The sequence below is a fragment of the Scyliorhinus torazame genome, chromosome 5, assembly GCF_047496885.1.
Source record: "Scyliorhinus torazame isolate Kashiwa2021f chromosome 5, sScyTor2.1, whole genome shotgun sequence".
Lineage (NCBI taxonomy): Eukaryota > Metazoa > Chordata > Chondrichthyes > Carcharhiniformes > Scyliorhinidae > Scyliorhinus > Scyliorhinus torazame.
In genome coordinates, this window is record NC_092711.1 from 168,919,688 (window position 1) to 169,063,866 (window position 144,179).

Sequence of the window (144,179 nt, forward strand, 5' to 3'; positions counted from 1 at the left end):
GGCAGGGTTGATGAGTCGGATGTACTGCCTCCTCCGAGTCTATCTCTGTATTTCGAACGGTTGTGTGAGATTGGTGATGGTGAATAATGGCGATGACATTACCCATACTCCACTGCGGTTCAGAAACCCCCCAATCTGTCACATTGAGGGAGTCTGTGTCGGGGCCGAGATGAGGGGTGGGGGATGGGGTATCACTCTGGCTGCATCATCAATAATGTCACATGACTGCGGAGTCACTGCAACTTGTGATTCAGAGGCCGGTCTGGGATCCTCAGTTAGGGTTATCAGAGGTCAGTGTATATCCAGGGTTAGGGTTGCTGTTGGTTTAAGGTTGTGTTTCAGGTTAGGGTCATATTTGGCATTAGTAAAGATTCGGTTTTAGGGTTTGGGTTATCAGGAGTTAATGTTAGGTTATGGTTAGGATTAGTTTATGCTTGTATGGTTATAGGCGATTCGGGGTTAGGGCTTAGTTATAAAGAGTTAGGGTTAGTAGATAATCAGTGTTTGTTTTAAGAAGTTTTATGATCAGTGGATACTTCAGATGATGAGTGATTAAAGTGAATGGATATTTACGGTGGTGATAGTGGGCATTCGCGGTTAAGGTTATTGAGGATGTTAGTTAATTTTAATTAATAATAATCTTCACTATTGTCACAAGTAGGCTTACATTAACACTGCAATGAAGTTACTGTGAAAAGCCCCTAGTCGCCACATTCCGGCGCCTGTTCGGGTACACTGAGGAAGAATTGAGAATGTCCAAATTACCTGACAAGCACATCTTTCAGGCATTATGGGAGGAAACCAAAGCACCCGGAGGAAACCCATGCAGATACAGGGAGAACGTGCAGACTCCACACAGGCAGTGACCCAAAACGGAATCGAACCTGGGACCCTGGAGCTGTGAAGTAACTGTGCTAACCATTGTGGTTGTTATGATTAGATTAAGAGTATTCGGTGTTATGATTTGGATTATTAGAGGTTAGGATTAGTGTTATTAAGGTTAAGGTTAGTGCTTTTATAGGTTCGGGTGATTTGGGGTTATCAGTTAGCATTGAGGTTATGGTTTTTGGGACTGAGAGTCAGAAACAGCAATTGGCAACATCCAACATCACTCTGTTATTTCCTCCTGTCATTGTTAACCATCATTTTTACCAACAATATGTATATATGAACCACACGTGCTGTAAATATTGAACGTAAAGTGTTACTGTGTATAAATTGAAAATGCCAATAAAAATATTTTTAAAAAACAGCCATTTTTACAATATGTGACTTCTAACTAATCAGTTTCCTCAAAGCCTAATCCTAATCAGAGAGTCACAACTTGTATCTATCGAATGTCTTTAACCAGTAAATATTTCAAGAGAAATCAAAACACCCAGTAGTTAACTGAAAGAGCTAAACCACAAGGCTTAATGTCTTTAAACAAAATCAAATTTTAATGTGATTTTTTTTTTTAAAAGCACATAATGTAACACTACATTTTGTAATTACCTAAGTTGTAAAGTCCGAACTGTATCGTCGTTCTACTGAAGAGATTCTTTACACATTGTGAGATCTTGAAGGTTTGTTTACTTTTTCAGGGATTAACCCAAAGGTATGCCACAGCCCTCTGGAATGCACATAATTTTCTTCTCAATATTTCAGCAACTATTCTCAGGCCCAAGGATTCGTCCACATCTTTCCATTAGCTTTTGGTAAATTGAGCCTCCAATGCTTGATGACTCTGGATTACTCAGCACAAGATTGAGCCTCACTGCCTTCTGGTTCTGACTTTGGGCAGACAGATATTTTTTTCCAACCAGCACCCAGATCTTCTTCACTCCTCATTTCAAGCTCACTGTTGAAGCTGATTGCTTCCACTACCAGAGAAACCAACTGTGCCGGTCACTGTAGGTTTCTTCATCTAGCTCCAAGCTAGGTAAATCTTCCAGCTTTTTTCCCCTCACGAAGTCCAAGGAAACTTGAAAATACAGTAGACCAAATCTTCAATTGCCTTCTGTGAGAAATGCCCAGATAAATTCAACAAAAGAACCTCCCAAACCCTACAGCCCACCTTCATGGCAATGTGATATGTTCACAGAACGTTCCAAACACAAAAGCAAAGTGAATATGATTTACCTTCAAAGCAACCTTTCATTCTGTGATCCACATTAAATATGAAATTAGATTTTCGCAACAATTCTCAAAGAGAATAAGTGGGCTGGAAGCAAACTTATGAGATCAACCAGTCCAGCAGGAAGGAACCATCCCACTTCTACTAGCTTTCAGATTGAACATGATCCAGTCATGGGAGTGAGAAACAGCAGCAATAACAATAGAATTCGAACACTGTAATCACTGGTGAGCTTGTTCAGGTCTCAGTTCAGATAACCGACTGAATCTCTACCCACACAGTGAGCTGGAGAATTGTCTCTCCCCAGTGAGAACTCGTTGGTATGTCAGCAGATTGGATGACCAGGTGAATCCCTGCCCCCACTCATAGGGAGCTGGTCAAGGGCCTCTCCCCGGTGTGAACTCACTGATGTGTTAGCAGATTGAACTGTTGCTAACACAATTATATCTTTGTTTTTCAAACAAGGTGAAGAAGCAGTGCACAATATTTTAGATGTGGCCTCACCAAGACCCTGCACAACTTCCATTCCCCTTCTACTAGCAAACCAACGTTTTGTGATTCCTGTACCAGGACACCCAGATTTCTCTGTACCACTTAGTATTGCAATCTCGCTCCATTTAAATAGGATACTGTTTCTCTATTCCTCTTGCCAAAGTGAACATGCTCATATTCTCTCACATCATATTCCATCTGCATTTTTCCCCCACACACTTAACCTGCCTGCATCTTTTTGTAGACATAGAATTTACAGTGCAGAAGGAGGCCATTTGACCCATCAAGCCTGCACCAGCCCTCGGAAAGAGCTCCCTACTTATCCCCACCCTTCCACCCTATCCCCCTAACCCGTTCTAACCAAGCAGTTAAACTGGGACTCACTGACATCTCATCTGAAAGATGGTACCTCCAACAGAGCAGCACTACCGCAGTGCTGCACTGCAGTATCAGCCGAGTTTTGTTCTACAGTCCTGAATGGGAAGATGAGCCCAGAACTTTGGAACTCAAGAGGTAGGAGTGTTACCCACTGAGTTCTGACTGACAGTGAAGGTGAAGAGGACTGGGAGGAGGTATGTGCGGAGCATCAAAACCATCGCAGACCAGGTGGGCCGATTGGCCTGATTCTTTGATGTCCATTCTATGTCATTTCAACCAGTGGAACATTTCAGCCACTGAATGATCAATTTCATATTAAGGATTGTTTGGGTGTAATGCTGAAAGCAAACTTTTTTTGTAAAATAATTTCAGCTGAGTGTTTCTGAATGAATGAGGCGAGATCACAGGCAGCAGTTCTTAAAGAGACAGCAGTTCTTAAAGAGACAGCAATTCTGAAAGAGACACCGATCACCCAGAAAATCTGCAGCCCAAGTGATCCCACATCAATGATATCACACAGGTTGTTCAATCCAAATCTGTTTTTTTTACATAATCCAGAATATTAAACTCTAGTCCAGTTACAGGGGGCTGTAACTTCAGCAGAATGGAACTCCAAGTGGCAGAATGAATAAGGTTTGATCCTGAACAGCAGCAACAACAGTAAAATCCTTCTCCCTCTCAAATGTTTTTCCCCACACACTCCCTCCTCCTTGTTGATTTTAATATTGATTCATCCGAATATCCGCCTCCTGCTTTCCTCCCAATTCTCCTCCCCTGAAGGTGCTGACTCTCGGGTTCAGTTTCACTCTCACCCATTGCCCTCCCCAAATGTCACCCAGGAGTCTAAATCTTTACACCTGAAGTGAACAAATTGTTTTCTTTTTTTTTAAACAAACAATTTTATTGAGGTATTTTAGGCATATAGAAAAAGTGACATTGTACAGTACAAAAAAAAAGTCAAGACACAAATTACAATTTAAACATAGTGCAAACCTCGGCTCTGTTCACGCATGGACCTGCCTCAATATCCCCCTACTCTACTCTACTCTACCCTAGCCCCCCTCCTCCCACCCCCCCCCCCCCCCACTGCTGACGCTTATAAATGGCTGCCACCTGAGGGTGAACCCTAGTAGCGAACCTCTTAAGGCGAACTTGACTTTCTGTAGGCCAAGAAAGCTTGCCATGCCCGATAGCCATACCTCAGCCCTCGGGGGCTTTGAGTCCCTCCATGCTGACAGTATTCGTCGCCGGGCTACCAGGGAAGCAAAGGCCAGTACATCGGCCTCCCTTTCTTCCTGGATTCCCGGGTCCTCCGAAACCCCAAAGATTGCCACCTCCGGGCTCATTACCACCCCAGTTTTCAACACCCGGGACATGACCTCTGCGAATCCCTGCCAATACCCCCCAAGTTTAGGGCACGACCAGAACATGTGTACATGTTTAGCTGGACCTCCAGCTCATCTAGCACACTTGTCCTCCAGCTTGAAGAATTTACTCATCCGGGCCACCGTCATGTGGGCCCGGTGCACGACCTTAAACTGGATCAGGCTGAGCCTGGCGCATGATGCGGTCGTGTTTACTCTGCTCAGGGCTCACACCGATACTCTTACCTCCCCTACATGCCACCTCCACTGGCGCCAGATCCGAAGAGCCGCCACCACTTTCGGGCTGGTGGAGTACCGTGCCGGCGAAAGTGGCAGAGGCATCGTGACCAGGGCTGCTAAGCTAGTGCCCCTGCACGAAGCAGCCTCCATCCACTCCCAAACCGACCCCGCACCCACCATCCATTTCCTTATCACCGCTGTGTTGGCTGCCCAGTAATAGTTGCTGAAGTTCGGCAACGCCAGCCCCTCTTCTCCTCTGTTCCTTTCAAGCATCGCCCTCTTCATCTGCGGGGACTTCCCAGCCCATACAAATCCCAGAATAAATTTATTCAGCCTCTTAAACCTCTTTAGGGCAGCACGGTAGCATTGTGGATAGCACAATTGCTTCACAGCTCCAGGGTCCCAGGTTCGATTCCGGCTTGGGTCACTGTCTGTGCGGAGTCTGCACATCCTCCCCGTGTGTGCATGGGTTTCCTCCGGGTGCTCCGGTTTCCTCCCACAGTCCAAAGATGTACAGGTTAGGTGGATTGGTCATGATAAATTGCCCTTCGTGTCCAAAATTGGCCTTAGTGTTGGGTAGGGTTCCTGGGTTATGGGGATAGGATGGAGGTGTTGACCTTGGGTAGGGTGCTCTTTCCAAGAGCCGGTGCAGACTCGATGGGCCGAATGGCCTCCTTCTGCACTGTAAATTCTATGATGATAAAGAAGGACCGCGGGATAAAGATGGGGAGACACTGAAAAACAAACAAGAACCGCGGGAGAATCGTCATCTTAACAGTCTGCACCCTCCCCGCCAACGACAGCGGGAGCGCATCCCACCTCCGGACCTCCTCCCTCACTCGTTCCACCAGTCGGGACAGGTTGAGTTTGTGCAACCTGCCGCAGTCCCATGCCACCTGAATCCCCAAATATCGAAAACTCTCCCCCACTAGCTTGAACGGCAACCCCTTCAGCCTACTCTCCTGCCCCCTCGCCTGAATTACAAACAACTCACTCTTAGCCGTGTTCAGTTTGTATCTGGAGAATCGGCCAAATTCCCTCAGGGTTGCCATAATACCGTCCATCCCCACCATTGGGTCCGATACATATAACAGCAGATCATCCGCGTATAACGAGACTCAATGTTCCACTCCCCCCGGACCAGCCCTTTCCAGTCCCCAGAAGCTCAGCGCAATTGCCAGCAGCTCGATGGCCAGCGCAAACAGCAGTGGGGAGAGAGGGCAGTCCTGTCTTGTCCCACAGTGCAGTCTAAAGTAGTCCGATGTCATCCTGTTCGTCCTTACACTCGCCTTCGGGGCCTGATACAATAGCCTAACCCAGTCGATGAACACCCCGCCCCCCCCCGAACCGTCCTTGTACCTCCCACAGATAATCCCACTCGACCCGGTCAAAAGTCTTTTCAGCATCCATGGCTACCACTATCTCTACCTCCCTACTCTCCGGGGGCATCATAATCACGTTGAGCAGCCTTCTTATGTTGGCCACCAGCTGCCTCCCCTTTACAAACCCGGTTTGGTCCTCCACAATTACATCCGGTACACGGTCCTCAACTCTGGTCGCCAAAATCATGGCCAGTAACTTGGCGTCTACATTAATCAAAGAGATCGGCCTGAATGACCCACAGGCCTCCTGGTCCTTATCCCGTTTCAGAATGAGCGAGATGGTGGCCTGCAACATGGTCGGGGGTAAACTCCCTCTGTCTCTTGCCTCATTGAAGACCCTGACCAGCACCGGCCCCACTATCCCGGCAAATTGTTTGTAAAACTCCACTGGATACCCGTCCGGCCCCAGGGCTTTACCCGACTGCATTACCTTCAGACTCCCCAACACCTCTTTCATCCTGACCAGGGCCCCCAGTCCGTCCACCAACACCCTCCCCACTCTTGGGAATGTCAGTCCATCCAAGAATCACCTCATCCCCCCCCCCGCCCCCCCCCCCCCCCCCCCCCCCCGGCCCCGGTCGGTTCCAAAGTGTACAGCTCCCTATAAAAGTCCCTAAAAACCTTGTTCAGCCCTGTTGGATCACCCACTAGATTACCTTCCACATCCACTACCCTCCCTATTTCCCTAGCCGCTTCCCTCTTCTTCAGCTGCTGCGCAAGCATTCTACTGGCCTTCTCCCCATGCTTATAAATCACACCTATTACCTTTCTAAGCTGCTCTACAGCCTTGCCTGTAGTCAGCACCCCAAATTCGGCCTGCAGCCTCTGTCGTTTCCTGAGTAACTGTGGCCTTGGGGATTCCGGGTAACTCCTGTCTGTCTGTAGAATTTCCTTAATCAGTCGGTCCGTCTCTGCCCTACCTGTCCTGTCCCTGTACGCCCGGATTGAAACCAGCTCCCATCTCACCACTGCCTTCAGTTCCTCCCAGAGCACCGCTGCCGAGACTTCTCCAGTATTGTTCACCTGCAGGTAATTCTGCATGCATTTCCTCAGCCCCTCGCACACCGCCTCGTCCGCGATTAGTCCAACTTCCAGCCTCCATGGTGGGCGCTGAAAGCTGTCCTTACAAAACTGCAGGTCTACCCAGTGCGGAGCATGGTCCAATATGGCAATTGCCGAATATTCTGCCCCCACCATTCCGGCCAGCAGGTCCCTACTCACAACAAAGTAGTCAATTCGAGAATACACCTTGTGGATGTGGGAGTAGTACGAGAACTCCCTCGCCGTCGGCCGGCTAAATCTCCACGGATCTGCTCCCCCCATTTGCTCCATGAACCCTCTCAGTTCCTTTGCCATCGCTGGCAACCTGCCCGTTCTTGAGCATGACCGGTCCAGGCTCGGGTCCAGGACTGTATTAAAGTCTCCACCCATGATCAGCTTACGCGAGTCCAAGTCGGGGATCATCCCGAGCATCCTCCTAATAAAATCCACATCGTCCCAATTAGGGGCACACACACTGACCAGGACTACTCTCACCCCTTCGAGCTTACCCCTCACCATAACGAACCTGCCACCCCCATCCACAACTGTGCCCTCCGCCTCAAATTGTACCCTTTTATTAATCAGGATCGCAACCCCCTCGTCTTAGAATCAAGCCCCGAATGAAAGACCTGACTGACCCAGCCCTTCCTTAACCTAACCTACTTTCAGGTGCGTCTCCTGCAACAAGACTATGTCCGCCTTCAGAACCCGCAGGTGCGCAAACACACGCGCCCTCTTCACCGGCCCGTTTAACCCTCTAACGTTCCAGGTGATCAGCCTGGTTGGGGGGGCACTGCATTCCCCCCCCCTTTGCCGATCAGCCATCCCCTTTCCTTGGCCAGCTCCCCAGACATGTGTCGCGCTTTCTCTGGCCCGCCTCCTGGCCGGCTCCACCCATGACCTCCTCTCGGTTACCATGCCCAGTTCTTATCCCCGTCAGCAGAACAACTCCCCCCCCCCCCCCCCCCCCCCCCAGCAACACCATCCTATCACCTAACCTTTGCCCTAATCGAACTATATGGACACCCCCCACCTCGGCTCCCGTTGACCAGCTGCACTCAGCTAGCCTGGGGCTCCCAGCCTCGGCTCCAGCCCGTCTCCCACCGATTGTTCCCAGTCACCCCTCCCCCTCCACATCACTTCCCCAGATCAGCCCGACTGAAGCAAACGCTCTATACAAGTCATAAACAACCCCCGCAATAGCACAATTCAAGTTAAACAAGAAAAAAAGAGATAAGAAATAACAGGCACTCTCATACAGACACAGAAAAAAAAATTGCACAAAGTTCCCCTGAAGCATCCATTTTAACCCAACCCTTGAAAACTGTTTTCTTTAATTCCCCTCCAGCCAGACTCCAACTAAGCAAAGAGCCCAAACAGGAAACATTGAGGTAAACCACGCAAAAAACCACAACAAAAAAAAAGATACATCCCAAAACAGGAGAGACACCACATATACTTAAAAGCTCTAACATGAGTCCAAACGCCCTCAGCTCAGGGCCAGCCCTTGCTTCTTAACGAAGTCAAACGCGGGAACACCTTGTTCCCCAGCAACTTCTGAAACATACCCACTACATATGCGGCAGCGTCTAGCCCCTCTGGCCCCTCCGGGAGGCCCACGATTCTCACGTTCTGCCGGCGAGATCTGTTGTCCAGGTCCTCCAGCCTTTCCAGAAGCACTTTTTGCTGGTCCCTCAGCCTCTGAATTTCCACATCCGCCACCGTTTGAAAGTCAGCCTGCTCCTCCACTGACTTCTCCAACTGCTGGAGCTTCTCAGCCTGATCATCCAGCCTTTTTCCCATCCGATCAATCGACTTCTGAAGTGGCTCCAAGTTGTCACGCTTCAGAGCCAAAAAGCCCTCCTGCATAGTCTGCAGCAGCTGCTCCATTGTGGGCTGGGCTGTCGGCTCCTTGCTCTGAACACCAGCCATGCTAGTCTCTCTCACAGCCTCCACTGTGCCCTTACTCGACCACTTCTTCTGCTGTTTACGGTCCCTCCGGCTTCTTAAGTCCATACAATTCTGTATGGGTCCAGTGCCTGAGTACTATTGCTTTCCAGTTCCGCGCTCAAAAGCGCAAAAAAGTCAGGAGAAAAGGTCCAAACATCCGACCGAAACGGGAGCCACCAAATGTGCGACCTACTCCATCATAGCCGTCACCGGAGGTCCGTATTCTTTTGTATTAATGGGATAGTCAAAGTATCTTCCACCATAAAGACTGATGCAAAAAAATCTGTTTAACACCTCTGCCACTTCCTTGTTCCCCATAACTGACATAGTGGCATGGAGGCACATGGTGGTTAGCACTGTTGCTTCACAGCTCCAGGGACCCAGGTTCAATTCTCGGCTTGGGTCACTGTCTGTACGGAGTCTCCATGTTCTCCCCAAAACTGCGTGGGTTTCCTCCGGGTGCTCCGGTTTCCTCCCACAAGTCCCAAAAGATGTGCTTGTTAGGTGAATTGGACATTCTGAATTCTCCCTCTGTGTACCCGAAAAGGTGCCGGAGTGTGGCGACTGGCGGATTTTCACAGTAACTTCATTGCAGTGTTAATGTAAGCCTATTTGTAACAATAATAAAGATTATAATAATAAAGAATATTATTACTATCTCCTCAGATGTATTTTCTGAGGGGCCTGTGGAGTTGATGTGTCAATCAGATCAGCCGGGAACGTATTGAATGGTGGAGCAGGCTCGAGGGGCCGAGTGGCCTACTCCTGCTCCTAATTCGTATGTTATCACATCCTTTACAATAGAATGTAGCATTTTACCCTCCTACTGATGTCAGGCTAATGGGTCTGTGGTTCCCCGTTTTCTCTCTCTCCTTAAATAGTGGGGTTACATTTACCACCTTCCAATCTGCAGGAACCATTCCAGAATCTATAGAATTGTGAAAGATGATCACCAATGTATCCACTATCTCTACAGCCGCCTCTTTCAACACTCTGGGATGTGGAGCATCAGCTTTTGGGGATTTATTAACTTTCACTCCCATTATTTACTCCAGTACTACTTTTTCACTAATACTAATCTCTTGCAGTTCCTCGTGCTCACAGGTCCCTTGGTGCTCTCGTGTTTTTGGGACGATTTCTGTATCTTCCTCTGTGAAGACAGACACACATTGTTTAGTTTCTCTGCCATTTCCTTATTCCCCATTATAAACTCTCCTGTCTCTGCCTGGAATGGACCCACATTGGTCTTTGCTAATCTTTTCCTTTTCACATTCCTATAGGATCTTTTCCAGTTCTCCCCAGTTTGCTCTCATATTCTATTTTCTCTTTATCAGTTTCTTGGTCCTCCTTTGCTGAATTCTAAAACAAGTTCCCAATCCTCAGGCTCACTACTATTTTGGCCACTTTATGAGTCTCCTCCATTTATCTAATGGAATCTTTAACTTTTCTTGTTAGCCACAGTAACTTCATTTTTGCTTCTGAAAGGAATCTATATTTTATGTAAATAAAATGCGAGTGGTTGCCGGTCTATTGTCTATCGTCATACAAAGAACAACAAAGAACAAAGGACAGTGCAGCACAGGAACAGGCCCTTCGGCCCACCAAGCCTACTCGGATCATGATGTCTGTCTAAACTAAAACCTTCTGTGCTTCCAGGGTCTGTATCCGTCTATTCCCATCCGATTCATGTATTCGTCAAGGTGCCTCTTAAACGTCACTATCGTACCTGCTTCCACCACCTCCTCCGGCAGCGAGTTCCAGGCACTCACCACCCTCTGTGTAAAAAAATGTCCTCGCACATCTCCTCTAAACTTTGCCCCTCGCACCTTAAACCTGTCACCTGGTAATTGACTTTTCCAACCTGGGTAAAAGCTTCTGACTATCCACTCTGTCCATGCCACTCAATTTTGTAAACTTTTATCAGGTCGTCCCTCAAGCTCCGTCGCTGGAGTGAAAACAATCCGAGTTTATCCAACCTCTCCTCATAGCTAATACCCTCCAGGCCAGGCAACATCCTGGTAAACCTCCTCTGTACGCTCTCCAAAGCCTCCACATCCTTTTGGTAATATGGTGACCAGAATTGTCGGCAATATTCCACGTGTGGCCTAACTAAGGTTCTGTACAGCTGCAGCATGACTTGCCAATTTTTATACTCAATGCCCCGACCAATGAAGACAAGCATGCCGTCTGCCTTCTTAGCTCCTTATCCACCCGCGTTGCCACTTTCAGTGATATATTTATTGTAATTTCCCAATCTACCACAGACAATTTGCCCCTCATACCATGACAGTTTCCTTCTGCGAGAAACACCCAGATAAATTAGACAAAAGAACCATGTAGCCACCATAGCCCATCTTCATGGCAGCTTTGGGAACTAAATATCTTCCAACCTGCAAACACCTTTTCATTCTGTGCTCCTCGTCAAACTTGGAATCAGATCATCACAATGAGGCTCAAAAATGGTCAGCCCACCGGAGGCAGAGGTGTTAGACCGGCCAGTCCAGCAGAAAGAAACCCTCCAATCATCACCATTCACCAGATGTCAGAATGAACAAAATGCAGTCCTGGATGTCAGTGAGAGCAGAAACAATAACAACAGAGCCAACATCTGTAATTTATTGTGAACTTGTTGGAATCACAACAGGTGTGATGAATCACAAAACCCCTCCCCACATTGACAGCAGATGAATGGTCTCTCCCCAGAATTAACTCGCTGGTGTCTCCGTAGTTGGGACGGTTCATTGAATGTCGCCCCTGCTCAGAGTAGGTGAATTGCCTCTTCCAGGTGTGAGCTTGCTCGTGTTCCTACAGGGTGTATGGATATCTGAATCCCTTCTCTCACTAAGAGCAGGTTAACGCCTTCCCCCCGTGTGAACTCGCTGGTGTGTCTGCAGGTGGGATAACCGAGCGAATCCCTTTCCACACTGAGAGCAAGTAAAGTGCCTCTCCCCAGTGTGAATTCGCTGGTGTGTCCGCAGGTTCGATGAAGTAGTGAATCCCTTCTCACACTGAGAGCAAATGAATGGCTTCTCCCCAGTGTGAACTCGCTGATGTATCCGCAGGACGGATGATTGAGTGAATCCCTTCTCACACTGAGAGCAGGTGAACGGCTTCTCCCCGGTGTGAACTCGCTGGTGTATCTGCAGATTAGATGAAGTCGTGAATCCCTTCTCACACTGAGAGCAGGTGAATGGCCTATCCCCAGTGTGAAGTCGCTGGTGTGTCCGCAGGCTCAGTAAAGTACTGAATCCCTTCTTACACTGTGAGCAGATGAACGGCCTCTCCTCAATGTGAACTTGCTGGTGTGTCCGCAGGTTCGATGAAGTAGCGAATCCCTTCTCACACTGAGAGCAGGTGAACAGCTTCTCCCCAGTGTGAAGTCGCTGATGTATCCGCAGGTTGGAAAACTGAGTGAATCCCTTCCCACACTGAGAGCAAATGAATGGCTTCACCCCAGTGTGAATTTGCTGGTGTGTCTGCAGGCTGGATAACACAGTGAATCCCTTCTCACACTGAGAGCAGGTGAATGGCCTCTCCACAGTGTGAACACGCTGGTGTCTCTGGAGTTGGGGTAACACAGCGAATCCCTTCTTACACTGAGAGCAGGTGAATGGCTTCTCCCCAGTGTGAACTCGCTGATGTATCTGCAGGCTGGATAACCGAGTGAATCCCTTCCCACACTGAGAGCAGGTGAACGGCCTCTCCCCAGTGTGAACTCGCTGATGTCTCTGCAGATAGGATAACTTACAGAATCCCTTCTCACACTGAGAGCAGGTGAATGACCTCTCTCCAGTGTGAACTCGCCGGTGTGACTGCAGGGCGGATAACTGAGCGAATCCCTCCTCACACTGAGAGCAGGTGAACGGCTTCTCCCCAGTGTGGACTCGCTGGTGTTTCTGCAGGTCGGATAAAGTAGTGAATCCCTTCTCACAATGAGAGCAGGTGAACGGCCTCTCCGCAGCGTGAACTCGCTGGTGTCTCTGCAGGGTGCATAACACAGTGAATCCCTTCCCACACACAGAGCAGGTAAATGGCCTCTCCCCAGTGTGAATGCGACGATGAATGTCCAGCTGAGATGGAGCCATAAATCCCTTCCCACAGTCCCTACATTTCCACCGTTTCTCCATGTTTTGGGTCTCTTCGTGTCTCCCCAGGTTTGACGATCAGTTGAAGCCTGTAAAAGAAAAATGGGAAAATATGTCATTTGAAACATGGAAGTCTGGCAATACCTGGATAAGGTACATGAGAGAATGTAGGGAAAAATTCCATGAAGGGTTAACAGCTGCTGCAAAAGAAAGTTTTGAAATGCAGATAGCCTTTATCAAACAGGCGTTAAGAAAACAGCTTGTGACTATTCAAGCTGCAAAACTGATGTATGTCTTTTAAGTCACAGCAGATTGAACTTTTAGTTATATGGAAAAAAGCAATATTTCGCACCTTCTTTGAAGTTAATTATTTTAGTAAGCAGCAAAAAAAGAATTGCTAGGATTTTCAGTTGAATTGGGTGACAAATGTTTAGGTGTGAAATTCTGCTGACGCCAGGTGAATATGGGAAGCTGGACCCAACGTGTCCACGGGAACACAGGTTAGCCCCAAATTGGAGTCAGAGTTCTGAGCTGGGGGCAAAAAGCACCTTTAGAAATGACAGAAACTAGATGTAACACCCCTCTGGGATCAAAGTACTTTTGAACATCACAAAGGAAACAATGGAATCAGAGTTCGATGAGCTGAAGTCATGCTGAATATGAATACATAGTCATGTTAGAAATAATTCAGATTAAAGGTACCTTGTTCAATCACGAGTAAAATAAAGTTACTTTATGATAATGTCATATCAACTTAATAACTGCTGGAAGAGAATATAAACCCTAAAAAAGGGGATAGCCAGCAGAGCCAGCTCTCATAGCTCGGTCATGGAAAGAATAGAACATAGCAACCGAGCAGAACAGCGAATCCATCTGAGGAAGACCAACAGCTAAAGAAGAGAGAATCAGCTCTCATAGCTCGGCCATGGGAAGGATAGAGCATAGCAACCGAGCGGAACAGCTAATCCATCTGAGGAAGATCAAAAGCTAAAGAAGAGAGATTGTCAAGGTGGACCTGAAGGTCTTTTCAACCAACCAGGAGAATCCAGAAGCAAGATCTTTTTACTTTTCTGTAAATACAGTGATTGCATCTTTTAAAAGAAAAAATATATAAAATAACTGAAAAGTGTTAACCTGAAACAGTGGTTATTACAAAGTCTACTTTACTTACTTAGCAACGCGGGATCCAGGATCGATGCTACAAAGTGGTAAGTAGATAAAATTCTCCAATGAAGATATGGGTTATACCGGGGGATAACTTGAAAATACAGTTTGACCTGAATAGCACCCACCTAAGTCTGCATAGGAGTCAGGGAGTGAGAATCCCTGTTCACCATTTAGAATGTCTTATTGTCCCTTTTTGGTATAGGGGGAATTCTAAGAATAGTGGTGAGTCTTTTACTTCAAGCCTCGTCCACACAGAACATGTGTACGGTCTCTCCCCGCTGTGAATGGTGTGATGTTTTTTCTGGCTGTGTAACTGGTTAAAGCTCTTTCCAGTCAGTGCCCTGAAACACTCTCACTCGGGTGTGTGTGTCTCGGTGCTTTTCCAGTCACACTGATGTTTAAAATAATTTGAAGCCGACAGAACAGACAAATATTTCTCCTTCTAGATTTAAACTCCGGTGAAACTCAGTTCCAACGAATTGAAAGACTCAGTCAGATTGAGACGTAAAGTTTGAGAGTTCTGTTTGTAATTCCTCCTCTTCTAATATCCTGCAAAACAATTTACAAAAGACATCATTGTCAGTACAGAATAGAAATTCAGAACAGACAATTCTAGTTCCTAGAGAACATTCTTTCCTCTCTCATTCCCCAAAAGCTGTAAATCTCCATCCCACACACTCTCCCTCCATTCTCACTCTAATATTCTAACATTATCTAATATTCACCCTCCCAATTCTCCTGAAGGTGCTGGTTCAGGCTGATTGACAGATCCATGCTCACTGCTTCCTGTCCTGGTCACAGAGATCATAACTAATCGGACCTGTAGTCACCCATTCGGCCCATCGAGCCTGCTTGTCTATTTTGTTGGATCATTGGCCGATCTATGTCAGCAAATTTATCCGTGTTACTGACCAGAGGCTGAATGTGCTGACTCAATATCTGTGACCTTATGAGGCCAAGCTGTAAAACACCAAAGAAAGGATCGACGATCCCAAGGAGAGATTCCTGAATGTTGAGCAAGATGCCTCCTCGGGGGAGGCAAGATTTAAATCCTTGGAGAACCGGCTGAGTGGAGTGGGGGAGGTCATAGATCATAGAATTTACAGTGCAGAACGAGGCCATTCGGCCCATCAAGTCTGCACCGGCTCTTGGAAAGAGCACCCTATCCAAGCCCACACCTCCACCCTAGCCCCATAACCCAGTAACCCCATCCGACACAAAGGGCAATTTTGGACACTAAAGGCAATTTAGCATGGCCAATCCACCTAACCTGCGCATCTTTGGACTGTGGGAGGAAACCGGAGCACCCGGAGGAAACCCACGCACACAAGGGGAGAACGTGCAGACTCCGCACAGACAGTGACTCAAGCCGGGAATCGAACTTGGGATCCTGGAGCTGTGAAGCAATTGTGCTAACCACTATGCTACCGTGCTTCCCCTGGAGGTCTTGGAGAACCGAGGGTCAGAGAAAAAACATCCGAGTCGTTGGCCTGCCAGAAGGTGTGGAGGGTAAGGTTCCGATTAGGTTCTTCGAGGACCGGCTGCCACATTTTCTCAAGCTGGATGTGAAGCCTGGGTGTTTCAAATTAGAAAGGGCATTGGATCCTGTCTTTGAGACCGAGGGATAGTTTTCATCCCAGGCCTGTAAACCTTCACTTCCACAGCTTGAAAGATCGGCAGAAGGTCCTGAAGACGGGTAAGGTGAGGTGGGACCCGGCTCCATGAGGGAGTGAGGATTTCCTTCTTCCAGGACTTTTCGGCAGCCACACAAACGAAGCATCGAGGCTTCGATGAAGTTTGAAGGGAACGCAAGGCTGCGGGAGTGAATTATGTCGCTTTATCCTGAGACCCTGAAAATTGAGTCTGACAACTCGGGTCAAGTCTTTTGATAATCCGACTACTGCCTTGGCCTTCATTAAATCCATGAAGGGCAAGGATTTGGAGGGATGGTTTGCAGCTCGGACTAACTCAGGCTCTAATCCGGACTCTTTCCCTATCATGGTGTTGTTGTCTGAATTTGCTATCTTTTATCCTGTTGAAGGGAGTTGTTATTCTGTGAGGGCCAATTGAATGTCTTCTTCTCCTCCCTCGAGTGTTACAGGGACTCATATTATCTTATCTCAGTTATGGTAGATGTATCCCGAGGGTAACGATAGTCTGGCAGTGGGGTTAACCCTCCAGGTCCTCAGTCATATTGAGGAAAGTCCCCTTGGATCTATTGTGGTCGTGATTCTTTTGTATTTTTGTTATTATGGGAGGGTTGATAGGTTGTTGACTTTATCCTACTCTGGTACAGACGGGGCTTTTATCCGTGAAAGGAGCAGTTTGGGGATACTTTGGTTCCTCTGGTGTAAAGTGAGTTGGACGAGGGGGTAATGGCATATGCCTGATTGTGGTATGAAGATCTGTTCCTGTTCTCTCTGTCGCCTAACTAATGGCGACAGTTAATCTTCAAATTTTCTCAGGGAAAGTACGGGGGGCATCCATCACCCTATCAGAAGGAAAAAGATCCTCTCCTTTCGTAAGGAGAAAGTCGACATGAATGAATGAAAATCGCTTATTGTCACAAGTAGGCTTCAAATGAAGTTACTGTGAAAAGCCCCTAGTCGCCACATTCCGGCGCCTGTTCGGGGAGCATAGCTTTATTGCAGGAAACTCATCTCGCTTAAACTCATTTGGTGCGGCAATGTGGCACAGTGGTGAGCGCAGGTGCCTTACAGCGCCAGGGACACAAGTTCAATTCAGGCCTCGAGTGACTGCATGGGTGGAGTTTGCACCTTCTCCTCGTGTCTAGGTGGGTTTTCTCTGGGTTCTCCGGTTTCCTCACACAGGGCAAAGATGTGCAGGTTAGGTGAATTGGCCATGCAAAAAAGCCCCTCAGTGTTCAAATAGGTTAGCTAGGGTTACTGGGTGACAGTGATCGGGTGGAGGCTTGGGCCTAGGTAGGGTGCTCTTTCAAAGGCAGATGCAGAATTGGTGGGCTGAAAGGCATCCTTCTGCACTGTAGGGATTCTATGATGAGGAACACTTTAAATTGAGGCTGGATTGGTTGCGAAGGATTTTCTTTGCCTCTTTGTCATCAAGTAGCAGGGGTGTAGCAATCCTTATTAATAAAAATATCCCTTTTAAGGTTGAAACCTGCACCAAGGACAAAGGAGATAGATATGTGATCATTAGAAGTTCGGTGAATGGAGATGTAGTTTCAATAATGAATGTTTATGGATGCCCGAATGACTCCCCGGAGTTCAACTCGAAGGCGTTTGTGGACTTTGCTGTTAGCTTCGACTAACTCTTTTGTGGTTGGTGACTTCAACGGCCACAAATATCCTCTGGTAGATAAGCTCCCGGTTACCAGGAAATCCCCCACGCTGCAAGCTAGGGCGTTGGTCTCGGCTTGTGAGGAGGTGGGTTATGTGGATATTTGGGGAAATTTGCACCCGAGGGGTGGAGATTTTACCTTCTTTCCAGTCCCACGGCAATGTCAGACTAGAATCGCCGACTTCTTCGTGCCGAGGACGGACTGGTGTCCGCTTGCACCACAGGGAACATCATAAATGCGGCCCATCCCCCCCGGTTTTTCAGGAGGATCTGCTGGAGGGCTCACCCCCAGGACGAGAAAGTGGAGGTTTGATGCCTCCCTGATCAGAGATACTTCATTCACTGCACATTTTCAGGAAGAGTTTGAGTTCTTCCGTTAACTCGGCCCCTGGTATTTCCCCCTCCAGACGTGTAAAGCTCAGGCCGGGGGGGGTGATCATTTCTGTCACTGCTGATGTAAGTTGCAGAATGCTGGAGAACCAGCGGCGTCTGGAGGTTTGTTTGATGAAAGCCCAGGAGGAAGTTTCCGCCGGAGTGAAGCTCAGTCACACAAACCCCGCGCTCTGATTGGCTGGAGGACCAGAGTCCTTCCGGTAGTACAACTCTTCCCATTGGTCAATGCCTCAGCAGGAAGGTCAGGAGGTGAGCTCCTCTGTACATGCGCAGCTTCCACTCTCCTTTAGACATGCGCAGTCTCAGGCAGGGGGGAGATCACCGAGCGGCTTCCAGCTCTGGTCGGAGCCGTCAGCCGGTTGCCTGGAAACTTGTCTCGAGGAGGTGTGGAGGGAGGGGGTTGAACGGGCGGGGCTCCCACGTCTGCGCACTGGAACCCAGTGACGACTCCGCGGAATAGAGTAATTCCTATTGGCTGATTCAGGCAGGGCTCCATTGTGATGTCACAGGGGAAGTGAAGGTAAAACTTCCTCCTGTCTCCAACATCTGTGAGTAACTCTTTTATTGTCGTCACAATTATTACAGAAACCAATTTACAAGGCTCCAGGCCTCATTACACTTCAAATTGACGATTAAACACACTTCAAATTGACGATTAAACAGTCGCTTAACACAAAACAGCTACAAGGCCCAATTACATTTCACAATAACGTTGTAACAGTCATTGAACACAAACAGCTGCAAGGCACAGGGCCGAAATACGTTTCCAGATACCAATTAGCCAGTCACTTATCACAACCAGCCGCAAGGCACAGGCCCTACGCATAGTTCAAGTAACAATCGAACAGTCACATCACACGAACAGTCGTGAGGCACAAGGCCTCGAAACCCAACGACCATTCCAAAGAAAAAAGGAACAAAAAACCACAAGACACGAGTACATTTCGAGGTAACGGCCTCTGAACACATAAAACAAGCAGTCGCGAGGCACAAGGCCTCGGAACCATACGACCACTCCAAAAGAGATGAAACAAAAACCAAAAATAAAATCCACAAGACACGAGTACATTTCAAGGTGACGACCTCTAAACACATAAGACAAGCAGTCGCGAGGCACAAGGCCCCGATACAATACGGCTGCTTCGGAAACAAATATTACCCACAGGGCCTCGATACATTTTAACAGTATCATATCAAACCCAATCACCAGGCCTCAATTCACCCCAGAAAAGATTTAACAGGATAGAATCAATCACCGAACACTAATCCCTGCTCACCCACCCCTGTCCACCCTGCCCTGCAGCCGACACTCCGGAGGAAAGGCCCCTCCTCGCGAAGAGCACAGACCACCGGAGAGCCAGACCCGGGCGCGGCGGAGGAGAGAGGGTTCCCCCCTCCTGGACCCCGCCCGTAGGCACGGGACCATTCGGAGGGAGAGCAGTTTCCCACCAATTAGCATTCCACCACCAACACTAAATAATATTTCAGAGTAAACCAAAATGAGTTGTATGTCCTAGGCTGACAAAGAAAACGAAAAACAAAGAAAACAAGAAAACAAATCCCTTAGTACTCATAGAAAAGTCCATAAAAAAGAATCCATCAATTTACACGTTCCACATCATGACCCCGGCGCTCCAGCCGAAATTTCACAAGGAACAACATGTCCTCAAAGTCCTCCAATGGCAGCGGCCAGAGTCGCTCCAATGTTGGCAACAGTCGACAATGGGGAAGAAAGTCCCAGAGAAAGTCCCAACCGCCCACAGGGCGTCCAAGGGGACCGAACCCTCGGAGACCCCAGGAACGGCAGCAACCCACCCCGGGCTGCAGGCCGCCCGTCGGGCATCCACTCCCGGTCCCGACCCGCCGCTTCCAGCAGCCTATCCAGCTGCCATCCTTCCTCCATTCCTTCGTCCTCCATTGGGCAAACTCAAAACCGCCGACAGCAAACCTCGCAGTCCGAAGCAGCGTCTCCGCAGCTCAAACGCTGACTTGAAACACGAGTGGTCGCAGTACTCCGAAACCGGTCTTCTCCCCTTCCCTCGGGGACCAGGAGCGATGGGCACCGAGTTGCTGTTCCACCCCATCCAGGAAGCTCCCAGAGGCGGCCTGCCTTTCGAATCGGCCCGGCGGCGGACACCAAGCTCGCACACAACCGCCCAAGCCTCCTCCACTTGTCATCCCAGGAGTTTGGACAGTGTTGGCCGTAGCTCCCACAATCCCCCGCGCTGGGGAACCCACTCTATCCGCCGCACGGGCGGGTGATCAGGTACTGCGCATGTCCAAGGGTGAGGGGAAGCTGCGCATGTGTGGAGGAAAGCCCGCCCTCTGACCTTCCTGCTAAGGTGTTGTCCAATGGGAAAGTGGGAGGACCGGAAGGACTATGGTCTTCCAGCCAATCAGAAGGCAGATGTTGTGTTAATGATGATTGACCATGACACGGGCTGAAACCTCTTCCTGTCTCCAACATCTGTGAGTAAAACACTTTCTTTTCTCCCCCTTTCCATTTCTTTTCTCATTCTGACCTTCAATTGGTCACTTGCAGCAACAGAAGGGAAAGGAAGTGAATCCGGGGAGGGTGCAGACTCTGCAAAGCTTGGCCCAGGTCTCTCTCTCTCTCTCTCTCTCAAAGACATTGACATCTTTTGCTCCCTCAGCTTGACACATTTATTTGTTTGGCTAAAAGGGTGGTTTCTTTCCTAATGTTAACAATTAAAAGGGTTGGTTTCCCCAAAGTTCTCCCTGTGTCAATGCGGGTTTCCTGCAGGTGCTCCGGTTTCCTCCCACAAGTCCCGAAAGACGTACTGTCTGGTAATTTGGACATTCTGAATTTTCCCTCTGTGTACCCGAACAGCATGGTAGCATAGTGGTTGGCACAATTGCTTCACAGCTCCAGGGTCCCAGGTTCGATTCCCGGCTTGGGTCACTGTCTGTGCAGATTCTGCACGTTCTCCCCATGTATGCATTGGTTTCCTCCGGGTGCTCCGGTTTCCTCCCACAATCCGACGATGTGCAAGTTAGGTGGATTGGTAATGCTAAATTGTCCTTCGTGTCCAAAACTGCCCTTAGTGTTGGGTGGGGTTACTGGGTTATGGGGATAGGGTGGAGGTGTGGCCTTGGGTAGGGTGCTCTTTCCAAGAGCCGGTGCAGACTCGATGGGCCGAATGGCCTCCTTCTGCACTGTAAATTCTATAACAGACGCCGGAATGTGGCGACTCAGGGCTTTTCACAATAATTTCATTGCAGTGTTAATGTAAGCCTACTTGTGACAATAAAGATTATTATTATTAGAGTTGGCTAAAATTTAAAGGAACAGTAAATAAATGTCGGACAGAGATATGTCTAGTGGTTTTACATGGCACAGTTTAGATATATTATTATGAAAACAAATTACTGTGGATGCTGGAATCTTAAACAAAAACAGAAAATACTGGACAATCTCAGAAGGTTTGACAGCATCTGTGGAGAGAAAAGGGAACTAATGTTTCGAGTCTGGATGACTCTTTGTGACAGTTAGAGAGAACTGGAAATGGGGTCAGATTTGTACTGTAGTGGGGGAGGGGTGGAATGGAGCGGTGGGGCTGGAATAGGGCCAGCAATAGGTGGAGATATAGACAAAGATGTCGAGAACAGAAGATAAAAGGAATGCAAAGGGTGGTAATTAAGGCTAAGAAGGGCTGATAGTGGTACATAAAAAGGTTAGAATGTGTGAATGGCAGAATAAAGGTGAGCAGTGTGTAAAGGGCAACTTGAAATAATTTGAATGGGGGAGGGGAGGAGAATAATGGGGAGGGAAAAAACGATCAAAGGAAGAAATAAAAACAAAAATAAATTGATAGATAAAAATGGGGTAAATGTGGTGGAGAGTCTGAGGTTGTTGAACTCAATGTTAAGTCCGGAAGGGTGTAACATGCCTAATCAGAAGATGAGGTGCTGTTCCTCCAGTTTGCGCTGGGCTTCACCTGAACATTGCAGCAGGCCAAGGACGGACGTGTGGATTGAGAGCAGGGCAGTGAGTTGAAATGGCAAGCGGCAGGAAGGTCTGGGAACTGCTTGCGGATGGACTGGAGGTGTTCTGCAAAGCCTGGAAAAATATATTCATTTTGCTTCGGTTTGCACCCCTCTATCACCTCCACATGGTCTGTCTCCAACACTTCCCTTTCCTTCCTTGACCTTTCTATTTCAATTTCTGAGATAGACTGTGCACTAATATCCATTACAAACCTACCGACTCCCACGGCTACGTCGACTCCAGCACTTCACACCCCACGTCCTGTAAGGGCTCCAACCCATTCCCTCAGTTCCTACACCTCCGTCGTATCTGTTCCGATGATGCCACTTTCCAAAACGGTGCTGCTGACATGTCTTCATTCTTCCTTAACCGTGGCTTCCCACCCACTGTGGTCGACGGGGCTCTCAACCGTGTCCGACCCATCTCCCACACCTCTGCCCTCCCCCTCGCTCCTCTCTCCCAGAACCAGGATAGAATTCCCACTGTCCTCACTTTTCACCCCACCAGCCTCCGCATTGAAGAAATCATCCTCCGCCAGTTCTGCCAACTCCAGCAAGATTCCACCACCAAACACAGCTTCCCCTCACTCCCCCTGTCAGCATTTGGAATTCTCTACCCCAGAGGACTGTGGAACCTCGGTCATCAAGTATTTTCAAGACTGAGATTGCTAACGTTTCAAGGGGGTGAAGTTATCGAGGGATATGGGGGATAGTGTTGGAAAATGGTGCTGAGGTAGATCGGACAATGCTCTCATTGAATGGTTGAGCAGGTTCGAATGGCTGACTGCAGCTCCGATGTGTTATGGTCCCTGTGTCCAGGACAGGAAGCAGTGAGCATGGATCTGTCAATCAGCCTGAATCAGCACCTTCAGGAGAATTGGGTGGGTGAATATTAGATACAGTGAATTGAGGGAGAGTGTGTGGGATGGATATTTACAGATGTTGCGGAATGCAAGAGAAAAGAAAGTTCCAGAGAAACTAGAATTGTTTGTTCTGAATTTCTATCCTGTACTGACAGTGATGTCTTTTGTAAATTGTTTTAACAGGAGATTCGAAGAGGACAAATTACAGACAGAAACCTAATACATGTCGTCTGGATCTGACAGTCCCTCAATTCCTTGGAACCTGAATATCATTGGCCTTCGAATCTAAAGGAGAAATGTTTGCCTCATCTGTCAACTTCAAAACATTTTGAAGTTGACAGATGAGGCAAACATTTTTCCAAGAGACTGGAAAAACACACGAGTGAGAGTGTTCCAGAGCACTGACTGTGGAAAGAGCTTTAACCAGTTACACAGCCTGAAAAAACATCACATCATTCACAGCGGACAGAGACCATACACGTGTTCTGTGTGTGGACGACGCCTCAACTGATTGTCCGAACTGGACAGACACAAGGGGACCCAAAACATGGAGAAACCATGGAAATGTGAGGACTGTGGGAAGGGATTCACAGCACCATCTGTGATGGAAATTCATCGGCGCATTCACACTGGGGAAAGGCCATTCACCTGCTCTCAGTGTGGAAAAGGATTCACTCAATTCTCTGACCTGCAGAGACACCAGCGTGTTCACACTGGGGAGAGGCCGTTCATCTGCTCTCAGTGTGGGAAGAGATTCACTTGGTTATCCATTCTGCAGACTCACCAGCGCGTTCACACTGGGGAGAGGCCGTTCACCTGCTCTCAGTGTGGGAAGGGATTCACTCAGTTATCCAGCCTGCAGAGACATGAGCGAGTTCACACTGGGGAGAAGCCGTTCACCTGCTCTCAGTGTGGGAAGGGCTTCACTCAGTTATCCCACCTGCGGAGCCACCAGCGAGTTCACACTGGGGAGAGGCCATTCACCTGCTCTCAGTGTGGGAAGGGATTCTCTCGGTTACCCACCCTGCGGACACACCAGCGAGTTCACACTGGGGAGAGGCCGTTCACCTGCTCTGAGTAGGTGAGATATTCAGTGATCCATCCCAACTATGGAGACACCGCCGAGTTCTCACTGGGGAGAGGCCGTTCACCTGCCCTCAGCTTGGGAGGATTTTGTGTTTCATCGCACATGCTCACACACCAAGTTCACAACTGATTACGGGGGTTGGATTCCGCTGTTCTGCTCTCAATTGCATCCAGGACTGCATTTTGTTAATTCTGTCAGTTGATCAATAGGGATGGGCGGAGGGTTTCTTCCTGCTGGACTGGTTGGTCTCACAAATTTGCCTCCAGTGGGCTGATGATCATTGAGCCATGTTGTGAATTCCTGGCTTCAACTTTCACGAGGATCACAGAGCGAAAGGGTGTTTGGTGGTGTAGCCATCTGGGATGGGCATTTACAAAGAAACATGGACATTTGCAAAGCCTCAAGGGAAATATAGCCAATGTAAGATTCAGGCAGGCTCAGAGCCTAAATGTATATTTGTGAACAGAACCAGACAGGATCGAAACCCCCGGCCGATTTGCAAGCTAATGACCCATTTCCCTAAGACAAAGGAACTGGTACTCGGGTATCCGATACAATTCCAGACACATCGGCGCCACTCCCTTTACTCAGGAAGCATAAACAGCCACGGTCAATGACCGCTCAGGACACGCCCAGCCATCAAGGCACCCGCCCCTTTATTGGCTCCAATCGAATACAGTGATCGAAGTCTGCCGAATTATTGGGTCCAAACCTAAGGACCGCCCAAAAGAGTGCGAAACCCCCCAAGGATAAAGAGAGACACTGCCATGTGTTCGGTCTCTTTTGGACCTGGCGCTCCGGCAATGACTGACTCCATCTGCAGCACCACGACCAGAAGCAAGTTCAAGTTCAACGCTCGCTACCAGACAGATGAGCCGAGCTGAACCACAGTTACTTCTCCAGACCCAGCAGATGCAGATTTGAACAAAGGCCACTGTTCCTCTGACCTAAGCCGGGTGCCTGAAGTTAAGTACAGGTTGTCATAGTGATAGGTGTAATTTAGCTTGTGTTTATGTTGCATGTGTAAGTTAATCTTGTGTGTAAATAAAGTATTATTGATCTTGAACGAACTAACTGGTTGTTTGGGTCATTGATCGATATCCGGTTGAACCTTGTGGCGGTATCATTTGATACCTGGCGACTCTGAAAGCATATCCTATTCATATCTAGATTAAGAAGGGCAACCTTATTAGCTGCCATATTTATAGCAAGTAAATATAGCAACAGTGGTTGGAAGATATTTAGTTCCCATTTCTGTTTGGAACCTCTGAAAGCATGCCACGTTGCCATGAAGATGGGCTATGGTGGTTACATGGTTCCTTTGTTTAATTTATCCACGTGTTTTTCACAAAGAAAACTGTCGAGATTTGAAAGGCAAGTTGTGCTGTGGTAGATTGGGACATTACAACAAAAGGTATGACAATAGACAGGCAATCACTAATTTTTAAAGTATTATTACATGTTGACATCAAATGTAGACTCCTTTAAGGAACAAACAGCCACAGGAAAAGTGATGCAACTGTGGCTAACGAGAAAATTTAAAGATTCCATTAGATCAAAGGAAGAGGCTCATAAAGAGGCCAAAATAACCGTACGCCTGTGGATTGGTGATTGATTTAGAATTCAGCAAAGGAGGACCAAGAAACTGATAAAGAGAAAATAGAATATAGGATCAAACTGACGAGAAACATAAATGCCGACTTGAAAAGCTCCTTTGAGAACGTGAAAAGAAAAAGATTAGCAAAGACCAATGTGGGTCCATTCCAGGCAGAGACAGGAGTGTTTATAATGGGGAGTAAGGAAATGTCAGAGAAACTAAACCATGTGTATCTGTCTTCACGGAGGAAGATACAGAAATCGTCCCAAAAACACGAGAGAACCAAGGGGACTAGTGAGCACGAAGAACTGGGTGTGGTCAGTTAATCCTTGTTCCACTTGTCTTCTTCAATACTCTCTTGGCTGCCTGGGAGTGGCAGTGGTCACTTGATCGGGCAGGGCAGGAGTAACTCTGTTTATTGGCTTGGGCGGAGGGTCTGTTGGGTGGTGGAGTGAGTTTCCCTTCCTGAATTGTCCCCTTTGGAGGCCCCTGGTCTGCTCCTCCTCTGCTGCTCCTCCACAGCCTGGTCTGGCAACTGCTCGGGGTAAGACCATTAGAAACTAGAGAGAGCCGTGAACACACCCCAGTCCATCACGCGAACCCGCCTCCCATCCATTGACTCTGTCTACACCTCCCGCTGCCTTGGGAAAGCGGGCAGCATAATCAAAGACCTCTCCCACCCTGGTTATTCTCTTTTCCAACCTCTTCTATTGGGCAGTGAGATACAAAAGTCTGAGAACACGCACTAACAGATCAAAAACAGCTTCTTCCCCGCTGTCACCAGACTCCTGAATAACTCTCTTCTGGACTGAACTGATCTCTTCACACACCTTCTCCACTGAGTAGTACTGCGCTCCGTATGCTTCACCCGATGCCTGTGTCTATGTATTTACATTGTGTATTTATCTATGTCCTATGTTTTGTTTTTCATGTATGGAACGATTTGTATGGACTGTACGCAGAACAATACTTGTCCCTGTACCTCAGTGCACGTAACAATAAAACAAATCAATCAAATCATCAATCAATCCTCTCGGGATAGGTTCCACTGGGGAGGTAGTAACCTGTGGGTTGGAGGGTTTGAGTGAGAGTTTGAGTGTTGTGGATCATTGATGTTTGAGCCCTCATTGGGTCTGAGGATGAGGCTGAGGGGAGAGATAGGCACCCTGCTCCAAATGGGATTATATAGTGACTTCCTGAATGCCCTCCTTGTTGAAGCAGGGTCTCCCGTGGGGAGGCAGTGTTTTGATGCCAATGAGGCTACGCAGCTCTGCCCCGAGTATCCTTTTTGTGACGGTGCACGGTGCAATGTTCTTTCATTGGGCTGATGTTGAATCTTGATATTGTAGTGTGAATAAAGAACATTAGACTTTGTTTCATAAACATAGTTATTTATTACTAACACTACACTAATGAATTACTAAAATGTCTAAGATTAATACAGTTGAAAATAATGGTCTTGACGAATTTTCCTCTCCTTGTGGGTGGAATCTCCTTGGTGGAGGACGACGTGAATCTTCTTGTGTGCGCTGCCCTCGGATGTGGTGAGAGAGGAGTGAGGTTGGGTGTGTAGTGAGTCCTGGCACAGTGTGACTATCCTTGCTTGCCTGACTCCTGTGTACGAGGGGGTACAGGGCCGGGCCAGGTCTTGTACTGTGGTCACTTTCCTGTTGCCCCCTTTTGCTTGGGAGGTTCCTTCTTGGCCGGGGTGTCCTGAGAAGCTGAGTGAGGTTTCGAATGAGGCTTGTGGTGAGGGGCGTACGTCAGGGGACCGTGTGCTCAGGGCTGTATCTTGGTCCCTGTTATCCTGAGATCCTCTGCTTTTGGTAGTACTTTTTTAAATCCTGTTATTGTTAGTCTCTTGGAAGCTGCATCAATTAGAATTTCAACCAATTGTATGAATATTTGCTGGTCTTCTCTGTGTAATTGTGTTGAATGATGATTGTTCTGTGGGTCTGAGTGTCCTTGTTGATTTTTTCCTGAAATTTATGTCTGTTATTTTGGGGTAAAAAAAAAAATTGTTGACTGGTTCCTGCAAAGGTATAGACAGGTCTTGTACCCGAGAAGGGGACATAAGGATGTGTTATTGATGCCTCTGGTGTGACTGGAGCTGGGGGAGATGTGTTCTGACACCCACCTGAACCTGGCACGGTGATCTTATCCTGGATTCTGGTGGGCGATGCGAGCACTCGCTACGTGAGAAGGTGCGCACCGTTTCACCATGTTTTCATGGCTTTTTCTTCTTCTCCCTTGTTCTCCAGGATATCCATTGGTACACACGGATGCACCAAGCTTAATGATTATACTGATCCATCTGTATTGTCGTCCTCCTGTCCTCTCCTGTACTTCTGTATTGCTGAGACATTTCTGCTGTGCTGTACCAATCCTGAGCTTTTGTTGGATATTTGTTAAAAGGGAAAAACATCAATAAAAATATAAATTAAAAAACCTGCAAATGGCAGAAACATTGGCTCTTGTTCCTCCCAGACCGACTCACTCTCTGTGTCTTCCCCCATCGTAGAAGTCTCACTGCTGGAAAGACGGATCTCCCGTAACAGTGAACCTCCCTCTGAAGGAACTTTCCATTAGACTTTGGATTCTGGACACATGGAAAACCATGACTTGTATTTTATTATGGTCATTCCCGGAACCCTCTTCCTTTTTCCATATCCCCCGTTTATTGTACGAATGCAAAAGTGGGTGGGTTTTGGGAAACCCCTCTCGCCCCCGTGTGTGTAAAAATAAACCAACCTCTTTATTTCATCTTACCTTTTTCTGTGCAAGTTATTCAGAGAATTGAAACATACTCCGATTTTGGGCCTGTCTGGAGAATCTGGCGTTTTACGTGGGAAAAATGGGCGAGGTCCCAGCACCGATCCTCTGACCGGTGCGGGGCTCGCAGCCGCGCCACGTAAAACGCACGGCCTCCACAAAATGAATTGCCGGGTCCGTGGCCGCACATGCGCATGGCGACAACCTGCAGCAGTCGCGCTGTACAACATGTCGGCTACGCGCGGACCTGATCTGCCAGATAGTGCCTCCCTGGACCTCCCCTCGCTGAAGCCCCCCCCCCCCGCCCCGCCCCGGCCAGCAGCAAGGCTCCCCCCCCCCCCCCCCCCACCTCCTGCTGACTGTGGAGCTGCTGGACACAGTGCGCAGCCACCACGCAGGTTGTCGCACGGCTGGGCCCACACGTCAACTGCGTGGTCGGGCACTCGACCCATCGGGGGCGGAGCATCAGGGGAGGGCCTTCAGCTAACATCCTGAGGCCGTCCCAATGGCATGCGGCTACTCCTCGATGTTGCCGTTTTGGAGGGGGCGGAGCATCCAAAAACCGCCGCCACCCCCGATTCAGTCGGAAAAAGGAATTCTCTGCCTGATCGCTGATTACAAAATCGCTGTCGGCAAGCAGAGAATCCCAGCCCCTGTCTCTTTAATCAGTGAGAGATCCTGGGCCAAATTCTCCAATTCCGAGGCTAAGTGCGGAGGATCTGTGGCATTTTACATGGAAACAATCGGTGCAGCCCCCTCACCGATGCTGCGACCGGTGAGGGGTTGGCAGCCACGCCACAAAAAGCTCCCGGCCTCCACGAAATACATAGCCGGGTCTGTGGCCCCCCCCTGGCCATACCATCACCAGAACAGAGATCCTGTCCCTTTAATCAGAGCGAGACCCTGTTGCTGGAACAGAACAGAGATCCTGTCCCTTTAATCAGAGAGAGACCCAGTCCCTGGAACAGATCAGAGATCCTGTCCCTTTAATCAGAGAGACCCTGTCCCTGGAACAGAACAGAGATCCTGTCCCTTTAGAGATCCTGTCCCTGGAACATAGACCGATCTCCCTGCTAAATGTTGGCTAAAATCTTGGCCTCGAGAATAGAGGATTGTGTCCCGGGGTGATAGGGGAGGACGAGACAGGTTTGTGAAGGGAAGACATCTGGCGGTCCACATCAGGAGGCTAGTGATCATGATACCTCCAGAGGGACGAGAGGTAGAGGTGGTGGTCGCAATGGATGCAGAGAAAACCTTTGATCGAGTGGAGTGGGACTATTTGTCGGAGGTCCTGGGGCGGTTTGGATTTGGGCAGGTTTTGTGGACTCGGTCTGGTTGTTATACTAGGCAGCGGTGGCATTTTACGGACGAACCGGTGAGTTCAGATTATTTCAGGCTGCACTGGGGGAGTAGGCGGGGGTGCCCACTCTCCTGCTGCTGTTTGTCCTGGCAAAAGAACCGTTGGCGATGGACTGAGAGTGTCAGGGGATAGTGGACATTATAAAAGAGACCATTGTTTTAGCCAGACAAATAAATGTGACAAGCTGATGGAGCAAAGGGTGTCAATGTGTTAGGAATAGTAAGGCGAAAAGGTAACTGATAGGAGTAGTCTATAGGCCACCAAATAGTAACAGGATGGTAGGGCAGGCAATAAGCAAAGAAATAACGGATGCATGTAGAAATGGTACAGCGGTTATCATGGGACATTTTAATCTGCATATCGATTGGTTTAACCAGGTTGGTAAAGGCAGCCTTGAGGAGGAGTTTATAGAATGTGCCCGGGATAATTTCCTGGAACAGTATGTAATGGAACCTACAAGGGAACAAGCGGTCCTAGATCTGGTCCTGTGTAATGAGGCAGGATTGATTAATGATCTCATAGTTCGGGATCCTCTTGGAAGGAGAGACCACAATATGGTGGAATTTAAAATACAGTTGGAGAATGACAAGGTAAAATCAAACACTAGTGTTTTGTGCTTAAACAAAGGCGATTACAATGGGATGAGAGAAGAACTAGCTAAGGTAGACTGGGAGCAAAGACTTCATGGTGAAGCAGTTGAGGAACAGTGGAGAACCTTCCGAGCGATCTTTCACAGTGTTCAGAAAAGGTTCATACCGACAAAAAAGAAAGACGGTAGAAAGGGGAAAAATCGACCGTGGATGTCTAAGGAGGTGAGGGAGAGTATCAAATTGAAGGAAAAAACATACAAAGTGGCAAAAATTAGTGGGAGACTAGAGGACTGGGAAGTCTTTAGGGGAAAACAGAAAGCTACTAAAAAAGCCATAAAGAAGAGTAAGGTAGACTATGAAAGTAAACTGGCTCAGAACATAAAAGCAGATAGTAAAAGCTTCTACAAATGTATAAGACAAAAAAGAGTGGCTAAGGTAAATATTGGTCCTTTGGGAGATTTAATAATAGACGGGGAAATGGCTGAGGAGCTGAACAGGTTTTTTGGGTCAGTCTTCACAGTGGAGGACACAAATAACATGCCAGTGACTGATGGAAATAAGCATATGATAGGTGAGGACCTTGAGATGATTGTAATCACTAAGGAGGCAGTATTGGGCAAGCTAATGGGGCTAAAGGTAGACAAGTCTCCTGGCCCTGATGGGATGCATCCCAGAGTGTTAAAAGAGATGGCTAGGGAAATTGTAAACGCACTAGTGATAATTTATCAAAATTCACTAGACTCTGGGGTGGTCCCAGAGGATTGGAAAGTAGCAAACGTGACACCACTGTTTAAAAAAGGAGGTCGTCAGAAAGCGGGTAATTATAGGCCGGTAAGCTTAACTTCGGTTGTAGGGAAAATGCTGGAATCTATCATTAAGGAGGAAATAGCGGGGCACCTGGAGGGAAATTGTCCCATTGGGCAGACGCAGCATGGGTTCACAAAGGGTAGGTCGTGTCTGACTAATTTGGTAGAATTTTTTGAAGCCGTTACCAGTGCAGTACATAACAGGGAGCCAATGGATGTGGTATATCTGGATTTCCAGAAAGCTTTTGACAAGGTGCCACACAAAGGGTTGCTGCATAAACTAAAGATGCATGGCATTGAGGGTAAAGTGGTAGCATGGGTAGAGGATTAGTTAACTAACAGAAAGCAGAGAGTGGGGATAAATGGGTGTTTCTCTGGTTGGCAACCTGTAACTAGTGGGGTCCCTCAAGGATCAGTGTTGGGCCCGCAGTTGTTCACAATTTACATCGACAATTTGGAGTTGGGGATCAAGTGCAATGTGTCAAAGTTTGCAGATGACACGAAGATGAGTGGTAAAGCAAAAAGTGCAGAGGATACCGGAAGTCTGCAGAAGGATTTGGATAGGTTAGGTGAATGGGCTAGGGTCTGGCAGATGGAATTCAATGTTGCCAAGTGTGAGGCTATCCATTTTGGAAGGAATAACAGCAGAATGGATTATTATTTAAACGGTAAGATGTTAAAACATGCTGCTGTGCAGAGGGACCTGGGTGTGCTGGTGCATGAGTCGCAAAAAGTTGGTGTGCAGGTGCAACAGGTGATTAAGAAGGCTAATTGAGTTTTGTCTTTCATTGCTAGAGGGATGGAGTTCAAGACTAGTGAGGTTATGCTGCAATTGTAAAGGTTGTTGGTTAGGCCGCATCTGGAGTATTGTGTTCAGTTTTGGTCTCCTTACCTGAGAAAGGACATATTGGCACTGTAGGGAGTGCAGAGGAGATTCACTAGGTTGATCCCAGAGTTGAGGGGATTAGATTATGACGAGAGGTTGAGTAGACTGGGACTGTACTCATTGGAGTTTAGAAGGATGCGGGGGGATCTTATTGAGACATATAAAATTATGAAGGGAATAGATAGGATAGATGCGGGCAGGTTGTTTCCACTGGTCGGGGAAAGCAGAACTAGGGGGCATAGCCTCAAAATAAGGGGAGGTAGATTTAGGATGGAGTGTAGGAGGAACTTCTTCACCCAAAGGGTTGTGAATCTCTGGAATTCCTTGCCCAGTGAAGCAGTTGAGGCTCCTTCTTTAAACGTTTTTAAGAAAAAGATAAGATGCCTTTCTAAAGAATAAAGGGATTTGGGGATATGGTGTACGGGCCGGAGAGTGGAGCTGAGTCCAAGGATCAGCCATGATCTCATTGAATGGCGGAGCAGGCTCGAGGGGCCAGATGGCCTACTCCTGGTCCTAATTCTGATGTTACAGAGAGAGATCTGGGCCAAACTTTCCAGAGTCTCCACCCTCCCTGGATTCACTTCCTTTCCCTTCAGTTGCTGTAAGTGACCAATTGAAGGTCAGAATGAGAAAAGAAATGGAAAGGGGGAGAAAAGAAAGTGTTTTACTCCCAGATGTTGGAGACAGGAGGAAGTTTCAGTCGGTGTGAAGCTCAATCTCAATTCGCATAAAGCCCGCGCTGAATGGATGGAGGACGAGAGTCCTTCCGGTCCTAACGATTCCCATTGGTCGATACCTCAGCATGACGGTCAGGGAGTGGGTTTTCCCTCGCACATGCGCAGCCTCTCCTCTCTCTTGCACATGCGCAGTCCCGGGCCGGGGGAGGGAAAATCACCGAGAGGCTTCTCGCTCTGGCAGGAGCTGTCAGACAGTTGCATGGAAACCTTGTCTCGAGGAGGGGGAACAATGAGTGGGGCGGAGCTGCTGTGTCTGTGCGCCGATCATGCGCACTGGAACCCTGAGACGTCACCGTGCATTCCTATGCATGCACCGGCAGGTTGTTGACCAATGGGAAGAGTTGGTGAACCGGAAGGACTCTCTTCCACCATCCAATCAGCTCCCCCGTTGTCTGAATGCGGAAGCTGGACAATGAGCAAAACTGGGGCCTCACACAGACTGAAACCTCCCTCCTTTCTCAAACATCTGTGAGTAAAACACCTTATTTTCTCCCCCTTTCCATTTATTTTCTCATTCTGGAGGGAAAGGATGTGAATCGAGGGAGGGTGCAGACGCTGGAAAGCTTGGCCCAGGTCTCTCTCTCTTAAACACATTGACATCCTTTGCTCCCTCAGCTTGACACATTTATTTGTCTGGCTAAAAGGATGATCTCTTTCCCAATGTTCACAATTAAAGGGCTGCTTTCCCCAGGAGATGGCTGACATTTAAGGGGACAGTAAATTAATATCGGACAGAGATATGTCTTGTGTTGTTATATGGTACAGATTAGATATATTATTTATGGTTCTGTTATAAAGTACATTTATTATTATTTCCAGTTGTGTAATATTGTGCTGTAGCTATGTTATATATTTCCAGTCATCTCTTCCCTCAAGAGAGTTATTAGTCTCTGGATTTCTCTTGAAAATAAAATGAAAATGAATGAAATGAAAATCGCTTATTGTCACAAGTAGGCTTCAAATGAAGTTTCTGTGAAAAGCCCCTTGTCGCCACATTCCAGCGCCTGTTCGGGGAGGCTGGTACGGGAATCGAACCGTGCTGCTGGCCTGCCTTGGTCTGCTTTAAAAGCCAGCGATTTAGCCCAGTGTGCTAAACCAGCCCCTTCCACAGGGACCAGTGGGGTGTGGGGGTCATTGAATATATTCACGGATGAGGTGGACAGATTTTTAATAAATTGTTATTTTTTTAAATCATTTTTTAAACAATGAGTGCAACAGTGTAACAGAAAAAATGGTGGAAAATGGGCACAAAGCGGAACAAGAGATATTGCCAACATAAATCCAAGCAACACATTGCAGAATTAATTTGGAGCAGGATATTTGAGCGACCAGAGCCTCGAGATGAAATGCCAGATCAATTGAACAACCAGTTAACAGGTTAAAATGGTGAGTGGGGAAAGAGGGTAAGAGTTTCTAAAAACAGAGGATAACAATTCAGTTTGTAAAATATGACAAAACAGACTAACCGGATATACAAATGAAAGTGAATAACACAAAATGAATGACAGAGAACTCCAAGAATGCAGATGGCCATTCACCCCTCAAGTCTGCCGTGAGTCTTGGAAAGAACAGTTCACTGAAGCCCACTCCGCATCCTATTCTCTTAACCCGGTGCATTGATCATGGTCAAGCCACCTAACCTGAACATCTTGGACACTAAGGGGCAATTTAGTGTGTCCAATCCACTTTAGCACAGTGGAACCCCCTTCAGCAATGGCAGCACTCAGTTCTGCCATGATTAACACTTGGATAATAGAAGAAAGACAATGGATAATAAGCACACGGCACATCTACCATAACTGGGATGAGATAATCCGAGTCCCTGGAACACTCGAGGAGAAGAAGACATTCAATCAGCGCTCACAGAATAACAACTCCCTTCAACAGGATAAAAGATAACAAATTCAGACAACAAATCCATGATAGGGAAAGAGTTCAGATTAGAGCCTGAGCTGCAAATCAGCGCTCCAATCCTTGCCCTTCAAGGATTTAGCGAAGACCAAGGCAGTATTAGGATTATTGAAAGACTTGATGGAGTTGTCGGATACAATTTTCAGGGTCAGAGGATAAAGTGACATAATTCACTGTAAGGTGAGATGGGAGCCAGGTCTCACCTCACCGTACCCGTCTCCAGGACCCTCTGGTGATCTTTCAAGTTGTGGAAGGGAATGATTACAGGCCTGGGATGAAAACTATCCCTCGGCCTCAAAGACAGGATCCGATGCCCTTTCTAATTTGAAACGCTAAGGCTTCACATCCTGCTTGAGAAAACGTGGCAGCCTGTCCTCGAAGAACCTAACGGGGGCCTTACCCTCCACACCTTCTGGCAGGCCGACGACTCGGATGTTCTTTCTCTGACCCTCGGTTCTCCAAGTTCTCCAGGAGTCCACCACACCACTCAGCCAGTTTTCCAAGGATTGAATTCTTGCCTCCGCCGAGGCTCAACGTTCAGGATTCTCTCCTCCGGATCATCAAGTCTCTTCATGGTGTTTTACAGCTCGGCCTCATGAGCTCACAGATATTGAGTCAGCTCACTCTGCCTCTAACACGGATAATGTCGCTGACATAGACCGACCAATGATCCCACAGAATAGACGAGCAGGCTCGATAGGCCGAATGGCCAACTGCAGCTCCTATTTGTAATGGTCTCTGTTTCCAGGAAAGGAAGCAGTTAGCAGGGATCTGCCAATCAGTCTGAATCAGCATCTTCTGGAGAATTGGGAGGGTGAATATTAGATACAGCAGAGTGAGAATGGAGGGAGAGTGGGATGGAGATTTACAGCGTTTGGGGAATGAGTGGAAAGAATGTTCTCTAGGAACTAGAATTGTCTGTTCTGAATTTCTATCCTGTACTGACAATGATGTATTTTGTAAATTGTTTTTACAGGATATTAGAGGAGGAGGAATTACAGACAGAAATCTCAAACGTCACGTCTCAATCTGACTGAGTCTCTCAATTCCTTGGAACTGGATATCACCGGACTTTGAATCTAGAAGGAGAAATTTTTGTCTGTTCTGTCAGCTTTAAAACATTTTAAACATCAGTGTGACTGGAAAAGCACCGAGACACACACACCCGAGTGAGAGTGTTCCAGAGCACTGACTGTGGAAAGAGCTTTAACCAGTTACACAGCCTGAAAAAACATCACTCCATTCACAGCGGACAGAGACCGTACACGTGTTCTGTGTGTGGACGAGGCTTCAACTGATCGTCAAACCTGGAGAGACACGAGGAGACCCAAAATATGGAGAAACCGTGGAAATGTGGGGGCTGTGGAAAGGGATTCAGAGTCCCATCTCAGCTGGCCGTTCATCGATGCAGTCACACTGGAGAGAGGCCATTCACCTGCTCTGTGTGTGGGAAGGGATTCACTCAATTATACACCCTGCAGACACACCAGCGAGTTCACACTGGGGAGAGGCCGTTCACCTGCTCTGTGTGTGGGAAGGGATTCACTGTGTTATGCACCCTGCAGACACACCAGCGTGTTCATACTGGGGAGAGGCCATTCATCTGCTCTCAGTGTGAGAAGGGATTCACTAATTTATCCATCCTGCGAAGTCACCAGCGAGTTCACACTGGGGAGAGGCCGTTCAGCTGCTCTCAGTGTGAGAAGGAATTTGCTCAATTATCTAACCTGCGGAAACATCAGCGGGTTCACACTGGGGCAAGGCCGTTCACCTGCTCTCAGTGTGGGAAAGGATTCACTCAGTTATCCAACCTGCGGAAACAGCAGCGAGTTCACACTGGGGAGAGGCCGTTCAGCTGCTCTCAGTGTGAGAAGGAATTCGCTCAGTTATCCAACCTGCGGACACATCAGCGAGTTCACACTGGGGAGAGGCCGTTCAGCTGCTCTCAGTGTGAGAAGGAATTCACTCAGTTATCCGGCCTGCAGTCACACCAGCGAGTTCACACTGAGTAGAGGACCTTCACCTGCTCCCAGTCTGGGAAGGGAATCCATGATTCATGGCGCCTGCTGAGACACCAAGTTCACAAGTGATTACAAGGGGTTGGATTTTGCTGTTATTGTTTCTGCTTCAATTACATCCAGGACGGCATTTTGTTCATTCTGACAGTTCATCAATGGGGAGGGTCGGAGGGTTTTGTTCTGCTGGTCTGATGGTAAATGAGCAATACTGTACACAGTGCTCCAGATGTGGTCTCGCCAATGTCCTGTATAATTGACATTCTTACAGACTTCTTACTGTGCTCACCCCAGTCCAACACCAGCATCTCCACATCACTGTATAATTGAAGCATAACCTCCCTACTTTTGTATTCAATTCCCCTCACAATAAACAATGACATTCTACTAGCTTTCCTTGCTGGACCTGTATACTCGCCATTTGTGATTCATGCTCTTGGACACCCAGATCCCTCTGAGTCTCAGAACCATGTGGGCTCTCCTGTGTTTCTAACAGACCCACATATTCAACCAATACATCACATATCTCTGCCTTCCTAGCTTCAGCTGGCATCTCTAATTTCATTCACCTGCCAATTCACCAGCTTGCCGTTTTGAAACCCTTTTCAAGAAACCAAAGACAGGCCGTCCACCTGAAAAAAACTCTCAGCAGCCTCCAGAGCCGTCCTTATACCACTACAAACCTGGTGTGTCTTTTTAATTTATACTGTAACCCAATCATCGCCGTCTGCCATTCCAAAGATCAGGGACCTGAGCCCCCAAGTTATATTGCAACCCCCGGCCTGGTGTGTGGCCAGTTCTAGCCCCGGAGGACTTCCGGTGGTGGCGATGGAGGAGTAAGTCGCACATTTGGTGGCTCCCGCTCTGGTCGGACTTTTGGACCTTTTCCCCCTATTTTTTAACGGAGTTGAATTGTAGAATGGATGTTTGTGGCAATTCTCTACTGAATTCCCATTTCGGTGCATGGAGAAAAGGACTAGAAGTGTTCGTAAGGGCAGAAACAAAAAGACAGAAAAGACTTGGGCTGTAGTTGCAACAGGAGACAACATGGCGGAGAGGCGAACCTCTGGCTTGTCGACCCAGCAGTCTATGGAGCAGCTGATGCAAGTCATTCAGGAGGGCTTTGCGACACAGAAACGGGACTGCTTGGACCCAATAAAAGCATCGATTGAGTGGTTGGAGCTCAGATTGGACGCCCAGGATCGGGCGATCCAGAAGGTGGAGAAGGCGCTGGCTGAGCAGGAGGAGCATCAGACTGCGGTGGAGCTGGAGGTGGGGATGCTGAGGGACCAGCATAAGAAGCTTCTAGAGAAGGTGGAGGACCTAGAGAATAGAACCTAAGAATTCTCGGGCTCCCGGAGGGGTCTGAAGGAACGGCGCTGGGACATACGTCGCAGGCATGTTTGAGAAGCTGCTGGGGGATGGGGCATTCTCCCGGCCCTTGGAGGTGGATAGGGCTCACAGAGCACTCGCGAGGAAGCCGCGGATGGGAGGCCTCCTGAGGGCTATGGTGGTGAGATTCCACAGGTTCTCGGATAAGGAGTATATTCTGCAGTGAGCCAAGCAGACACGGAGCTGTAAATGGGACAATAGCATCCTGCGGGTTTACCAAGACCTGAGCGTGGAGGTGGCCAGGAGGAGGGCAGGCTTCAATCAGATCAGGACGATCCTTTTCAAGAAAAAGGTGAAGTTTGGACTGTTATACCCAGCCCGTCTCTGGGTCACGCATGAGGATCAACACTTTTACTTCGAGTCGCCTGAGGACACGTTGGACTTTGCAAGAAAGAAAGGGCTGGCGAAGGACTGAGAACTTTTGAACTTGGCTGCAATGTTCATGTTTTTGTTTCTCAGTTTTGTTCCTCTGTTTTTGTAAAAAGTTTCTCGTTCTGCGTTTTATGGAAGATGGGTTTGAGGTGCCGTTTGCACTGATTTGGAACCAGAAGTAGAGCTGAGTGAGTTAAGGTTTTCATTTGCACTGTTGGGGGATGGAGGTGTGCTCGTTTTGATCTTGGTGTTTTTTCTGTTGGGCAATTGTGTGGGGATTGTTTGATGTTGGAGTTTGTTTGTATGAGTGGGGGGGCGGGGGGGGGGGGGTGAAGGAGAGAGAACAATAGGTGGAAGACTATCTGCCGCCGGGGATGGGGGCCGCCAAGCTAGCTGGGTGAGCTAGCTCTCGGAAGTGCAGTGGGGGGTGTGCATATGTTTGGTTTGGGAAAGGGGTTGGGTTACAGGGTGTTGTTGCTGGGGGGGGGGGTGAATGTTCTGCTGACAAGGGAGGGACTTGGGCTGAGGGACAGAGAGGAGGTCGGGGGCTGCCTGTGGGCGGACCGGTGGAGGCGCGGAACACGGGCTGGAGGTGGGCCTAAAAATGGGGGTGGCTGAGCAGCGGAGGGTGGGGGGGGGGGGGGCAATGAGCCCCCCAACTAGGCTGATCACCTGGAATGTTCGAGAGTTAAATGGACCGGTTAAAAGGGCACGTGTGCTCGCACAACTTAGGAGATTGAAGGTGGACGTGATAATGTTGCAGGAGACGCACCTTAAGATAACGGACCAGGTTAGATTGGGGAATGGCTGGGTCAGCCAGGTGTTTCACTCGGGACTAGATTGAAAGACGAGAGGAGTCACGATCCTGATCAATAAACAGGTGGTGTTTGAGGCGGGTAGAACAGTCTCGGACGTGGGAGGTCGGTACATTATGGTCAGTGGGAAACTGGAGGGGGTGCAGGTGGTATTAGTAAATGTATATGCGCCAAATTGGGACAATGTGGAGTTTATTAGGAGGATGCGGGGAAAGATACCGGACCTGGACTCGCACAGGTTGGTCATGGGAGGAGACTTCAATACAGTTATGGACCCTGGCTTAGACCGGTCAAGCTCAAAAACGGGCAGGGTTCCAGCAATGGCAAAGGAACTAAGAGGGTTCATCGAGCTGATGGGTGGGGTGGATCCATGGATATTTAGGCAACCGAGGGTGAAGGAGTTCTCCTTCTCTCACGTGCATAAAGTGTATTCCCGGATTGATTTCTTTATTTTGAGCAGGGTCTTTCTGACTGGGGTAGTGGACACGGGGTATTCGGCGATTACAATCTCAGACCATGCACCGTACTGGGATGACCTGCAGGTTAGCAAAGACAGTAACCAGCGCCCGCACTGGAGGCGGGACTTTTGGCAGATGAAGGGGTGAGCGAGTGGCTGAGGAAATGCATTCAGAACTACCTGCAGGTCAATGACACGGGGGAAACTTCGGCAGCAGTGGTTTGGGAAGCACTGAAGGCGGTGGTAAGGGGGGAGCCGATCTCGATCCGGGCTCATGGGGAGAAGGTTGACAGGGCAGAGACGGACAGACTGGTAAAGGAGATACTACAGATCGATAGGAGGTATGCGGAGACCCCCAGAGGCAGGGCTATTAAGGGAACGACGGAGGTTGCAGGCGGGGTTTAGTTTGCTGACCACAGGTGGAGCAGCTGAGAAAGGTGAGGGGGGCGATTTATGAAGATGGGGAGAAGGCCAGTAGAATGCTCGCACAGCGGCTTAGGAAGAGGGAGGCAGCTAGGGAGTTAGGGAAAGTAAAGGACTGAGATAGGAACCTGGTTGGTGATTCGGTAGGGGTGAATAAGGTGTTCAGAGATTTTTACAGCAGGCTGTACAGGTCGGAAACCCCTGCGGGGCCGGAGGGGATGAGGCACTTCTTGGAGGGGCTGAATTTCCCAATGGTGGACGTGGAGCGGGTAGAAGGGCTGGGGGCCCCAATTGGGCTGGAAGAGATAGTGGACGACTTGAAGGCCATGCAGGCGGGTAAGGCCCCGGGTCCGGACGAGTACCCAGTAAAGTTCTATAAAAAGTTCTCGGGGATATTGGGGCCAGTGTTGTTGAGGATGTTCAATGAGGCAAGGGAGAGAGGGGTGCTCCGCCCGACGATGTCACAGGCAATGATTTAGCTGATTCTTAAGCGGGACAAGAACCCGGAGTTGTGTGGGTCCTACAGGCTGATCTCCCTGCTGAATGTGGATGCCAAGTTGCTGGCCAAAATCTTGTTCTCCAGGATTGAGGATTGTGTTCCGGACGTTATTGGGGAGGACCAGAAGGGGTTTGTTAAGGATAGGCAGTTGATGGCCAATGTAAGAAGGCTGTTAAATGTGATCATGATGTCCCTGGAAGGTAGGGAGGTTGAGGTAGTGATCGCAATGGATGCAGAAAAGGCTTTTGATGGGGGAGAATGGGATTATCTGTGGGAGGTACTGGGACAGTTTGGATTTGGGCGGGGCTTTATTGACTGGGTCAGGTTACTGTATCAGGCTCCTGTGGCAAGTGTGTGGACGAACAGACAATTTCGGACTATTTTGGACTGCACCGGGGGACGAGACAGGGATGCCCCCTCTCCCCACTGCTGTTTTTGCTGGCTATAGAGCCGCTGGCAATTGCTCTGAGAGCTTCAAGGAGCTGGACTGGTTGGGGGTGGGGTGGAGCACAGGGTTTCGCTCTATGCGGATGATCTGCTTCTGAACGTTTCGGACCCAGTAGAGGGGATGGAGGAAATCATGAAGATTTTTGGGGAATTCGGCCGGTTTTCGGGGTATAAGCTAAACATGGATAAGAGTGAGATGTTTGTGGTTCAGGCGAGGGGAAAGGAGGGGTGACTGGGGAGCTGCCGATCAGGTCGGTAGGGAGTCGTTTTAGGTACCTGGCATCCAAGTGGCACGGGAATGGGACCGGCTGCATAACTTGAATCTGGCCCGGCTAAATGAAGGACGATTTTCGGAGATGGGACGCGCTCCCGTTGTCTCTGGCTGGGAGGGTGCAATAAGTGAAAATGATGGTCCTCCCGAGGTTCCTATTTGTATTTCAATGTCTCCCCATTTTTATTCCGCGTTCCTTTTTTAAGTGGGTCAACACGGTGATCACGGGCTTCGTCTGGGCGGGCAAGACCCCATGGCTAAGGAAGGTAACGCTCAAGCGGACCCGGGGAGAGGGCGGGCTGGCGCTGCCAAATTTGAGCAATTATTACTGGGCAGCTAACATAGCCATGATCAGGAAGTGGGTGGTGGGGGAGGGGTCGGCGTGGGTGCGTAAGGAGGCGACTTCTTGTAAGGGCACCAGTCTGGGGGCGTTGGTAACTGCGTCTCTGCCATTCCCGCTGGCACGGTACTCTTCCAGTCCAGTGGTGGTGGCGGCCCTGAGAGTTTGGGGCCAGTGGACGTGGCATGTGGGAGCAATGGGAGCATCGGTCTGGGCCCCAATTTGTGCTAACCACCGGTTTGCCCCGGGGAGTATGGATGGGGTGTTCCGGGTATGGCGGAGAGCGGGGATTGAGAGGATGGGGGATGTGTTCATAGAGGGAAGTTTCCCGAGTATGAGGGTGCTGGAGGAAAAGTTTGGGCTGGCGAGGGGAAACAAATTCAGGTATCTGCAGGTGTGGGACTTCCTTCGTAAACAGGTGTCAACCTACCCGCTCCTACCACTGAGGGGGATTCAGGACAGGGTAATTTCCAGGGTGGGTAGGGGAGGGGAGCGTCTCAGACATCTATAAGGAGCTTATGGGGTCGGAGGAGACGCAGACCGACGAGCTGAAGCGTAAGTGGGAGGAGGAGCTGGGAGGTGAGATAGAGGATGGTTTATGGGCAGACGCGTTTAGAGTCAACACATCTGCAACATGTGCCAGGCTCAGCCTGATACAATTTAAGGTTGTGCACCGGGCTCACATGACAGTGGCCTGGATGATCAGATTCTTTTAGGTGGAGGACAGGTGCACCATGTCCACATGTTTTAGACATGTCCAAAGCTTCGGGAATTCTGGCAGGGGTTTGTGTACATCATGTTCACGGTGTTAAAAACAAGGGTGGCGCTAGGTCCAGAGGTGGTGATTCTCGGGGTGGCGGAAGTTCCGGGAATCCAGGAGGAGAGAGAGGCGGATGTTCTGACTTTTGCTTCCCTGGTAGCCCGGAGACGGATACTTTTGGCATGGGGGGACCCAGAGCCCCCAAAGTTGGAGACCTGGTTATCGGACGTGGCTAGCTTTCTCTGTATGGAGAAAATTTAGTTTGCCTTGAGAGGTTCACTGTTCGGGTTCACCCGGAGGTGGCAACCGTTCGTCGACTTCCTTGCGGAAAATTAATTGTCAGCAGACGGGGGTGGGGGCGAGAGTAGGTTAGGTTAGAGTCGGGGGTCAATAAGGGTGAGACCTGTACCAAAGGTAAACGGTTTTTGCACGATGTTTATGGTTTCATGTATCTTTTCTATTTTGTTGTTGTTTCTACATGCGCACGAACAGACTCAAAAACAGCTTCTTCCCCACTGTCACCAGACTCCTAAATGACCCTCTTATGGACTGACCTCATTAACACTACACCCTGTATGCTTCATCCGATGCCAGTGCTTATGTAGTTACATTGTATATGTTGTGTTGCCCTATTATGTATTTTCTTTTCTTCCCTTTTCTTCCCATGTATTTAATGATCTGTTGAGCTGCTCGCAGAAAAATACTTTTCACTGTACCTCGGTACACGTGACAATAAACAAATCCAATCCAATCCAAAATACCTCAATAAAATGTTTATTAAAAAATAAAATTAGGGCTGGACCGTTCAAGAGAGATGTTAGGAAGAACTTCTTCACTCAAAGAGTTGTAGAAGTTTGGAACTCTCTCCCACAAACTGCAGTTGAAGTTAGATCAGTTGTTTATTTTAAATGAGATAGATAGATTTTTGTAAATCAAAGAGGTTAAGGGATATGGGCCAAATGCAGGTATATGGAGTTAGGTCACAGATAAGCCATGATTTCATTGAATAGCGGGACAGGCTCCAGGGGCTGAATGGCCTGCTCCAGTTCCTATGTTCCGAAAAGTTGTAAATCTCCATCCCACACACTCTCCCTCCATTCTCACTCTGCTGTTTTTAATATCAACCTCCCAATTTTCCTGAAGGTGCTGATTCAGGCTGTTTGACAGATCCATGCTCACTGCTTTATAATAATAATCTTTATTGTCACAAGTAGGCTTACATTAACATTGCAGTGAAGTTACTGTGAAAAACCCCGCGACGCCACATTCCGTCGCCTGTTCATGTACACAGAGGGAAAATTCAGAATGTCCAAATCACTGAGGGACTGGTTTAGCACAGGGCTAAAAAGCTGGCTTGTAAAACAACAAGGCCAGCAGTGCGGGTTCAATTCCCGTACCAGCCTCTCCGAACAGGTGTTGGAATGTGGCGACTAGGGGCTTTTCACAGTAACTTCATTTGAAGCCGACTTGTGACAATAAGTGATTTTCATTTCATTTTTCATTTCACCGAACAGCAAGTCTTTGGAGACTTGTGGGAGGAAACCGGAGCACCCAGAGGAAACCAACGCAGACACTGGGAGAATGTGCAGACTCTGCACAGACAGTGACCCAAGCCGGATCAAACCTGGGACCCTGGTGCTGTGAAGCAACAGTGCTAATCACTGTGCTATCATGCGTTTCAACACAGAATAAATAGGAGCTACATTCGGCCCATCAAGCCTGCTCAACCATTCGATGAGATAGTTGGCCCCTCTACCTCAGCACCATTTTCCCCGTGTTGTAACTCTACAGGAGACCAAGGAATCTGCAACCTCAGATTCCCTCAGGCCTCACCCGAGTACAATCTACCTGGATGAGGCGGGCACAGCTACACCCTTAACCCAGGGGCCTTTGTGACAAAAACACTTCGGCCCAAGTGTGGGTTGGGACAGGAGACCCTTCAGGTGACCACTGGGCCAAGCACATCGGAACCACCCAGGGGTTCGGTCCTAAAGCCTGGTCCCACTGTCTGTGCGGTGTCTGCACGTTCTCCCCTTGTCAAGCTGAGGGAGCTGCACGTTCTCCCCGTGTCAAGCTGAGGGAGCAAAAGATGTCAATGTCTTTCAGAGAGAGAGAGAAAGTCCTGGGCCAAGCTTTCCAGAGTCTGCACCCTCCCTGGATTCACTTCCTTTCCCTTCAGTTGCTGCAAGTGACCAATTGAAGGTCAGAATGAGAAAAGAAATGGAAAGGGGAGAAAATAAAGTGTTTTACTCCCAGATGTTGGAGACATGAGGATGTTTCAGTCTGTGTGAAGCTCAAACTTCGTTCACACAAAGCCGGAGCTCTGATTGGCCGGGGGACCAGCGTCCTTCCGGTCCTCCAATTCTTCCCATTGGTCCATTCGTCACCAGTAAGGTCAGGGGTGGGCGCTCCGCCGCACATGCGCAGCTTCCCCGCACATGCGCAGCCCCGGGCCGGGGGGGAGGGGAAGGTCACTGACTGGGTTGTCCTCCCGTCAGACCCGCAGCACCGACCGGCGACACCAACACCGAGCAGTGAGTCCCGAGGCTCTCGGAAGCTTGACCAGGCTGCACGGAAAGAGCTGAAGCGGCTCCCTGTCGGAAGGGAAGCCGCGCACCTCCCGCCCGACACCCGCAAATGTCAATATTTTTATTACTTTTGTTTTCATCATTTTTCAAACAATGAAAGCAGCAGAAAAACTGGCGGGAAATGGGCCCAGAGAACAAGAGATATTGCCGCAGAAATACAACCAGACATTGAGAATTCATTCAGAACAGGATATCTGAGGGAGCACAGCCTCCAGGTGAAATGTCAGCAATTCAACAACCAGTCAACATGTTCACACAGTGAGTGGGGAAAGAGGGTTAGATTCTATAAAAACAGGAGGATAACAATGCAGCTCACACACCCCAAAGTATTAGAATCAAAGAACAAAGAGAAGGACAGCACAGGAACAGGCCCTCCAAGCCCATGCTGCCCGTCTAAACTAAAATCTTCTACACTTCCGGGGTCCATATCCCTCTATTCCCATCCTATTCATGTATTTGTCAAGATGCCCCTTAAACGTCACTCGTACCTGCTTCCACCACCTCCTCCGGCAGCGAGTTCCAGGCACCCACTACCCTCTGTGTAAAAAAAACTTGCCTCGTACATCGCCTTTAAACCTTGCCCCTCGCACCTTAAACCTATGCTTCTTCGTAATTGACGCCTTTACCCTGGGAAAAAGTCTCTGACTATCCACTCTGTCTATGCCCCGCAATTTTGTAGACCTCTTTCAGTTCGCCCTTCAACCTCCGTCGTTCCAGTGAGAACAAACCAAGTTTATTCAACCTCTCCTCATAGCTAATGCCCTCCATACCAGGCAATATCCTGGTAAATCTCTTCTGCACCTTCTCTGAAGCCTCCACATCCTCTGGTAGTGTGGCGACCAGAATTGAACACTGTACTCGAAGTGTGGCCTAACTAAGGTTCTATACAGCTGCAACATGACTTGCCAATTTTTATACTCAATGCCCCGGCCAATGAAGGCAAGCATTCCGTATGCTTCTTGACTACCTTCTCCACCTGTGTTACCCCTTTCAGTGATCTGTGGACCTGTACACCTAGATCTCTCTGACTGTCAATATTCTTGAGGGTTCTACTATTAATTGTATATTCTCTACTTGCATTAGACCTTCCAAAATGCATTACCTCACATTTGTCCGGATTCAACTCCATCTGCCATCTCTCCGCCCAAGTCTCCAAATGATCTAAATACTGCTATATCTTCTGACAGTCCTCATCGCTATCCGCAATTCCACCAACCTTTGTGTTGTCCGCAAACGTACTAATCAGACCAGTTACATTTTCTTCCAAATCATTTATATGTACTTCAAACAGCAAAGGTCCCAGCACTGATCCCTGTGAAACACCACCAGTTGGGAAACTGACTGACAACATAGTCACATTGAAATGGATAAATTGAATTCGCTCATGGGAAGCCCAGGAGAAGCAAGCCAATAAAATTGAAACATCTGAATTTGAGGTTGGGATCTCATACGTTACTGCATGGGGAGGGGACATTTTTAAAAATAAGGCAGGATCTGTACAAAGTTAACTGGGAGCAGCCACTTGTAGAAAAATCTACATCAGGGCAGTGGGATTCATTCAAAAGGGACGTGGCGGCACGGTAGCACAGTGGTTCGCACTATTGCTTCACAGTTCCAGGGTCCCAGGTTTGATTCCCGGCTTGGATCACTGTCTGTGCGGAGTCTGCATGTTCTCTCCGTGTCATCGTGGGTTTCCTCTGGGTGCTCATGTTTCCTCCCACAGTCCAAAGATGTGCAGGTTAGGTGGATTGGCCATGCAAAATTGCCCTTAGTATCCAAAAAGGTTAGGTGGGGTTACGGGGATAGGGTGGAGTTGTGGGCCTCAGTGGGGTGCTCTTTCCAAAGGCTGGAGCAGATTTGATGGGCCAAATGGCCGCCTCCTACACTGTAAATTCTATGATTATGTTCGCATGATAGTAAAGAGTGGGAGCAATACGTCCAGGGAACCCTGGATGTAAGGGATATCTAGGGTTGGATAAAGAATTAAAGGTGAGTCTTATCACAGATACCGAGGGCTCAAAGCGGATGTTCTAGAGGAACATAGAAAGTGCAATGGATTACTTAAGAAAGGAATTAGGAGAGCAAAGAGGGAGCATGGAAAAGCACTGTCGGATAAAATAAAGGAAAATCCAACAATGTTTTATTGGTATATTTGGGGCAGGAGGTTGACCAGGGTAAGAGTACGGACCAATGTGGCAATGTGTGCATGGAACTGGAAAATATAGGTGAGTTTTAAATGAGTACTTTGCATCTGTGTTCACTACGGAGAAGGATGATATAGGTATAGAAATCAGGAAGGCACATTGTGATTTGCTTGAACAACTTAACATTGAGAGGGAGAAGGTATGAACAGTTTCACCAGGTCTGAAAGTGGATAACTACCCAGAGCCAGATGAGATGTATCCCAGGCTGCTGTGGAAGGCAAGGAAGGAGATTGCAGAGGCTCTGACAATTTTCAAATCTTCTCTGGCCACCGGAGAGGTGCCTGAGGACTGGAAGACAGCTAATGTGGTGCCATTATTCAAGAAGGCAAGTAGGGACAAACCAGGAAATTACAAGCCAGTGAGTCTAACTTCACTGCCAGGGAAACTACTGGAAAACATTCTGAGGGACAGAATTAATCTCCACTTGGAGAGGCAGGGATTAAATGAGGGAGAATTTTTTGAGGGAGTGACTAGGTTGTAGATGTAGGTAGTGCGGTTGATGTAGTCTACATGGACTTTAGTAAGGCTTTTGACAAACTCCCTCATGGGAGACTGATGCAGAAGGTTAAAGCCCAGGGGATTCAGGGCACTTTGGCAAACTGGATCCAAAACTATCTTAGTGGTAGGAGGCAGAGGGTGATGTTTGAAGGTTGTTTTTGTTCCTAGAAGCCTGTATCCAGTGGTGTTCTGCAGGGAACAGTGCTGGGTCACTTGTTGTTTGTTTGTAGTACACGTTAATGATTTGGATGTGAATGTAGGAGGTATGATTAGGAAGTTCATAGCTGACACAAAAATTGGTGGTGTGGTAAATGGTGAGGAACAAGGCCTTAGATTACAGGACAATATAGATGGGCAGAAGAGGGGGCAGCAGGGTGGTGCAGTGGTGGAAACTATCCCAGACAAATTCCAGAAATTCACTCCCTTTCTGACAGGTGCTTGTCTGCCTCTCCCAATCTAGTGCCAGTTGTAATCCCTCATTAATACTACTCTGCCTTTGCGACACACTTGCTTAATTTCTGCCTTTATACAATCTAGCGCCTCAGAACTGCAACCAGGGGAGTCGATACATAACACCCATTACAGTTTTAGATTGTTTTCTTCCTCAGTTCCACTCCTATGGTCTCCACTGGCTTTCCCCTCACTGTTTCCTCCCTCACCATTGAGGTGATAGTATTTCTGATCAGTAAGGCTGATCCACCCCCTCTGCCATATTCTCTGTCCCCCCTGTAAACTTTATAACCGGTATATTTAGTTCCCAGTCCTGACCATCCTGCAGCCAAGTCTCTGTAATAGCGACGACATTATAATCTTCAACTTGCATTGGCGCCTGCAGCTCGTCTAGTTTATTCCTTACACTCCGTGTATTTGTCTATGGAACTCTTAATCGGGCTGTTCCCCCTGACCGCTCCCTCAGCACTGCTTCTTTGTTATTTGCTTCTTTGTTATTTGCTTCTTTGTTATTTGCTTGTTTGTTATTTGCTTGTTTGTTACTTTTCACTTTTGCTTTAACCAGTATACTACTTGTAGTTTTGTCATTAGCTGCAGTTCCTGACGTTAGGTTCCTGACTACCTCCCTATTTATCCTTTCCACGTGGACACTGGTTCCAGATCGGTTCAGGTGGAGACCGTCCCAATGGTACAGATCCCCCCTGTCCCAAAACTGATGCCAGTGCCCCATGGAATGGAACCCCTCGTTCCCGCACCACTCCTTTAGCCACGTGTTTACTTCCCTAATTTTCTCATCCCTATGCTAATTTGCACGTGGCTCGGGGAATAATCCAGAGATTATAACCCTTGAGGACCTGTTCTTTAATTTTGTTCCTGATATTCCCAAACAGGTCCTCTTTCCGAGTCTTGCTGATGTTGTTTGTCCCAATGTGGATCCCAACAACTGGATCCTCCCCTCCCTCTCCAATATCCTTTCAAGCCGGTTAGAGATGCCCCTCACCCTGGCACCGGGCAGGCAACACACCATGTGGGACTCTCGGTCCTGCTTCCAAAGGTTGTTATCAGTTCCCCTAATTATAGAATCCCCGACAACTACCACTTCCTCCCCCCCGCTTGAATGGCCTCCTGTACCAGGGTGCAGTGGTCAGCTAGCTCATCCTTCCTACAGTCACTGCTCCGATACCCTGCCCCTCCGAGTCCGCTCCCTGGAGACTCGGCTGCGAATCCCTGGGATGAGGTTCTTATACTCACAGCTCCAATACTAAATCCCCGGGGTCAGGTTTTTATACTCACAGTTCCGGAACTCTGTCCTTCCGAGTCCGCTCCCTGAAGACTCGGACGTAAATCCCCAAGATAAGGTTTTATACTCTTAGTTCAGATACTCCGCACCTCCGAGTCCGTTCCCTGGAGACTAGGCCGCGAATCCCGAGGTAAGGTTGTCATAATTACTGCTCCAATACTCCATCCCTCCCTAGAGACTAGGTATGGGGAAGAGGTATTGGAGACGAGGTATTGGGGAATGAGAGAGGAAAGAATGTGATACAGAAACTAGAATTGTTTGTTCTGAATTTCTATCCTATACTGAGTTGACTTTGTAAACCCCTTTTACAGGATATTACAAGAGGAGGAATTACAGATAGAAATCTCAAACGTCACGTCTCGATCTGAAAGAGCCACTTGATTCGTTGCGATCTGAATATCATCGGACTTTGATTCCAGAATAATTAATGTTTACCCAATTTCCCGCCATCAAAACATTTAAACATCAGTGTGACTGGAAAAGCACCGAGACACACACACCCGAGTGAGAGTGTTCCAGAGCACTGGCTGTGGAAAGAGCTTTAACCAGTTACACAGCCTGAAGAAACATCACACATTCACATCAGGGACAGACCGTACACGTGTTCTGTGTGGACGAGGCTTCAACTGATTATCCAACCTGGAGAGACCCAAAACATGGAGAAACCGTGGAAATGTGGAGACTGTGGGAAGGGATTCAGAGTCCCATCTGCACTGGAAACTCATCGACGCAGTCACACTGGGGAGAGGCCCTTCACCTGCTCTGTGTGTGGGAAGGGATTCAGTATGTTATCCCACCTGCAGTCACATCAGAGAGTTCACACTGGGGAAAGGCCCTTCACCTGCTCTCAGTGTGGGAAGGGATTCAGTCAGTTATCCAGCCTGCGGATACACCGCCAAGTTCACACTGGGGAGAAGCCATTCACCTGCACTCAGTGTGGGAAGGGATTCCCTCAAATCTCCAGCCTGATGTCACACCAGCAACTTCACACTGGGGAGAAGCTGCTCATCTGCTTACAGTGTGGGAAGAGATTTAGACATTTATCCAGTCTGAAGTTCCACCAGCGAGTTCACACTGGGGAGAGGCCGTTCACCTGCTCTCAGTGTGGAAAGGGATTCAGAGATCCATCCAACCTGCGGAGACACCAGCGAGTTCACACTGGGGAGAAGCCATTCACCTGCTCTCAGTGTGGGAAGGGATTCAGACATTTATCCAGCCTGAAGTCACACCAGCGAGTTCACACTGGGGAGAGGCCGTTCACCTGCTCTCAGTGTGGGAGGGGATTCAGAGATCCATCGAACCTGCGGGGACACCAGCGAGTTCACACTGGGGAGAAGCCATTCACTTGCTCTCAGTGTGAGAAAGGATTCAGTCAGTTGTCTGACCTGAAGACACACCAGCGGTTTCACGCTGGGGAGAAGCCGTTCACCTGCTCTCAGTGCGAGAAGGGATTCGGTGATTCATCCACCCTGTGGAACCACCAGCGAGTTCACACTGAGGAGAAACCATTCACCTGTTCTCCGTGTGGGAAAGGATTTTGTGATTCATCGTGCCTGCTGAGACAGCAACAAGTTCACAAGTGATTACAGGGATTGGATTCTGCTGTTATTGTTTCTGTTCTCAGTTACACCCAGGACTGCATTTTGTTCATTCTGACAGTTCATCAATGGGGAGGGTCGGAGGATTTCATTCTGCTGGACTGGCCGGTATCACAACATTTCCTCTCGTCGGCTGACGCTCTTTGAGCCTTGTTGCGACTACCTTGGTTCAAATTTCACAAGGATCACGGAGTGAAGCGGTGTTTCGAAGAGAGAAGATATTCAATTTGCATTTCTGTTTGGATCCCCCAAAACAATGCCACATTGCCATGAAGATGGGCCGTGATGGTTACATAGTTTTTTTTTTCGGTTAATTTATCTGGGTGTTGCTCACAGAAGAACACCATCAGGGTATGAGGGGCAAGTTGTCTGAGGTGGACTGGGAAACTGATGGGAGACATAGAATAGCCAATATTTAAGGAATGATTACATATTTACCAGGGACTCTCTCTCTATTGAGTTTTTAGTGGTATACAGAAGAAGGATCAGTGTGTACGTACAGACACGGTTGTTCTTTCTCTCGCATTATTCACAGTGGTGGTTGTGGTTTCCTGGTTTTCGTTCCCCACTGTTTATTTTTGTTCCGGCTGTTGCCCCGGCCCACCCTCCCTTTTTCTCTTTTCCTGCCCCCCCCCCCCCACCTTGTTCTCATGCTTCTTTTGTTGAGCGTGGTTGGGTTCCATGTCTCCTGCCCCCCTCTCATTCCCTATCCCAACCCCCCCTTCCTTACTGTGTCATGGCTGCCTTCTCCTGTTCTTTGTCTTCTGAGCAGTTGGCTACTAACAGGTCTCCGAACAGTCGGGTGAATGGCTCCCACGTTTTGTGGAAGCCCTCTTCCGACCTCGGATGGCAAACTTAATTTTTTACATTTGGAGAGATTCCGATAGGTCGGACAGCCAGTCTGCAGCTTTGGGTGGTGCTGCTGACCGCTAGCCGAGCAGGATTCTCCGGCGAGCGATTGGAGAGGCAAAGGAAAGGGCGACCGCCCTCCTCCCCAGGAATAGACCTGGCTGGTCTGATACCCCGAAGACTGCCACTCTCGGACATGGCTCCACCCTCATCCCCACCACTTTGGACATTGCCTCGAAGAAGGCTGTCCAATACCCAGCAAGTCTGGGGCAAGACCAGAACATGTGGCCGTGGTTGGCCGGACCTCCTTGGCACAGTTCACATCTATACTCCACCTCCGGGAAGAAGCTGCTCATTTGGGTTCTGGTTCAGTGGTCTCTGTGTAAAACCTTTAGCTGCATTTGGCTTAGTCTTGCGCATGTGGAGGTAGAGTTGACCCTGTGCAGTGCTTCGCTCCAGAGTCCCCCACCCTATTTCAAACCCCAAGTCCTCCTTCCACTTGTGCCCTGTCTCTTCCAGTTGGATGTTGGCCCGCCTTAGCAGTCGCATGTATATGTCACCACAGTTCCCTTTCCCTAGGCTGTCTGCGTCCAGCAGGTCCTCTAGCAGTGACTGTCGTGGTGGGCGTGGATACGTCCATGTTTCCCTTCATAGGAAGTTTTTCAGTTGGAGGTACCTAAGTTCATTACCACCTGTCAGCTGGAATCTTTCAGTCAGTTCTTCGAGCGTTGTTAGCCCGTTGTTGGTGTAAAAGTCCTTAACTGTCAGTGTCTCCCCGTCCTGTCTCCACCTTTTGAAGGAGGAGTCCATGGTCGCCAGCATGACCCTGTGGTTGTTGCAGATGGGGCTTTATCAAACATCTCAGTTAGCCTGAGTTCCGGAGGGTCTCTCAATGTTTGTGATTATGGGACTACTCATTGGGGTATGATTTTAACTGCGTCCAGTGGATTTTCCGTCTATTAGGCCACATTTGTCCAGTGACTATTACTTCATAGATTTCCTCCCATCGAACCCCCAGTCCCTTTTTACCTATCATGTTTTTGACCATTACCCTGTCCCCTGGCATGGGTAGTTTAGGGGTGTCCTCTCCAGTCAGTTTGGTCCAGTCACTATGCTGTTGCTGTGTGATTACCTGACCTTTCAGGACCAGCAGGCGGTCTACCAGATCTTTCATACATTGGAGCACAGTTCCTGTGTTTATCTCAAGTTCCACCCCTCCGGTTATCACCTTCTCCGGGAGCTCTCCCTGTCATTAACTCAAAAGGGGTTAATCCTGTTCCCCGGGCTGGGGTGGCTCTTTGTCACAACGATATTGCGGGCAAGGCCGGTACCCAATTATTCCCTTCCTTCAGCATGGCTTTTGCTGGGCTGTTTTTTAAGCTTCTGTTCATCCGCTCTCCCATTCCCGAACTCTGAGGATGGTCTGGGATGTAGAATCTCTGCTGGATTTCCAAAACTTTACAGGCCTCCTCCATGGCTTTTCCCGTGAAGTGGGTCCCTTGGTCAGAATCCAGTTGGAGGGGCACCCTCCCACCTTGGTATTATTTTGTTAGCCAATATCAAAGCCATGATGCTAGCGGTGGCGTCCTTATACAGGAATGCTTCCACCCACCGGTGAATTGACGTAGAACCAGCAGACAATATGTTTTACCCTGTATTCCAGGCAAGGGTCCAGGAAAATCTAGTTGCAGGTTTTCCCAGGGTCGTTTGGGCCGGGGCTGACTTTCCATTTTGATCGTGCAGGGACGGCCTGGTTCCACCAGGGTGCACTATATTCATCGTTGGCAGTATTTGGCCACATCACTGACCATGAAGTGTGTGATCAACCCCACATACTTCCTCGCTCCATCCAGATAAGGAAAGTGAGTTATATTCATAGACTCTATCTCACTGTATTTTCCACCAGAATCATTGACCTGCACGCCTTCTATTTGTTTATTCCATTCATGGGATGTGGGCATCGCTGGCTGGGCCGCTTTTGTTGCCCATCCCTAATTGCCCTTGAACTGAGGGGCTGCAGCTCAGAGTCAACCACATTGCTGTGGGTCTGAAGTCTCAAGTAGGCCAGACCAGGTCAGCATGGCAGATTTCCTTCTCTAAAGGTCATCAGTGAACCAGATGGGTTTTTACAACAATCGGCAAGGCTTTCATGGTCATCGACTTAAATTCCAGATTTGTTGTGACTTCAAATTTCACCATCTGCTGAACCTGAATTCCTATTGCATTACCCTGGGTCTCTGGATTACTAGTCTGGCTATTGTTTTCCTAGATGTGTCTTGTGAGAGATGAAGTCATTATAGCCGATAAGCATGAGTTGTTATCAAGTTATATTTTGTTTTCCGGAAGTCCTGTACTTTCCCACTAACTTGCAGACAAAACAGCCTGGCCCGCTGCAACTGTACTGTGTATAAATGTGGGTTATTGTAACTGCTCCTTCAGATATTTTGGTTCGCTGAAGCATTCCGCTGCGTGCTTGTAATAAAGATTTCCAAACTTCTTTAAAATAAATTGAGTACCCAATTCATGTTTTCCAATTAAGGGGCAATTTAGCGTGGCTAATCCACCTAGCCTGCACATCTTTGGGTTGTGGGGGTGAAACCCACGCAAACACGGGGAGAATGTGCAAACTTCACACGGACAGTGACCCAGAGCCAGATCGAACCTGGGACCTCGACGCCGTGAGGCAGCAGTGCTAATCACTGCGCCACCGTGCTGCCCATGATTCCCAAACTTTAACCAACTCTGGACTCCGAGTGACATTTGTCCCACAACAACCTGGTGTCAGGAACAGGATCCACTGACGGCTCTGATTAAAGGAAAGTCCCCGTGGACAGCAGACACCGGGGTGAGTATTGTTTGTTTTATACCACCCGTGATTAGTTCAGTCTGACTGACTACTGGGGACTCCTCAGAACCTCAGGGATCTGTTTCTGGTTTGTTTCTTTGGCGTCCATTCGATGTAATTTCAATGACTGTAACATTCCAGACAGAGAGTTGTTGGTTTTACACCAAGGATGTGTTTGGGGGCGATGTTGAAATCCCCGTGACCGAGAGGGTTTTGGTGCTGCTGACAAATTAAGGCTTAAAGCTATATGGGAGGCTAACCAGAAAGAGTTAGGCAGTTGGAGAGAGTTTGGCGTGTTCAGAGCTCCCAAATAAGGGATCATTTAGCATTATTGCCTCGATGGATCTGCACAGAAAAGCTCCAAATTGTGTGATCAATGTAGGAATTTCAGATATATTGTGTTGTATATATTTGGTGCACAAAGGGTTAAAAGCCTGGGTTAGTGTGTGAATGCTGTAGTTATGTTTAGGGGCAGCACGGTAGCACAAGTGGATAGTACTGTGGCTTCACAGCGCCAGGGTCCCAGGTTCGCTTCCCTGCTGGGTCACTGTCTGTGCGGAGTCTGCACGTCCTCCCCGTGTCTGCGTGGGTTTTCTCCGGGTGCTCCGGTTTCCTCCCACAGTCCAAAGACGTGCAGGTTAGGTGGATTGGTCATGTTAAATTGGTCTTAGTGACTAATAAAAGGTTAGGAGAGATTATTGGTTTACGGGGATAGGGTGGAAGTGAGGGCTTAAGTGGGTCAGTGCAGACTCGATGGGCCCAATGGCCTCCTACACTATGTTCTATGCCTATGTCTATGTTTATAAAAATCCTGGTTTGTTAAGCAGCTCGGTATGTTTGAGACAGAGGTGCAATTAAGGCATATTAAAATCTTTGGAAATGTACTTTTTTATATAAAGAAGGTTCTCTGGTGAATAAATAATTGGATAAATTGTATTTAAACTTGAATAATCAGGTCTTGAAATCCGAGTGACATAAGGGTGATGTAACTAATGGAGCTGTGAGGGTATCGGGTATCTAGCAGGCCGTCAGAGTTTTAGTTTTTTGGCTGGAAAGTGAGCTGAGAAACATTTTCTGAAGCATTATTCTGACTATTCTGTTTTCTTCAAAAGATCTCTATCCAACATTAAGCAAGTATGCTTGGGTTTGCTAACTATTTAAACATGGATTTTGACCAGAGTTGGGTTTCTTTGAGTGCAGATAAAGATAGCAGTTAAGGGTTATTCTTTCATTGTATTGGTTTTTTTTAAAAATTTGTTTTTATTCAAAATTTTTCAATAATTTTTACAAACCACTATAAAAAGAAAACAAAAGGCATAGTAATAATAAAGATAACAATTTAACAAAACAAAGTGGGATATCTATCCTTTGCAAGTGAAATCTATCCACCACCCAATCCCCACCCCCCCCTCTGGTTTGCTGCTGCTGCTGACCTCCACTTAACGTTCCACGAGAAAGTCAAGGAACGGTTGCCACCGCCTGGAGTACCCCTGCAAGGACCCTCGCAAGGCAAACTTTATCCTCTCCAGCTTGAGAAATCCCGCCATGTCGCTGTCCCAAGCCTCCACACTTGGGGATTTCGCGTCCCTCCACATTAACAAGAGCCGTCTCCGGGCTACCAAGGAGGCAAAGGCCAGAACTCCGGCCTCTTTCGACTCCTGCACTCCCGGATCGTCTGACACCCCAAATATCGCTATCCCCCAGCCCGGTTTTACCCGAGTGTCCAAGACCTTGGACATAGCCTTTGCAAAGCCTCACCAGAATTCTTTTAGTGCCGCGCGTGCCCAAAACATCTGGACATGGTTTGCTGGGCTCCCTGGACACCTCACACACCTGTCCTCCACCCCAAAGAACTTGCTCATTATTGCAACTGTCATATGTGCCCGGTGCACCACCTTAAACTGAATCAGGCTAAGCCGGGCACAAGATGAGGAGGAATTGACCCTGCCCAGGGCGTCCGCCCACAGGCCGTCATCCAGCTCCTCCTCCCACTTGCCCTTCAGCTCTTCCACTGAGGCCTCCTCTGCCTCCTGCAACTCCTGGTATATGTCCGATACCTTGCCGTCCCCTACCCACACGGCCGAGACCAGCCTGTCCTGTATCCCCCGGGCCGGTAGCAGCGGGAATTCCTCCAGCTGCTTTTTCACGAACGCCCAAACCTGCAAGTATCTAAAGATATTTCCTGGGGACAACCCAAATTTCTCCTCCAGCGCCCTCAGACTAGCAACAGTCCCATCAATAATCAAGTCCCCCATCCTTTTGATACCCACTCTATGCCAGCTTTGGAACCCTCCGTCTATTCTACCTGGAACGAACCTGTGATTGTTTCATATAGGGGTCCAGACTGAAGCCTTTGCCTCCCCCCTGTGCCGTCTCCACTGACCCCAGATCCCCAATGTCGCCACCACCGGGCTCGTGGTGTACCGTGTCGGCGGGAGTGACAGCGGAGCCGTTATCAATGCCCCAAGGCTAGTATCCCTGCAAGACGCCACCTCCAACTGGTTCTATGCCGCCCCCCCTTCCTCTACTACCCAATTCCGAATCATGGATATATTCGCTACCCAATAATAGCTGCAAATGTTCAGCAGCGCCAGCCCACCCCCACCCTGACTGCGTTCTAAGAACCATCTCTGAACACTTGTTTGCCCATACAAATCCCGTAATCTGTTTACCCGCTTGAAAAAGGACTTGGGGATGAGGATGGGAAGGCACTGGAAGCCGAACAAGAACCTGGGGAGGACCGTCATCTTCCCGCCAGGGAAAGCGGCAGTATGTCCCACCTCTTAAAGTCCTCCTCCATCTGATCCACCAGCCGCGCTAAATTGAGCTTGTGCAGGGCATCCCAACTCTTAGCCACCTGAATGCCCAAGAAGCGAAAGCTCCTCTCCACCATCTTAAGCGGTAGCTCTCCCAGTCTCTTTTCCTGGCCCCTTGCATGTATCGGGAAAAGCTCGCTTTTCCCAACATTCAGCTTATACTCCGAAAGGTCCCCGAAATCTCTAGGATCTGCATGACCTCCCCCATCCCCTCCACCGGATCCGCAATGTACAGGAGCAGGTCATCCGCATACAGTGAAACACGATGCCACCCCCCCCGAACCAGCCCCATCCAGTTTCTGGACTCCCTCAACGCCATGGCCAGCGGCTCGATTGCCCGGGCAAACAGCAGGGGGGACAGGGGGCACCCCTGCCTCGTCTCTCGATGTAACCTAAAGTACTCCAACCGCAGCCGGTTCGTCGACACACTCGCTACCGGGGTCTGATACAACAATTTAACCCACCCTATAAATTCCTCTCCAAACCCAAATCTGCCTAACACTTCCCACAGGTACTCCCACTCCACCCGATCGAAGGCTTTCTCCACGTCCATTGCCGTCACCACTTCTGCATCCCCTCCTTCCGAGGGCATCATGATCACATTCAGGAGCCTCCGCACATTCGTATTCAACTGCCTGCCCTTCACAAACCCCGTCAGATCCTCATTGATCACTCCCGGGACACAGTCCTCAATCCTAGTGGCCAAGATCTTGGCCAACAGATTGGCATCTACATTAAGGAGTGAAATCGGCCTATAGGAGCCACATTGCAACGGGTCCTTATCTCGCTTAAGGATGAGCGAGATTAGAGCCTGCGACATCGTCGGGGGAAGGGTTCCCTTTTCCTTAGCCATGTTAAAAGTTCTCAACAATAGCGGACCCAACAGCTCTGAGAATTTCCTGTAAAATTCTACGGGATACCCAACCGGTCCCGGGGCCTTGCCCGACTGCATACCCTCCAACTCCTTAACCAATTCCTCCATCTCTATCGGGTTCCCCAATCCCTCTACCCGCCCCTCCTCCACCTTGGGGAACCTCAGTTCGTCGAAGAATTGCTTCATCCCCCCAACCCCCCAACCCCCCCCCCCCCCCCCCCCCCACCCTCCGGGGGTTCTGACTCATACAATTTGCCATAAAAGTCCTTGAAGACCTCGTTGATCCTTGCCGTGCTCAGCACCGTGTTACCCCCCCCATCCCTAATTCCCCCAATCTCCCTGGCCGCCTCTCTCTTCCGCAGTTGATGCGCCACCATCCTGTTTGCCTTCTCCCCATAGTCATACACCGCTCCTTGTACCTTCCTCAACTGAGCCTCAGCCTTCCCCGTAGTAAGCAGGCCAGACTCCGGCGCTCCTTGAACAACCCCTCCTCGGGGGATTCCGCGTACCTCCTGTCCACCCGAAGTATCTCCCTCTCCATCCTGTCCCTCTTCTCCCTGTGGGCCCTGACTGAAATTAGCTCCCCTCTGACAACTGCCTTCAGCGCCTCCCAGACCACACTCACTGAAACTTCCCCCATATCATTGGTCTCCACATAGCTTTGGATAGACCGCTGAATCCGCCCACAGACCTCCTCATCCGCCAGTAGTCCTACGTCCAGTCTCCACAAAGGGCATTGGCCTCTCTCCTCCCCCAGCCCCAACTCCACCCAGTGCACGGCATGGTCCAAGATCGCAATGGCCGAATACTCCACCCCCTCCATTCTCGGGATTGGCGCCCTACTCACCACGAAAAAATCAATCCGTGAGTACGCCTTGTGCACATGGGAGAAGAAAGAAAACTCCCTCGCCCTTGGCCTGGCAAATCTCCACGGGTCCACTCCCCTCATCTGGTCCATGAACCCCCTCAGGACCTTGGCCGCTTCCGGCCTCTTACCCGCTTAACCCCCCTACCCCCCCCACCCCCAATAGCACTCCCGCAAGTCAGCTGACTCATGCTGACCCCGGCCGCTCCCACCTCCACCTCCAATCCCACTGTTGGCTCCTCTTACAAGTCTCCACCCCCCCACCTAAGTGAGGTTAAGAGAGTCGTCCCCCCCCCCCCCCCTACACCCCGTGTGTACAGAGAAAGAAGAAAAAAACCAAGGCACAATACTCTCAAACCCCCAGCTTCGGATACTGACCCCACCATTTCACGGATAAACCGCTCTCCCTGTCTGGGCTGACCCCACCACCTGTGATGCAGCTCTTCCCAACTGCGACCTCGCCCAAAGCCTCAAGGGCCCAGGGCAAAGGGGGCAACAAAAACACAAGAGAACACGGGGAAAACCCCAACATAAGACTGCCACCCCCCCCCCCCCCAGCCCCCAGCACCCCACCAGCAACCCACCAGCAACCCCCACAACATACTGCAGTCCATTGCTCGAGTCCAGCTTCTCATTCTTAATAAAAGTCCACGCCTCGTCCGGCGTGTCGAAATAGTGGCGCCTGTTGTAACAGCCCGAACTTCACCCCTTTGCTGTGGAGGACCGCCTTGGCCCATTGAATCCCGCACGCTTCTTGGCCAGTTCTGCACCCCAGTCCTGATAGATACGGATCTCGGTGTTCTCCCACTTGCTGCTCCGCTCCATCTTCGCCCATCGCAGGACACACTCCTTATCGGTGAAGAGGTGGAATTTTACCACCCTGGCTCTCGGCGGCTCGTTCGCCCTAGGCCTCCTTGCCAGGACTCTGTGCGCCCCATCCAGCTGCAGGGGCCTCGGGAAATCCCCCGCGCCCATCAGCGTTCCCAGCATCATGGTCACATACGCCCCAGCATCCGACCCCTCCACGCCTTCAGGGAGACCCAGAATCTGCAGGTTCTGCCTCCTCGACCTATTCTCCAGGTCCTCCAGCTTCTCCTGCCTTCTTTTGTGCAGCACCTCGTGCGCTTCCACTCTAACCGCCAGGCCCAAAATCTCATCCTCGTTATCAGAGGCCTTCTGCTGCACCTCCTTTATCGCCGTCCCCTGCATCTTCTGGGTCTCCACCAACCTCTCAATCAACGCCTTCATAGGGGCCAGCATCTCCGCCTTTAACTCCGCAAAACAGCTTCTCAAAAACTCCTGCTGCTCCCGTGACCACAGGGTCCACGCTGCTTGATCCCCGCCAGCCGCCGTCTTGCTTTTTCACGCTCGTTCTCTTCTCCAAAGCCGCTTTTTTGATTGTCCCACTCCTGGTCCACTCCATACAGCGCTGGGGGACCCTCACGTTGCATAGCTGAAGTTTGAAGATATTTAGTTCCCATTTCTGTTTGGAACTCCCAAAGCATGCCACCTTGCTGTAGTGGTTATATTTTTTTTTATGTTTAATTTGTTTGGGTGGTCCTCTCAGAAGAAAACTGAGGGTATGAGGGGCAAGTTAGATATAGATATAGAACATGCAGTGCAGAAGGAGGCCATTCAGCCCATCGAGTCTGCACCGACCCACTTAAGCCCTCATTTCCACCCTATCCCTGCAACCCAATAACCCCTCCTAATCTTTTTGGTCACTAAGGGCAATTTAGCGTAGCCAATCCACCTAATCTGCATGTCTTTGGACCGTAGGAGGAAACCGGAGCACCCGGAGGAAACCCACGCAGACACGGGGAGAACATGCAGACTCCGCACAGACAGTGACCCAGTGGGGAATCGAACCTGGGCCCCTGGAGCTGTGAAGCCACGGTGCTATCCACTTGTGATACCGTGCTGCCCACAGTTGTTTGAAGTGGATTGGGAAACTGATGGGAAACAGGGAATATTAAAGAAAATATTACATATTTACCAGGTGGTCGGTTAGCTCAGTTGGCTGGTTCATGATGCGGAGCGACGCCAACAGCATGGGTTCAATTCCCAATACAGAGGTTATTCATGAAGGCCCTGCCTTCTCAACATTGCCCCTCACCTGAAGTGTGGTGACCCTCAAGTTAAGCCATCATCAGTAAGCTCTCTCTCTCTCAAAGGGGAGAGCAGCGTATGGTCCTTTGGGATTTTGGTGACTTTCATTTTACAGAATACAACAAATATAGATTCCTTTAAGGAACAGAAATCAAAGTTAAAGATCCCATTAGAAGGAAGAGGCTCTTGAAGTGGCCAAAACAGTAGTAAGCCTGAGGATTGGGAACTTGTTTGGAATTCAGCAAAGGAGGACCAAGAAACTAATAAAGAAAAAATAGAATATGAGAGCAAACTGGCGAGAAACATAAAAAACGCTCCAATAGGAATGTGAAAAGGAACAATTAGCAAAGACCAATGTGGGTCCATTCCAGGCAGAGACAGGAGAGTTTATAATGGGGAATAAGGAAATGGCAGAGAAATTAAACAATGTGTGTCTGTCTTCATGGAGGAAGATACAGAAAATCTTTCAAAAACTCAAGGGAACCAAGGAACTAGTGAGCAATAGGGACTGAAAGAGATTCGTATTAGTAACAAAGTAGTACTGGAGAAATTAATGTGGGTTGAAAGTTAATAAATCCCACAAAGGTTGAGCTCTACATACCAGAGTGTTGAAAGAGGCGGCTGTAGAGATAGTGGATACATTATTGTATTCAACTCTCCTCACAATAAACAATAACATTCTATTAGCTTTCCTAATTACTTGCTGTACCTGTATACTCGCCTTCTGTGATTCATGCTCTTGGACACCCAGATCCCTCTGAATCTGAGCTCTGCAATCTCTCACCATTTAGATATTAAGCTTTTGTTATTCCTTCTACCCAGATGGACAATTTCACCTTTTCCCACATGATTCTCCATTTGGCAGATTTTTTCCCACTCACTTAACCTACCTATATCACTTTAGTCTCCTTATGTCCCCTTCACAATTTACTTTCCTTCCTATCTTTGTATAATTGGAACATAGGAGCAGGAATTGGCCATTAAGCCTGTCGAGCCTGCTCCACCATTCAGTACGATCATGGCTGATCATCCACTTCAATGCCTTTTCCCCCACACTATCCCCATATTCCTTTGTGTAGGGGCTGGTTTCGCACAGTGGGCTAAAACAGCTGGCTCGTAAAGCAGAACAAGGCCAGCAATGAGGGTTCAATTCCCATACCAGCCTCCCCGAACAGGCGCCGGAATGTGGTGACTAGGGGCTTTTCACAGTAACTTCATTTGAAGCCTACTTGTGACAATAAGCGATTTTCATTTCATGTTATTGGTATTTAGAAATCTGTCAGCCTCTGCTTTAAACACACTCAATGACTGAGCTCCCACAGCCCTCTGGGGTAGAGAATTCCAAAGATTCACAACCCTCTGAGTAAAGAAATGTCTCCTCCGAGACCGATCCTAAGTGACTTCCCCCTTATTTTGAAATTCTGTTCCCTGGTTCTAGAATCCCCAACCAGGGGAAACATCTCACCTGCATCTGTTGCCAATTATTTTTGGCTATCCTCAACAGACACAGAATACAAAGCAGCTGATAAATGTGAAGAATAGATGATGAATGCTGCAGCATCGATAGCAACCTGTCTTACCATCAAGAGAAGAATTCTGCTGTCAGAGCCAGGCAACTACATATCAGTGAATTGTTGAAGCTTTTCTTGTGTAATCTTGGAGGCCGCTCCGGTCTTTGGAAATCTAGGAGTGGATACATTTATGCTCACGATGGTGACATGTGAGACTAAAATGGACTATACTTACTACACTCGCATGTATGTTTGCCTGTTGAAAAATGTAAAACGATATTACAGAGTATAAGTTGCATGTTTAGTTTAGCACAGAGCTTAGCATGGTTTAGCACAGAGCTAAATCGATGGCTTTGAAAGCAGGCCAGCAGCACTGTTCAATTCCCGTACCAGCCTCCCCGAACTGGCGCCGGAATGTGGCGACTAGCGGCTTTTCACAGTAACTTCATTTGAAGCCTAATTGTGACAAGCAATTTTCATTTCATGTAATCATAAGAAATGTTTAAAATTCAAAACGTTTTTAGAAAATAAAGCTATCAGCGTACATCGCTGGTTCATCTTTTTAAAGGGGGAGGTGTGACGATTGGAAGATTTTAAGAAAATTTGATTATAAATGTATTGGGCAATTTAAGGGTTAAAAGCGTGGGGTTAAAGTGTGATTCACTGCAGTGGTCCTGTTTTTATTTTAAAGAAGGATCCTGTATTGCAGGACCTGGGTGTTTTTAGTAGCCAGAAGGTGAAACTGTCAAAGGAATGTGTTTTTCAGTCTGGGCTAATGGACTGTGGTTTGACTGGAAAGTACTTGTGGAATTACTGTACTTTGCAGCCGGCAGATATCATTTGTTTTCCAGCTTGGGGAGATGAGGTCATTTCTGGGTGGAACCGAGGAAGGCAGAAAGGCATTTTAGAAATCTTTGGAAAGCAGTTTTTGGAGAAAGATTTGGAGCGAGGAGTTGAATCTTTGGTCCACAATTCTCCCACAGTAAGACAGATCGAGAGCTGTATCTTTCTTTTCCTGTTGTTTAATGGGAGATTGAGTAGTGACGTTTAAATGGGTAATTGTAAGCTGTTGTTTTTGGGTGTGAAGTTAAAAAGTTTAAATTGTAATCATAATAAAGTTTTATTTTAAAAATAACCCAAGCTCTATTTCTTCATGTGATCACTCCTGGAGCGAATCATTCTTTCCGCACAGTCTGACAAATAAACTGAAATATTGGGGATTTGGTCCAGTATCCTAGACACTGTTGGGATCTGGTCTGGGATCGGAATAGTGACCAATGTAACAATTGATTGGAGGTCCATTTTCCAGTCAGTCCTCCAGCACCTTCCTGTCTCTCTATTAGTGCGACGTCCATGGCAGTTACCCAAATGGGGCACAGGCCCCGTTATTCTCAGCGCTCAGCTCTGTCTCCTGGCTGTCATTGATACAAGCGACAGAGACAGAAAGGTGCAGAGGAGGAAGTGAGAAGTTAAAACTTGTGGCTCGAAATCAACACTTCAACATTTGTCAGTGAAATATATGTTATTGGACTTCCGGGTGCGGCTATGCAGAGCTAGGTCGCATATTCGGTAGCTCCTGCTTGGAACGGACTTTTGGGCTCGTTACAAGACCCCCACGGCATTTGTTTGCCATTTCCCGGTGTGGGAAGAAGGCTGCAACATTCCCCCGACAGTGTCCCCCAGGAAGGGTATGTCTCTTGGTTGCCAGACACGGCAGAAACAGTGAAAGATTTGGCTGCAACTGCAGGATAAACGGGGCCTCTTCCAGCATGCAGGCGGGGGAAGGGCAAGCTTAAAGCTGCAAGCTGACCTGAGGACCTGTATCAAAGGTGAATTCTAGCAGCAGAGGGAACAACTGTGAAAAGATCTCATCAAGGCCACTGAAGGGACTTCCGGCTGCGGTGATGCCTAGCTAGCCGCATGCTTCGGCGGCTCCAGCTCCGACGGACCTTCGGGCTCTTTTAAGAGCCCCAACGGGGAATTTTTCGACGACGCAACCCGGTGTGGGGTGTGTGAGAAGGGAGTCCCCCCCCCCAAATGAAGGAGGAAAAAACCGGCGGCTGCAGCGCGAGGAATCGTCGACCAAAGGGTCAGAAAGAGAGAAGTACAAGATGGCGGCGGAGAAAGCGCAGGCGACATGGGGGCCTGAGCAGGATGAAATTGTGAGACGGTGCGTGGAGCTGCTGAAGAGGGAGGTGCTGACCCCGATGCTGCAGGCAATTTAGGAGCTCAAGGAGACACTAAAGACCCAGGAGACAGAGCTCCGCGTGGTGGAGCAGAAGGTGACAGATATCGAGGACGAGATCCTGGGCCTGGCAGTTAAGACACAGACGCACGAGGCACTTCATAAAAAGTGTACTGAAAGGATCGAGGCCCTAGAAAACGGAGCGTGAAGGAAGAACCTTCGGATACTGGGTCTCCCTGAGGGTGTGGAAGGAGTGGACTGTGGAGCGTATGCAAGTACGATGCTGAGCTCACTGATGGGTGCTGAGGCCCCTACGGGCCCCTTGGAGGTGGAGTGGGCAAATCGGATTCCGGCGAGAAGACCAAAAGCGGGAGAACCACCCAGGGCGATAATCGTGCGATTTTACCGCCTTAAGGATAGAGAAGAGGTCCTGAGATGGGCTAAAAAGGTGCGGAGTAGCAGATGGGAGAATGCAGTGGTACGGTATACCATGATTGGAGTGCGGAGGTGGCGAAAAGGAGGGCGAGCTTCAACCGAGCCAAAGAGGTGTTGCATAAAAGGAAGGTGAAGTTTGGGATGCTGCAGCCGGCAAGACTATGGGTCACGTATCAGGAGAGACACCATTATTTCGAGACGGCGGAGGAAGCAAAGACCTTCATCAAAGAAGAGAAATTGGATCGGAACTGAGGGACTGATGCTGCAGGAAATGTTATTGTTAATGTTATGGTTGAAGTTAATTGAGAAGTAAATTGGGAAGGGGGGAGACATTGGGGAAATGTGGGCGCCGGTGAGGGGGGAAAGACGGGACATAGTTGGAGAATGGGGAGGGGAAAGGGTGCTGGTGACGGCGCCGCTACCGATCTCACCTAAAAAGTTTACCACGAACCCGGTGGTGGCGGCAACATTGAATATCTGGGGACAGTGGAGGCGACAGAGAGGGGTGCGGGGAGCCCTGGTGGGGTCCCCAATCAGGAACAACCATAGGTTCGCCCCAGGAAGAATGGATGGAGGATTTCAGAGCTGGTACCAGTTGGGAATTAGGAGGGTGGGAGATTTATTTATAGATGGGACTTTTGCGAGCTTGGGAGCATTGGAGGAAAAGTATAAGTTGCCCCGGGGAAATTTCTTGAGATATATGCAGGTGAGGGTGTTTACTAGACAACAGGTGAGGGAATTTCCGTTGCTCCCGACACAGGGGATACAGGACAGGGTGCTTTCAGGGGTGTGGGTCGGAGAGGGCAAGGTGTCAGAGATTTACCGAGAGATGAGGGAAGAGGGGGAGGAGTCAGTGGGCAAACTAAAAGGAAAGTGGGAAGAAGAACTAGGGGAGGAGATAGAGGAGGGTATGTGGGCTGATGCCCTAAGCAGGGTAAATTCCTCTTCCTCATGCGCCAGGCTTAGCCTGATTCAATTTAAGGTGCTACATAGAGCACACATAACGGGAGCAAGATTGAGCAGGTTCTTTGGAGTGGAGGACAAATGTGGGAGGTGTGGCGGGAGCCCGGCAAACCACGCACATATGTTTTGGGCGTGCCCGGCACTGGAAGGGTATTGGAAGGGAGTGACGGGAGTGATTTCGCGGGTGGTGAAGGCCCGGGTCAAACCAGGCTGGGGGTTAGCTCTATTTGGAGTTGCGGAAGAGCCGGGAGTGCAGGAGGCGAAAGAGCCCGATGTTGTGGCCTTTGCGTCTCTAGTAGCCCGGCGCAGGATCCTACTCATGTGGAAGGAGGCGAAACCCCCCCGGACTGGAGGCCTGGGTAAATGATATGGCGGGGTTCATTAAACTGGAGCAGATAAAGATTGCCCTGAGAGGATCGGCTCAAGGGTTCACCAAGCGGTGGCAGCCATTTCTCGACTACATAGGGGAACGTTCGAGGGAAGACAGATGACCAGCAGCAGCAACCCAGGGGGGAGGGGGGGGGGGGGGCTTAGTTTAGTTTAGGTCAAAGATAATGGGGTTTTGTTACTTGTGTATTGTTAAAAATTTCTGTATTGTTATTGTTGCGTTTGCTTTGTAAGAGGGGAAAAATTGTTGTTTGGGAAAAAATGTTCAATAAAACATATTTTAAAAAAAAAAGAATTATAAAAGAAATATATGTTATTTATACTGGGTTTTAATTATTAGATTTAGGCATCGGAGGCAAAGGGTGGAGGGTTTTAATGCGTAACTTTTCCTTTCTAGCTAGTGTCAGTCATAGGTCAGTGGGCAGCACGATCACCTCTGGATCAGAAGGTTAAGACCCAGTTAGGGACCTGTGGACAAAAACCAGTTCCAACATTCCTGGTCCCAGCACGGAGGGAGTGCTGCACTGTCTTTCAAACAAGATGTTAAACAGAGGCCCTGTCTGCCCCTCTCAGGTGGATGTAAAAGTTCCCACAGCCACTATTTTGAAGAAGAGCAGGGGAGTCATCCCGGTGTCCTGGACAATATTTATCCCTCAGTCAACATCACTAAAAACACATCATCTGCTCATTATCACATTACTGTGTGTGGGATCTTGCTGTGTGTAAATTGGCTGCCGCGTTTCCTACATTACAACAGTGACTATACTTCAAAAGAACGTCATTGGCTGTAAAGCACTTTGGGACATCCTGTGATTGTGAAAGGCGCTATAGACATGTAAGTTTTTAAATTGAAGGTTTATGTTATCTGATCTTGTTATCTGGAACTTAATTGATTTGAGCCACACCCAACTTGCGATTTAATAAATTCACTTTGGTTCAGACAAGACTTTAACCAATTAAGACAAAATCAGAATTCTCTGGATAGTAAATTTGAAAATAAATTTATTAAATGAAAATGTTTATTGAACAACTTTAAGACATTGACTTTTCCAACTTCATGTGGGTGATCAGTCTGTAGAAGCGTAACCCTCTCTGGCTCCTTCTTTGACAGTAATTCTTGTGGAATTCAGCCTTGGGAGTCTGGCTCCTTCTTTCACAGTAATTTCTTTGGAACCCGGCCTCGGGAGTCTTCAGTACTTGGCCAGCAAGGAAGATCTTCAGAACCTCTACTTTTATCCCCAAAGTGACCATTATCTCACGTCAGAGTTGGGTCTGTTGTCACATGATAATTGGTCAATTTGGTCACTAGATTAATTGAATTGGATCCCCAATTACTGACACCACCTTCTCTCATTATCTTAGACAGGAATACAATAGAACTGTTTCATACTATCCCTTTATCTGATTCTATACAATCCCTTATTCATACAGTTTCAAATGTTGAGGCTAATCAGAGTTTGAAGGTCTCTCTTGTCAGTACATTTATCCTCATTGCACTTTCTTTATACACAGCAATTAACCGTTGCCATTTTTACAGCAAATGAGAATCAGGGCACGATCGAATGGCCATGATGCGCAAGGCGCGAATCCAAGTGCGCCAGTTAGATTGCAGGAGAGTCCGAAATTGGGCACCAAGCGCCAATCGGTTTCCAATCTAACTGGCCTATTCCCATTGGCCGGATTAAGGCCAATCTCCTCCCGTTAACGGGAAGGACCCCCTATCTAAAGGCAAAGCTTGATTTAAGCGACTCCCCAGTCGGTCACATGGACGCCGATGAGTATTGGCCCACACAGACATGGGCCAGGCATCACGGTACCCAAGGGGTTCCCGGGCCATGGAGGCCCCCGAATGGTCAGGGATAGGGCAGGGTGCCCCCCGGCACAGCCCCTGGGACGTGTGCATCTTGGCACTGCCAGACTGGCGCCATGGCACCGCAAACCTGGGTATTTCACACTCTGCCCACTCACTAAGATCATTCATAAAGACTGAGTCTTGATTTTGTGCAACAACCATGTCTTTCTCTCCATTTCAAATCCCGTGAAAATCCAAACACAGCGTATTGTGAAATGATTAGATTTAAAACAGAACGAGTTGTTGAGATTCACTGCCTAATAAAGGTGCAGGAAGGAAATTCAACAATAACTTTCACAAGGGAACTGGACAGATTCTGTAGGAAAAGAAACTTGCCGGGTGATGGGACTAATTAGTTAATTCAAAGAGCTAGCATGGGAACAATGGGCGGGATGGCCTCTTTCTGTGCTCACTGAGACTCGTTTGCATTTGAAGAAAGTGGGAAATATCTGGAAGCCACTTCCTACGATGCAGGTAGAAGCCGAGATGATGGAATGTTTCCCAAAGGAAATTGGATGGGCTTTTAAGGGAATTAAACTGACAGGAATACAGGAATAGGACGGGGCAATGGTTTGATCTACAGAGATCTACAAGTTGTGAATCTTTGGAATTCTCTACCCATGAGGGCTGTGGGAGCTCAGTCATTGATTGTGTTTAAAACAGAGACTGCCAGATTTCTAAATACCAATAACACAAAGGGATATGGGGATAGTGTGGGGGAAAAGGCATTGAAGTGGATGATCAGCCATGATCGTATTGAATGGTGGAGCAGGCTCGACGGGCTGAATGGCCAACTCCTGCTCCTATGTTCCAATGATACAAAGATAAGCAGGAAAGTAAATTGTGAAGAGGACATAAGGAGGTTAAAAAGGTAGATGTTAAATGAGTGAAATAAGATCTGCCAAATGGAGAATAATGTGGGAAAATGTGTAATTGTCAATATTGGCCAGAAGAATAAAAAAGCTTATTATCTAAATGGTGAGAGGTTGCAGAGATTTGAGATTCAGAGGGATCTGGGCGTCCAAGAGCATGAATCACAAACGGCGAGTATACAGGTACAGCAAGTTATTAGGAAAGCTAATAGAATGTTCTTGTTTATTGTGAGGGGAATTGAATACAAAAGTAGGGAGGTAATGCTTCAGTTATACACGGTAGCACAAGTGGATACCACTGTGGCTTCACAGCTCCAGGGTCCGAGAATCAATTCCCCACTGGATCACTGTCTGTGGAGTCTGCACGTTTCCCCGTTTCTGCGTGGGTTTCCTCCACGTGCTCAGGTTTCCTCTCAGTCCAAAGGCGTGCAGGTCAGGTGGATTGGCCACGATAAATTGACCTTAGTGATCAAAAAGGTTAGGAGGGCTTATTGGGTTACGGGGATAGCACTCAAGTGGGTCGGTGCACTCGATGGGCTGAATGGCCTCCTTCTGCACTATATATTCTATGTACTATATTGGCGAGACCACATCTGGAGCACTGTGTACAGTATTAGTCTCATTTAAGGAATGATGTAAATGTGTTGGAAGCAGTTCAGAGAAGGTTTACTGGACTCATACCTGGAATTGGAGGCTGGTCTTATGAGGAATGATTGGACAGGTTGGGCTTGTGTCCGATGGAGTTTAGGTGACTTGATTGAACCGTATAAGATGCTGAGGGACCTTGACAGGGCGGATGTGGAAAGGATGTTTCCTCTTGTGGGAGAATCTAGAAATTGGAGTCACTTCAAAAGTAATAACTTGCCCATTTAAGGCACAGGAGAACTTTATCTCTCAGAGGGTTGGAAGTCTTTGGAACTCTCTTCCTCAAAGGGCAGTGGAAGCAGAGTCTTTGAATATTTTTAAGGCAAAGCTGTATAGATTCTTGAAAATCAAGGGGGTGAAAGTTTATCGGGGTAGGTGGGAATAAGACCACACTAAGACCATAAGGAATAGGAGTAGGCCATTCGGCCCTTCCAGCCTGCTCCACATTTCAATAGGATCATGGCTGAAACCAACATTCCTCACGTTCACTTTCCTGTCCTTTCCCCGTAATCCTCGGTTCCCTCACTGATCAAGAATCTATCTCAGCTGTGCAACACGGTGGTGCAGTGGTTAGCACTGCTGCCTCACGCCGCCAAGATTCCAGGTTCAATCCCGGCTCTGGGTCACGGTCCGTGTGGAGTTTGCACATTCTCCCCTTGTTTGCACGAGTTTCGCCCCCACAACCCGAAGAAGTGCAGGGTAGGTGGATTGGCCACGCTAAATTGCCCCTTATTTGGAAAAAAATGAATTGGGCACTCTAAATTCACATTTATAAAAAAAAAAGAATCTATCTCAGCCTTAAATATACACAAGGACTCTGTCCCCACAACTCTCTCAGTTCCAAAGACTCTCAGAAGAAATTCCTCCTCATCTCAGTCTTCAATTGACATCTCTTTATTCTGAGACTCTGCCCTCTGGTCAACTCTCCCATGAGGGAAACATCCTCTCAGCATTTACCCTGTGAAGCTCCTTAAGAATCCTGATGGTTTCAATGAGATTACCTCTCATTCTTCTAAATTCCAATGAGTAGCGTCCCAACCTGTTTAACCTTTGCCCCAAAGACACTCCCCCCATAATGGGGATCATCCTAGTGAACCTTCACTGAACCTCCTCCAATAAAATATCTTTCCTTAAATAAGGGGACCAAAACTGCTCTCAGTTCTCCAGATGTGGTCTCACCAGCACCTTGTACAGCTGCAGCAAGACTTCCCGACTCTTATACTCCAACCCCCTTGGAATCAGGGCCAACATTCCATTAGCCTTCCTGATTACCTGCTGCACCTGTCTGTGAGCTTTCTGTGTTTCGTGCACAAGTTCCCCAAGTCCCTTTGTGTTGCAGCTTTCTGCAGTTTTTCTCCATTTAAATAATACTGTTCTTTTGTTCTCCCTTCCAAAATGAACTTCACAATTTCCCACATTATGCTCCATGTGGCAACTTTTTGTCCACTTGCTTAACCTCTCAATATCTCTTTGCAAACTGTTTGTATCCCCCTCGCAACTAGCCTTTCCATCTATTTATGTGTCACCTGCAAATTTGGGCACAGTACGTTCGCTTCCTTCCTCCAAGTCATTAATATAAATTGTACACAGTTGCGGTCCCAGGACTGACCCCTGTGGAACCCCACTGGTTACAGGTCACCAACCTGAAAAAGAACCCCTTATCCCCACTCGCTATTTCCTGCTCATTAGCCAATTCTCTATCCATGCCAATATCCTACCTCCAACTCCATGGGTTCTCATCTCATGACAACGTTTTGTGAGGTACCTTGTCAAAGGCCTTCTGGAAGTTTAAATACAACACAAGAGCCGGGGCAGCATGGTAGCATTGTGGATAGCACAATTGCTTCACAGCTCAGGGTCCCAGGTTCGATTCCGGCTTGGGTCACTGTCTGTGCGGAGTCTGCACATCCTCCCCGTGTATGCGTGGGTTTCCTCCGGGTGCTCTGGTTTCGGCCACAATCCAAAGATGTGCAGGTTGGGTGGATTGGCCATGATAAATTGCCCTTAGTGTCCAAAATTGCCCTGAGTGTTCGGTGGGGTTGTTGGGTTGTGGGGATAGGGTGGAGGTGTGGACCTTGGATAGGGTGCTCTTTCCAAGAGCCGGTGCAGACTCGATGGGCCGAATGGCCTCCTTCTGCACTGTAAATTCTATGAAATTATATCTACTGGTCCCCCTCTATCCACTGGTTGAAACCTCCTCGAAACACTCTGATAAATTAGTCAGACACGGTTTCCCTTTCACAAAGCCATGCTGACTCTGCTTGATTAGATTATGATTTTCTCAATGTGCTGCTATTACTTCCGAATAATTGATTCCCACACTTTTTGCAACAATAAATGTTAGGCTGATCATCCGATAGTGTCTCGTTTTTGCCTCCCTCCCATTCTGAATCGGGGGGTTGTCACATTGGCAGTTTTCCAATGCTCTGGTAGTTCTCCAGAATCCAAGGATTTTTGGAAAATTACAATCAATGCATCCACTATCTCTTTCAGTCCCTCGTGCTCAATAGTTCCTTGGTTCTCTCGTGTTTTTGAGACAATTTCTGTGTCTTCCTCCGTGAAGACAGACAAACATTGTTTAGTTTCTCTGCCATTTCCTTATTCCCCATTATAAACTCTCCTGTCTCTGTCTGGAATGGACCCACGTTGGTCTTTGCTAATCTTTTCCTTTTCACATTCCTCTCGGAGCTTTTCAAGTCGTGTTTTATGTTTCTCCCCAGTTTGCTCTCATATTCTATTTTCTCTTTATCAGTTTCTTGGTTCTCCTTTGCTGAATTCTAAAACAAGTTCCCAATCCTCAGACTCACTACTATTTGGGCCACTTTGAGTCTCCTCCATTGATCTAATGGAATCTTTAACTTTTCTTGTTAGCTATGATAGCTTCACTTTTGCTGTTTAATTTTTGCTTCTTAAAGGAATCTATATTTTATGTAAATAAAATGCGAGTGGTTGCCTGTCTATTGTCTGTCATCATACAAAGAACAAAGGACAGTACAGCACAGGAACAGGCCCTTCGACCCACCAAGCCTTCACGGATCATGATAGCTGTCTAAACTAAAACCTTCTTGGACTTCCGGTGACGGCGGGCGGGAGGCAGCCGCACAATGGAGGGCTCCCATTCGGGAACAGCATTTTCGGGGCTTTAAGATCGGTCCCAGGGTCCACGGAGGCGGCAAAAGCAGGGAGAAGGCACAGAGGCGGTAGTGAAGGCACAGTGAAGAACAATGTCGAGGGGGAGCAAAGAAACGGCCGTAAAGAAAACAGCTGAAGGTCCGTCAGGGAGTGGAAAGGTCACCGCGGGGTCACCAAGGAAAATGGAGGCTGGAGCACCAGGGGAGGCCGCACTGCTTACGGCTGAAGAAATAACTAAGGTGATGGCTGCGGAATTCGAAAGGCAGTTTACAAAATACATGGAGACAATGAGGAAGGAGATGAGGGAGGTTTTGAGTGTGCTGGTGGAGGAGGCGATTTCCCCGGTGACGACGGTGATGGCGAGCACAGTGGCGGAGGTGCGGGAGCAAGGGGAGGCGCTGAAGGAAGTGGAGGAGACATTATTGCAGCACGGTGATCAACTTACCTCGATGGGGAAGGAGATGCGGAAGGTGTTGGACACGAACAAGAATCTGCGAAGAAAAATGGAAGATCTGGAAAACAGATCCAGGCGACAGAATTTGAGGATTGTGGGGCAGCCCGAAGGAGTTGAAGGACCGAGGCCAACTGAGTATTTTGCCGCGATGCTGGCGAAACTATTGGGGGAGGGGGAGGATCCCTCCCGATATGAACTGGATCGGGCTCATCGGTCGTGGAGGCCTGTACCAAAGGCGAGTGAGCTGCCAAGGGTAGTGACTCTGTGCTTCCGTAGGTACAGTGTGAAGGAGAAGGTCCTGAACTGGGCCAAGCAGAAGCGGGTGGTGCAGTGGGCTGGAGCTGGTATACGTGTATACCAGGACTTTACGGTGGAGCTGGCGAGGAGGCGGGCTGCCTTCAACCGGGTGAAGAGGGCACTGTACATTAGCAAGGTGCAGTGCGGCATTGTATAATCCAGCGAAGCTGGGGTGACTTACAAGCTCAAGGACTTTTATTTTGGAACGGCGGAAGCAGCGGAGGAGTTTGCGAAGGCAGAAGGACTGTGGCAGAACTGAGAAATTGAGAAATGGCCATGTGCCGATGTAACCTCAGGACTGTATTTTCTTCTTTTTTGTTTCACTGCGTGCGGGTGTATGGGCTAAAGGAGCCAATGTTGTATATGTTTGGACAAGAGAAGAAATGGGACTTTCAGTCGTAATGAGGGTTCTTTGGGGTGTAGGTGGATATGCGGGGTTTCTGTGCTAAAAGGGGATTTCTGGGTTTTCCTAGGGCCGGGCAAGGGGGAAAGGGACCCGGGTGGGGGCCTCCATGCTGGCCAGTTTAAGCCGGCCAGTGAACGGGAGTGAGGTGGGGGGAGGGGCTGCGGCCATCGGAGCCTGGCAGAACAGGGTCCGAGTGGTCTCGCCGCGGTGGAAAGTTGGGGGGAAGGAACCGAGGTTGCGGGGAGGAGTTTTACAGGAGGCAGTGGACGGGAGGAGTTGGAGACTGGGGAGGAGTTGGAGACTGGGGGGTGTTTACAACTCTTGGGTATCATGTACGGTACTCTTTCAGAGGTTGGATGGCGTTGAGTGTAAGGGGGGACGACTCTATAGGTTAATGGTGATCCTGGGCGGTCCCGGACTCCTTTTTCTTTTTCTCCTTTGTTTTTTGTTGCCACCGTGGGAGGATTTGTTTTATTGGATGCATATATTGACAGGTGGGCTGTTGTTTGGGGTGGTGGGAGGAATGGATCGTTGGTATTGTTAAAGGGATTGATTTCGTATTTGTTACCGTTTACTGTTTGTGGGTGGGGTGTAAACTTTGAAGGAAAATGTGAAAATGGAGAATAAAAACATCGAAAAATAAATAAACTAAAATCTTCTGTGCTTCCAGGGTCTGTATCCGTCTATTCCCATCCGAATCAGGTATTCGTCAAGATGCCTCTTAAACGTCACTATCGTACCTGCTTCCACCACCTCCTCTGGCAGCGAGTTCCAGGCACTCACCGCCCTCTGTGTAAAAAAACTTCCCTCACACATCGCCTCTAAACTTTGCCCCTCGCACCTTAAACCTATGTCACCTGGTAATTGCCTTTTCCAACCTGGGAAAAAGCTTCTGACTATCCACTCTTTTATCAGGTCGTCCCTCAACTCCGTCGCTCTCGTGAATACAATCCGAGTTTATCCAACCTCTCCTGACAGCTAATACCCTCCAGGCCAGGAAACATCCTGGTAAACCTCCTCTGTACTCTCTCCAAAGCCTCCACATCCTTTAGGTAATGTGGTGACCAGAATTGTAGGCAATATTCCACGTGTGGCCTAACTAAGGTTCTGTACAGCTGCAGCATGACTTGCCAATTTTTATACTCAATGCCCCGATCAATGAAGACAAGCATGCCGTCTGCCTTCTTAGCTCCTTATCCACCTGCGTTGCCACTTTCAGTGATTTGTTTATTGTAATTTCCCAATCTACCATAGACAACTTGTCCCTCATACCATGACAGTTTCCTTCTGCGAGAAACACCCAGATAAACTAGACAAAAGAACCCTGTAACCACCATAGCTCATCTTCATGGCAACGTGGCTGCTTTGGGAACTAAATATCTTCCAACGTGCAAACACCTTTTCATTCTGTGCTCCTCGTCAAACTTGGAATCAGGTAATCGCAACGAGCCTCAAAAATGGTCAGCCCACCGGAGGCAGAGGTGTTAGACCGGCCAGTCCAGCAGAAAGAAACCCTCCAATCATCACCATTCACCAGATGTCAGAATGAACAAAATGCAGTCCTGGATGTCAGTGAGAGCAGAAACAATAACAACGGAGCCAACATCTGTAATTTATTGTGAACTTGTTGGAGTCACAACAGGTACGATGAATCACAAAACCCCTCCCCACATTGAGAGCAGATGAATGGTCTCTCCCCAGAATTAACTTGCTAGTGTCTCCGTAGTTGGGACGGATCATTGAATGTCTCCCCTGCTCAGAGCAGGTGAATGGCCTCTTCCAGGTGTGAACTCACTCGTGTTCCTGCAGGGTGTTTGCATATCTGAATCCCTTCTCTCACTAAGAGCAGGTAAATGCCTTCTCCCCTGTGTGAACTCGCAGATGTGTCTGCAGGTAGGATAACCGAGTGAATCCCTTTCCACACTGAGAGCAGCTGAACGGCCTCTCCCCAGTGTGAACTCGCTGGTGTGTCAGCAGGCTGGATGATTGAGTGAATCCCTTCTCACACTGAGAGCAGGTGAACGGCCTCTCCCCAGTGTGAACTCGCTGGTGTGACTGCAGGCTGGATGATTGAGTGAATCCCTTCTCACACTGAGAGCAGGTGAACGGCCTCTCCCCAGTGTGAATCCGCTGATGTATCCGCAGGTCAGATGAATGACCGAATCCCTTCCCACACACAGAGCAGGTGAACGGCTTCTCCCCAGTGTGAACTCGCTGGTGTACCCACAGGTTGGATGGATCACCGAATCCCTTCCCACACACAGAGCAAATGAATGGCCTCTCCCCAGTGTGAACTCGCTGGTGTCTCCGCAGGACGGATAACCGACTGAATCCCTTCTCACACTGAGTGCAGGTGAACGGCCTCTCCCCAGTGTGAATTCGCTCATGTATCCGCAGGTTAGATGAGTGACCAAATCCCTTCCCACACACAGAGCAGGTGAACGGCCTCTCCCCAGTGTGAACTCGCTGGTGTCTCCGCAGGTTGGATAACTGAGTGAATCCCTTCTCACACTGAGAGCAGATGAAAGGCTTCTCCCCAGTGTGAACTCGCTGATGTATCCACAGGTTGGATGAATCACTGAATCCCTTCCCACACACCGAGCAGATGAACGGCTTCTCCCCAGTGTGAATTTGCTGATGCATCCGCAGGCCGGATGAATGACCGAATCCCTTCCCACACACCGAGCAGATGAACGGCCTCTCCCCGGTGTGAATGTGCCGATGAGCTTCCAGTACAGATGGAGCCCTGAATCCCTTCCCACAGTCCCCACATTTCCACCGTTTCTCCAGGGTGGGGATGTCCTTGTGTGTCTCCAGGTTTGTCGCTCAGTTGAAGCCTCGTCCACACACAGAACACGTGTACGGTCTTTCCCCGCTGTGAATGGTGTGATGTTTTTTCAGGCTGTGTAACTGGTTAAAGCTCTTTCCACAGTCAGTGCTCTGGAACACTCTCACTCGGGTGTGTGTGTCTCGGGGCTTTTCCAGTCACACTGATGTTTTGAAGCAGACAGAAAAGACAAACATTCTAGATTCAAAGTCCGGTGATATTCAGTTACAAGGAATTGAGGGACTCAGTCAGATTGAGACGTGACGTTTGAGATTTCGGTCTGTAATTCCTCCTCTTCTAATATCCTGTAAAAACAATTTACAAAAGTTATTTTTCTTCTCCTCATTTTGGAGAAGGTATCCTGAGGGTAACGACAGTCTGGCCGTGGGGTTAATCCTCCGGGTCCTCAGTCCTATTGAGGAATGTCTCCTTGGATCTATTGTGGTGGTGATTCTTTTGTATTTTTGTTATTATGGGAGGGTTTATGTGTTGTTGACTTTATCCTACTCTGGTACAGACGGGGCTTTTATCCGTGAAAGGAGCAGTTTGGGGAAACTTTGGTGCCTCTGGTGTAAAGTGAGTTGGAGGAGGGGGTAATGGCGCACGCCCGATTGTGGTGTGAAAATCTGTTCCTGTCTCTCTGTCGCCTAACTAATGGCGGCAGTTAATCTGCAAATTTTCTCAGGGAATGTACGGGGCATCCATCACCCTATCAGAAGGAAAAAGATCCTCTCCCTTTCTTAAGGAGAAAGTCGACATAGCTTTATTACAGGAAATCCATCTGGATTATGAGGAACACTTTAAATTGAGGCGGGATTGGTTGGGGCAGTTTTTTCACCTCTTTTCCATTGAGTCGCAGGGTTGTGGCAATGCTTATTATACACTATCCAAGCAGTCAGGGTAACTCTGCCGATTACAATGTGCATGTTCAATTTCCTTTGTGCCGGTCCCCCCATCTCCCGTCCCTCCCCTCCGCCCCTTCACTCGTCGTTTCTGGGTCCTTTCCTGGGCCCTTCACTGTACAATGGGAGTTATCTGTTATTTACAAGTGGACGGTGTCCTCCCTTACCCCCCATTGATGGGCCTCCCCCCTTCCACCCCGCGCACTCCCTGTCCTGTTTTAAACCTTCCCTTGGGGGGTTCCTCTTCTTCTGTTTTCGTTCTCTGCTCTCTGGTCTCTGTGTCAGTTGGTTTCTGGCCTCTCCCTCCTTTTCCCAGTAGCCTCACCCTACCCTCCCCACATCCCTTTTCCTGCCTGCTCCCTGTGATCCCGTTGGCTCCCGTACGCCCACCTCCCTCCCCAGTGTTCCATTGGCCGCTGGCTTCAAACAGGTCCTGGAACAAGTTTGTGAATGGCCTCCACACTTTGTGGGAACCATCCTCTGACCCTCGGACGGTGAACTTGTTCTTCTCCAGGTGGAGAAATTCCGATAGGTCTGCCAGCCAGTCTGCAGCTGTGGGTGGTGCTGCTGATCACCAGCCGAGCAGGATTCTCCAGCGGCCGATTAGAGAAGCAAAGGCAAGAGCGTCCACCCTCTTCCCCATGAGTAGTTCTGGCTGGTCCGATACCCCGAAGACTGCCATTTGTGGGCACGGCTCCACCCTCATAACCATGGACATTGCCTATAAATAGTCTGTCCAGAATTCGACAAGTCTGGGACATACCCAGAACATGTGGGCATGGTTTGCCGGGCCCCGCTGGCACCATTCACATTTGTCCTCCATCTCCGGGAAGAACCTGCTCATTCGAGTTCTTGTCAGGTGTGCTCTGTGCACAACATTCAGCTGCATGAATCTTAGCCTTGCGTAGGAGAAGGTGGAGTTGGTCCCTTTCAGTGCTTCACTCCAGAGTCCCCACCCTATTTCCGTCCCTCGCTCTTCCGCCCATTTTTCCTGGGTTTCGTCAAGTAAGGAGCGCATCCTTATTAAGAGTTGTCGTACAGTTCCCCACAGTTTCCCTTCCCCAGACTGTCTGCGTCCAGTAACCCCTCTTGCATTGTGCTTCTCAGGGTTCCTGGGTGTGCTGGTGTCTCCTTGCAGAGAAAGTTTTTGACCTGGAGCTCATCCCTGTTTGGCAGGTCCAGTCTCTCCGTCAGCTCCTCTAAGATCGCAAGTCTATTTCCCGTGTAAAAGTCCCTGACCATCAGTGTTCCCCTGTCCCGTCTCTTACTCTTGAAGGTGGCGTCGAGAATGGCTGATGCAAACCTATGGTTGCCGCAGATGGGGGCCATGATGGACACATCGGTCAGACTGAAATGCTGCCACATCTGGTTCCAGGTTCTCAGGGTAGCTCCCACCACTGGACTGGTGCTGGTGGGGAGTCCTCGGAGGTGTACAGTCGCCGGTAGAAGGCCTCGGATGCTTGGTTGACCTTTTTTGGTTGGGCTACGGGACGGCTATGGTTGGGTAGCACAGTGGTCAGCAATTTTGCTTCACAGTGCCAGGGTCCCAGGTTCGATTCCCGGCTTGGGCCACTATCTATGTGGAGTCTACACGTTCTCCCCAAGTCTGCGTGGGTTCCCTCCGGGAGCTCCGGTTTCCTCTCACAAGTCCCGAAAGGCATACTGTTAGGTAATTTGGACATTCTGAATTCTCCCTCAGTGTACCTTAACAGGTGCCGGAGTGTGGCGACTTGAGGATTTTCACAATAACTTCATTGAAGTGTTAATGTAAGCCTACATGTGACAATAATAAAAGGTTATTATTATACCAGTCTGCCTCTGTTATCCTTTACCTGGGCTATTTCCCTCGTGGCTGCCTTCTTTCTCAACTGGTGAACCAGCAGGCGGCGAGCCCTCTCCGTGCTCATAAAAGGTCCCTCGTGCCTGGCGGAGTTGGTCACTGCCTTCCTGGTGGGGAGCAGGTGAAAGTTCTTTTGCAGCTTCTTCCTCTCCAGCAGAAGCTCTATGGTCAGGGCCTCGGAGTATCGTCTGTCAACCTCCAGACTGGAGTTGATCAGTTGCTGCCTCACCGCTCTCTCTTCCCTGTCTCTATGAGCCTTTTGGCGATTATTTATCCTCTAATCACAGCCTTCAGTGCCTCCCAGAACGTGGAAGGTGAGACTTCCCCGTTCTGGTTGTTAGTGATGAACTTGCCGATGGCCGGTGATGTTTTCTGGCAGAAGACCTCGTCGGCCAAGAGGGTCGTGTCCAACCTCCATGTGGGGCATTGGGTTTGTCCCGTCTCCAACCTCACATCCATGTAATGTGGAGTGTGGTCTGAGATTACAATCATGGATTATTCCGCTCTGACTATTTCTGGAAGCACCGATTTCCCCACAACAAAGAAGCCGATGCGAGTGTAGACCTTGTGTACTGGTGAGAAGAACGAGAATTCCTTCTCATCTGGGTGCAAGAACCGCCAGGGATCCACTGCCCCCATCTGCTCCATGAACGTTCCCAGTTCCCTTGCCAGCCCTGTCATTTTCCCTGGTTTGGGATTGATCTATCAGTCAATGGATCCCGTGAACAGTTGTGAAGTTCCCCCTCTCATGATCAGACCTTATCCCTCCTCTTCTATCTCCCCCCCCCACCCCACTGAATCCCCCCTCTTCTATCTCCTCCCCACCCCACCTGTAGCCCCCCTCTTCTATCTCCCCCCCCACCTGTAGCCCCCCTCTTCTATCTCCCCCCCCACCCACCGTATCTCCCCTCTTCTATCTCTTCCCCACCCCACCCCACCCCACTGTATCCCCCCCTTCTATCTACCTCCAATCCCACCGTAACCCCCTCCTCTATCTGCCCCACCTCCCAGATGCTCTCTTCCCAGTGGGAGATGTGCCGCGGTCCCGTTCTCTCCCGTACTTCCTGGCACTAGCTTTCCCGCTGGTGTGTGGCCCCCCCACCCAGGATTGATCTGACCCCCTCCTACACCCGCTCTGCTTGTGTCCCTGCTGCCCCCTCCTCACCCTCTCCTGTGGTCTGCTGCCCTCGCCCCCTCCCTCCTATGAGCTGGCTCCCCTGTTCATTGCGAGGTGACTCAGTCGGAGCGACCTGTGAGCCCTGTCGATCTCTGGCGGTTTGGGGATTCCCAGCCAGGTTGTCCAGCATTTGGGCCACGTAGTCGATTGGGTCCCTGCCCTCGATCCCCTCTGGCAGGCTCACTATCCGAATGTTCTGCCTCCTTGACCGATTCTACTGGTCCTCGACCTTTTCCAGCTCTCGAACTGGGCTTCCAGTTTCCTCCACATGCCATTGAGCACCTTCTGCATGGCGGCTAGCACCTCCGCCAGCTTGACCGTCACGCTTAACTCAGCCTTAATGTCATCCTTCATTGCATTTAGTTCCCTGGTTAGGAACATCCTCCATCCATTGCCTGGGGGTGGGGGGCTTGTTTTCTGGGTCGCCGGTCTCTTTCTCTCGGGAAGACTGGAGACCGCTCGCCTCATGGGGTCGCCAACCCACTTGCTCGCCACTCCTCTCCCTTGCCGCAGTGTCTGTGACCCTGCAGCCTTTCGAGCTGTTGCTTCCTGGCATTTTGTTGTCCGCACTATTGTTGAGGATGAGGGGATGTTTAACTCTGATTTTGCGGCTAAATTCGGCCGACAGTGCCTATTTTTCTGTTGTATGGAGGAGAGCCACCTGATGTGTGACTACTCAGCACATCCCCGTCACAAGTTCCCTCTCTTTTGAATGTTGACTTGAAACTGCGATCTTATGTTTTGGCGATAAGGCTGGAGGACATCCTTCCGACAATCGTGCGGGAGGACCAGACTGGGTTTATACGGGGAAGATTTTCCAGTAACAATGTTGGAAGGTTGCTGAATGTGATTCCGACTTTTCAGAAACATGCATTGAAATGAAATGAAAATCGCTTATTGTCACAAGTAGGCTTCAAATGAAGTTACTGTCAAAAGTCCCTAGTCGCCACATTCCGGCGCCTGTTCGGGGAGGCTGATACGGGAGTTGGATCCCCCAGCATTGGATGGGCTGGTGATCTCCTTCAACGCAGAGAAAGCTTTTGCTCGAGTTGAGTGGAATTATCTGGTGTATCCGCTGTGAGTCTTCGGGTTGGGTGAGGATTATATTGAGTGGATCCAATTGTTATATCACCGACCGGCAGCGGTTTAAGGGTGTCGAGAGAGAGAGACGAGACAGGGCAGCCCTCTGTCCCTTTTGCTGTTGGCCACTGAGCCATTGCCAGAATGTATCCCATTGGAATTTTTAATGTCTGTACTTCATTCTAAGTCTGATGCAGTTGTTAAATTATGAGACCCCCTATCTCAAATACATATGCTCCAATTTGACTGACTTGCTCCTCCAGGGCTTTCAATTCAACTGAGCCCAGAGTAGGGCACAGTGAGGCACAGTGGTTAGCATTGTTGCCGCAAAACAGCCAGGGACCCAGGTTTGATTCCTTGAGTGGCTATGTATGTGGACTGTGTCTGCGTGGGTTTCCTCCGGGTGCTCCGGTTTCCCCCCACAGGCCAAAGATGTGCCGGTTAAGTGGCTTGGTCATGCTAAATTGCCCCTTAGTGTCCAAAGGTGTTAGGTTAGGTGGGTTGACGATGATCAATGTACCGGATTATGGGGATAGGGTGGGGAGTCTGCCTCGGTGAGTGCTTTTTCTGAGCGTCAGTGCAGACTTGAAGAAGCGAATGGCCTCCTTCTGCACTATAGAGATTCTGTGTCATTTATGTTATTTTAATTTGACTATGCTGTTAGTCTGTTTTGTAAGGTTTTGGGGTGTGCATTGTTATCCTTCTGTTTTTCTATAATCTTACCCTCTTTCCCCACTCACTATGTTAACCTGTTAGCTGGTTGTTCAATTGATCGGGTGTTTCAAATAGCGGCTCTGGTCCCTAAAATATCCTGCTACAAATTAATTCTCAATGTGTTGCTTGTATTTATGTGGCAGTATCAGTTGTTCTACACTATACCCATTTTCCATCAATATTTCTGTTATTCTGTATTTATAGTAAAAAAAAAACATAACAAAAGAAATATCAAAAATCTGTCCAACTCATCCTTGACAATATTCAGTGACTCCCAGACTCCACTGGCCCCTTTTATTCATAGAATTTACAGTGCAGAAGGAGGCCATTCGGCCCATTGAGTCTGCACCGGCCCCTGGAAAGACCACCCCACCCAAGGTCAACACCTCCACCCTATCCCCACATCCCAGCAACCCCACCCAACACTAAGGGCAATTTTGGACACTAAGGGCAATTTCGCATAGCCAATCCACCTAACCTGCACATCTTTGGGCTGTGGGAGGAAACCGGAGCACCCGGAGGAAACCCACTCCCACACAGGGAGGATGTGCAGACTCCGCACAGACAGTGACCCAAGCCGGAATCGAACCTGGGACCCTGGAGCTGTGAAACAATTGTGCTATCCACAATGCTACCGTGCTGCCCGTGGAAGAGAAATCCAGAGACGAACAACCCTCTGAGGGAAGAGATGACTGGAAATATATAAATAGCAACAGTACAATATTACACAACTGGAAATAATAAATGTATTTTATTACAGAACCATAAATAATATATCTAATTTGTACCATTTAAAAATACGAGATAATAATTTACTGTCCCTTAAATGTCAGCCATCTCTTGGGGAAACCACCCCTTTAATTGTGAACATTGGGAAAGAGACCATCCTTTTAGCCAGACAAATAAATGTGTCAAGCTGAGGGAACAAAGGATATCAATGTCTTTGAGAGAGAGAGACCTGGGCCAAGCTTTCCAGAGTCTGCACCCTCCCTGGATTCACTTGCTTTCCCTTCAGTTGCTGCAAGTGACCAATTGAAGGTCAGAATGAGAAAAGAAAGTGTTTTACTCACAGATATTGGAGACAGGAGGAGGTTTCACCTTCACTTCCGTTGCGACATCATAATGGGGCCCTGCCTGAATCAGCCAATAGGAATTACCCTATTCCGCGCTGCCGTCACCGGGTTCCTGTGCGCAGGCCCGGCGCTCCCCGCCCCCACCCGTTGTTTCGCCCCCCGCTGAACAAGGGAGAAAAAAAACCGGCTCCGGCCAGAGCGGGGAGCCAATCGGTGATCTTCCCGCCCCCCGTCCACGGCTGCGCATGTCTAAAGGAGAGGGGAAACTGCGCATGTGCAAAGAATAGCGCGCATCCTGGGTTATTGACCAATGGAAAGTTGGAGGACCGGAAGGACTCTGGTCCTCCAGCTAATCAGCGCGGGCTTTGTGTGACTGATGGATTGAACTTCACAAGTTCCTGCTGTTTCCAACATCTGTGAGTAAAACACTTTATTTTCTCCTCCTTTCCATTTATTTTCTCATTCTGACCTTCATTTGGTAACTTGCAGCAACTGAAGGGAAAGGAAGTGAATCCAGGGAGGGTGCAGACTCTGCAAAGCTTGGCCCAGGTCTCTCTCTCTCTCTCTGAAAGACATTGACTCCTTTGCTCCCTCAGCTTGACACATTTATTTGGCTAAAAGGATGGTCACAAGAAACAGAAATAATGCTCCACACCCGCCAACACATCACCAGACTGCTCAGACTTGTATAATCCTGCATAGAATTCCCGAAATTCCTGTTTATTTCCTCCGTTTTAGGGGCAGCACGGTAGCATTGTGGATAGCACAATTGCGTCATAGCTCCAGGGTCCCAAGTTCGATTCCGGTTTGGGTCACTGTGCGGAGTCTGCACATCCTCCCCGTGTCTGCGTGGGTTTCCTCCGGGTGTTCTGGTTTCCTCCCACAGTCCAAAGATGTGCAGGTTAGGTCAATTGGCCACCCATGACAAATTGCCCTTAGTGTCCAAAATTGCCCTTAGTGTTGGGTGGGGTTACTGGGTTATGGGGATCGGGTGGAGGTGTTGACCTTGGGAAGGGTGATCTTTCCAAGAGCCGGTGCAGTCTCGATGGGCCGAATGGCCTCCTTCTGCACTGTAAATTCTACGTATGTATGTCTTTGTGACCCTTTTCCCTCCAGCAAGCCACAAAGAGAAATCCGCTCCAAAGTCAGCCTTTGTATTTGCTCAGTTTATTCCCAAACTCCTTTTCGCATCCTGCTGAGTAAATAGGGAGTCTGCTGCATTAACCTCCTCAGCAGAGGTTACTAGGGATAATCTTATAATTCTCCTCGGCCTTCGCCAAACAAACCTCCAGAAGCCGCTGGTTCTCCAGCACCTGCACCTTTTATTAGCAGTGTAAGAAATGATCATCCCCCCCCCCCCCCCCCCCGTCATGAACTTCACACGGCTGGAGGGGGAAATACCAGGGGCCAAGTTAAAGAAAAGGAAGAACTCAAACTCTTCCTTAAAATGTGTAGTAAATGAAGTACCTCTTATCAGGAAGTCATCAAACCTCCACTTTCTCGACCGGGGGTGAGCCCTCGAGCAGAAGCTCCAGAAAAATGGGGGGTGGGGGTGCGGTGTTTCCTGTGGTGCAGGAGGATACCAGGTGTAGGATCGTCCTTGGCACAAAAAAAATCATCGATTCTAGTATGACATTAATGTGGGGCTGGAAAGAAGGTTAAATCTCCGCCCCTCGAGTGCAAAGTTCTCCAAACATCCACACAACCCAGCTCCTCACAAGCCGAGGCTACGCCCTAGCTTGAAGCGTGGGGGGTTCTTCGTAACCGGGAGCTCATTTACCAGCGGATTTAAGTGGCAGTTGAAGTCGCCAATCACAAAAATGTTAGTTGAAGCTAACTGCGAAATCCACAAAAGCCTTCGTAATTAACTCCGGGAGTAATTCGGGGATCCATAAACATTCATTATTGAAACAACATCTCCATGCACCGAACCTCTAATGATCACATATCTATCTGCTTTGTCCTTGGTGCAGGTTTCAACTTTAAAAGGGATATTTTTATTAATAGGGATTGCCACACCCTAGCTACGTGATGAAAAAGAGGTGAAAAAAACCTGCCTCACCCAATCCCGCCTCAATTTAAAGTAGTCTTCATCACAGAATCCCTACAGTGCAGAAGGAGGCCATTTGGCCCATCAAGTCTGCACCTGCCTTTGAAAGAGTATTCTCCTTAGGCCCATGCCTCCAGCCTATCCGAGTCACCTAGTAACCCTACCCAACTTTTTTGAACACTAAGGGGCAATTGAGCATGGCCAATCCACCTAATCTGCACATCTTTGGACTGTGGGAGGAAACCGGAGACCGCGGAGGAAATCCACAAAGACACTGGGAGAATATGCAAACTCCACACAGCCAGTCACCTGAGACTGGAATTGAACCTGGGTCCCTGGAGCTGTGAGGCAGCAGTGCTAACCACCGTGTCGACCCCAGTTGAGTTTAATCTAGATGCATTTCCTGGAATAAAGCTATGTCAACTTTCTCCTTAAGAAAGGAGACAATCATTTTCCTTCTGATAGGGTGATGGATGCCATTCTCTGAGAAAATTTGCAGATTAACTGCTGCCATTAGTTATGCGACAGAGAGAACAGGAACAGATTTTCACACCACAATCGGGCGTGCGCCATTACATCCTCCTCCAACTCGCTTTACACCAGAGGCACCAAAGTCTCCCCAAAATGCTCCTTTCACGGATAAAAGCCCTGTCTGTACCAGAGTTGGATAAAGTCAACAACACGTAAACCCTCCCATAATAACAAAAATACAAAAGAATCACGACCACAATAGATCCAAGGGGACATTCCTCAATAAGACTGAGTACAACGGAGGATTAACCCCACGGCCAGACTGTCGTTACCCTGAGGATACTTTCTCCGAAATAAGGAGATGAAAAGAAGGGCCAACAAGGGAATCGGGATTGAATGTCCCTCCCACATTTTGGACCCACCCGTGAAAACCTGCATCCATCAACTCCCACCCTTCGGCAATGGCACCATTCGGTTCTGCCATGATTAACGCTCGGATAATAGAAGAAAGACGACAGATAATAAGCACACGACACATCTACCATAACTGAGATAAGATAATACGAGTCCCTGTAACACTCGAAGGGCAGCACGGTAGCATTGTGGATAGCACAATTGCTTCACAGTTCCAGGGTCCCAGGTTCGATTCCGGCTTGGGTCACTGTCTGTGTGGAGTCTGCACATCCTCCCTGTGTGTGCGTGGGTTTCCTCCGGGTGCTCCGGTTTTCTCCCACAGTCCAAAGATGTGCAGGTTAGGTGGATTGGCCCTGATAAATTGCCCTTAGTGTCCAAAATTGCCCTTAGTGTTGGGTGGGGATACTGGGTTATGTGGAGGTGTTGACCTTGGGTAGGGTGCTCTTTCCAAGAGCCGGTGCATACTCGATGGGCCAAAAGGCCTCCTTCTGCACTGTAAATTCTATGAGAAGAAGAAGACATTCAATCGGCGCTCACAGAATAACAACTCCCTTCAACGGGATAAAAGATAACAAATTCAGACACCAACACCATGATGAGGAAAGAGTCCGGATTAGAGCCCGACTTAGTCCGAGCTGCAAACCATCCCTCCAAATCCTTGCCATTCTGAATTTAACGAACGGCAAGGCAGTAGTCGGATTATCAAAAAACTTACAGAGTTGTCGGATACAATTTTCAGGTCACAGGATAAAGCGACATAATTCAGACCCACAGCCTTGAGTTCCCTTCGAACTTCATCAAAGCCTTGATGCTTTGTTTTCTTCGCTGCCGAAAAGTCTTGGAAGAAGGAAATCCTCACTCCCTCATGGAGCCAGGTCCCTTACCCGTCTCTGGGACCTACTGGTGGTCTTTCAAGTTGTGGAAGTGAATGATTACAGGGCTGGGATGAAAACTATCCCAGAACAGGGAAAATGACAGGCAAGGCGAGGGAACTGGGAACGTTCATGGAGCAGACGGGGCAGTGGATTCCTGGCGGTTCATGGAGCAGACGGGGCAGTGGATCCCTGGCGGTTCATGGAGCAGACGGGGCAGTGGATTCCTGGCAGTTCATGGAGCAATGGATCCCTGGCGGTTCATGGAGCAGACGGGGCAGTGGATCCCTGGCGGTTCATGGAGCAGACGGGGCAGTGGATCCCTGGTGATTCATGGAGCAGGCGGGGCAGTGGATCCCTGGCGGTTCATGGAGCAGATGGAGGCAGTGGATCCCTGGCGATTCTTACACCCGGATGAGAAGGAATTCCCGTTCTTCTCACCAGTACACAAGGTCTACACTCGCATCGGCTTCTTTGTTGTGGGGAAATCGGTGCTTCCAGAAATAGTCAGAGTGGAATAATCCATGATTGTAATCTCAGACCACGCTCCACATTACATGGATGTGAGGTTGGAGACGGGACAAACCCAATGCCCCACATGGAGGTTGGACACGACCCTCTTGGCCGACAAGGTCTTCTGCCAGAAAACATCACCGGCCATCGGCAAGTACATCACTAACAACCAGAACGGGGAAGTCTCACCTTCCACGTTCTGGGAGGCACTGAAGGCTGTGATTAGGGGAGAAATAATCACCAAAAGGCTTGGAGAGACAGGGAAGAGAGAGCGGTTATGCAGCAACTGATCAACTCCATTCTGGAGGTTGACAGACGATACTCCGAGGTCCTGGCCATAGAGCTTCTGCTGGAGAGGAAGAAGCTGCAAAAGAACTTTCACCTGCTCCCCACCAGGAAGGCAGTGACCAACTCCGCCAGACACGGGGGACCTTTTAGGAGCACGGAGAGGGCTAGCCGCCTGCTGGTTCACCAGCTGAGAAAGAAGGCAGCCACGAGGGAAATAGCCCAGGTAAAGGATAACAGAGGCAGACGGTATAATAATAATCTTTATTATTGTCACATGTAGGCTTACATTAACACTGCAATGAAGTTATTGTGAAAATCCCCCAGTCGCCACACTCCAGCGCCTGTTCAGGTACACGGAGGGAAAATTCAGAATGTCCAAATTACCTAACAGTATGCCTTTCGGGACTTGTGGGAGGAAACCGGAGCACCCGGAGGAAACCCACGCAGACACGGGGAGAGTGTGCACACATTGATGATGCATCCTTCCCAAAGAGACAAATGTATTTATATTAGATCTGCCTGTAGTGGTAGGAAAAACATTTACTTTGCATGATAAAATAAATGTCCTTCCATCAGCTTTTGTGGATTATTTCAGTGGAAATGTGCTCTCCCAGGCTCAATGATCATCAGCCCACTGGAAGCAGAGTCATGGCCAATCCAGCAGAAAGAAACCCTCCCACCCTCCCACTGCACCAAGTGTCAGAATCAACATGGTTCAGTCCTGGGTGTGATTAACAGCAGCAATAACAGCAGAATCCAACCCCTGTCATCACTTGTGAACTCGCTGGTGTCTCAGCAGGTCGGATGACTGACTGAATCCTTTCCCACACACTGAGCAGGTGAAGGGCCTCTCTCCAGTGTGAACTCGCTGGTGTACTCGCAGTGTGGATAACTGAGTAAATCCCTTCCCACAGTCAGAGCAGGTGAATAGCTTCTCCCCAGTGTGAACTCGCTGGTGTCTCTGCAGGCTGGATAACCGAGAGAATTTCTGCCCACAGTCAGAGCAGGTGAATGGCCTCTCCCCAGTGTGTACTTGCTGGTGTGTCTGCAGGATGGATAACTGAGTGAATCCCCGCCCACACACAGAGCAGGTGAACAGCCTCTCCCCGGTGTGAACTCACTGATGTTTCCGCAGGGCGGATGAATCATTGAATCGTTTCCCACATTGAGAGCAACTAAATGGCTTTTCCCCAGTGTGAATTTGCTGGTGTGTTTGCAGGTGGGATAGTCGAGAGAATTCCTTTCCACAGTCAGAGCAGGTGAATGGCCTCTCCCCAGTGTGAACTCGCTGATGTCTCCGCATGCTGGATAAGTGAGTGAATCTCTTCCCACACAGAGCAGGTGAACGGTTTCTCCCCTGTGTGAACTCGCTGGTGTGACTTCAGGCTGGATAACAGAGTGAATCTCTTCCCAAACTGAGAACAGGTAAACGGCTTCGCCCCAGTGTTAACCCGCTGATATCTCTGCAGGTTGGATAACTGAATGAATCCCTTTCCACACTGAGAGCAGGTGAATGGCCTCTCCCCACTGTGAATGCGTCTATGAGCTTCGAGCTTTGATGGGGCCCTGAATCCCTTCCCACAGTCCCCACATTTCCACGGTTTCTCCATGTTTTGGGTCTCCTCGTGTCTCTCCAGGTCGGACAATCAGTTGAAACAGAACACGTGTACGGTCTCTCCCCGCTGTGAATGGTGTGATGTTTTTTCAGGCTGTGTAACTGGTTAAAGCTCTTTCCACAGTCAGTGCTCTGGAACACTCTCACTCGGTGTGTGTGTCTCGGTGCTTTTCCAGTCACGCTGATGGTTAAAATCTTTTGAAGCTGACAAATCAGGGAAACATTTCTGTTTCCAGATTCAAAGGCCAATGGTATTCAGGACCTAATGAACCGAGTGACTCGGTCAGATCTTGATGTGATGTTTGGTTTGAGATTTCTTTCTATAAATCCTCACTGTCAAATATCCTGGACAAGGAGTTTACAAAAGACATCACTGTCAGTACAGGATAGAAATTCAGAACAGACAATTCTAGTTTCTATGGAACATTCTTTCCTCTCTCATTCCCCACAAGCTGTAAATCTCCATCCCACACACTCCCTCCATTCTCACTCTTGTATCTAATATTCACCCTCCCAATTCTCCTGAAGGTGCTGATTCAGGCTGATTGACAGATCCCTGCTCACTGCTTCCTATCAGATCTCCGGTGGCTGTATGTTGGAGAAGGTCACACACTACGTCGCACCACCAGGATGGTTGGTTTTTTTCGTCCTTTTTGCCCGATTCCCGGGGAATTTAGGTGAACAAACTTGGGTCAAGCTGAAGGTCCAGTGAACCCGTCGACAAAATCATGCTGAAAATTTTAAAAAGTCTGATGGGAAGGAAGTTACGAGAGGAAACCCTTCGACGGATTTGGTGAGTGCGTGTGGCTCACCAGGAGGGAGGTTGGTGGAGTTGACTCCAGTGGGTGCAGCCGTTCCTATCACAGTGGATATGCTGGTGGGGGCACTGGCCTCGGAGTTTGAGAAGCAGGTTGGGAAGTACTTTGAGAAACAAGGGCAAGCTCTGCCAGGATCTCTAATGGAAAGGATCCTTTTACTTGCGGGATCGCAGGAGGGTAACACGTCTGGAATCTATGGGCGGATCCTTTCAGAAGAAGTAAGCTCAGTGGATGGAGTGAAAGTGAAGTGGGAGGAGGATGTGGGGCCTGTAGGAGATGATGGGGTGTGGAGTGAAGTCCTTGGCAGGGTGAACTCCACGTCCTCGTGTGCGAGACTGGGCTTGGTCCAGCTCAAGGTAGTGTTTAGGGGACACCTAACCAAGGAGAGGATGAGCAGTTTTTTCCCGGATGTGGACAATAGGTGTGAGCGGTGTTCCAGAGGTCCGGCCGGCCAACCACACACACATGTCCTGGTCCTGTCCCAAACTAGTGAGCTTTCAGGTCTCCTTCTTTCGTACCATGTCGGCGATTATCAATATCGAACTGGAGCCCTGCCCTTTGGTTGCCATATTTGGGGTGTCGGACTCGCTGGGGCTGCAGACGGGGGAGCGGAGGCACATGTCCTTGCCTGCCCCTCGTTGATCACCCAGAGGTGAGTCCTGCTCGGTGGAGGTCTCCAACCCCACCAAGTGCCCCAGCATGGTGTGGGGATCTAATGGAATTTTTATACTGAAAAGGTTAAATACACCGTGAGGGGATCAGTCCAGAGTTTTACTCAAGGTAGTGGCCTTCTATTACTTACTTCAAGGAGCTGGTCACTATCAGTTGCTGTGGTGGGGGGTGGGGGGGAGATTGGGAGGTGGGGGGATTGGTAGGTGGGGGGGTGGAGTTGTCTTGTGTCGGATTGTGTTTTGTTTCTTTTTTTCTTGGTGGATGGTTTGGGGTTTTATAAAAATTTGTATGTTCTATAAGAATTTGTAAAACTGAAAAACTTTATTTTTAAAGCAAAGATGATGAATAATTTCTGACTGAAATTGGATGGGCAATGCAGGGTCACAGAATGGGACCCACTCGACACTGACAGAATTGCTCAACAGAGTGGGCATCGACTTGAAACGTCCAATGGACTCCTCGTCTTCTGTTATAAATCTGACTGGAAATATATAACGTAGCTACAGGACTATATTACAAAACCAGAATAATCAATGTACTTTATTCCAGAACAATCAATAATGTATCTAATCTGTGCAATAAAACAACACCAGACATCTCTCTGTCCTCATAGAATCAGAGTTTTACAGCAGAACAAGAAGCCCTCCAGCCCATCATTTCAGCATCAGCTATCTAGTACCTATCTATTCTCATCCCATTTCCCACCACTTGGTCCACAGCCTTGTATGCTTTGGCCAATCAAATGCTCCCTGCTCTTATATTCTATACCTCAGCCAATAGAAGCATGAATCCCATAACCCGATGGATTGAATGGCCTAATTCTGCTCCTCTGACCTATACTCTTATATCCCCTTGTGACCACCTTATCTACCTGTCCTGCTGTCTTCAGGGACCTATGGACATGCACACCAAGGTCCCTCTGGTCCTCTGTACTTCCTAGGGTCCGACCATTCATTGTATATTCTCTTGCCTTGTTAATCCTCCCAAAATTCATGACCTCACACTTTTCAGAGTTAAATTCCATTTGCCACTGTTCTGTCCATCTAACCAGTCCGTCCACATCATCCTGTAATCTAAGGCTTTCCTCCTCACTATTTCCCACACCACCAATTTCTGTGTCATCTGCAAACGTACTTACTTCCTACGTTCACACCCGATCATTAATGTACACTACAAACAACAAGGGACCCAGTACTGATCCCATCGGAATATCACTGGACACAGACTTCCAGTGACAAAGACAATCTTCGACCATCACCCTCTGCCTCCTGCCACAAAGCCAATTTTGGATTCAATTTGACAAATTGCCCTGTATCCCCAGGGCTTTTATCTTCCTGACTAGTCTTCTGTGTCAGGCTTTATCAAAAGGCTCACAGAAGTCCACTTAAACTACATTAACTGTACAGCCTTCATCACCTAGTCACCTCCTCAAAAAATTCAGATCAAATTTGAAAGACCCGATCTCCCCCTGACAAAACCATATTGACTATCCTTGATCAATTCTGCCCCAGAGTTTTTTTTCCAATAGTTAACGACCACTGATGTCAGACCAAAATCCAAATCGAAACAAAATCCTACCAACTCTCCTGGCCTGAGACAATTCACACCTCTTTAACCTGTGATTCTCCCTCTCCCCAGTTGTTCCGTCTGGACCTGCAGACTTAATTACCTGCAAAAACTTGTATTCAAAGCATCGTATTGCAGCTTAGACTTTGTCTATATATATGTTTCTGGAACCCACCTCTTCGTTCACCTGAGGAAGGAGCAGTGCTCCGAAAGCTAGTGATTTGAAACAAACCTGTTGGACTTTAACCTGGTATTGTAAGACTTCTTACTGTGCTCACCCCAGTCCAACGCCGGCATCTCCACACACTGAAGTTAGACTCACTGGTCTGTAATTTCCTGGTATTTTCTTACTTCTTTTGAATAATGGTACTACATTATCTGTCCTCCTGTCCTCTAGCTCCGCTCCTGTGACCAGAGAAGATTTGAAATTGTCAGATCCTCTTCAATCTCCTCCCTTGCCTCCCATGGAGGCCTGGGGATTTAAATAAGTCAACAATTGAAGGTCAGGGGTGACACGGTGACAATGGATCGCATGGCTGCCTCACAGCGCTGAGGTCCCAGGTTCGATCCTGGCCTCAGGTCACTATACTTGTGGGGTTTGCACATTCTCTCCATGTCTGCGTGGGTCTCACCCCCACAGCCCAAAGATATGCAGGGTAGGTGAATTGGCCATGCCAAATTGCCCCTTAATTGGAATAAAGAAATAATTGGATACTTTAAATTTATTTTTTTTAAAAAGCAATTGAAGGTCAGAATTTGAAAAGAAATGGACAGGGGAAGAAAAGAAAGTGTTTTACTCCCAGATGTTGGAGACAGGAGGAAGTTTCAGTCTGTGTGAAGATCGATATTCACTCAGACAGAGGAGCAGCAGCTTTGCTGGGCAGACCAGTGGAGGAAGCTCCGTGCAGCCATTGACACAAAGACCGGACACTGATCTGCTGCAGGCCCAGCGTATTTCCGGTCCTCCCCAGGTTTCCATTGTTCCTGTAGCCAATAGAGGGTGGATTCGGGCCTCACGTGGGAGTGGGCGGGGCTTTCACCGCCGGACGCACTGAGCTCATTTCCAATCTGCAGCATTTTGTTTGTCCCAAACTGACTGCGAACGCCCCTCCATTCCTGTGACGTCACAATGCAATCCTGTACGAATCACTCTGAATAGAAATCACTCTGAAGCTCAAAATGTCACTTCCGTCCTTTAGACGTCACAGTGGATCACTTGTCCAATAGGAATAACTGTGAGGCTCAAAATGTCACTTCCGCATTGTGACGTCACGGGGAGCCTTGCCGCAATCAGCCAATAGGAATCAGTCTGCTCCATAGAATGAGGACCGGAACAGGAAGAAGCACACGGGAAGTTAAAACAAGCATTGACTTCTGCCCCCGGCCTCGGTCCACCAGACCTGAGAAAGCCGACCTACATACATTGCAGGAACGAAGGTGAGTTCCATGCCGCAGTAGTGACCGAAGTCCACGGGGACAGGCGAAGACCAGTGGCATATTACTCAACAAGACGGGCTTGGCTCGCTGCGTGGCAGTTCTGGACTGCGCAGCATGGGCGGTCAGAGTCAGCGAACCTACAGTAATGAACGGAGATATTATCTTGCACACCAGGCATACCATTGTAGAAATGTTGAACAACAGTAAGCTCAGATCAGTCTCAAACCTACAACAGGCCCACTGGGAAACAGTGTTAATTCCTAATGATGTGGAGATGACGGTGTTGGACTGGGGTGGGCACAGTAAGAAGTCTTACAACCCCTGGTTAAAGTCCAACTAGCTTTCGGAGCTCAGCTCCTTCCTCAGGTGAAAGTTCACCTTCAGCTGAGGAAAATTCAGCTCCGTCACCTGAGGAAGGAGCTGTGCTCCGAAAGCTGGTGATTTGAAACAAATCTTTTGGACTTTAGCCTGATGTTGTAAGACTACTTACTTAATGGTGGTGGCCAGGAATGGGGAGAGATATAGCTAAGCACTGTCAGAGATGCATCCCATGTGCGCAGTACAACCCGGGGTGCCCCGTAAAGATCTGGGTGGCACATCAGCCGAGACCAAAGGGACCCTGGGAGAATCTCCAAATTGACTTTACCGGATCACAACCCCCGAGCCAGGGAGAACGATACTGCCTAGTAATAATTAACCAATTTACCAGATGGGTGGAGGCATTCCAAACCCGCGACTGCACAGCCACAACCGTGGCACGAATATTAGACAAGGATGCGATTCCTCGCTGGGGGATACCTTTGCAACTAGATTCGGACCAAGGAACACACTTTACTGGAACAGTAATGAAGAAAACATGTGAGTCGATGGGGATCGAACAAAAATTCCACATCCCTGACCATCCCCAAAGCTCAGGAATGGTAGAGCAGATGAATAGGACCCTAAAAAACTGCCCTGACAAAGGCTCTAGGGGAGAATCGGCAGCAATGGGTAGATGTGCTGCTCATTGTCCTAATGAAGTTAAGAGCGAGCCCAAACCGAACAACTGGATTATCATCCTATGAGGTGACGACGGGATGAGCTATGCAACTGTGCAGGGGATAATAACGGGGAGAAGAAATAGTCCGATAAGGGACAGGACGCGTAGATACATATTAGAGCTCAGTAATCAGTTAAAGGAAATGCGGCAGCCAGTGTGGACTGGGCAGGAGACAAAGGAGAAAAATCTGGACTTATTTTGGACTGCATTCCCTGATGTCCCTACAGCAGAGACAAAGGTGATGGTAAAGCCTGGGTTTGCCCCCGATGGACAGGACCGTATCAAGTCCTGATCAGTGGGGATACCTGTGTATGTGTGAACATAAAGGGTATGGGACGATGGAAACATTGGGCACAATTAAAAGTATACCGAGAGTAAAAATATGTATTTATGTTCAAATCAGGTAACTCCACACAACCAAAATTCCGAAAAACTGCAGAAGACCCATGATGTTTGCTGTAAGAATGATAATATGTTTGATGGTAGTAACCGGGAGTAGACTCCCAACGCAGAATTAACGGGACTTGCATGTAAATACCTACTTGTACATGTCATGTTTATATGCGAAAGGCATAGATGTCTCTAGCTGTTGGGTGTGTGCCCATGTGCCAATCCATGCAAAAGGGGGAATACCCCTGAGATCAGTGCCCTTTAATATAACGGAGGTGGCAGCGTGAATAATTAAGCAGAACGAGACGGGGGGGAAATCGATGGACGATATCGCGGGGATAGATATATACGCCATACATCTAGAACAATGGAAGAAGGCAGGGTACCATCTCAGGGGTGTTCACCGGGTTTTACCAACCCCGGTATAATTTCACCCAAGCTCCACCATGGTTCGCAATCACTGATATGAGGTGGACTAATGAGGTGTTGTGTCTGCAAAGAACCCCAACGGGATGGCCCGGGGTGATTAGCGTGGGACACAGCACATGCCGATGGACATATGACATCTCCAAGGGATATGCATAGCTGAAAGAGTTGCCCAATAACACATACCCAGGGGCAAGAGAGTGGATCTGGGTAGTGACAATGGGAACTAATCCGATGCAATACACAGCATATAACGGTACATTATAATGTCCACTTTATTTGTGGACACAAAGCTTACCCATGGCTCCCAGTAAGTGGACAGGATCCTGCTACTTAGGATATGTTGTTCCCTATGTACACCACATATGGACCCTGAGAGAGAACCCAGGCCTTACAGAAAAGAGACCGAGACACAGCGATACTTTGGAATTTTACTCCCCCCCCCCCCCCCCCCCCCCCCCCCCCCCCCCACCACCACCACCACCACCACCACCATAGGAGTGGCCTTTGCCATAAAAGAACTACGAAAGGTCGCTAACATTCTGGAAGAAGTGGCAAACGATACTACCGAGGCACTGATCGAGATAAGCACCGAAATGGTAGCAATAAGGACAGTGACCCTGCAAAACCGAATGGCCCTAAATTACCTCCTGCTTAGTGAGGGTGGGACTTGCACCAGAATTGGCTCCAAATGTTGTACCTATATTCCTGACAGTTCGGAGAACATCACTAACCTTGCGGATCGTATCCACCAGGAGGTTAAAAAGTTACACGAATCACCGGGGAATGGATGGTTAGATTGGTTACCGGGAGGATCCTGGTGATCATACCTGACACATGGGCGAGTCATAGTCCTTGTAATATGTTGTTTAATTATTGGATGTTTTAATACTTGCTGTAAAGTCATGGTGGCTCAGATGATGCCTGTTGCTAGCGCAGTGACAGACGATGAGACTGGAACATTGAACCCTTTGATATGTGCACCTGGCAACAACAAAGATGACAGAAATATCGAGCAATGTGCGGAGGACTCCATGTGAAGGGTAGTTGATGAGCTACAGGTAAGGTGTAGATACGGAACATCTGTGAAGCCGCATGCCCCAAAGGCCGTATAATACACACCCTGTCACCTTCGAAAGTATGAACACTGAATTCTGCTGAACACAAACTTTGATGAAAACAAGTGTCCCCTGACCAGGTGCATCCTGTGTATGTAACTGACCCATTGCTCCACAACCACAGGAGCGAGTGACCAAACTCAAAATAGCAACCAAAAGAGGAAGAGGCCCTCTTTGTGCATCACTACCTGAGACACCATGACCAATATGTCATCACAAATGTAAAGAGCTGATTGGAACAATGTAACCTGTTGTTGAAAACTCACCACTATTCTTAGAAGTCCCCCTATACCAAAAAGGGCCGACATTCTAAATAGTGAACAGGGATTCGGTGGGTGCTATTCAGGTCAAACTATATTTTCAAGTTATCCCCCGGTATAACCCATACCTTCACTGAAGATTTCATTTACTTACCACTTAGTAGTATCGATCCTGGGTCCCGCATTGTAAAGTAAGTAAAGTAGACTTTGGAATAACCACTATTTCAGATTAAAACTTTTAAGTTATTTTATGATTATATATTTTTTCTTTTAAAAGATGCAATCACTGTCTTTACAGAAAAGTAAAAAGATCTTGCTTCTGGATCCTTCTGGTTGGTTGAAGGGACCTTCAGGCCCAACTTGACAATCAATCTTTTCAAAATCTGGTCTTCTTTAGATGTATTCGCTGGTTAGCTCGGTTGAACAAAGAACAAAGAACAAAGAAATGTACAGCACAGGAACAGGCCCTTCGGCCCTCCAAGCCCGTGCCGACCATGCTGCCCGACTAAACTACAATCTTCTACACTTCCTGGGTCCATATCCTTCTATTCCCATCCTATTCATATAATTGTCAAGATGCCCCTTAAATGTCCCTATCGTCCCTTCTTCCACTACCTCCTCCGGTAGCGAGTTCCAGGCACCCACTACCCTCTGCGTAAAAAACTTGCCTCGTACATCTACTCTAAACCTTGCCCCTCTCACCTTAAACCTATGCCCCCTAGTAATTGACCCCTCTACCCTGGGGAAAAGCCTCTGACTATCCACTCTGTCTATGCCCCTCATAATTTTGTATACCTCTATCAGGTCTCCCCTCAACCTCCTGCGTTCCAGTGAGAACAAACCGAGTTTATTCAACCGCTCCTCATAGCTAATGCCCTCCATACCAGGCAACATTCTGGTAAATCTCTTCTGCACCCTCTCTAAAGCCTCCACATCCTTCTGGTAGTGTGGCGACCAGAATTGAACACTATACTCCAAGTGTGGCCTAACTAAGGTTCTTTCCAGCTGCAACATGACTTGCCAATTCTTATACTCAATGCCCCGGCCAATGAAGGCAAGCATGCCGTATGCCTTCTTGACTACCTTCTCCACCTGTGTTGCCCCTTTCAATGACCTGTGGACCTGTACTCCTAGATCTCTTTGACTTTCAATACTCTTGAGGGTTCTACCATTCACTGTATATTCCCTACCTGCATTAGACCTTCCAAAATGCATTACCTCACATTTGTCCGAATTAAACTCCATCTGCCATCTCTCCGCCCAAGTCTCCAGACAATCTAAATCCTGCTGTATCCTCCGACAGTCCTCATCGCTAACCGCAATTCCACCAACCTTTGTGTCGTCTGCAAACTTACTAATCAGACCAGTTACATTTTCCTCCAAATCATTTATATATACTACAAAGAGCAACAGTCCCAGCACTGATCCCTGTGGAACACCACTGGTCACAGCCCTCCAATTAGAAAAGCATCCCTCCATTGGTTGCTATGTCCTATCTTTCCCACGTACCGAGCTGTGAGAGCTGACTCTGCTGGCTGTCTCTGAGCTGACTCTGCCTCCTCTTTAAATTCTAGTCTTCCTTAGATGTATTAGCTGTTTTAGCTCGGCTACCTTGCTTTGTCCCATGACCGAGCTGACTGTAAGCTGACTCTGCTTGCTTCTCTTGTCCCTTCTCTCTCTCTCCCTCCCTCTGGTTCTTGTAGTTCCTGCTCTGGTCTCTGGGTTTATATATTTTTCAAACAGTTATTAAGTTTTTATGTCTTTATTGTAAAGTAACTTTTATTTCACTTGGATTGTAAAAGGTACCTTTAATCTGAATTTTTCTAACTCACGACTAAGTATTCATTTTGGGCATGACCTCAGCCCTCAGATCTGATTACATCGTCTTTTGTGATGTTCAAAGTTCCTTTGTGATGTTCAAAGTTCCTTCGTGATATTCAAAATGCTTTGATTTCAAGAGGGGTGTGAATCTTGGTCCCTGTCATTTCTATAGTTTTATTTTCCAATTGTGTCCCCATAATTTTCATAATTTTCACTTTGATTTTAGCTTTAAATTATGTTTCTCGTAGACTGATAGTCTCCAATTTTCTTTAATTTACCTGATATTAGCAACATTTCACACGGTATTGTCACCAAATTCAACTGAATCTCATCCTTTCCTTTCCAGCTGCTTACTAAGATAGTTAATTTCAATGAAGGTGTGAAACATTGCTTTTAGCTGTATGCTAAAAATCCACTTGGTTATAACTTGAAAGGTTTACATTTATCACCTAACTCAAGTGAAACCCTCATCCATGCTTTTCCAGATGCTTACAAAAATCCTGTCTGTTTGCTAAGTCTGTTTGGAAGAAGGAATCTGCATTTTATAATCCTGCTCTTTGCAGCTGCTATTAACCATTCGTGGGGTCTTTCCCTGCATCCTCTCATGTTTCTTAAATCAGGTATTGTCAGACTTCCATGTTTCAAATGACACATCTTTCCACATTATCAATTACAAACCTAATGTGTAAGGACCTGATTGGAGAAATGTGATCTGAATGTGTAAATAGGGGAATCGATTGGCTACATGTAAATGAGTACACAAACTAATTCCACTTTTTGAAACTGTATATTAAACCAGCGTAAGCCCTGGCTCGAACGGGAAGATGTTTCCACGGGTTCTGGGACTCTTCTCCCAGAGCTCTGTAACAATACATTGCTTCTCTTGCTCACCAGAAAGGTCTATTCGTGAATATTTTCACCCAACAGATTTCCAGTCATAACGTCGTTGTGGCACAGAAGGACAACTCGAGTTGATGTCGACCAATTCTGTCAGTCTGGAGTGGGTCCCATTCTGTAACCCTGCAGCATCCATCCAATTTCAGTTAGAAATTATTGATCAGCTCTGCTTGAGGTCCCTCACTGGCAGCAAGTTCAAGATCGTGATCAATCACAGCCCCCTGTATCTTAACCATCTGAAACAATCCTGTACATTAAACACAATTTTAGTCCAGTTACATATTTCCGTTAGGCTGGCAGCCTGCACAAATATTTTCAGATGTCTGTGTCCTGGACAGGAAGCAGTGAGCATGGATCTGTCAATCAGCCTGAATCAGCACCTTCAGGAGAATTGGGAGGGTGAATACTAGACACAGCAGAGTGAGAATGCAGGGAGAGTGTGTGGGATGGAGATTTACACCTTTTGGGGAATGAGAGAGGAAAGAATATTCCAGAGAAACTAGAATTGTCTGTTCTGAATTTCTAGCATGTACTGACAGTGATGACATTTGTAAATTCCATTACAGGATATTAGAAGAGGAAGAATTCCAGACAGCAATCTCAAACCAAACCTCACGTCTCCATCTGACTGAGTCACTCAATTCACCGGGACTTGAATATCATCGGCCTTTGAATCGAGAAGGATAAAGGTTTATCTTCTTTCTGCTTCAGAAGGTTTTAATCATAAGCGTGACTGGACCATGGAGAAACGGTGGCAATGTGGGGACTGCGGGAAGGGATTCAGATTCCCATCTGCACTGGAAACTCATCGGCGCAGTCACACTGGAGAGAGGCCTTTCACCTGCTCCACATGTGGGAAGGGATTTGCGCTGTTATCCAACCTGCACACACACCAGTCAGTCCACGTCAGGGAGAAGCCATTCACCTGCTCCATGTGTGGGAAGGGATTTGCTCTGTTATCCAACCTACACAGGCACCAGCCAGTCCACGACACGGAGAGGCTATTCACCTGCTCCACGTGTGGAAAGGAGTTCAGTTATTCATCCCAACTGCTGACACACCAACAAATTCACACTGAGGAGAGACCGTTTAGCTGCTCTCACTGCACAAAGAGATTTCGAACCTGAGCCTATTTGCTGACGCACCAGCGAATTCACACTGGGGAGAGGCCATTCACCTGCTCTGATTGTGGGACAGGATTCACTCGGTTATCCAACCTGCAGGCACATCAGCGAGTTCACACTGGGGAGAGGCCATTCACCTGCTCTCAGTGTGGGACAGCATTCACTCAGTTATCCCACCTACAGGTACACCAACAAATTCACACCGGGGAGAGGCCGTTCCCCTGCACTGTGTGTGGAAAGGAATTCACTAAGTTACCCAATCTGCAGGCACACCAGCGAGTTCACACTGGGAAGAGACCATTCACCTGCTCGGTCTGTGGGAAGGGATTCGCTCAGTTAGCCACGTTGCAGGCACTCCAGTGTCTTCATACCGGGGAGAGGCCATTAAGCTGCACCGTGTGTGAGAAAGGATTCACTCGGTCAACATACCTGGTGAGGCACCAGCAAGTTCACGAGTGATGACAGGGGATGGCTTCTGCTGTAAGCACAACTGCGCCTATACTTCCTCAGGAAACTAAGGAAATTCGGCACGTCCACATTGACTCTTACCAACTTTAACAGATGTACTATAGAAAGCATCTTATCTGATTGCATCACAGCCTTGCCTGGCAACTGCTCGGTCCAAGACTGCAAGAAATTTCAGAGAGTCGTGAACACCGCCCAGTCCATCACACAAACCCGCCTCCCATCCATTGACTGTCAACACCTCCCGCTGCCTTGGGAATCCTTCTAAATTTCTGTCTCGACGTGTATATACAAGTTTTGTAAATGTTATGTTGTTTTTTGCATTTGTGACTCGGGCTGGTATGGATGGGTTCTTCCCTGAGGTTGAGGACAGATGTGAGAGGTACAGGAGGGGGCCTGTCAATCGTGTTCACATGTTTTGGGTGTGCCCGAAGTTGGGGGATTCTGGCCATTGATTTCCGAGGTGGGGCTTTCTGGTGTTTCGGATCAGCCAGAGCTGCTGGAGGGGAAGTGGGTCTTCACCACTATGATTGCACGGCGGCGAATCTCACTGGGTTGGAGGTCGGTCGCCCCACCGAAGGTATCGGCATGGTTGGGGGATTTGGCGGAATTTCTGCAGTTGGGGAAGGGTTCTCCGAGGGTGAAGAGGGTTCTGCGTAAGACGGAGGGTCTTTCTGTCTCTATTTAAGGATGTTTGTCGCCCGGTGGGGGGGGGGGGGGGGGGGGGGGGGCTGGTCAGTTGTGAAAGGGATGTTGGGGTAGTTTAGGGAGGAAAAGGGGGAAAATGAGAAACTGTTTGAAAGCCAACGGTATTTGGTTGTTGTTTGTATAATTGATTGTATTTGGTATAAAATACATACATTAAAAACACGAACTAAAAGTCTAATGATCTTCTCCATTGTTGGTGAAAAAACCCATCTGGTTTACTAATGCCCTTTCGGGAAGGAAATCTGCCTCCTTCCCTGGTCTGGACTACATGTGACTCCAGATCCACAACAATGTGGTTGACTCTGAAATGGCCCAGCCACAAAGCTGTAAGAATCTGCAAGGATGTTTATTCCATAGAATGGAATTCTACAGTACAGAAGGGGACCAATCGGCCCATCGAGACTGCACCAACCATACCCAGAGCAGCTACCTCAGTCTATTCCCCCGCCATATCCCCATAACCTCACTTAACCTGTATATCTTTGGACTATGGGAGGACTCCAGAGCGATGGAGGAAACCCATGCAAACACGGGGAGAATGTGCAAACACCACACAGACAGTCACCCAAGGCTGGAATTGAATCCGGGTTCCTGGCACTGCGAGGCAGGAGTGTTATTAAGAATGAAACCGGACTATTTGCATGTCAAACATCAAAAGCAGCAATCAACAGACAGAGCTAAACAATCCAACAACCAATGGATCAGATCTGAGCTCTGCAGTCCTGCAAGTAACTTTGAGCCACACAAATGGCAGGCAATGACCACCTCCCTCATGAGAATCTAATCACCCCATTTACCCCACTATCAACATCTTGGGGGTTACCATTGACCAGAAACTGAACTGGACTAGCCATATAAATACTGTGGCTACAAGGATGGGTCAGAGGCTGGGAATCCTGTTGTGAGTCACTCACCTCCGAACTCCTGAAAGCCTATCCATTATCCAGAGGTCAGGAGTGTGATGGATCACTCTCCAGTTACCTGGATGAGTGCATCTCCAAAATTAGAGAATCACACACACTTAATGTGTCAAAAATAAAATCTCATCTCTCTCTCTGGCTCCTTTGCCAATTACATTGGAGGGACTCACTTTCTGATAAAAGAGTCTGTCAGGGATGGCGCAGTGGTTAGCACCGCTGCCTCATGGCGCTGAGGCCCCGGGTTCAATCCCAGCCCCAGGTCACTGACCGTGTGGAGTTTGCACATTCTCCCCGTGTCTGCGTGGGTCTCACCCCCACAACCCAAAGATGTGCAGGATTGATGGATTGGCTCTCCTAAATTGCCCCTTAATTGGATAAAACATAATTCGCTACTCTAAGTTTATTTTTAATAAGAGCCTGTCAACCCCTCTCACCCACTTTCCCGAAAGTGCATCAATCTAATCATGAAAAGTCCGAAAAATCAAAATTTTTATAATAAATATTAATTAATGAAACAAACAAGATGATAAAGACAGAATGACTTGAGGGTCAAAGACAGCCAGAGTAAAAGGATGTTCACAATGTTCAGGATCCAAATTGTTTCTCTTTGTACCCTGTTCCCATGACTCCTTGCTTTGGACATGAGAGCTGAACCCTGTGGGTCACGATACCATAACCCCCCCATCCCCACACATCGTCCCAAACCTCATGCCCTGATTGGTAGAGCCCCATTTCCAGTCCATCCTCCAGCACCTTCCTGTCTCTCTGTTGGTGAGGTGCCCATGGTAATGTGATAGGAGGATGTATTCGATCAATGATCAATAGGGAGTGTGTGGGGAACAGCGATTTATAGTTTGAGAGGGAAAAGTATGTTCTCTGATGACTAGAATTGTCAGTTCTGGATTTCTACCCTTTACTTACAGCGATGTCCTTTGTAATCACCTTTCCCAGGCGATGAGCAGAGAGGCTTTGCAGACAGGAAACACAAATCAAACATCCTTATTCTGAGCTGTGTCAGAGAAGGAATCATGGAATTTACAGTGCAGAAGGAGGCCATTTGGCCCATCGAGTCTGCACTGGCTCTTGGAAGGAGACCCTACTTAAGCCCATGCCTCCACCCTACCCCCGTAACCCAGTAACCCCAGCTAATCTTTTTTGGACACTAAGGGCAATTTATCACGACCAATCCACCTAACCTGCACATCTTTGTACTGTGGGAGGAAACTGGAGCACCCGATGGAAACCCACGCAGACACGGGGAGAACGTGCAGGCTCCACACTGACAGTGACCCAAGCCGGGAATTGAACCTGGAGCTGTGAAGTGACTGTGCTAACCACTGTGCTACCGTCCTTTTAGATTGGACACTAGACCAGTCAGTAACAAAAATAAGTAATGAAATTGAGTTCAGACAGAGATCTGCATGAACTGACACCACTTTGTTCACAGATTAACAGAGTAATCACTGTGCTTGAATCAATGTTATTCACTTTTGGAATTGAATGAAGGGTCAGATTAACTATATCACCGCCAGTATCAGATAGGTCTGTTTAATACAGAACAGGGTTAAACCCAGTGTCCAATATTAGAGGTCTCTGTGGCTGTTGGATGCCTGGTTTCACTGTACAGCTGACAAGCCCACAGCTTCAATGAACTGGTCTACCCAGGGTTTGTTTCTAAACCCTCATCACAACATATTACCTGGTTAGCTATTTATATATGGTCATCATGGTCAGACAGATAACACAAAGCTCAACCAGAAACTATGGTTCTTCTTTCTACTGATTCCAGCTCCTACAGGGAGTGACGGCATATCCAGTCCTCCGCTCTGTTACTGGGCTGTCATTGACATGGGCAATAGAGAGACAGAAGTTGCCTTAGGCTTAATGGGAAGTTGAAACTTGTAGCTCTAAATCAACTGTTTAAGATTTCTGAAAAGATAAGTAACTTTAAATAAATTCTAAACCCAGTGAACAAATTAAAGAGTCATCAGGCAAAAACTTCAGGTTTTATATCTTTTACTGCAAAAAACTAGAAGCAATAATGGATAAACACTATTTTTATTAGGAATGTATCCCTTAAACAATAAATAGACTTTGCCCTTTTACTTTAAATTTTTTTTTTAGAGTACCCAATTTATTTTTTCCAATTAAGGGGCAATTTAGCATTACCAGTTCACATACCCTGCACATCTTTGGGTTGTGGGGGTGAAACCCACGCAAACACAGGGAGAATGTGCAAACTCCATACGGAGCCGGGAACGAACCTGGGACCTCGGCGCCGTGAGGCAGCAGCACTAACCACTGTGCCACCGGGCTGCCACTTTGCCCCTTTACTTTAATATGGTAATGCCGACATTGGACTGGGGTGAGCACAGTATGAAGTCTTACAACACCAGGTTAAAGTCCAACAGGTTTGTTTCGAATCACTAGCTTTCGGACCACAGCTCCTTCCTCCGGTGAATGAAGAGGTGGGTTCCAGAAACATATACATAGAGAAAGTCAATGATACAAGACGTTACTTTTGAATGCGAGTCTTTGCAGGTAATTAATCTTTACAGGTCCAGACTGAGTGACTGGAGAGAGGGATAATCACAGGTTAAAGAGGTGTGAATTGTCTCAAGCCAGGACAATTGGTAGAATTCTGCAAGCCCAGGTCAGAGGTACCAGGTTCGATCCTGGATCTGGGTCACTGTCCATGCAGAGTTTGCACATTCTCCCCGTGTTTGCATGGGTTTCGCCCCCACAACCCAAAGATATGCAGGCCATGCTAAATTACCCTTTAATTGAAAAATATGAATTGGGTACTTTAAATTTTTTTTTAAACCACGGCAATGAAGTTACAAGTCGCATCATTCTGGCGCCTGTTAGGGTACACTGAACGAGAATTCAGAATGTTCAATTCACCTAACAGCACGTCTTTCAGGCATTCCAGAACAAGAGGTTCTTAGGATAAGAACTTTAGGATAAGGATAAGTCTTAGGATAAGATGGCCGGCATGGTAGCACAGTGGTTAGCACAGTTGCTTCAGATCTCCAGGGTCCCAGGTTCGATTCCGGCTTGGGTCACTGGCTGTGTGGAGTCTGCATGTTCTCCCTGTGTCTTCGTAGGTTTTGTACGGGTGCTCCAGTTTCCTCCCACAGTCCAAAGATGTGCAGGTTAGGTGGATTGGCCATGATAAAAGGTAGATTGGCCATGATAAATTCCCCTTAGTGTCCAAAAAGGTTAGGTGCGTTGATTGGGTTACGGGGTTGGGGTGGAGGCGTGGGCTGGGCTGGGGTGCTCTTTCCAGGGGCTGGTGCCGATTCGATGGGCTGAATGTCCTCCTTCTGCACTGTAAATTCTATGATTCCACCGGGTGCTTCAGTTTCCTCCTACAAGCCCCGAAAGACATGCTGTTAGATAATTTGGACATTCTGAATTCTCCGTGTGTGGTCGAAAAGGAAGTTGGGCTTTTCAGAGTAACTTCATTGCAGTGTTAATGTAAGCCTATTTGTGACAATAAAGATTATTTTAAAAAAGAGGGAGGAAAATCTGAAGAGTTGAGGAGAAGCTGCTTCTCCCAAAGGGCTGTGAATCTGTGGAATTCACTACCCCAGAGTGTGGTGGAGCTGGGACAGTGAGTACATTTAGGAAGGAGTTAGACAGATTTTTCATCGGGTTGAATGGCCTAATTCTGCTCCTATATTTTATGACCTTATGAAAGGGGGAGACATTGATTTGCTCCCAGATGTTGCCCAGAGGAGGAAGTTTTAGTCTGAAACACATTGTCCAACCTCCACATTGTGACATTACAAAGGAGTACGTCCTCTTAATCAATAAGTCTGCTCCGAGGTGACGTCACTGCCCAGCGCGCAGAGGCGGGAGTCCCGCCCCCACCCATTGTTCCCCTTCCCCCACATATCCTCGAGACAAGGTTTCCAGGCAACCGGCTGACAGTTCCGGCCGTCGATGATCCACCCGTCCTCTAACCCGGGACTGCGCATGTCTAAGGGAAGGGGACGCTGCGCATGTGAAGTGGAGCTCACTTCCGCTGACCTTACTGCTGAGGTGTTGACCAATAGGAAGATTGGAGGACCGGAAAGATTCTGCTCCTCCACCAATCAGAGCTCCCCCATTGTCTCAATGCGGAAGCTGGACATGGAGGTTTCTGCCGTGCAAAGCTGTTGTTCCGCCAACCCTGGGTGAGCTTGAGCTGCACACAGACTGAACCTTCCTCCTGTCTGCAACATCTGTGAGTAAAACACTTTCTTTTCTTCCTCTTACCATTTATTGTCTCATTCTGACCTTCAATTGGTCACTTGCAGCAACTGAAGGGAAAGGAAGTGAATCCAGGGAGGGTGCAGACTCTGGAGAGCGTGGCGGTCTCTCTCTCTCTGGCTGTCTGAAAGACATTGACATCCTTTGCTCCCTCGGCTTGACACATTTATTTGTCTGGCAAAAATGATGGTCTGTTTCCTAATGTTCACAATTAAAGGGCTGGTTTCCCCAGGAGATGGCTGACATTAAAGGGAACAGTAAACAGGACAATCAAACCCAACCAATTACTTCCCTGTCGGAATACTCCACCAACAGCAAAGTGATGGAAGGAGTCATTAACAGCGTTATCAAGTGGTACTTGCTCAGCAAAACCCGCTCACAGATGCTCAGCTTGGGTCCAACCAGGGTCACTCAGCTCCTGACCTCATTACAGCCTTGGTTCAAATATGGACAAAAGAGCTGAATGCCAGAGGTGAGGTGAGAGTGACTGCCCTTGGTATCAAGGCAGCATTTGACCGACTATGGCATCAAAGAGCCCCACCTAAACTGAAGTTAATGGGAATCGGGGAAAACTCTCCAGTGGTTGGAGTCATACCTGGCACAAAGGAAGATGGTTGTGGTGGTTGGAGGTCAATCATCTCTGCTCCAGGTGTTCCTCAGGGCACACTCCTAGGCCCAACCATCTTTAGCTGCTTCATCAATGACCTCCCTTTCATCATAAGATGAGAAGTGGGTTTGTGGATGACTGCACAATGTTCAGCACCATTCGTGACTCCTCAGATAATGAAGCAGTCCATGTCCAAATGCAGCATGTCCTGCACAGTGTCCAGATGTTGGCTGATAAGTGGCAAGTTCCATTTGTGCTGCACCAAGTGCCAGACAATGACCATCTCCTTCAGTGGTATTAGCATCGCTGAATCCTCCACAACCAACATCCTGAGGGTTACCATTGATTAGAAACTGAACTGGACTAGCCATATTAATATGGTCACCACCAGGGCAGGCCAAAGACTACAGCGAGTTACGCACCTCCTGACCCCCAAAGCCAGTCCACCATATACCAGGCACATGTCAGGCGTGTAATAGAATAATCACCACTTGCCTGGTTGAGTGCAGCTCCAACAACACTCAAGATGCTGCTCTACACCATCCAGAACAAAGCAGCCTGCTTGACTGCTCCCCATTCCGAACCACCAACGAACAGTGGCAGCCATGTATACCATCTACAATGTGAACTGCAGTAACTCACCAAGGTTCCTCCGACAGCACCTTCCAAACCCATGACCACTACTATCTAGAAGGACAAGAGCAGCAGATAACTGGGAACCCCACTACCTGGAGGTTCACCTCCAAGTCACTCACCAGACAGACTTGGAAATATATCACCCTTCCTTCATTGTTGCTGGGGCGACATCCTGGAACTCCTTCCCTGACAGCACAGGGGATGTACCTACAACTCAAGGACTGCAGCGGTTCAAGAAGGCAACTCATCACCACCTTCTGAAGGGCAACTGGGGATGGGCAATAAATGTTGGCCTCATCATCGACATCCACACCCCGTAAATGAATTTTAAATTTTTTTATATCGGACAGAGATATATCTAGTGTTATATGGAATGTATTATATATATTATTGATGGTTCTGTAACAAAATACATGTATTATTATTTCTAGTTTTGTAATATAGTACTGTACCTACATTATATATTTCCAGTCATACAGTCATTGCAGCACTGACAGAATCCATTTGGTAGCTCAAGTCAATGCTGACTCTCTGTACAGCAATCCAGTCAGTCCCATTCCCCTTCGATATCCCTGTTCCCCTGAAAGCTTATTTTCTTCATATTTTATTTTGAATTATTGATCATCTCGACTTCCACAATCCTTGTGGGCAGTGGGTTCCTGATCATGCCCACTCCATGACTAAATCAAATTCTTCCTCAGAATCACCCCATCTCTAATCAGTAAATATACTTAAATGGAGAGTCTCTACTCTTGTACAGGTTGTTTGTGAGTTTAGATTTGTTGATCAGCACCAATCAGCACCTTCATAACAATTGGGAGGGGAAGGAAGTGAATCCAGTCTGTATATTGCACACATTTATCATCCAGTAACAGAGACATATATCTGTCTGGCAGCCTCTGTGTCCAGGACAGGAAGCAGTGAGCTTGGAGAGATCGATCAGCCTGAATCAGTGCCTTCAGGAGAATTGGGAGGGTGAATATTAGATACAGCAGAGTGAGACTGGAGGGAGAGTGTGTGGAATCGAGATTTAGAGCATTTGAGGGAAAGAGAGAGAGCTAACAATGTTTGATAGAAACTAGAATTGTCTGTTCTGAATTTCTATCCTGTACTGACAGTGATGATTTTTGTAAAATCTTTTTGCAGGAAGTTAGAACGAGAGGAGTTTGAGGTGGATATCTCAAACTAAATATCCCGTCAAGAACTGGGAACCAAATATCATCGACCTTTGAATCTAGAAGGAGAAATGTTTGTCTATTCTGTCTGCTTCAAGAGATTTTAAACATCAGTTTGTTTGGAAAAGCACTGAGACACACACAAACCCACGTGAGATTGTTCCAGTGCACTGACTGTGGAAAGAGCTTTAACCAGTTACACAGCCTGAAAAAATACTATACCATTCACAGCAGGGAGAGACTGTATAGGTGTTATGTGTGCGGACGAGACTTCGACTGATCGTCCAGCGTGGTGAGACGCAAGATCACCCGGACCATGGAGAAACCATGGAAATGTGAGGACTGTGGGAAGGGATTCAAAGGCCCGTACGGGCTGGAAAGGCATCAACGCAGTCACACTGGAGAGAGGCCATTCACCTGCTCTGTGTGTGCGAAGGGATTCACAGCCCCATGCAGGTTGGAAAGGCATCAACGCAGTCACACTGGAGAGAAGCCTTTCACCTGCTCTCAGTGTGAAAAGGGATTCACTGACATTGGTAACTTGCGGAGACACGAACGAGTTCACACTGGAGAGAAGCCATTCACCTGCTCTGACTGTGTGAAGGAATTCATTCAGTTATCCCACCTGCAGAGACACCAGAGAGTTCACACCGGGGAGAGGCCATTCACCTGCACTGTATGTGAGAAGGAATTCACTCGGTTATGCCACCTGCAGACACATCAACGTGTTCACACCGGGGAGAGGCCATTCATCTGCACTGTGTGTGATATGGGATTCACTCAGTTTTCCAACCTGCAGGCACACCAGCGACTTCACACCGGGGAGAAGCCCTTCATCTGCACTGTGTGTGATAAGGGATTTGCTCAATTATCCGGCCTGCGTAGCCACAATGTCACTCACACCAAGAGCAGGCCCTTTAAATGCTCTGTCTGCAGGAGGGGTTTCAAAAGCTCACAGCTACTGATGTCCCACCAGCGCATTCACACTGAGGAGAGACCGTTCAGCTGCTCTCACTGCGCAAAGAGCTTTAGAACCTCATCCAACCTGATGAAACACGAGCAAGGTCACACCGGGCAGAGCCCGTTCACCTCTCCGACTGGGAAAAGATTCACTCGGTCATCACTTGCTGAGCCACAATGTCACTCACACCAATGAGAGACCCTTTAAATGCTCTGACTGTGGGAGTGGGTTTCAAAAAGCTCTCCGGTACTGATGGAACACCAGCGCATTCACTGTACAAAGAGGTTTAGAACATCATCCACATTGCGGAGACACCAGCGAGTTCACACTGGAAAGAAGCCATTCACCTGCTCTCACTGTGGGGAGGGATTCACTCAGTCGTCCAACATGCTGAGACACCAAAGGGTTCACAAGTGATGTTGGGTTAGATTCTGCTGTTTTTCCTGCTGTTAACCACATCCAGGACTGAACCTGGAGTGGGTGGAGGGGTTTGTCTCCTCGTCAACTCCTGGTGCTCGGATGTGGCGACCCTGGCGAAGTACTGCTGCCTGGACCTGGAATACCCGACTGTGAAGTGCCGTCCATACTGCCTTCCACGGAGTTCACTTCTGCCATCATCATGGCGGTCTACATCCCACCCCAGGCGGAAGTGAAGTGGATTGGATTGGATTTGTTTATTGTCACGTGTACCGAGGTACAGTGAAAAGTATTTATCTGCGAGCAGCTCGACAGATCATTAAGTACATGGGAAGAAAAGGGAATAAAAGAAAATACATAATAGGGCAACACAAGGTATGCAATGTAATACATAAGCACCGGCATCGGATGAAGCATACAGGGTGTAGTGTTAATGAGGTCAGTCCATAAGAGCGTCATTTAGGAGTCTGGTAACAGCAGGAAAAAAGCTGTTTTAGAGTCTGTTTGTGCGTGTTCTCAGACTTCTGTATCTCCTGCCCGATGGAAGAAGTTGGAAGAGTGAGTAAGCCGGGAGGGAGGGGGCTTTGATTAGAAGAAGGCGCTTGATCAATTGTACACCACTATAAATAACAGTGAAACAGAATACCCGAAGGCCTTGTGCATAGTGGCCGGGGACTTTAACCAGGCCAACCTCAAGAGTGTGCTGGCAAAATTCCACCAACACATCTCCTGTCCCGAAAGGGACCCCAACATCCTTAACATCCTTGACCACTGCGACACAAACATCAAGGGCGCCAGGTCTGAGGCGTTCAACTCAGGCAACCCGGATCTATACAGAAATCTAGATACGACCTCCGCAAAGCCATCAGGGACTCCAAGAGACAATACCAGACTAAGCTAGAGTCACAGACTAATGACGTGGACTCTCTCGTCGGTTGTGGCAGGGCTTAAACAACATAACAGGCTACAAAGTAAAGCTGAGTAGAATCTTCAGCAACAGCGCATCCCTCCCCGACAAACTCAATGCATTCGATGCTTGTTTTGAGCAGGAAACCAACAAACTGTTGTCAACTGTACCAGCAGCCTTGGACACACCCATACCCACCGTCAGCCTCCAAAGTCAGATTGGCCTTCTTGAAAGTGAACCCTCGTAAAGCGATGGGTCCAGACGAGAACCCAGGTCATGAACCCAGATCCTGCGTTGACCCACTGGCTTTGCGGAATCCTCAACCTCTCCCTACTCCGAGGTTCCTACCTGCTTCAAGAAGACCACCATCATACCGGTGCCAAAGAAGAAGCAGTCAACGTGCCTTGACATCGATCATTATGAATTGCTTCGAGATGTTGGAGACATCAACTCCATACTCCCAGCATTCCTTGATCCACTGAAATTCGCACACCGCCACAACCGGTCCACAGCAGCTGCCAACTCCCTGACCCTATACTCACCCCTGGATCATCTCGAAAACAAGCACTCCTACATCAGACTCTTATTGATTGACTACAGCTCCGCCTTCAACACCATAATCCCAGCCAAGCTCATATCAAAACTCCAAAACTTAGGGCTTGGCTCCTCCCTCTGCAACTGGATCCTTGACTTCCTGACCCATAGCCACAATCAGTAAGGATAAACAACACCTCCTTCATGATAGTCCTCAATACCGGGGCCCCACAAGGCTGCGTACTTAGCCCCCTACTACACTCATGATAAACACAAGACTGTGGCAAAATTTGGCTCCCGCTCCATCTACTAGTTTGCTGAAGACACGACCGTAATGAGTCGGATATCAAACAACGATGAGTCAAAGTCCAGGAGGGAGATGGAGAACCTAGTGGCATGGTGTAATGACAACAATTTCTTCGTCAATGTCAGCAAAAGTAAGGAGCTGGTCATTGACTTCAGGAAGCAAAGCATTGTACACACCCCTTTCTGCATTAATGGGGCCGAGGTGGAGATGGTTAGCTTCAAATTCCGAGGTGTGCACATCACCAGCATTCTGTCCTGGTCTACCCACATCGACGCTATGACCAAGAAACATATACTTCCTCAGGAAACTAAGGAAATTCAGCATGCCCACATTGATTGCCACATGGGCAGCACGGTAACACATTGTTGCTTCACAGCGCCAGCGACCCAGGTTCGATTCCCGCTTGGGTCACTGTCTGTGTGGAGTATGCATGTTCTCCCCTTGTCTGCGTGGGTTTCCTCCGGGTGCTCCATTTTCCTCCCACAAGTCCCGAAGGACGTGCTTGTTAGGTGAATTGGACGTTCTGAATTCTCCCTCCGTGAACCCGAACAGGAGCCAGAGTGTGGCGACTAGGGGATTTTCGCAGAAACTTCATTGCAGCGTTAACGTAAGCCTACTTGTGATAATTATAAAGATTATTATCATTGACTTTTACCAATTATTACAGGTGCACCAACTTTTACAGGAGCACCATAGAAAACATCTTATCTGGCTGCATCACAGCTTGTGTTATGGGCCAGAGTTTAGAAAACTCCAAAGTATATCATGGGGTTCACCTGACCTACAATTGTTTATTGATTTTGGTTCCGATGAGCACAAGGGCTGCCTTTCAGGTGTTATTCAACAGAAGCCTCAAGCACTTTTAATCAAAACAAGCTTTATTCGACGAATTTAGTTAACATTTTTATAAACACACACAGTAAGCATTTTTATAAATTACAAAGATAAATACCCCACACAGCTACAGTAATCTATGTATAACCCTTAATAAATTCCCCCCTTTAACTGTTCCAATTTAATAACAAAATCCCATAAACCAGTACCTCCTTTTCAAAGGTGTGGCCCAGCACACAGCACTCAAGACCTGGTTTGGATGCTCTTGTTTCCTTTCCAAAACAGCAGGTTTGAATTCCTTCCAGAAAACAATTATTTCTTTTCAAGTTATCAAGCAGTCTGGAAACAGCTTTTAAAATGAAGATAGAGAGAGAGGCCAAAATACTCCTCTTTCTGAGTACAGCAGCCAAAAATGTGAAAGCGAAAGCAAAAAACACAGAGTCACAAAACAGCCCCAAACCAAAGTGAAAGTAAAACCAACTCCCAGAGCCACAGCCCAGCTCCACCCACACAATGACATCACTGAAGCCATGTGATAAGACAAAAACATTTCTTAAAGGGACTCTCATGACACTTGGTATGGCAACTGCTCAGCCCAAGACTAAGAAACTACAGAGAGTTGTGAACACAGCCCAGTCCCTCACACAAACCCGCCTCCCATCCATTGACTCTGTCAATACCTCCCGCTGCTTTGGGAAAGCGGGCAGCAAAATCAAAGACCCTTCCACCGAGGTTATTCTCTTTTCCAATCTCTTCCTTGGGCAGGTGATACAAAAGTCTGAGAACACGTAATAACAGATTCAAAACAGCTTCTTTCCGCTGTTACCAGACTCCTGAATGACCCGTATGCTTCACCCGATGTCTATGTATTTAAATTGTGTATTTATCATATGTCCCATGTTTTTTCATGCATAAAATGATCTGTCTGTATTGTACACAGAACAATACGTTTCACTGTACCTCGGTGCATGTGAATAAATTTAATCAAATCAAACTTTGTTCATTCTGACACTTGGTGAAGTGGGAGGGTCGGAGGGTTTCTTTCTGCTGGATTGGCCGGTCTCACGACTTTGCTTCCAGTGGGCTGATGCTCTTTGAGCCTGGGGGAGAGCACGTTTCCACTGGAATGATCCACAAAGGCTGAAGTACATTTATTTTATCCTGGATGGTAAATAGTGTTATTCCCCCACTACAGGTGGATCTAAAAGAAACCAGATGGGTTTTTACAACTATCGACAATGCTTTCATGGTCAGCGATGACTTTTAATTCCAGATTTTTAATTAATTCAAATTTCACCATCTGCCGAACCTGGATCCCTATTGCATTACCCTGGGACTCTGGATTGCTAGTCTGGCTATTGTTTCCCGAGATGTATTGTGTGAGAGATGAAGTCACTATAGCCAATAAGTGAGCTGTTTGAGTTGTTTCCTTGACGTCCTGTACTTTCCCACTAACTTACAGACAAAACAGCAGCACCTGTACTGTGTATAAACGTGTGTTATTGTAACTACTCCCAGAGATGCTTCAGTTCGCTGAAGCATTCCCTGCATGTTTGTAATAAAGATTCCTAAACTTTAACCAACTCTGGACTCCGAGTGATATTTGTCCCACAACAACCTGGTGTCAGGAACAGGATCCACTGACGGCTCTGATTAAAGGAAAGTCCCCGTGGAAAGCAGATACCGGGGTGAGTGGACAGCAGATACCGGGGTGAGTATTGTTTGTTTTATACCACCCGTGTTTAGTTCAGTCAGACTGACCACTGGGGACACCTCAGAACTTCAGGGATCTGTTTCTGGTCTGTTTCTTTGACATTCATTCAATGTAATTTCAATAACTGGAACATTTCAGGCAGGAAATTGTCGGTTTTACACCAAGGATGTGTTTGGGGGCGATACTGAAGTCCCCGTGACCAAGAGGGTTTTGTAGCTGCTGAAAAATGAGGGGATAAAGCCATACGGGAGGTGAAACAGAAAGAGTTAGGCAGTTGGACAGAGTTTGGCGTGTGTTCCGAGGTCCCAGATCGGGGTCAGCCAGCATCATCACATCAATGGATCTGCACAGAAAAGGTCCAACCGGATGGCGCTTATAAGGCCCAAGGTGAGGTTAGTGGCACAGGGATTTGAAGAAGCTTTGGGAGATAAAGAGGTCAGAGTGGACTCACCCACAGTGGGAAAGGTAATTTTGAAATTTCTTTGGCCCTTTTCGTGACATTTTCCCGGAACTTTCAGTCAAGAAACATAAAAGCTGCATTTGCGCTGGGGGATCACCTCCAGAGGGCAGTGTTTCTGCAACCTCCCAAGGTGCCAGATGTATGGAAGACTGAAGAAGTTCAATAAGTTTGTCTATGTTTTGAACGATGTTTTGTTCAATGTTTCAGAGTGTATGGCACTTCTCAGTTAGATCAGTTTTGTCCAAGTCGGGTTGTCTCTACCTGAAGGCAGAAGCTGCCGTGCTTTATTGGTACCATGGCAGGAAACTCTCGGGCATCTTTATGATGCATGTTGATGACTGCCTATGTGGTGGTACGAGTGAGTTCCAAAACAATGTTACTGACAGGATCAGAACAACACTTAAGGCTGGAGTCAGGCTTCTAGGACCTTTAAATAAATTGGATTGGAAATCGGGCAGTGTGGGTCTGACGTGACTTTACATCAACAATCTCAGGGAGACAGTATGAACCCTGTCACAGTCAATGGGGTCGGGGCCTCACAGAAAGATGAAGGTGTTTCCAAAGCTGGGACTGAGCTGCTGCAAAGTTGAATTGACGAATGGGGCACACAGGCAAGGCCGGATACAAGTTTTGATGTCTTCGAGCTGAGTTCTGTAATGAAACATCCAGAGGTCGAGGATATTTAACGGGTGAACAAAACATTAAAAAATACAAGATGGAGAAATGTGTGCTGAAATTTCCATCTTTGGGTGAGCTGCAAGATATAAAATGGATTTTTTTAGTGATGCCTCACTCGGATGAGCCTGGCTCAGTGTCTGTACACTGAGTGATGTTTAAAAATCTCTTTCAGCAGAAGAACAGACAAACATTTCTCATTCTAAATTCAAAGGTCGATGATATTCAGCTCCCATGAATCGAGTGACTCTGTCACATCTTGATGTGATGTTTGGTGTGAAATTTCTGTCTGTAACTCCTCCCCTTCTAATATCTTGTAAAAGGAATTTACAAAAGCCATCACTTAGTGCAGGAATGTGAAATTCGATCCTATTGTAAGATCCGGGTTTGGCTCCAATCTGAATTGTAACACTCAAATCAATTACACGTCAGACTGTGTTGTGAAAGTTACCTGCAGCTCCTGACTAGTTGCAGACCATTCCGGGTACAAGAATATTGTCACAGAATTTATTAAGTTAACTGTAATAAGTACAAAATCACAATAATTAACAAAGGCAGTGGATCAGTCCGTTCACTCTGGATCACCAGCTCTCAGCTTCCAGGTGACTGTGGAGCTGTCTCTTGTTCTATTGGCTGAAGTCTATCCTCTTACTTCTTGTTGTGTTGTGCACCGAGCTCCAGAAAATTGTAGCTCATTAACCCTTTCTAGTACCTACCTCTACGCATGGCTGGTAGTATCCTGTGGTTCTGATTGGCCCAAGTAGCCCATGATCAGTCCCTGATTGGTTAAATGGGGTACGATCAATGTCTGATTGGTCTCTGAAGGATATTGGTCACCTTGCTGATGTGTGATGTCACTTTCTCATTGTGGTGTCACTTTCTCATGATTAATATTCGTCAGGCTCATCGTCCTAACTGATACCATAGTACCACTGAATCTCTAGAGTGCAGAAAGAGGCCATTCAGCCCATCAAGTCTGCACCGGCCCTCTGAAAGAGCACTTTATCTAGGCCCACTCCCCCACCCTATCCCCATAACCCCACCTAACCTGCACATCTTGGACTGTTGGAGGAAACTGGAGCACCCAGAAGAAACCCACGCAGACACAGGGACAATGTGTAAACTCCACACAGACATTGACGCAAGGCCAGAATTGAACCCGGGTCCCTGGTGCTGTGAAGAGGTTGTGCTAGCCATTGTGTCACCGTGCTGAGATGATACATCTTCAGGTGTCATGTGTAACTTCTTCGTGATTGTCAATGACTGAAGCAAGTTACTTAAATACAAATAACTGAAAGTCCACAAGATACACAAACTTAAACTAATACAGCAATTCCTACTGAACACAAAATAAATTTGTAACGGTGATCGGTGTGCTACAGTTCATGTAGCAAGATACACGTTACAAAATATCATTTTCTGTTCATAAATTACATGTTCACAAGAAATAAAAGTCACAGAAAAGACATAACTACAACACCATCACAGAAACTGATAAAACCACAATAATGCAGAAAATCTGTTGTACAATTTGAAGGAAAGTGACTCTTTTGCAATAAGTTAAAAAGCAAATACAATTTAAGACAGCATTTCTCTAGCATCGACACGTAGTAATAATAATCGCTTATTGTCACAAGTAGGCTTCAATGAAGTTACTGTGAAAAGCCCCTAGTCGCCACATTCCGGCACCTGTTCGGGGAGGCCGTTACGGGAATTGAACCCGCGCTGCTGGTCTTGTTCTGCATTACAAGCCAGCTGTTTAGTCAAATCCTGCAATAACAGAGATTCTCATTCATCATTAGTCTTGTGGTAAAACCATAAAATTAAACCTACTTTAGCCGAAGACAATATGGCACAAGTCACTTGTCAAGGACGAGTGCACCTGAATACAGAGACTCAGAGTGAGATACCGTATTGAGTGAATTGATTCATACACTTTGATTCTGTGATAACTGAACATAACTAAAACAAAACTATTAAAATGAATAAACATTGACTTACATAATAATCTTTATTGTCACAAGTAGGCTTGCATTAACACTGCAATGAAGTTACTGTGAAAAGCCCCTAGTCGCCATATTCCACCGCCTGTTCCGGTACACAGAGGGAGAATTCAGAATGTCCAAATTACCTACCAGCACGTCTTTCAGGACTTGTGGGAGGAAACCGGAGCACCCGGACGAAACCCATGCAGACACGGGGAGAATGTGCAGTATTGCAGGGGAACTGGCAGCATGGGTTGGTACCTGGGACTTCCATGTTGTGGCCATTTCGGAGACATGGATAGAGCAGGGACAGGAATGGATGTTGCAGGTTCCGGGGTTTAGGTGTTTTAGTAAGCTCAGAGAAGGAGGCAAAAGAGGGGGAGGTGTGGCGCTGCTAGTCAAGAGCAGTATTACGGTGGCGGAGAGGATGCTAGATGGGGACTCTTCTTCCGAGGTAGTATGAGCTGAAGTTAGAAACCAGAAACGAGAGGTCACCCTGTTGGGAGTTTTTTATAGGCCTCCTAATAGTTCTAGGGATGTAGAGGAAAGGATGGCGAAGATGATTCTGGATATGAGCGAAAGTAACAGGGTAGTTATTGTGGGAGACTTTAACTTTCCAAATATTGACTGGAAAAGATATAGTTTGAGTACAATAGATGGGTCATTTTTTGTACAGTGTGTGCAGGAGGGTTTCCTGAAACAATATGTTGACAGGCCAACAAGAGGCGAGGCCACGTTGGATTTGGTTTTGGGTAATGAACCAGGCCAGGTGTTGGATTTGGAGGTAGGAGAGCACTTTGGGGACAGTGACCACAATTCGGTGACGTTTACGTTAATGATGGAAAGGGATAAGTATACACCGCAGGGCAAGAGTTATAGCTGGGGGAAGGGCAATTATGATGCCATTAGACGTGACTTGGGGGGGATAAGGTGGAGAGGTAGGCTGCAAGTGTTGGGCACACTGGATAAGTGGGGCTTGTTCAAGGATCAGCTACTGCGTGTTCTTGATAAGTATGTACCGGTCAGACAGGGAGGAAGGCATCGAGCGAGGGAACCGTGGTTTACCAAGGAAGTGGAATCTCTTGTTAAGAGGAAGAAGGAGGCCTATGTGAAGATGAAGTGTGAAGTTTCGGTTGGGGCGATAGATAGTTACAAGGTAGCGAGGAAGGATCTAAAGAGAGAGCTAAGACGAGCAAGGAGGGGACATGAGAAGTATTTGGCAGGAAGGATCAAGGAAAACCCAAAAGCTTTCTATAGGTATGTCAGGAATAAGCGAATGACTAGGGAAAGAGTAGGACCAGTCAAGGACAGGGATGGGAAATTGTGTGTGGAGTCTGAAGAGATAGGCGAGATACTAAATGAATATTTTTCGTCAGTATTCACTCAGGAAAAAGATAATGTTGTGGAGGAGAATGCTGAGCCCCAGGCTAATAGAATAGATGGCATTGAGGTACGTAGGGAAGAGGTGTTGGCAATTCTGGACAGGCTGAAAATAGATAAGTACCCGGGACCTGATGGGATTTATCCTAGGATTCTCTGGGAGGCCAGGGAAGAGATTGCTGGACCTTTGGCTTTGATTTTTATGTCATCATTGGCTACAGGAATAGTGCCAGAGGACTGGAGGACAGCAAATGTGGTCCCTTTGTTCAAAAAGGGGAGCAGAGACAACCCCGGCAACTATAGACCGGTGAGCCTCACGTCTGTAGTGGGTAAAGTCTTGGAGGGGATTATAAGAGACAAGATTTATAATCATCTAGATAGGAATAATATGATCAGGGATAGTCAGCATGGCTTTGTGAAGGGTAGGTCATGCCTCACAAACCTTATTGAGTTCTTTGAGAAGGTGACTGAACAGGTAGACGAGGGTAGAGCAGTTGATGTGGTGTATATGGATTTCAGTAAAGCGTTTGATAAGGTTCCCCACGGTAGGCTATTGCAAAAAATACGGAGGCTGCGGATTGAGGGTGATTTAGAGATGTGGATCAGAAATTGGCTAGCTGAAAGAAGACAGAGGGTGGTGGTTGATGGGAAATGTTCAGAATGGAGTACAGTCACAAGTGGAGTACCACAAGGATCTGTTCTGGGGCCGTTGCTGTTTGTCATTTTTATCAATGACCTAGAGGAAGGCGCAGAAGGATGGGTGAGTAAATTTGCAGACGATATTAAAGTCGGTGGTGTTGTCGATAGTGTGGAAGGATGTAGCAGGTTACAGAGGGATATAGATAAGCTGCAGAGCTGGGCTGAGAGGTGGCAAATGGAGTTTAATGTAGAGAAGTGTGAGGTGATTCACTTTGGAAGGAATAACAGGAATGCGGAATATTTGGCTAATGGTAAAGTTCTTGAAAGTGTGGATGAGCAGAGGGATCTAGGTGTCCATGTACATAGATCCCGGAAAGTTGCCACCCAGTTTGATAGGGTTGTGAAGAAGGCCTATGGAGTGTTGGCCTTTATTGGTAGAGGGATTGAGTTCCGGAGTCGGGAGGTCATGTTGCAGCTGTACAGAACTCTGGTACGGCCGCATTTGGAGTATTGCGTACAGTTCTGGTCACCGCATTATAGGAACGTGGAGGCTTTGGAGCGGGTGCAGAGGAGATTTACCAGGATGTTGCCTGGTATGGAGGGAAAATCTTATGAGGAAAGGCTGATGGACTTGAGGTTGTTTTCGTTGGAGAGAAGAAGGTTAAGAGGAGACTTAATAGAGGCATACAAAAAGATCAGGGGGTTGGATAGGGTGGACAGTGAGAGCCTTCTCCCGCGGATGGATATGGCTGGCACGAGGGGACATAACTTTAAACTGAGGGGTAATAGATATAGGACAGAGGTCAGAGGTAGGTTCTTTACGCAAAGAGTAGTGAGGCCGTGGAATGCCCTACCTGCTACAGTAGTGAACTCGCCAACATTGAGGGCATTTAAAAGTTTATTGGATAAACAAATGGATGATAATGGCATAGTGTAGGTTAGATGGCTTTTGTTTCGGTGAAACATCGTGGGCCGAAGGGCCTGTACTGCGCTGTATTGTTCTATGTTCTATGTTCTATATTATGATCACTGTTACATAGATGCTCCATCACCACATATTTATTGATTAAGCCTGTCTCACTGCACACGGAGGTCTCGGATAGACTGCACCCTGGTTGGCTCCAGAAGGAACTGCTCCAAGAAATTCTCCCCAAAAATATTAACCGATGTTCCAGGCTATCTGCCTATCTGACTCTCCCAATCTATATTCGATTAAAGTCACCCATGATTATTGTGGTACATTAATTACAAGCCTTATTTAATACTTCCTGTACACTCTAGCTACAATGTAACTACTGTTAGGAGGCCCATTAACTACTCACATGAGACCTTGTAACTTATTATTTCTTTTCTCGAGCAAAGCTGATTCCACACCCTGAACCTTCAGGCTAAGTTGGTCTCTCAGTACTGAACTAATGTAATCCTTAATGAACAGGAGCAATCCCATCATCTTTTCCGAGCTTCATGCATTCCAATATGTCAAATACCCTTCAACATTTAGATTCAGCCTTGGTCACCTTTCAAACAAGTCTCTGTAATGTCTATCGGGACACACATTTATCTCTCTCTATGCTGACAATTCTTTTTTTATAATTTAGAGTACCCAATTCATTTTGTCCAATTAAGGAGCAATTTAGCGTGGCCAATCCACCTAGCCTGCACATCTTTCAATTGTGGGGGTGAAACCCATGCAAACACGGGGAGAATGTGCAAACTCCACATGTTAGTGACCCAGAGCCAGGATCGAACCTGGGACCTCAGCGCCGTGAGGCAGCACTGCTAACCACTGCGCCACCGTGCTGCCCCATCTGCGCTGACAATTCATCCAAACTCTGTCAAATGCTGCGTGCATTTTCAATCCATTTTCAGGGGTTCAATAATCCAATAGGGATTTCAACTGAAACCTCTTTACCCAGCGAGTGGTGAGAATGTGGAACTCGCTACCACAGCGAGTGGTTGAGGTGAACAACATGAATACTCCTGTATCTTGACAAGGGAGAAAGGAATAGAAGGATATGCTGATGGGGGGAGATGAAGAGGGCTGGGTGGAGGCTCATGTGGAACATAAATACTGACAGAGACCAATTGAGCCGACTGGCCTGGCCCTGTGCTGTAGACTCAATGGAACAGAGACAAATGTATTTATTTTAGATCTACCTGTAGAAGTATGATTTTAAAAAATTCTTGGGATGTAGGCATCACTGGCTGGGTCAGCATTTGTTACCCAATCATAATTGCCCTTGAACTGAGTGGCTTGCTAGGTCATTACAGTGGGGGACAGTTAAAAGTCAACCACATCTGTGTGGCTCTGGAGTCACATGTGGGCCAGACCGGGTCAGGATGGCAGATTTCCTTCACTAAAGGACATTAGTAAAACAGATGGGTTTTTACAACAATTGATAATAGTTTCATGGTCATCATTAAACTTTGAATTCCAAATTTTTATTGAATTCAAATCTCACCATCTGCCCTGGTGGGATTCGAACCCCAGAATAATACCTGGGTCTCTGGATTACTCGTCCAGTGGCAATACCACTAGGCCACCGCCTCCCCCATACTATCCAGGATAAAATAAATGCAAAGTCATGAGACTGTCCAGAATGTACCTGTTGTATAGAACCTTGGTCAGACCGCAGCTGGAGGACTGTGTGCAGTTTTACTGCCCTGGTCGCCAGAGGGAAAGGGCAACAAAGGTTCACCAGACTTGTTCCGGGGATGGCAGGACTGCCCTTTGAGGAGAGATTGGGGAAACCTGGCCTGTGTTCTCTAGTGTCAAATAATGAGAAGTGATCACAATGAAACCTACAAAATCCATAAAGGAATAGACAGGCGAGATGCAGGTGAGATGTTTCCCCTGGTTGGGGAGTCTGGAACCAGTGGACACAATTTCAAAATAAGGGGGAAGCCACTTAGGATGGAAAGTGAGTGGGAAAAGATCTGGGAAATGGAGAACATTGTGGGAAAATGTGAAATTGTCCATGTTGGCAGAAAGAATAAAAAAGCTTATTATCTGAATGGTGAGAGATTGCAGAGCTCTGAGATTCAGAGGGATCTGGGTGTCCAAGAGCATGAATCACAAAAGGCGAGTATACAGGTACAGCAAGTAATTAGGAAAGCTAATAGAATGTTATTGTTTATTGTGGGGGAATTGAATACAAAAGTAGGTTATGCTTCTGTTCGCATGAATGAATCCAAAAGAATCCCTCGACATTCAGGTCTGCTTCAAACATCACAGTTTATTGTTGTAACGCCGGCGGGGAGTAATTCTCTGGGCAAAGGCAGATACCTCTCCACTGAACAAAGGGAATCATCATTTTTTATACAATTTCAAATAGTTAGTCAGCCCAACTCAGCCGGACACGATCCAATCACAATGATTGTAGGTTGCACACATTGACTGGTAGATCCAATGAAAGTGGTTACTGGGCAGCAGGGAACTGAGTGATCAGCTCATGGACAGCTAGGGGGTTACTCATGAACTCATGATGCCTTCCAGACCCCCTCATCGACTGTCCTTGGGTCTTGAGTATACATAACTCCCTTATCTTAACCTTGTTACTGGCTGGTACCACTGTCAGAATTTCGTAAGAGCATCCCCCTTTGTGAGAAAGAGAGAGAGAGCTGACTGGTGGTGATTTAATCTGAGGGTCACCACACCTCAGACGAGGGGCAATGTTGAGGAGGCAGGGCCTTCTTGGATGACCTCAGCTGGTATGGAGTAGAACCCACGCTGTTGGTGTCGCTCAGTATCACAAACCAGCCATCCAGCCAACTGAGCTAACCAATCCCTTGTAATATTAGTTATTGCCTGTCTCCCATCACACCATTTAATGTTGTTTCTCAGTCCATGTCAGACAACCTGCCCCATAGCTTGATAATTTTCTTCTGCGAGAAACACCGAGATAAATTAAACAAAAGATCCATGTACCCTCCATTGCCCATCTCCATGGCAAGGTGGCATGCTTTAGGGGGATCCAAACAGAAATGGGAACTAAATATCTTCCAACCACTGTTGCTATATTTACTTGCTATAAATATGGCAGCTAATAAGGTTGCCCTTCTTAATCTAGATATGAATAGGATATGCTTTCAGAGTCACCAGGTATCAAATGATACCGCCACAAGGTTCAATCGGATATCGATCAAAGACCCAAACAACCAGTTAGTTAGTTCAAGATCAATAATACTTTATTTACACACAAGATTAACTTACGCATGCAACATAAACACTACGAGCTAAATTACACCTATCACTATGACAACCTGTACTTAACTTCAGGCATCCGGCTTAGGTCAGAGGAACAGTGGTCTTTGTTCGAATCTGGATCTGCTGGGTCTGGAGAAGTAACTGTGGTTCAGCTAGGCTCATCCGCATGGTAGCGAGCATTGAACTTGAACTTGCTTCTGGTCGAGGTGCTGCAGATGGAGTCCGACGTTGCCGGAGCGCCAGGTCCAAAAGAGACCGAACACATGGCAGTGTCTCTCTTTATCCTTGGGGGGGGGGGGGGGGGGGGGTTCGCACTCTTTTGGGCGGTCCTCCGGTTTGGACCCAATAATTCGGCAGTCCTCGATCACTGCCTTCGATCTGAGCCAATAAAGGGGCGGGTTCTTTGATGGCTGGGCGGGTCCTGAGTTTATGCTTCCCGAGTAAAGGGAGTGGCACCGAAATGTCTGGAATTGTATTGGATACCTGAGTACCAGTTCCTTTATCTTAGGGAAATGGGTCATTAGCATGCAAATCGGCTGGCGGTTTCGATCCCGTCTGCTTCTGCTTACAAATATACATTTAGGCTCTGAGCCTGCCTGAATCTTACATTGGCCATATTTCCCTTGAGGCTTTGCAAATGTCCATGTTTCTTTGTAAGTGGCCATCCCAGATGGCTACACCACCAAACACTATTTCGCTCTGTGATGCTCGTGAAAGTTGAAGCCAGGAATTCACAACATGGCTCAATGATCATCAGCCGACTGGAGGCAATTTTGTGAGACAAACCAGTCCAGCAAGGAAGAAACCCTCCGCCCATCCCTATTGATCAACTGACACAATTAACAAAATGCAGTCCTGGATGCGATTGAGAGCAGACCAGCGGAATCCAACCCCTGTAATCAATTGTGAACTTGGTGTGTGAGCATGTGCGATGAAACACAAAGTCTCTCCCACACTGAGAGCAGAAGAACGGCCTCGCCCCATTGAGAACTTGGCGGTGTCTCCATAGTTGGGATGGATCACTGAATATCTCACCTACTCAGAGCAGGTGAACGGACTCTCCCCAGTGTGAACTCGCTGGTGTGTCCGCAGGCTGGATAACCAAGTGAATCCCTCCCCACAATGAGAGCAGATGAATGGCCTCTCCCCAGTGTGAACTCGCTGATGGCGCTGCAGGGTGAATAACCGAGAGAATCTCTTCTCACACTGAGAGCAGGTGAATGGCCTCTCCCCAGTGTGAACTCGCTGGTGTGCCTGCAGGTGGGATAACTGAGTGCATCCCTTCCCACACTGAGAGCAGGTGAACGGCCTCTCACCAGTGTGAACTCGCTGATGTCTCTGCAGGTCAGATAATTGAGTGAATCCCGTCTCACACTGAGAGCAGGTGAACGGCCTCTCCCCAGTGTGAACCCACTGGTGGCTCCGCAGGTGGGATAACTGAGTGTATCCCTTCCCGCACTGAGAGCAGGTGAACGGCCTCTCCCCAGTGTGAACTCGCTGATGTTTCTGCAGGTCAGATAATTGAGTGAATCCCTTCCCACACTGAGAGCAGGTGAACGGCCTCTCTCCAGTGTGAACTCGCTGGTGTCTCTGCAGGTCAGATAATAGAGTGAAACCTTTTCCACACTGAGAGCAGGTGAACGGCCTCTCACCAGTGTGACTGCGTCGATGAATTTCTAGCACAGACGGTGCTATGAATCCCTTCCCACAGTCCTCACATTTCCATGGTTTCTCCATGTTTTGGGTCGTCTCATGTCTGTCCAGTTCGGCCAATCAGTTGAGGCTTCGTCCACACACAGAACACGTGTACAGTCTCTCCCCGCTGTGAATGGTGCGATGTTTTTTCAGGCTGTGTAACTGGTTAAGGCTCTTTCCACAGTCAGTGCTCTGGAACACTCTCACTCGGGTGTGTGTGTCTCTGTGCTTTTCCAGTCACAATGGTGTTTAAAATCTTTTCAAGTTGACAGATGAGGCAAACATTTCTCCTTTAGATTCGAAGGCCAATGATATTCAGGTCCCAAGGAATTGAGGGACTGTCAGATCCAGACGACATGTATTAGATTTCTGTCTGTCATTTGGCCTCTTTGAATCACCTGTTGAACAATTTACAAAAGATATCACTGTCAGTACAGGATAGAAATTCAGAACAAACTATTCTAGTTTCTCTGGAACTTTCTTTTCTCTTGCATTCCGCAACATCTGTAAATCTCCGTCCCACACATTCTCCATCCATTCTCACTCTGCTGTACCTAATATTCACCCTCCCAATTCTCCTGAAGGTGCTGATTCAGGCTGATTGACAGATCCATGCTCACTGCTTCCTGGCCTGGACACAGGGACCACAACAAATCGGAGCTGCAGTCGGCCATTTGAACCTGCTCAACCATTCAATGAGAGCATTGGCCGATCTACCTCAGCATCATTTTCCAAAACTATCCCCCATATCTCTCGATACCTTCACTCCCTGGTTCTGGGAGAGAGGAGTGAGGGGGAGGGCAGAGGTGTGGGAGATGGGTCGGACACGGTTGAGAGCCCCGTCGACCACAGTGGGTGGGAAGCCACGGTTAAGGAAGAATGAAGACATGTCAGCAGCACCGTTTTGGAAAGTGGCATCATCGGAACAGATGCGATGGAGGTGAAGGGACTGAGAGAATGGGATGAAGTCCTTACAGGATGTGGGATGTGAAGTGCTGGAGTCGACGTAGCCGTGGGAGTCGGTAGGTTTGTGGTGGATATTAGTGGACTGTCTTATCTCAGAAATTGAAATAGAAAGGTCAAGGAAGGAAAGGGAAGTGTCGGAGATAGACCATGTGGAGGTGATAGAGGGGTGCAAACCGAAGCAAAATGAATATATTTTTCCAGACTTTGCAGAACACCTCCGGTCCATCCGCAAGCAGTTCTCAGACCTTCCTGTCGTTTGCCATTTCAACTCACCGCCCTGCTCTCAGTCCACATGTCCGTCCTTGGCCTGCTGCAATGTTGAGGTGAAGCCCAGCGCAAACTGGAGGAACAGCACCTCATCTTCCGATTAGGCATGTTCCACCCTTCCGGACTTAACATTGAGTTCAACAACCTCAGACTCTCCACCACGTTTACCCCATTTTTATCTATCAATTTATTTTTGTTTTAATTTCTTCCATTGATCGTTTTTTCCCTCCCCATTATTCTCCTCCCCTCCCCCCATTCGAATTATTTCAAGTTGCCCTTTACACACTGCTCACCTTTATTCTGCCATTCACACATTCTAACCTTTTTATGTACCACTATCAGCACCCTTCTTAGCCTTAATTACCACCATTTGCATTCCTTTTATCTTCTGTTCTCGACATCTTTGTCTATATCTCCACCTATTGCTGGTCCTTATCCAGCCCCACCGCTCTATTCCACCCCCACCGCTCCATTCCACCCCCACCGCTCCATTCCACCCCCACCGCTCCATTCCACCCCTCCCCCACTACAGTACAAATCTGACCCCATTTCCAGTTCTCTCTAACTGTCACAAAGAGTCATCCAGACTCGAAACATTAGTTCCCTTTTCTCTCCACAGATGCTGTCAAACCTTCTGAGATTGTCCAGTATTTTCTGTTTTTGTTTACGATTCCAGCATCCACAGTAATTTATTTTCATAATATATCTAATCTGTACCATGTAAAAACACTCGACATATCTCTGTCCGACATGTATTTACTGTTCCTTTAAATTTTAGCCATCTCCAATAATAATAATAATTTTTATTGTCACAAGTAGGCTTACATTAACACTGCAATGAAATTATTGTGAAAAGCCCCGAGTCGCCACATTCCGGCGCCTGTTATAGAATTTACAGTGCAGAAGGAGGCCATTCGGCCCATCGCGTCTGCACCGGCTCTTGGAAAGAGCACCCTACCCAAGGCTATACCTCCACCCTATTCCCATAACCCAGTGACCCCACCCATCACTAAGGGAAATTTTGGACACTAAGGACAATTTAGCATTACCAATCCACCTAACTTGCACATCTTTGGATTGTGGGAGGAAACCGGAGCACCCAGGGGAAACCCATGCATACATGGGGAGAACGTGCAGACTCCGCACAGACAGTGACCCAAGCCGGGAATCGAACCTGGGACCCTGGAGCTGTGAAGCAATTGTGCCAACCACTATGCTACCGTGCTGTTCCGGTACACAGAGGGAAAATTCAAAATGTCCAAATTACCAGACATACGTCTTTCGGGACTTGTGGGAGGAAACCGGAGCACTTGCAGGAAACCCGCATAGACACAGGGAGAACTCTGGTGAAACCAACCCTTTTAATTGTGAACATTAGGAAAGAAACCACCCTTTTAGCCAAACAAATAGATGTGTCAAGCTGAGGGAGCAAAGGATGTCAATGTCTTTGAGAGAGAGAGATCTGGGCCAAGCTTTCCAGAGTCTGCACCCTCCCTGGATTCACTTCCTTTCCCTTCAGTTGCTGCAAGTGACCAATTGAAGGTGAGAATGCGAAAAGAAATGGAAAGGGGGAGAAAGGAAAGTGTTTTACTCACAGATGTTGGAGACAGGAAGAGGTTTCAGTCTGTGTCATGGTCAATCTTCATTAACACAACGTCTGCCTTCTGATTGGCTGGAGGACCAGAGTCCTTCCGGTCCTCCCAGTTTCCCATTGATTAATACCTCAGCAGGAAGGCCAGGGGCGGGCTTTCCTCCACACATGCGCAGCTTCCCCTCAGCCTTGGACATGCGCAGTACCTGATCACCCGCCCGTGCGGTGAATAGAGCGGTTTCCCTAGCGCGGGGGATTGTGGGAGCTGCGGCCGACACTGTCCAAACTCCTGGGACTGGGATGAAAAGTGGAGGAGGGGCAGTGACCTCACCCTGACACAAAGTACATGTTAGTAGTCACGGGGATTGATTGTGACGTTCGCCCTTAGCACCTGGGGAGGGCAATAGGTGAGTGTGAAACTGAATCCGAGAGTCAGCATCTTCACGGGAGGAGACTTGGGGGAAAGCAGGAGGACAGAAGGATACATTAGTGTTAAAATCAATAATGAGGAGAGCATGGGTGGGGGTCAAATATTTATAGTTTGAGAGGAAGAAGGATTTTCCGTAACAACTAGAATTGTCAGTTGTGAATTTCTATTCTGTAATCACAGCGATGACTTTAAAAAAAACATTTTTTAATATAGATTTAGAGTACCTAATTATTTTTTTCCAATTAAGGGGCAATTTAGCATGGCCAATCCACCTAACCTACACATCTTTTTGGGTTGTGAGGGTGAGACCCACGCAGACACGGCGAGTATGTGCAAACTCCACATGGACAGTGACCCAGGGCCGGGAGTGAACCCGGGTCCTCAGCACCGTGTGGCAGCAGTGCTGACCACTATGCCACCCTGATGATGTCAATCCTATCACACCCATTAAAGTCTCTATCAGGTCAGTCTTCAACCTTCTCTTCCCCAGGGGAAATATCCCCAACCTGTTCAATATCTCCTGAAACTTAAACATTCTCAGTTCTGATATCATCCTTGTTAATCTTTCTTGCACATCCTGGAGACCCTATCTCTGTTTTAAAGGGTATATAATTAATATTTAGATTTGGTTTAATTTGGTTGAAGGTGCCTTATTTACTCAGTTCCAAACTGACCCTCTAAAATGCTTCAATTCGAAAGAGGCTTAACAATCAGGCAAGAGAGGACTCTGAAATGTCAATGTTTATTTTTTTAAAGCAGTATACTGATGAAGTACACAAGTGACGTTCACCACCAAAATTGGGTGACCTGTTCTGGTAGAAGTGTGAATCTTCTTCAGGTTCCTGAACCAACAGTGATTTCCTAAATTCCTGCCCAGGAGCACTCAGTGTCTCCGCGACTAGAGTCCAACTTACAAAACCCAGGATCACTCACAAATCCCACTTTTACCTCTTGAATTAACATGACCTCATCTTGAATAAGACCTGTTGTAATCAGACAATTGGTCATGATTGTCACTGGGTTAATTTTATTGGATTTAACCATTGATGTAAATTGTTCCATGGAGCAGAATAATGGGACTGTTCAGGATCTTTCTAATATCTGAGTTCAGACAAAATCATGAATGGTTTGCATAGAGTACATAAAGAGAAACTGTTTCCACTGACAAAAGGATTGTTAACCAGAGGACAAGATTTAAGGTTATTCACAAAAAAGCCAGAGGGGAAATGAGGACGATGAATCTGTACACAGTGAGGTGCTGTGATCCGGAATGCACTATCTGACAGGCTGGTGGAAGCAGATTCAACACCAGGAGTTGGATAAATATTAGAAAGGGACTAGTTTTCAGGGTTCATGGGGAAAGGGAGGATAGTGGGACTAATTGAGTACTTCTTTCAAAGAGCCAGCACAGGCACGATGGGCCGAATGACCTGTGTGGTGAGATTCTGTGATCAAAGATGAATAAATGTGTGTCTGCAATATGTATAGTGATGTCAATAATGTCTGGAATTCCCCTTTCCCCGTTTCAGTTGTCTCCCTTTCCTTCCAATTTGATTTTAGACAGAGAACAGAGGCAAATGGCTTTCAGTACATTGAGCAGCCCCGATCTCTATTCTCAGCCAGCGTTACACAGAGGGGGAAGGGGTGGATTCTCAGACCAGCGAGTCAAGGCAGCCTCTTTAAATGGGCAGTTCCCACAATGTATTCAGTGACCACACTGGGAGCTCCTGTCCTCTCCAGTCAGCTGGCTCGTGCCAAGGACCCGGGTTTGATTCCCGGCTTGAGTCACTGTCTGTGCAGAGTCTGCATGTTCTCCCCATGTCCGCGTGGGTTTCCTCCAGGCACTCCAGTTTCCTCTCAAAAGTGCAGAAAGACGTGCTTGTTATGTGAATTCGACATTCTGAATTGTCCCTCACTATACCCGAACAGGTGCCGTAGAGTGGCGATTCGGGGATTTTCACAGTAACTTAATTGCACTGATAACGTAAGCCTACTTGTGACACTAATAAAGATTTTTATTATTAGGTGGGATGAAGTATTGAATCTCTTCCCACAGTCAGAGCAGGCAAACGGCCTCTCGTCAGTATGAACTTGCTGGTATGTCCACAGGTTGAATGGAACACTGAATACCTTTCCCACACAGAGCAGCAGAATGGTCACACCCTGAGTGTGAATGTGTCAATGAGTTTCCACTGTAGACGGACAACTAAACCTTGCTGGTGTCTCCGCAGTGTGGATGACCTTCTAAACTTCTTTGTGCAGTGAGAGCAGCTAAACGGTCTCTCCCCAGTGTGAACGCACTGGTGCATTTCCATTGTTTCTCCATGGTGCGGGTGTTTCCTGCTGTCCCTCCAGGTTAGACAATCAGTTGAAGGCTCACACAGGATACGTGTATGGTCTCTGCCCGCTGTGAATGGTGCAATGCTTTTTCAGGCTCTTTCCACAGTCAGTGAACTGGAACACTCTCACTCGGGTGTGTGTCTCTGTGCTTTTCCAGTCACACTGATGTTTAAAACATTTTGAAGCACAAGGAACAATCAAACATTTCTCCTTCTAGATTTAAAAGCCGTTGATATTCAATGAATTGAGTAACGTTGTCAGATTTTGAAGTGAAGTTTGTTTTTAAAACAAATATTTTTATTCAAGTTTTCAACATTTTAACATTTGTACAACACACAAACAAACAAACCCAAACCTCAACGCCTCTCTCCCCAACCACAAACTGCCCCCCTACTCTTTGAAGGCCACCAGATCCCCAAAATATAACACAAATAAAACCCATCTCTGGTGGAACCCCTCATCTGCCCCTCTCAGAGCAAATTTCACCTTCTCTAAATACAAGAACAAGAACTCCATTGGATCCTCCAGCCACGTCGAGGCACCGGTGCAGCGGGAGGGGAGCAAGTTGGTCTCCACCTCAACAGATCCTGCCTGCAGGCAATCAACAAGGCGAAGGCTAAAACATCTGCCCACTCACCCATCTGCAGCTCCGGCAGGTCTGACACCCCAAATACGATCACGAAGGGACCCGGCTCCAAATGCTCATGCAGAACCTCAGACATGGTGCTGAACACTGACCCCCAAAATTTCTCCAACTTTGGGCAGGACCAGAACATATGGACTTGATTGGCTGAACCCCTCCCACACTGCTCACAGCTATCCTCCCACCTCCTTGAACAACCATCTCATCCTCACCTTCATTAAGTGCACCCTGTGCACAACTTTCAATTGAATCACCCCCAGCCTCGCACACGAGGTTGAGACGTTAACCCTCTGCAGCACCTCACACCATAGTCCTCCCTCCAACACCATCCCAAACCCTTCCTCCCACTTGGTCTTAATCCTTTTCATGGACTCCTTGTTCTCTGCCATAATCCTACCATAGATCGCCAAAACAACTTCACTCTCCAGCTCCCCCCCCCCCCACCCCCCCACCCCAACCCCCCCACCCCATCCCCCCCCCCCCCCACCCCCCACCCACCCCCCACACCCCCCCTCACCCCCCCAGACAGAGAGACTGTGCAAATAAACAGTGGATCAGTCGACATCAATAATTTTAAACTGCCTGTGATAAAGGAAATCTATGTGCTGTGTGTGGTGGGAGGAAGTGGGCTCTGTGTCTGACCATCACCAAACTTGTTTCCCTCAAATTGGCAGATAGTGACATCCTGACAGATGTAAACAGATGTCCTTCTGGGTTTAATATGGCTGTCAGCTATGCTCCGACAGACGAACTGTCAGTCTCTGCCTGACTCTCCTACAGCTTCCTCTCATGGTTGAGTTGGACAAGGAACACTCATCACTTGAGCTGGGAAAAGCCATTGACTGCTGAGCAACGGGTGAACATGGATTCAGATCCGCTTCTAAGTTTTGTGTCATCTGCAAACTTTGAAATTGTCCCCTGCAACCACGATCTAGATTATTAATATGCACCAGGAAAAGCAAGGGTCCAAATACTGACCCCTGGGGGACACCACTACAAACCTCCCTCCAGCCTGAAAAATATCCATTGACTGTTATTCTCTGCTTCCTATTATTCTGTCACTTTTTGTGTCCACCGTACCACTGTCTCTTTTATTCCATGAGCTATAATTCTTCCCACAAATCTGTTGTGTTGCATTGCATTGAATGCTCACTGAAAGTCAATGTACACTACATCAACGGCATTACCCTCATCAACCCTTTCTGTTACCTCCTTAAAAAATCCAGCAAGTCAGTTAAACACGATTTCCCCTTTAGAACTCCATACTGGTTCTTGCAAATCAGTCCATATTTTCCATGTGGCATTTAATTCAATCTGGAATAATTGATTCTTGAAGCTTGCCCACCAATGATGTTAAACTAACTGATCTGTAATTGCTGGGGCTATCCTTTTTGAACAAATGCATAAGATTTGTAATTCTCCAGTGCTCTGGCACCTTCAGCAAAGACTGGGAAATTATTGCCAGCTGCCCTGTAATTTATATTCTTACTTTAATACTTCCACCTTATCAATTTTGAACCCATCTAGGGACAAAGTTTGCTAGTCTGTCTCCATGGCCTGGGTAGCATCTATCTCCTTGGTAAAGACAAACAGCAAGTTTAGTTTTATTTTGAATAGGGTGTCAGTTACTGTTTCTCATTCTTTAAAAGCTCCTTCTTCACATTTAAACAGGTAATGGTAAGAGGGAGAAAACTGATACACATTGACCCAAAAACAAGATACTGTAAACATTCAGATAAAAGCAAGTTACTGCAGATGCTGGAATCTGAAACAAAATCAGTAAAAACTCAACAATCTCAGCAGGTCTGACAGCATCTGTGGAGAGAAAGGGAGCTAATGTTTCAAGTCTGGATGGCTTTGACAAAGAGTCATCCAGACAAAATATTTGCTCCCTTTTCTCTCCACAGATGCTGTCAGACCTGCTGAGATTGTCCAGTACATTATGGTACTGTAGACATTCCCTGTCTACCCAGCTTTATTTTGAAGTCAGCCCCTGAATTGTGTGGACACAGTTTCAGATTTCCACATTTGAGGAACAAACATTGAAATATTTGCTCCAGATCCACAGGGTTTCATCTGTTTAAAGCCACAAACAGGAAGGTCCAGTTTTCTCCTGAAGTTTCAGACAAATCAGCTTAAAATGACACAGAGTTTCAGCCAATGTGGGAGATTCCAGCTGATCCCCGCCCCTCACGCACTCCGACTGGTTGGAGGACCAGCTGCTCCCGTTCAGTCATCCAGGTCCGTCCCCTCTTTCTATTGGTCGGGGGCTGCCGTCAGTCAACCTGGCATTGTGATGCAGTGCATGCGCAATGTGGCTGCTATAGTTCGACATCAGTGCGCAGGCGCGGGAACGGAGTTTGGAGCATGCGCAATTCCAGTGTAGGCCTCGGGAAGGGACTCCTTTGTCCTGGAGAAGCGGAGTCAGCGTCAGGCGGTGGGTGGGAGGATCCGCAAACCCTTCAGAATCATTGTCAGCTCCCTGATTTGCAGCTGCCGGGAACAGGCCCAGGTTAACCCTCCTACTTCAGCGACTGGAGGATGGTTCACACCAGAGGAGGGGGACAGTAAATAAGAGCTGACACTTTGGACTCAAATCAATGAGGATTCTGATCTCTGGGAAGGAAGGAAACGCTGGGAGGTGGGCGGGGAGGATTCACAAACACCCGCTGGAGGCCCCAAACCCCCAATAGGAACCTGCAGGTCCCGAGTTTGCAGCTCCCGGGGCTTGTTTACTTCTTGTGTGCCCAAGTGAGCGGGCATCAGGGTCCCAGTGACCAGGACAGAAAATGAGTGATTAATTGATTTTATTCTCACTTTGCAAAGAGGCTTGAGAACTGAACCCAGCCAGAGTGGAGGCAGGAGGTAAACTGTAAGGAAAATAATTGTGAAGGTGCTGTGCTGGGTTTGACGGGCTGACCAACTCTCATGGTGAAAATTAACGGTGGTGTTTGCCAGAGCTGTTGGAACATAGAAGCGGTAAGGAACATGGTTTTGTGCATTGATAAAGATCCAATTTATAGTACAGCCAGCATCCAGGCAGCATGCAGACTGGGACAGTGGACTCAGATACATTTCTGTAACATATGGGACTATTAAACACCCTGGGATTTGCATTCAGCACAGTGAGCAAGAGAGTGTATGGGAGTAGGATTTACTGTTTTGCAGGTACAAATGAGGAAAATATGTTGTATAGAAAATAGAATTGTATGTTCAGGATTTCTCTCTGTATAACGTTTTGTAAACTTCTTTTCCAGGGCACTAGAATGGGTGGATTTACAGACAGGAAGCTCAAACTGAATATCACAGCATGATCTGACAGAGTCACCGAGTCGCCACGGCCAGAATATCATTAGTCATTGAATTTGGAAGGAGCAATGTTTGTGTGTTCTGCCTGTGTGACACCATTTCAAACATCATTGTGACTGGAAAAGCATCAGGACACACACTGGAATGAGAGTGTTCCAGTACATTGACTGTACAAAGAGCTTCAACCAGTGAAACAGCCTGTAAAAAAATCACACGATTCGCAGCAGGGAGAAACCATACAGGTGTTCTGTGTGTGTGGACAAAGCTTCAACTGACTGTCCAAACTGGAGAGATATGAGGAAACTGGCACCATGGAGAAACCGTGGAAATGTGAGGACTGTGGTGAAGGATTCAATTCTTCACCCCGGCTGGAAATCCATCGACGCGTTCACACTGGGGAAAGGCCGTTCAGCTGTTCTGTGTGTGAGAGGAGATTCACTCAGTCATCTGCCCTTCGCTTACACCAGCGAGCTCACGCTGAGAAGAAACCATTCAGCTGCACAACCTGTGAAGAGAAATTCAAGTCTTTATCCATCCTCACTGAACACCAGCGAATTCACACGGGTCAGAAACCATTCATTTGCTTTGTGTGTGGGAAGGGATTCACTCAGGTATTCACCCTCCAGACACACCACCAAATGCACACAAACGAGGAACCATTCAGGTGCATCACCTGTGGAGAGAGTTTCAGCCAGTCAACTGACCTCAGTGAGCACCAACACACTCACACTGGGGAGAAGCCGTTCACCTGCTCCGTGTGTGGGATGGGATTTCCTTGGGCATCCCAACTGCTGACACATCAGTGGGATCACACCGGAGGGAGACGGTTCTCCTGCTCCTTGTGTGGAGCGGGATTCACTCAGTCACAACACCTGCTGAGACACCAGCGAGTTCACAAATGACTGCAGGGATTGGAATCTGCTGTTTTGCTGCTGCTAATCACATCCAGGATTGATAGTCTGACAATATCTGGTTTGATTCTGCTGATGTTAACAATCCCTATAACTGGCTGCAGTTTAATATCCTGAAAATGTCACTGATTTTTGGGGCTGCAATGTCCCTTTTTAAAATCCCCCCTTTCTCCTCAATTCAAGAACTCTCAACAGGAACACATTTACAGTAAAATTATGAACTTGTACTTCAATCGTGATCTTTGATGCAAATCAGTGTCTAAAAGGTTCCACTGATTGACATCTCCAATTGGAAAGTGCAGATTAATCCTTGCTGACAATTCTTACTGACTCCTTCAGTGTTATGTCAATTATGATATTAAATTGTGAAGGAAGCAAAACAAACAGTGAAATATTGTACAGGTACTGTAAAAACGTACATAAAAACCATAACATCAACATTGATACTGATGAAGTTTGGAAGTCGCTGAGTTGAATCATTTCTGACACAGCAGCAGCAACATTTGGTAAAGGTGGAAATCTGGTTCAGACTCACTGAGCCGAGATGACATCTGTCATTGAAACAAAAAGCAAAGTCGACCTGATGTGCAACATAAACCCAACAGCTAGAACACTGCATTACTTGAAGGTAGCCAAGACAGTTGTGTAAATATCAGGGAGATCCTGTGCTAATAAACATTGGACCAGCCTCTGTCAATAATGCCAAGCTGCCTGTGACAATGGAAATCTACGACTGATGGGGTGAAGGGGGATCTTTGTCCGACCATCACTAAAGTTGTGCGACTGAAATTGGCAGCTTGTGAAGTTCTTACCAACAGAAGTAAACAGATGTCCTGCTGCGTTGATCACGACTGTGAGCTGGACATCTCCCAGACTCTGATTGTCTCTATTGCAGCTTCCATGGTTGAGTTGGACAAGGAACCCTCACCAGTTGAGCTGGAAAAGGCCATTGATTGCTGAGCAAGCAGAAAGGCTTGGGATGGGATTCCAGCTGATCTGCTTACACACGGAAAGTCCCATCGGCTGTCACACCTTCATAACCTCCTACGTCTCTGATGAGTGACAGGAACCATTCCATACGTGTGATGCAAAACCATCACAATATATAAAATCAGCAGTGACAGAGGATATTCCAACAACTACAGGGACAACACACTCCTTAACATCACTGGGAGGACCTTCGCTAGGGTCATGTCTAAACGATCCATCTACTTGCAGATTGAATGTATCCAGAAGCACAGTGCGGTTTCTCTGCTGACAGGTCTGCAGTGAACATGATCTCCACACACCAGCTACAAGAGAAGTGAACAATTGGTATTTAATCTAAAATGTCTATGCTGAGAAAAGTGAAACATTATCATTACTGAGTGAAAGTGAACCTTTCAGTGTGAATCACAATTTAATTGTACAATTGGAAACGGCGCCAAAATGTTTGATTCCCTCAAGACAAACTTCAGCCTCACATAGAAACATAGAAAATAGAAGCAGGAGGAGGCCATTCGGCCCTTCGAGCTTGCTCCATCATTCATTATGATCATGGTTGATCATCCAACTCAGTATCCTGTTCCCCGCTTTCCCTCCACATCCTTTGATCCCTTTTGCCCGAAGAGCTGTATCTAACTGCTTCTTGAAAGCAGACAATGTTTGGTCCTCAACTCTTTCTGTAGTAGTGAATTCCCCAGGCTGACCACTCTCTGGGTGAAGAAATTTCTCCTAATTTCTGTCCTAAGTGGTCTACCCCATATCCTTCGACTATGACGCATGGTGCTGGACTCCCTCACCATCGGGAATATCCTTCCCGCATTTGCCCTGTCTAGTCCTGTTAGAAGTTTATAGGTTTCCATAAGATCCCTCTCATTCTTCTGAACTCCAGCGAACATAATCCTAACTGGCTGAATCTCTCCTCATATGTCAGTCCCACCATCCGAGGAATCAGTCTGGTAAACCTTCGCTGCACTCCCTCTATAGCAAGAACATCCTTCCTCAGATAAGGAGACCAAAGCTGCAGACAATATCCCAGGTGTGGCCTCACCAAGGCCCTGTATAATTGCAACAAGATATCCCTGCTCCTGTACTCAAATCCTCCTGTTAATAAGGCCAGCATACCATTTTTCTTCTTCAGCACCTGTTGTACCTGCATGCTTACCTTCAGTGACTGGTGTGCGAAGACACCCAGGTCTCATTGCACATTCCCCTCTCTTAATTTATAGTTATTCAGATAATAATCTGCCGTCCTGTTTTTGCTACCAAACTGGATAACCTCATATTTATCCACATTGTACTACATCTGCCATGCATTTTTCCACTCAGCTTGTCCAAATAGCACTGAAGCATCTCTGCATCCTCTCCACAGCTCATCCTACCACATAGTTTTGTGCCATCTGCAAATTTTGGGATATTACATTTATTCCCTCATCTAAATCATGGATATAGTGAATAGCTGAGGTGCTGGTACCGATCCTAGCGGTACCCCACTGGTCACTGCTATTCGGAAAAATACTTGTTTATTCCTACTCTTTATTTCCTGCCTGCCAACCAGTTTTCTATCCATCTCAATATACAATCCTAAACCCATGCAGTTTAACTTTCTGATGTGGAACTTTGTTGAAAGCCTTCTGAAAGTCCAAATAAACCACATCCACTAGCTTCCCCTCATCAACTACTCATCAGTTACATCCTTGAAGAATTGTAATAGATTTGTCAAGCATGATTTCCCTTTCCCAGGATGGTGTATTGCCTCCCTGGTGCCAGGGTCAAAGATGTCTCTGAACGAACACAGGACATCCTGAAGGGGGAGGGTGAACAGCCAGAGGTCGTAGAATACATAGGTACGAATGACATAGGCAGGAAAAGGGATGAGGTCCTTCAGAAGGAGTTCAGGGAGTTAGGCAGTAAGCTAAGAAGCAGGACCTCTAGGGTTGTAATCTCGGGATTACTCCCTGTGCCATGTGCCAGTGAGGCTAGAAATAGGAGGATAGTGCAGCTAAACACGTGGCTAAACCAGTGGTGTAGGAGGGAGGGTTTCCGATTTCTGGGCCAGAGGGATCTCTTCGGAGGCAGGTACGACCTGTACAAGAAGGACGGGTTGCATCTAAACTCGAGGGGCACCAATATCCTGGCTGGGAGGTATTGTTGTGTCACTCGGGAGGATTTAAACTAATATGGCAGGGGGTGGGGACCAGAAAGTTAGCTTAGAAGCTGTCATAACTGAAGAGGAAATAGAGAACAAAAATAATAGAACATCACCCTCAGGCAGAACAAAAAAGGTGACAAGTGTGAGAAGGGAGGTGGTCAATGCAGGACTGAGGGTATTGTACCTTAATGATCGCAAGATACGGAATAAGATCAATGAGCTTGTTGCGCACATTGAAATTGGCTGGTACGATGTTGTGGGCATCACAGAGACGTGGCTGCAAGGGGATCAGGGTGGGATCTAAATATACAAAGTGCTGGTGGACAAGGATAAGAGCGGACCTCGGTTGAATGTGCTAAATTGGGGGAAGGCTAATTCTAACAATATTAGGCGGGAACTGAAGAACTTAGATTGGGGGCGGATGTTGAGGGTAAATCAACATCTGACATGTGGGAGGCTTTCAAATGTCAGTTGAAAAGAATTCAGGACCGGCATGATCCTGTGCGGAAGAAGGATAAATATGGAAAAGTTTGGGAACCTTGGATAACTAAAGATATCGTAGGTCCCGTCCAAAAGAAAAAGGAGGCATTTGTCAGGACTAGAAGGCTGGGAACAGATGAAGCCTGTGTAGAATATCAGGAAAGTACGAAGGTACTTAAGCAAGGAGTCAGGAGGGCTAAAAGGGGTCACGAAAAGTCATTGGCAAATAGGGTTAAGGAAAATCCCAAGGCTTTTTACACGTACATAAAAAGCAAGAGGGTAGCCAGGGAAAGGGTTGGCCCACTGAAAGACAGGCAAGGGAATCTATGCGTGGAGCCAGAGGAAATGGGCAAGGTACTAAATGAATACTTTGCATCAGTATTCACCAAAGAGAAGGAATTGGTGGATGTTGAGTCTGAAGAAGGGTGTATATATAACCTGGGTCACATTGAGATCCAAAAAGACGAGTTGTTGGGCGTCTTGAAAAATATTAAGCTGGATAAGTCCCCAGGACCTGATGGGATCTATCCCAGAATACTGAAGGAGGCAAGGGAGGAAATTGTTGAGGCCTTAACAGAAATCTTTGGATCCTCACTGTCTTCAGGTGATGTCCCGGAGGACTGGAGAATAGCCAATGTTGTTCCTTTGTTTAAGAAGGGTAGCAAGGATAATCCAGGAGACTACAGGCCGGTGGGCCTTACGTCAGTGATAGGGAAATTACTGGAGAGAATTCTTCGAGGCAGGATCTACTCCCATTTGGAAGCAAGTGGACATATTAGCGAGAGGCAGCACGATTTTGTGAAGGGGAGGTCGTGTCTCACTAACTTGATAGAGTTTTTCGAGGTCACAAAGATGGTTGATGCCGGTAGGGCAGTGGATGTTGTCTATATGGACTTCAGTAAGGCCTTTGACAAGGTCCCTCATGGTAGACTGGTACAAAATATGAAGTCACACGGGATCGGGTGAGCTGGCAAGATGGATACGGAACTGGCTAGGTCATAGAAGGCAGAGAGTAGCAATGGAAGGGTACCTTTCTGATTGGAGGGCTGTGGACTCGTGGTGTTCTGCAGGGACCAGTGCTGGGACCTTTGCTGTTTGTAGTCTATATAAATGATTTGGAGGAAAATGTAACTGGTCTGATTAGTAAGTTTGCGGACGACACAAAGGTTGGTGGAATTGCGGATAGCGATGAGGGTTGTCAGAGGATACAGCAGGATTTAGATCGTTTGGAGACTTGGGCGGAGAGATGGCAGATAGCGTTTAATCCGGACAAATGTGAGGTAATGCATTTTGGAAGGTCTAATACAGGTGGGGAATATACAGTGAATGGTAGAACCCTCAAGAGTATTGACAGCCAGCAAGATCTAGGTGTACAGGTCCACAGGTCACTGCAAGGGGCAACACAGGTGGAGAAGCTAGTCAAGAAGGCAGATGGCATGCTTGCCTTCATTGGCCGGGGCATTGAGTGTAAAAATTGGCAAGTCATGTTGCAGCTGTATAGAACCTTAGTTAGGCCACACTTGGAGTATAGTGTTCAATTCTGGTCGCCACACTACCAGAAGGATGTGGAGGCTTTAGAGAGGGTGCAGACGGGATTTACCAGGATGTTGCCTGGTATGGAGGGCATAAGCTATGAGGAGAGGTTGAATAAACTTGGTTTGTTCTCATTGGAATGACCGAGGTTGAGGGGCAACCTGATAGAGATCTTCAAAATTATGAGGGGCATAGAGAGTGGATGGTCAGAATGAAGGGGTGGATAGTCAGAGGCTTTTCCCTGGGGGAAAAGGGGTCAATTACTAGGGGGCATAGGTTTAAGGCGCGAGGGGCAAGGTTTAGAGGAGATGTACGAGGCAAGCTTTTTACATAGAGAGTAGTGGGTGCCTGGAACTCGCTACCGGAGGAGGTGATGGAAGCAGGGACGATAGTGACGTTTGAGGGGCATCTTGACAAATACATGGATAGGATGGGAATAGAGGGATACGGACCCTGGAAGTGTAGAAGATTTTAGTTTAGTCGAGCAGCATGGTCGACGCAGGCTTGGAGGGCCGAAGGGCCTGTTCCTGTGCTGTCCTTCTCTTTGTTCTTTCATAAATCCATGTTGACTCTGACCAATTCTGCCACTGTTTTCTAAGTACTCCACTATAAAATCTTTGATTATGGACTTTAGAATTTTCCCCACTGCCGTAATCACGTTGATTAATCTATAATTGCATTTTCTTTCTACCTCCCTTTTTAAATAGTGACATTACATTAGCCTCCCTCTGATCTGTAGGAACTGTTCCAGAGTCTATACAATCTTGGAAGATGACCACCAATACATCCACTATTCCTTGAGTCACTTCCTTAAGTAGTTTGGTATGTAGATTATCAGGCCCCGGAGATTTAACAACCTTCAATCTCATCAATTTCCCCAACACCATTTCTCTACTCTGATTTCCTTCAGTTCCTCCCCTCTCTGAACCCTGCATTCCCCAACATTTCTGGTATGTCATTTGTGTCGTCCTTTGAGAAAACTGAACCAAAGTATGTATTGAGTTGCTCAGCCATTTGTCTTCACCAGTCTCTTTCTCTTCATGTATCGATAGAAACTTTTGCAGACAGTTTTTTATGTTCCACGCAAGCTTCCCTCGTACGCTATTTCCCCTTTCTTAATCAATCTCTTGGTCCTCCTTTGCTGAATTCTAACCTGCTCCCAATCCTCAGGTTTGTTGTTTCTCCTGGCCAATTTGTATGCTTAGTCCTTGGATCTTGAA

General features: G+C 47.8%; 2 protein-coding genes and 4 long non-coding RNA genes across 13 annotated transcripts; 3 read left to right on the forward strand and 3 right to left on the reverse strand.

Moving 5' to 3' along the window:
- Positions 1–11,557: 11,557 nt before the first annotated feature.
- On the reverse strand, positions 11,558–94,594 carry LOC140418033 (uncharacterized). The gene is made up of 3 exons (XM_072501462.1): positions 93,640–94,594; positions 76,312–77,601; positions 11,558–13,126 (listed from the first exon to the last, which is right to left on the reverse strand). The coding sequence occupies exons 2-3, from the start codon at positions 77,110–77,112 to the stop codon at positions 11,816–11,818; spliced, it is 2,112 nt and encodes a 703-aa protein (XP_072357563.1). The 5' UTR covers positions 77,113–77,601; positions 93,640–94,594; the 3' UTR covers positions 11,558–11,815.
- Positions 18,144–24,954, forward strand: LOC140420564 (uncharacterized). 2 transcript variants are annotated; one of them, XR_011946446.1, is made up of 2 exons: positions 18,144–18,474; positions 22,981–24,954. It is a non-coding gene; the product is annotated as an uncharacterized lncRNA (long non-coding RNA). The 2 variants fall into 2 exon arrangements; XR_011946447.1 differs by lacking the exon at positions 18,144–18,474 and adding an exon at positions 18,493–20,395.
- Positions 26,852–32,826, reverse strand: LOC140420566 (uncharacterized). Its single transcript, XR_011946449.1, has 2 exons — positions 32,692–32,826; positions 26,852–27,872 (listed from the first exon to the last, which is right to left on the reverse strand). It is a non-coding gene; the product is annotated as an uncharacterized lncRNA (long non-coding RNA).
- Positions 32,793–54,329, forward strand: LOC140420562 (uncharacterized). Of its 7 annotated transcripts, XM_072504563.1 has the most exons (3): positions 32,793–33,100; positions 35,520–38,510; positions 49,686–54,329. In XM_072504563.1, the coding sequence occupies exon 3, from the start codon at positions 50,031–50,033 to the stop codon at positions 50,955–50,957; it is 927 nt and encodes a 308-aa protein (XP_072360664.1). In that variant the 5' UTR covers positions 32,793–33,100; positions 35,520–38,510; positions 49,686–50,030; the 3' UTR covers positions 50,958–54,329. The 7 variants fall into 7 exon arrangements, with proteins under 7 accessions (XP_072360664.1, XP_072360666.1, XP_072360659.1 ...); XM_072504565.1 differs by lacking the exon at positions 35,520–38,510; XM_072504558.1 differs by lacking the exons at positions 32,793–33,100; positions 35,520–38,510 and adding an exon at positions 44,800–49,504.
- Positions 94,595–108,097: 13,503 nt separating the features above from the next.
- LOC140420565 (uncharacterized) lies at positions 108,098–116,184 on the forward strand. Its single transcript, XR_011946448.1, has 3 exons — positions 108,098–108,197; positions 110,613–114,374; positions 115,797–116,184. It is a non-coding gene; the product is annotated as an uncharacterized lncRNA (long non-coding RNA).
- Positions 116,185–125,620: 9,436 nt separating this feature from the next.
- LOC140420567 (uncharacterized) lies at positions 125,621–130,239 on the reverse strand. Its single transcript, XR_011946450.1, has 2 exons — positions 130,185–130,239; positions 125,621–127,754 (listed from the first exon to the last, which is right to left on the reverse strand). It is a non-coding gene; the product is annotated as an uncharacterized lncRNA (long non-coding RNA).
- Between the last annotated feature and the right edge of the window lie 13,940 nt (positions 130,240–144,179).

What these genes read in the sequence shown, in the direction of transcription:
- LOC140420562 (XM_072504563.1), top strand. Translation starts at nt 50,031, where the DNA reads ATGGAGAAACCGTGGAAATGTGGAGACTGTGGGAAGGGATTCAGAGTC.
- LOC140418033 (XM_072501462.1), bottom strand. Translation starts at nt 77,112, where the DNA reads ATGCATCAGCAAATTCACACTGGGGAGAAGCCGTTCATCTGCTCGGTG. An exon ending in AGAAGGCATTTACCTGCTCT is followed by an intron (nt 13,127 to 76,311) that starts TAGTGAGAGAAG and finishes GGCTTCAACTGA; the next exon opens with TCGTCAAACCTGGGGAGACA.